Source organism: Xenopus tropicalis, chromosome 8 (genome assembly GCF_000004195.4).
Source record: "Xenopus tropicalis strain Nigerian chromosome 8, UCB_Xtro_10.0, whole genome shotgun sequence".
Taxonomy (NCBI): domain Eukaryota; kingdom Metazoa; phylum Chordata; class Amphibia; order Anura; family Pipidae; genus Xenopus; species Xenopus tropicalis.
Window position 1 is genome coordinate 107,179,333 of NC_030684.2, and position 144,179 is coordinate 107,323,511.

Genomic DNA, 144,179 nt, shown 5'->3' on the forward strand with positions numbered 1-144,179 from the left:
ACATTTCTGACCCCAATCATTTTTTAAAGTGTCACCTATAGGTAAATGTCAAACGATGTGGCAAGTATTATTTTTCAAGTTGTAACTAACAAATAGAAACAAACAAACTGAGTTACAAGGAAGCGTCCTTCAAAAAACAGAGCTGGCAGTACTTCATCAACTGTTACCTGGTAAGTGTTTCTTTAAAGCAAAGATTTCTAACCTGCAAGCCTCACAGAGTGTCTGTAGAATGCTAGAAGCTATAGCTGACCAAAAGCTGGAGGATCCCAGGTCAAATGCAAATGATAAAATGATGGTGTTGGAAGTAGGAAATAGGCAGGAGGTCAATAAGGATATCCAACCCACAGCAACTGAGCTACAGCTCCTAGTATCGCCAGTTTTGTTTTTGACATCCAGTTTTGTTTTGACATCCATAATTAGGGTTGTCATCAGGAATCACAGGCCCTGTATTACTAAGTTAGCAGGAGGACCCTCAGTGGAGCCCTGATGAAAAATAAAAGCCCATGCACTCATGGCTAAGCCCCTGACCCACCCAGGCACACCTATTATGCCAAAATCCTGCCCAATTATCCAACAAACCCTTGCCCACACCCTTGCAAGCCCCATACCCTTTACAACCTTTGAAATGAATTCTTATATCACTGGGGTAGCTCCTGTATCCCCCTGATGGTGGCCCTGTCCATGATGTATATCCTTATGTAACATAACTACATAATGTGTTGCAGTATAGTTGGTTATTAGTATTTGAATCCTAGGTCCAAGTGGCCCTGAAGCTGGGGTACTAAGCTAAATGCTAATTTTTCTCCAGCCCATGAACCATATATGTTATGTGCACCATAATGTTTGTGAAGCTGAAGGCTTAGGAATGTATCCACCTGCTCTACCCTGATGCTGGCAGTGCTTAATGCTACAGTATAGTGTCCCATGTACAGTGCAACAGGTTCTTCCCCCAGGCCCCAGCCTACACTGCTCAAATCTCCTCTGGTGAATTTGGAAAACAGATATTGTACTTGCACATATTCACTTGGCACCAGCCACATACTGCTTTACCCATAGATACAGGTGAGAGGTGAGTTGTGACATGTAATGGGTAAAGAAAGAACTTAAAGTGTATATAGGGTGATGCTGCTGTAACACAACAGGACCACCAGGAGGGGGAGCTAAGGTGCAAGGTGTGGTTTTAGGAAGTTGCTGATATACAGTAGATTAGAAATGTGCAGTAACTTCTAGCAAAAACTTTTCAATTATGATTTTTTTTGTAAATGTTTTTATATTGCATTTTAACTATAAAACAGTACAGTTGTGGAAAAGTAGTACAGGAGTTATATTGGGTAATGAGAGTCAGTTACAGAGAGCCCTTGTAGGTAATACATTATTTTAATTGGAACTGTACCTTACACTTAGGAACAGTTAGTAATAATGCCTGGGGGAATTTGACATTAGTCAGTAAGCCTGCTTTGCAGATGCCCATATTTGCCCTCTAGTGTTTTTCATTTATCTGCTGAGCCGGTAGCAGTGGTACAAAGCCACTTACTCTTTCTGCAGCAAGTGTAGCTGCCATTTCTGTGGCTTACTGACACCTCAGGGCACCCCGGGCTGAAAATAACCCTTCTGAGGTACAGATGCTTCTTGCAAAATTAGCAACATTTGTTTTTTTATTTCACCATTTGAGGAATGGGACAGCTTATCCTTAATATATTCTAGCTGCTATGATGATTAGTATTTAATTATGGGGAGGTTAATGGGGAGGCAGGCATCAAAATGCTGAGAAGCAGGTTTCCACTAGGGGATTCCTAGTGCCGGCTGTGCTTTGGGGGAACTCTCTGCCGTTCCATGAATGGTTAGCATGCTGTATTGGTGACTGAGCCTCAGTCCCCAGGGGGTTGTGGATGCTGTATGATGTAACTTGCCTCCCTGCAGCTCATTCACATCTGCTTGGTAGCAGTAGGCATGGAGCCAAGACTCCACCCCCTATTTAGATGAGGTCATCCTGTCCCTATTTTTTTTTTCCTTCCAGATACTACACAGTCTGCACTGAATGAGCAGCAGGCTCATATCTTTTCCACAGGAGCACAGTCTGTTGGAAGACACCGACACCAGCCTCTTTCTCTGTGGGTCTTTCTCATTCCTTTAGCATCTTGTCACGCTGAAGCATCATTACTGTTATCCGGTATGCAGCATCAGGACCACGGCTCCTTCTGACTGCAAGCATTTCCATCAGCAGCGGGGCATCACACTGCCTGTTTCATCTCATATGTTTATCCAATTTTTCCAGAGCAGTCTGTGTAGCACATCAGACCCAACAGCGGCAGCCTAATGAGGAGCCTGTAGAGGAAAACAGCCCAGGTTTATGCACAGCAGCATGGCCAGTAAGTGGATTGGAGCAAGCCAGAGGAAGGAGCATGTTTGGGGATGCTGAGCTAACCTTACATTCAGTAAAGGTCATTGGTGTGCAAAGAGCAGATGTGTTGCAGGGCATTCTCTACTATTTCACTGCCTGAACTCATGATATTTAACTTGTTTCTGTATCAGGACTGCATCATGCACTGTGGAGCGTAGCTATCACTCCCCAGGATTTGTTGGGACTCTGCTTGATATTGCCATCATCTCCGGATTCACCCATGAGCTGCAGTGTGGGAAACAAACAGGTTTGCTGTGCAAGTTTAGGCAGTCAGAACCCCAAGCCTGTTTGACTGGAGACTGTAGAATGAAAACAAACCCGCAGGCATCAGCCAATTGCAGCACTGACCACAAGGGATCTCTACGCCTGGAAGAGCCACAGGGAGCAGCTCACATTCACAATGGCCAATGAACCAGTTATACTAAATGTCTATGACATGGTAAGTCCTGCCTGATGCTGGGGTTCATCATACCCACACTGCTTCTGTTGTAGCCACTGCTGGTGTGTTTGGGACTAGTTCTCTACCAAATGGTTATGGCAGGCTAAGACTTTCACACAACAGAAATCAATTTGGAGGGAGGTAGTTTAAGTCTTCTGATAAAACTAGAACACTACTTACCAACAGCCAGAAAGTGGGCATGGCACAAGTATGTTGGGAGCTACTTCTAAAATGTTGGCAACTATTAAATGCTACTACTTAGCCTATTAGAACAGTGCTTTCCTTAAAGTCCTCTTTTACATTTTTTTAAATGTTTCCTTCCAGCTTAGAAAATGTGTAATAAAATATCCTCTGATTTGTATTCTTATAAACGGTGCTTAGTGATGTCACATCACGTCACTCACTAAAACTTATTATAGTGTATCCCTGTGATAAAATATGAGGATTTTAAAAGTCACCTCTGAGTTCCATGAGCTATATAAAAGCACCCGGCCTTCGACCTCATGCTTTAATATAGTCATGGAACACCTTGACCACTTACAGTAGCCTTATATTTTACAATCGGGTGTACATTATTTACTATATATATATATATATATATATATATATATATATATATATATATACATTACAGGATATACAGTTATATAATTATTAATTTCTGTATTTATTAATAAAACGTCTTATAATCCAGAACTTATAATACACAAGAATGTGTATTGAATGTCCTAAAAAGAAATGATCTCCTTATAAGTGGTTCTTAGTCATTAGTTTGGTGCTTAGTGATGATATTTGTGTCACATGACTTAATGAAACTTGTGTATGATAAAAAAAAATGCACTACTGCCACAAGATCCTTAAATAATCTGTAAAATATGTCCCTACAAATACTGCTTGATGTTATCTGTTACAAGTGTAACCCTTTCTTGGCACATTCACTTATATATGGGCTGTATTTTCAGGAGATGTGTGTTCTTCAAAGAATATTGATACTGGGAACTGGGAACAGCGCAGTGCCTCCACCTAGTGGACACTGAGGAACACACCTCTAGGGGATTTCCACTAGGAAATAATCACACACAGCTTTTGCAGAAATGTTAAACTTTATATAACTGTTGGAGTTGGAAGTTAACACTTTATGTATAACTGATTTTCTTGCTCTGAGGAACCCATGTAGTTTATCCACAGCTGGCACAGACAGTCTCTATAGATGCCCAATCCCCACTTGGATCCGGATAAACCACAACCCTGAGGTTAGTTCAGTCCCTTCCCCAAGAGCTCTTTAGTCCCCCCAGGTAGCGCTACCTGCCCAGAGTACCTTCCCTGTATAAAGGTGGCTGCTCCCACGTAGCAGGCAATTGGAATACCTGTTCACAGCAGGGGACACACACAAGAGATACCACAGAGGACTGATTCCTTCCTGGCAGCCCAGCAGACTTTTTCCTTTCAAGTCTAACACACAATATGGCTGCTCACACTGTATCTCTTTCAACTCTGGCAAACAACAGCAGGGGCTCCCTTTATAAGCTGTTGGGCCCGCCCCTAGATTTTTGGCTCCAAAGCTTAGGCACACCTCTCCCAGACGTGCACTGGGGCAGCCACCCAACCGGATCCCTGTAGCTAGGCTGGATGAGATCACAGACTGAGAAACAGGGGGCAGGGTTCTCTGATCCCCTACATTCTCCCCTTGGAAAAACCGGCAACGGCCTCGCTTGCCGTACCTCCTTACACTCAGAAACAGTACAACACTCCACAGGGTTCTCCACAGCAGTCTCCCTTTGACTCAACCCCTCATCTCCTTCAGGGGAGTCACTTTCAGATATGGAAGGCTCATAGTAGGACTTCTGTACTGTTGGGCCTTTGTAAGTCTTACAGTTCCGGGCCTGATGACCCATCACATGGCACTTGTAACATTTCCCTGGAAGTCTCTTACGCCGCCGGCGTACTTTACACAGTGCAGACTGGACCTGAACCTCATCAGGAACAGGGCAGTTTGGCTGTATGTGGCCTATCCTGCCACACCGGTAGCACGTTGGAGGTTTCCTCGTCTCAGTTGGGGTTTTGGCTCTCTCAGACAGTTGAGCTTTAAACGCTTCCAACTCTTTGCGAAGTCTCTTATTTTCCTCCAGCAGCTTTGCATCAGCAGGGGACTTCTCTGCATGCCCTAGGGTGGAACTCCTCCTCACCCTCACATAGGCATCAGCCTCCTCCCGCCGAACTCTCTCCATCAGAGCAACATAGCCAGGGGTTAGTGTATCCTGGTAGTAAGCTCTAATTGTCACGGCAACAGGGTCACTATTTAAAGTCCCTCTCCTCATTTGGCGAATCCTCAGGGAATCCATTTCAGAGCTTTGGATTACCCCACGACTCACCAGCAATCTCAGGCCTTGCTCCACCCGCACCAGATAGGCAGACAGGGCTTCCTTCTCTTTCTGGAAGGTAGAGTGGAAGTTGTGGAGCATCTCTGTAGTACTTGCTACAGGGCCAAACGTCACCTCTAGGACTTCTATCAGGTCGCCTGAAGTAGCATCAGGGTGACTAACTAGGTAGGATTTTACCACATCCACAGCAGGGCAGCGAAGGCTCTCAAGGATCTTCCTTCTCATGGTTGCCTCAGGGCCGGTCCAATCTCTCACGGACACCACAGTGGAGTCTCTCCAACTCTCAAATGAGTCCTCACCCGAGGGTACCGGATCTGCACCTGAAAACACTTTAAGTCTTTTAAAATTACCATTCCAGGCCAGCTGAGTCAGTTGGTCAGTCAGTAGTCCCAGCGCACTCACAATATCAGGGGTATCCAGCTGGCCTCCCGAGCTAGGCCCACTCCCCTTGGAGACCACACTCTCACTGGATGGACATTGCTTTACTTGACTCTGTTCAGCTGGCGAATCAAACAGTCTCTTACTGGGCAGCACACCTCCCGGTGCTGTAACTGCAAACTGGGAAACAAGGGTGTCAACATGGGTAGTTAAATCATCTGCGTCATCAGACAGATCTGGCAGAACAACCTTCCATGGCCCTTCATCTCCCGCATCAATATCAGGGGGAACCCTCTCACGGTCTATCTCTCTGGGGCTGTCTATAAGGACATTCAGCAGAACCCCGGCAGAATCTCGCCGTGACGCAGCCACCCTTGGGCGGAAAAATATGGGCTCCCCATCAAGGATTTCATAAATAGAATCTTCTTTTACTCTTGGCATCATGGGCCCCACAACAGCAACCTTCCGGGGGTTAAGTCCCAAAGCATTGCACCACTGGCGAACAGTTTGTGGGGTTTCATGTGCAGCCATGCTTTCATCCAACATTCCCAGCTTCCCAATAGAATCTCAGCAGTGCCTCCAAAATGTAACCCTTTCTTGGCACATTCACTTATATATGGGCTGTATTTTCAGGAGATGTGTGTTCTTCAAAGAATATTGATACTGGGAACTGGGAACAGCGCAGTGCCTCCACCTAGTGGACACTGAGGAACACACCTCTAGGGGATTTCCACTAGGAAATAATCACACACAGCTTTTGCAGAAATGTTAAACTTTATATAACTGTTGGAGTTGGAAGTTAACACTTTATGTATAACTGATTTTCTTGCTCTGAGGAACCCATGTAGTTTATCCACAGCTGGCACAGACAGTCTCTATAGATGCCCAATCCCCACTTGGATCCGGATAAACCACAACCCTGAGGTTAGTTCAGTCCCTTCCCCAAGAGCTCTTTAGTCCCCCCAGGTAGCGCTACCTGCCCAGAGTACCTTCCCTGTATAAAGGTGGCTGCTCCCACGTAGCAGGCAATTGGAATACCTGTTCACAGCAGGGGACACACACAAGAGATACCACAGAGGACTGATTCCTTCCTGGCAGCCCAGCAGACTTTTTCCTTTCAAGTCTAACACACAATATGGCTGCTCACACTGTATCTCTTTCAACTCTGGCAAACAACAGCAGGGGCTCCCTTTATAAGCTGTTGGGCCCGCCCCTAGATTTTTGGCTCCAAAGCTTAGGCACACCTCTCCCAGACGTGCACTGGGGCAGCCACCCAACCGGATCCCTGTAGCTAGGCTGGATGAGATCACAGACTGAGAAACAGGGGGCAGGGTTCTCTGATCCCCTACACAAGCACTGTATCATGTAACTTGTAGAAACTTGTGTTGCAAGAAATACTGTACCCCCTATATAGCATATCAGGAATTAGAGTTTCACAATTATGGAACTTCTATATGACTTATATTATTCCTTATATCAAAGGCTACTTCTGATATCGGAGGTGGGTGTTTATAACTTAAATGTGCCAATGCCACACTTTACTTTGTGAACATTACTTCCTTATTGTAAAACATTATCTTTCTATTCTTTCTACCAACTTCCAGTTCTGCCCACCTGTGAGTGAAGGTCTCATAGTACCTTATAGCACCTTATGCAGTAAGGGGTGCAACATGCTGCCCGTTGGTTCTCATTCAGTTAGCCCTTTCCCCAGAGCCTTGTTGTGCTTTGCAACAGGGGTAGAAGTAAGACTGTCCCAGAGGAACAAAGACTTACTTCCTCTGAACTCCTGTAAACTTTGTAAAGACCTTATGGTGCCTCATGGGAAATTTAGTCATTATGTCAGACTACAACAAACGTGTGCAGCACCTCTGCCTGTTGCTTTTAGCAGTTGCTGCTATGATATTGAAGCCATCACTGTGTATTATAGGATTGAAGTCCCTATAATGTATTTAATTGCAGAAAGACTTGCAGTGTAACATTGTGACTGACGGTAGTAGCTGCCTTGGTGGTGACCAAAGTTCTAGCTTGTTGTAACAACAGGAAGAGAATTAGGGTTTTAAGCAGCAGCATACATAAACAGGGGGTCAGAACTTCAGCCAAACAATGTATTTTGCATGATGAAAGAAAATGTAATTTTGAGCAACTATCCAGTTCAGTATACATTGATTTTGTATTATACATTTTTAATGGTTTTTCGGTTATCAGTAAATGTAATTGCTACTGACAATAGAAACTCCCTGTATTCATGTTGACTACTGAAAAGATGCAGCAGTTTCTGAGAGAAGAACAGACTTCTGCTAGATTGTTTCAAGAGTCAGAACTGACACTGTGTGCAACTGCAATTACATTTACTTTGTATGGGTTCTTTTTCTCTTGCTGTGCTAGCCCATATTGTGAGGTCATGAAACCTGAGGCTGGCACCGCAGTAATGATATGAAGCCCTGTACTCAGGATCAGAACTAGGGGTAGGCAGAGATGTGGGCCTTGAGCACAGCTGGGGGGTAGAATTAGAGGGGAACTGAGCAAGCAGCAGCTGTGCAGACAGAGTGGCAGGGGTTTGGGTTGTAGTGTGGGGTGGGGGGTGGCATGTTGCTCAGGTGGGGGCACTGAGCGATCAGGTGGAAGGGCTCAGGCAGAAGGTCAGCCTTGGTCCTCACTATGTAGCTACTAGTCACGACAAAGGTACCCTCATAAGTCACCCATTTATATAGTTTGAAAAATAATTTCGTTTTTGTTCAGGCAGTCACATAAAGATCATTCCTTCCCTGCAGGAGTCATAGCCCAGATGGAGTGAGGCTGGGATACTGTTAGGCACCCAAGACAATAAGGGCACAGGCACATAACCAAACACCTTTCATAATCTATGTATAAATGTCACTCAACTCCCCACACACCATCTCTGTGTTACCCAAGCTCTTTATGTCACTCCCTTCTTCTCTCTTCAACTCTTGCCGTATGCCTGTGCTCCACCATCCTCTTCTTCTACAAATGCTCCATAGCTGAATGCTTATCTTATTTTTATCCCTTTCTTCTTGTCCTGTACTCTATAGCTTTTCCCACACTTCTCTCCCCCATGATATACAGTATCTAGTAGTGTTTTAAAGCAGTCTAAAGTGAATAGACTTGCTAAGTAATGTTGAAAACATTTCATCTCTTATCCGAGCTGCTTTTTCTTTTCAAATAAGTGGTGGGGAATTCACAAGCATTTAGAGTAATACAATCCCTTAATCCAATCCCAAAGGTTCCATTACGATTTTTTCCAGGAGATGTTAGGGGAAACTGGTTTGGTGCAAAAGTATGTCAGAGAGACTAATGGTTTGAAAGAGGCAATTTATGTCAATATGGAACAACCATATACTCACACATAGAGAGTAGGATTCCCAGTAAGTCACCTGCTAGGGCAATTTAGCAGCAATATAATTGCCGGTAGGTTTGTAATTCCCCCTCCTTCCTAAATTTCTCCCCCTGCTACACCCACTTTTAACTGCTCCGACCCACTCTTTATGACCTGGACCTCCCCACAGAAAATTCTTCACCCTGAAACGCCTATCCCTCAACATGCCCACTCCCAGCCTCCAAAGCACCCCACCTGCTCCCATAACATCACCCTTACCCCTCCCTCAACACAGGCTGTTAGATCACATATCAGCCACATACACACATCTTAAAGGTGGCCATAGATGTTTAGATTTTAATATTCTTTCGACAAACATTCACATATCAATTGTACATTTGAATGCAACAATGTAAAACAACAAATTGAAGGATGTTATGACCATTAACAAGTGCTAGACAACAATCGTATGAAAGTGACATCCGAGAAATGCGAGAATGGTAGGTCACCCAAAGATTTTGTCAGATACACAATACATGAACAGAAAATATTGTTATCTCACCAAAATTTTCTAGCCTGTCCAATCAACTAAATGACTGATTGCCATGATATGAAAATTATTGGAATGATAATTTAGAGCCCATGCATGGTGTGAAAATTGTACAAAACGCGTAACTTTCATGGTACCATTGTGATTAGATCACATTTTCATATCTCAATGAATTTCAGCAAACACCTGCCTTGTCTGCCAAAACCTGGGAACCACACTTGAAGACTGTTTAAGTAAATTCAGCAGAATTCATAAAAAAAAATGGACAGCGAATTCAGACGAGATGTACACACGGTGGTTTCAATAGGGATCCATAGAGCAGCATAGGAAGCTGTGTGGCTGGGGTACCTAACCTGCTGCTCCATCCCTACCTGAATTGAAGCCCCCATTCCCTTTGGCTGGAGTGCTACCCCCTCCAGACTAGATTAGCTTTGTATTATATATATAAACAAGAAAAGCTAATAGATGTTTCTTTTTTTACACCCCTGCTCTGTGCTTTTATATTTCATGATCTATTTTGTATTCTATTGATTATACAAGATGTACATCGATAGTTAATTTCCATAGACCCACCCATATCGTAGCATTTGGAATTAAAGTGCTCCTCCAGTTCTTAATCTGGTCATCACATTTTCGTTTGTGAGTCTCCATGATGGGTGGCTATTGCTGCTGTTTTAATGACAATACATTACTGGCAGAATTTACCTACTGAATTTCCTACAGTATATGTTCCTGTCCTGCACTCAGATAATATTGTATATCCAATAACTAATAACTTATATAGCTAGGACTTTATCTACTCAGCATTTTTTTTACCAGTGGTACAGAAAGTGGTTACAGAAATAACATGAAAAATTCATATTGAATGTTACATCAATTTCACTGCAATTTTGTGTGATCTCCATCTCCCCCTATAACGAATACAAATTTCACTGAAAGGATGTATTATGTAACGCGTGGCTTTAAAATAAATGATAGATAATTGAGCACAGAGCAGGGGAACGGGGAGACAAAACATTTGCATGAGCGGAGCCTTAGGCTGACATTGATTTCATTTTTATCTCATTTCTCTGCTCTGGAATCAATAGAAATAATATTTGTGTGGCGGGACTATTAAATTATATAAATGTTTAAAGGTTTTACTGTATTTGAAGAAGAACCCCGGGCTGGGGACACTAATTACAGCCATGTATATTGGCATCATGAAACTAATGGCATTCTGTGAATCCTTAATTTAAAAGTCCACAAATGTTATACTGCAGAGACATATTGATAAACATACCAGGGACAGATTATATTAATATATTGTGTTATGTTAGGTACATCCAGCTCAGGAAATTGTTGAATTATAACTTCAAGAATCCCCAATCTGCTGAAGGTGTTGCCAAGGGTTCCCTCTAGAAAAACAAGCTTTTTCAATTGAAATATAACTAATAAATTAATTCTAAAAAACTAGCAAAGCTAAGACTTAACCAGGTATTCAAAATATAGAGCACTGTCAGGAATTGGGGGGCAGAAACATACAAGAAGGGGGGCTTACAGTTACAAAAGCTGTGAATAAATGACAGTAAGAGCAAAGGCGCACAGAGATATTTCAGGGATGCTGGCAACAACCTTTCAAACAGGCAGGGCCAAAAGGCATTAAAATGGTCTTTACTGGTTCTTATGAAAACCACAAACCTGTCAATTAATTTATATTTGTTTATAATACAGCAGGAAAAGTGCTAAACTGCAGGTTACTTGCATGAAGTAGGTGAAACCCCACTGCCAGGGGTATATCACTATAAATAAAACACAATACAGCAGCACTCTGTATTAGTGAAAACAGTGGTTTACTGTGACAAAGACAGGACTTATCTGTTTTGCTGCGTGCCCCTATCGAGGGCTTTCCCCACCCAAGTTTTGCTGTGTAATGCTTTCAGAAGCATTGCCTTGAGAACATGTCAACAGGGAATTTATCCACAAACTTTCCTTACTATTTTTTTAACTTAATAGAGAGTATGTAATAATCTATCCTACTCTATATTTATCTACATCGAAACAGTAAAATGGAAAGTGAGGAATTATCTATGCACAGTTATCTTGGCAGTAACTTTAAATGGACATTTCATTGATGAAATGTTAAGTGATGATATGTGGGCAAGTTGAACACTGACTGACCAAGGGTAGTATTCATTAGGATGCCTGCTAAATGTTAGTAAATAAAAACAGTACATGTTCCTTCCTTTTTAAGATATCTCTGTAGAACAGAAAATGAAGGTAAAGAGAGAGGAAATCTAAAATAAAGTCTTGTTCCTCTGGCACAAAATCTTTTTCCTCGGGCTGGTAAATGAGAGCCAACATGTTTTCAATATTATAGAATGTACAGCAGAAAGAAAACAGAAAATACAGGACTGTATATCTAACTGTGCACTAGGCAGGAAATTGATGGTGAAAAATTCAATATTGTATATCTATAAGGTATGCAGGAATATAAGATAGAATTTGGCAACATCTAATTGCTTACTGTCTTAATATACTAATTTGAAAGCTAATTATGTCCGAGTGCATGCATTAGTGCAGTGATCCCCAACTAGTGACGCAGGAGCAACATGTTGCTCACCTCCCCCTTTGACGTTGCTCCCAGTGACCTCAAAGTAGTTTCCCATTTTAAATTTCTGGTTTGGAGGCAAGTTTTGAAGATATAAAACTCAATTTTATTTCAAGTAAAGCCTCCTACAGGCCAGCAGTCCACAACCCTTGTTTAGCATCCTCTGGAACTTTTCTCAGGTTGTTTGGTTCAATAACACTTGGCTGATAAGTAAAATGGGTTGGGGATCCCTGCATTAGTGCATGTTTACCGGCAATTAGTACCTGAAAAGTGTTTTTAACTAATTGTCACAGGAGCCAATTATTGGCAGTTTTGGGCATCTGGGCCCGTGTGTTTGGGCGAATAAAAAGCACGGTGGGTAAAACATCCAAAATCTCTGTGCATGCCATTGCCCTGAAGGATAAATTGCTGATCATAGTAGGAGTAGGAGAAAAGACAAGCGCAATTGGCTGTCTGTCCCAAAGAGCTTTTAGCAGAGGTTCCCCCTATGGGTCTGCTATGAATACCATGCCCAAATCCAGTTAGTGCTTCATATCTGGATACACTTGGAGCTATAGCAGGGGATGTTACAACAAAAAAAAAAATTTTTATTTATATTTTTTTGATTTTAACAAATAAAGATTGATACATTAACATGTACAATAAAAAAAAAAGATAGAATAAAGAAAAGTAAGAAGAAAAGAAAATAGCAAGAATCTTTATTAAATTTAACTTATAGACACAGCACGCTGTTTTACTTAAAAGTAATTTATTTTATACCTTTGTGAATCAAGAATTCATCCCACAATTTTCAGGTTTTGTAGGTTTTTGGAGACCTTTTTAGTATTAGGAAGATTGTTTCCAATACCTTGCCAGTAATATTTTACAGGTATGGGATCCCTTATCTGGAAACCCATTATCCAGAATGTTCTGAATTACAGAAAGACCATCTCCCATAGACTCCATTATAAGCAAATAATTCTAATTTTTAAAAATGTTATTAAACAGTACCTTGTACTTGATCCTAACTAAGGCATAATTAATCCTTATTGGAGGCAAAACAAGCCTATTGGGTTTATTCAATAAATGATTTTTAGCAGACTTAAGTTGTGGAGATCCAAATTACGGAAAGATCCCTTATCCGGAAGACCCCAGGTCTCAAGCATTCTGGATAACAGGTCCTATACCTGTACTTGCTAAAAGAATATGTTCCAAAGGCATGTACTGGGGAAATAGTCCAAACAAAGCCAGTTCAGGTGTGTTGGGTATCGGGGCTGTTAGTATATCTTCAGTTAGTTGAATATTTGTGACCAGTAAGTATTAGCAGTTTGGCTTTCCCACCATATATGAAATAAGGTTCCAGTTTTCCTGCAAAGTCTCCAGCATTAGTCTGGAATGATTTCTATATGCTTTATCTGTAACCTTGTTATGTGGGACCAGCCAGAGGGGTAGTTATTTTGAGATTTGAAGTTAATCCTTAATGCCCTTGATGCCCTTGGAACTTTAGCAGGGTGTCTGCTATACCAGTATTTCTATTTATTTGTAACCTTGTAGTGGGCTAATGGAGGGTCCAGCCTGATGGCCAGCTATGGTGAGATTTTGGGTTTATTGGTAGCTGCTTCATGGATTCACTTCCATTTATCGATAATGGCTAAACCACTTTGATGCTGAGTTCATACAAAAAACCTTGGTTTGTGTGACCATGGCCAAGTCATTTATTCTCAATATTCCCGGGCATGTATTTCTTTACATATCCATTATGGCTTCCTTGATTGCTGTAAAAAGCTTGTGTTTTATATCTCATGGGAGAAAGGCTTTATAAATAATTCCCTTAAGCTAGTTTGATTAGCCCCATATAAAGCTGACTCTAGTGCTTGTGTGATATGTGATAGGAAAATGAGATTGTGCACTCCATTGGGGTAGTAACCGATATGAATAACAATTTCTGTAAATAATTGTGTAATAAAGGATGATTTAAAAAAAATTGCTGATGTAGTTATTAAGTGCCCCTTGCCTTCTACATCACCCAAAAATGTATTAATAATAATACTGTGTCTATAGAGTACTGTTTCCTTACCTTTTAATGCATAGCTAGGGGCTGAAAATTAAAAAAATATATATAAATACATTTCTAATAAAAATTGCTTTCCAAGTGTTTACACAGCAGGAAATGCCCCCCTGTGGTCACATAGGCTGCCCATCCCAAATACCATGTTTGGAGATAGTAGTCAGCACAACACCTTGTTTCTAGTCTGTGGTAGTGCAGGTTACCCAATGGCTGCTTTCCATCAGGATATCCAGGTACAAACAATCCGGAACAGTACCTCTTGTATTTTCAATGATAAAAGGCCACACATGGCCTGAAACATTGCTGTATGCCCCTAAAATCTGCAATAAAGGCATTTTAATTGAAAGTACAAGAGGTGCTGTTCTGGATTGTTTGTTCATCCCAAATACAATGACCCACATGTAATAAGAAACACAAAGTTTACCCAGGTACAGTAACCCATACCAACCAATGAGATGTTTGCTTTTAAACAGGTGACCAGTAAATGCTTCCTGTTGAATGGTTGCTATGGGTCATAAGAGCTATAGCAAACTTTGTACCTTATATAACATAACCCCGATGGGCTAGTAAAATGAGCTCTGGTCATTCCATAGCCTGATTTGTGTATGTAAATTAGGGTTCAGTTCAGTATCAGACAAATCTTTTACAAAGAATTTAGGATTTGGTCGAATCCCAAAATAGTGGATTCAGTGTATCCCTACAATTATTTGATTAAAGTGAGTCTAAAGGAGATATTTTCCGCTAATTCTGAGATTTCTGGATAATGGGTTTTCCAGATAACAGATTCCAGATAAAAGTCTGAACCCAATTATAAAGAGATAGGATACATGTTCAGATCTGGCAGAGAAGCTTTTTTATCTTTGAAAGCTTATGCAATAGAACACAAATTTGTATGTTGTTCCATCATAATTTCATATCATAATCTTGGTTATACTACTGGACTGGAAAATATATACATAAATTGGCAAATACCAGATCTTGCAGGTTCTAGAAAGATGGGGCACACAAAAGATCTGAATATTTCCACAGTAGTCAAGCTATTCTACTTAATGCTTTATTAAAATGCCCTTCAGTCTATGGGAGGAAAACTGCTGAAGCAAATCCCATTTATTTAAATAGGTTTTATAGGGAAAATGGCAGTGGGAGCAAGTGTTTCCCAAAATATTTATTACCTACAGAAGCCACGTTAGACATCAGTGCAGCACAACACAGAAAGTGGTCTCCCCAAGGGACAAGACAGGCTTTTAGCAGTGAGAGAAGGAAAGGGCAATAAGATATAATACTCTTCTGAGTTTGCCAGGCATGTACTGGCCCAGGGCAACAGAGCCGAGCATGAAGTAAAGCTTATATTTCCCTTGGGTGTTAACAGAAGATTCACTGATCCTTTTCTGTGTGTGCATCAGCAACAAGTTTAACCAATATAATATATATTCTGTGCTTTATTGACATAATGTCAAGGCTAAAGTGGCCGAATCACCTAGATCTAACTGCTTAGCCTTCAGACCAAATGACCTGATTGTTGACAGTGACTCCAAGCTAGACCAAGTAGTTTACTAGTGAATGCATATAAAAACAACATATAAAAATATCACAGCTGGCTGACCAATAGGCATTTTATCGATCATAAGATTTTATTGCCATTTTGTACGCACACAGTGCAGTGGTTCAATCCGTGGTTTCTTCATAACAACAGACGTGTTTTGTACAGAAAGAGACAAGCTTTTTGCACAGAAAGAGATAAAAAGATGCATTATTTAACAGATCCCCCCTTAAACTCAACTCTTTTTACCTTTTTTTCCCACTTTCTTCAAACCTTACCAAAAGTGCATGTGCCTATAACATCCTTACTGGAGAACAGGTGAATCTGGTGGAAAATCTCAGTGCTGTTTGGGGTTGCTTAAAGACCACACACCCCATTAGTGTACCTGCATTATTCATGCTAAAACATTGCCAGCCCAGCCTAGGTTGCTGGTGTGGTTTCAGGAGAGAGGCCGTGGCTGGAAGGGAAAGTGGGACCAGGACACGACTGCATTACTGCAACAACCTTTGCATCACTAGTGAGGATTAATCACTGCATGTGTAATATTGACAGATACTTCAATAGTTCTGACTGACCTAACAAAAAACGAAGTCGGAAAAGCTAATTTCTCTCCTAGTGCGTATTCCCTCAGGTAAGGCCAAGTACAACATAACAGAGTAAGCCTTAAAAGGAGTGTTAAAAAGATAAGTGGTTTATTATATACAACAGACTGAAGATGGAAATGATGGGACAAAGTGAACAAAAGGGAGACAGAACAGAATAGAATCAGACAGGGAGACTGAAAATAATGTAATAAACATTTAAAACAGAATAAAGACTGATAACGTTGGCCAATTTGGACAGTTTTTGACCAAACTAAACTAGCTAAGGTGATGGGGTTCAAGGGATCTTAAAACCATCCAGAATCTGCTTGGAACTGTGCACAGCACCTAAATGCACTGTATTATACCCAATTCCCTTAATTGTGCATTTAAAATACAAATGGGGTCTTTTAACTGAACTAAAGTGCTCTGCAGGCAGATTGAACTATCGGCGCCCCTTATGCAGCACCCTTTCATCTTATGCTTGGGTAAGTCCCATCCTATATCCACTTAATAAACTATTAATAAACACGAGGAATTATAAAAAAAAAGGTACAGCAGACCTAAGCCGCAATATAAGAAAATCTAGCATCTTCACTATTTGTACACAGTCATAATTTATACATATCATAGCAATTACAAATGATGATCATTTCCCTAGAACATCATAGAATTGTAGAGCAACATGAAATAAAAGGCACATTTTATACCATACATTTTACCTACTAGATCACTTTTCTTTAAACTCGTCAAGCTTTGGAGCTTTAAAGGAACAGTAACACTAAAAAATGAAAGAGCTTTAAAGTAATAAAAATATAATTCACTGTTGCCCTGCACTGGTAAAACTGGTGTGTTTGCTACAGTACCACTACTATAGTTTATATAAATAAACTGCTGTGTAGCCACGGGGGCAGCCATTCAAGCTGGAAAAAAGGAGAAAAGGCACAGGTTACATAGCAGATAACAGATAAGCTCTGTAGAATACAATAGTGTTTTATCTGTTATCTGCTATGTGCCTGTGCCTTTTCTCCTTTGAATGGCTGCCTCCATGGCTACATAGCAGCTTATTTATATAAATTATAGTAGACTTTCTGAAGTAAACACACAACTTTTACCAGTGCAGGGCAGCAGCACATTATATTTTAGTTACTTTTATACACTTTCATTTTTTGGTGTTACTGTTCCTTTAATATACTTTCCCTTTTAAGTGATATTTAACAAGTGGGTATACTGTCCCTTTAAAATGAAAAAGACAGCGTCTTAACTTCCATCACCATCGATCAAGGAGCAAGTACATGAGTTAATTCTTCTCAAAAACTGTTCATCTTTATGGGGTTGTGTCTTCTGCTGACAAATTTCTATATTTTTTATTATCTATTATTCACAATTCTTCATACAGTATGTCATCTATTGGAGGGACATGTGAAAGAGAGTCAGAGGATGGGGGGGCATGTTAGTGAGAAGTGACAGAGAGAGCATTTGGCAGGGATTAATAAAATACATATGTGTGTGTATATATATATATATATATATCTTCTAAATTAAGAATTCCAAGTTCACACGGAGCAGATAAGTGTGAATAATAAATAGTTGCTAGGCGCTGTATTTGCTTTTGCATCATCACTTACATAAAGTCTATTCTTAGTTAAGCAGGTCCTGGTGGTGGCAGCCACGTGACTGCTCAGCTCAAACATTCTCACAGCTTCTGGTCCCTGCGTTAGAGTGAAACTATTCGCAGCCCCCTCTTTGAGGTTTCCCAAATGCACCATTTGAGCTCAATTTATATCAGGATTTCTACTGTGAATTTTTCTTAACCTGCTGAAATACAAATGCCTCCTTCTTATAGGAATTAGCTCTTTGCCTAAAGACTGAGCTCATTTTGAAAGCAAGCTTATTGACCACTATATGGCTATGATTATGACCTCTAAATTGAGTCTTAAACAACATCAGCCACTGTAGGAATTCAATATTTGATAGATTTTTGTATCCTGCTCTACGCCTGCATTTGGCAAAATGTACTGTACATAAGAAAGAACAATTAGCAGTATAGGAATGTTTCATTAGGGATTAGTGGCCCTGTCCTTTACATTTTTGACTATTATGGTTAGCAGTAGGTGCTAATAACCTTCCCTCTGGTCTGTGCTGGGCTACTGCCTTGTGGGCACAAACAAGGTAGGTTACCTTCAGTGTGATTGAATGGGCTCAACTATTAGGTTAGGTGCCAAGGATACAGCATGATTAAACCAATAGCAGGGGAAAGCACAAAACCATGGTATGGTTAGTAAAGAAATACAGTTAAAGTAGCTCACTTTACCAACTTTACACTTTACCAACATCAAATGATTTGACTGCCTTGTTTCTTTGAAATACACCGCTGAGGAGGACGAGCTCACTATTTGTCCACATATTGTAGAGGTAACTCCATGTAGAGGTTACTCAAGCAACTTTAAAGGTGGCCACACACTTGGCGATCTGACGATCTTTCGTGCGACCATCGGTTGCACAAAAGATCGTCAGATCCGCCACAAACCGTTCAGGGCTGAAACAGGCAGATAAGGAGGTAGAAACAATAGGATTTCTACCTCCTTCTGCCGATTCAGCGCTGAAGGCAGATTTTGGTCAGGCGCCTTCTATGGTGCCCGATCAAAATCTTTTAACTGGCCCGATCGGCGAGTCGACCGATATCAGCAGGTTCCTGCGATATCGGTCGACTCGCCGACTTGTCGAGGTTTCGTACGATATTATCGGTGCGTGTATGGCCAGCTTTAGAGAGATTTTTAGAGAGATTCTCTGCATGTAGATAAGGACATTAAACACAGAAAGAAATCGCCAGCGCTCGGTCTAACCCACGCTAGATAAGGACATTACTGCTTTATCAAAAGAAGAGCAAACCACTGAAGTTCTGTGCCATGGGAGATTGTACTTCTTTGTCAACAATGGAAATTATTGCTAACCAATTAATTAGTTAAATTTCAAGCATTTACCAAGTTTCCTGTCTAGTCTGTCTAGGTGTGCATAGTGGATTTCATAGTATTAACGAAAAATGGACCAGCACCAAAGTATGGCATCCTTGTATATAAAAGCCAGTATTCAGTTGTAGCAGTGTGTGAGTAACAGTGTACACACTCAAAGGTTCGGAACAAGGGGCATGCAAGGCAATTAAATAAAATACTGCAGATATAATTCAATAAGGCAATCTTACCTCCAGACTCAGCTCCAGACTACTCCATAAACAACAGCAAAACTAGAGACTAGATCAGCATATAACCTTTTCCTCATCATGCTCAATCTGGCTCAGCCAACGGGAACATAGCTAAGTGAAGATGATTGATTTTACCAGCGTGAGGTGAAATATCGGTGGATCAGGCTTTTATGATTCAGCTGCAAATAATATCACCTTCATGACTTAACCTGAACTGCCAGCTAACAGCATTGTTGAGAGTCAATAGAAGAAATACAGCATAAAGGCTTATCCAGTAATCATTTGTACTGTATGCTGTCAAAGCATACTAATTCACTCTTTGATCAAACAGAACAAATACCTGTATGTGGCATAGCTTACAAAACCTCAGGAAACTGGATTGTGCTCATTATGTCATAAGCCATGGACACAGCATGGTATATAGCATGGCAGTCCTCTGTTCTCTAGCCTGGCCTAAATATGTCATACATGTGTATAATATCTGTCCCAGTGCTGTCATTTACTCTACTGTGGTGTACTTTTTCTAATCAGTTTCTTTACAATTTCCCCTTCTGGATTATACTATGTGTATAGTTTCTACACTTATTTTTTAATCAGATTAAAGGAAGAAATCAAATTATCCCTCCAAATTCTGCTTAAACACAAACAGTAATGTTCATATAATTAGATTTATTTGGAAAATGCTCTGGCACTGATGCATATGATCTACTGCAGAACCTTAAATACCTGTACATGTGGGGCAATTATAAAAGGGGTTGTACTTGTGGGACAAAAACATGTGTAATGCCAGTGATTATTGTGGGAAATTGTCTTCCTGCAATATGGAGCTTTCTTCAATGGCTGGTGTGAGAAGTTTGGAGGATGTTGGAAATGGGAAGGGAGTTAGGTGGAATAGTAATGATTGGCTGGGGGACAGTTTTGTTGGCGGGGATAACTCAGGGATGGGGATTTCAACCTCAAAGCTCTATAAACAGAAATTTATTGTACTTCTTTCTTGGGTGTAAATTTACACACCTTTATATAAATATGGCCCTTCCTCAGCTCCCACATAAATGTGTGAATACAAAAAAGCACAATGTGTGATATATACAGTCATCCTTCTCTGGTTTGATTTATCCAAATATATTGCTAGTGTTATATTTAGGACACTAACCCCTAATTTTATCTTTATTTATTTATATTAAAGGGGGTTGCCATTTTACTTGCTGAGTTTAACATTACACCATCCATAGACCTGAACATATCTTAAACCCAGATACAACCAAATTCTGTTTAAAACTCCATCTGTACCTGCCTCTTTTGGAATACTCTAGTCTGCAGTGCCCTACTTAAATAGGGTCCTTGGGAGTTACAACTTTTAAAGTCTACTTTTAAAGTAAAGTAATGTTATCCAAATTTAAAAAGTGAAAAAGTAGTTAAGAAGCCTATTTTGCGACCAGTAACAGTACTTTCAGTCTACCCAATATCCACAAGTACCCCACTCTAGTGTGCAGATAGGCTACCCAAACAGTGCTTCCTCTAGATCCTTTGGTTATATGGAAACTGCCATTGCCCATCTTCCATAGCTGAACACAGTGCAGAACAGTAGCCCACCTTTTAAATTATGATTTTGCCGAATGTTCTACAGCAACAAAGGGAGTTAATTTATGAGGACACAGTGGGCTTATTTTACAAGTGTTACCCCTCTCTAACCACTTGGTGCTCTCCACCAATAGCATGCTTTGCCTTTCAAATATTTTTCCAGGATATAGAGTAAAATAGACCTATTTTGTCAGTTTGTGTGTCTTTTTAACTTGCTGGTTTGCAAATACCATGGGGAAAATAAATGCAGGGTGCAGGAAAGTAAAGGAGACTAAAATAAGCAATATGTATGCTTTAGTGATACCGCAGAGCACATATAAGAAATCATAGCACCCAAATAGCAGCTAAGCTACAACTTCTGCACTATAGTCTGGCACGGTGCTTATGTACATTTTATATCAACACCATCATCTTCTCCTGGCTAATGGGAGGCCAAAGCTGCTATGAGTGAGCCCCAACACCAGAAACAGCAGTCTCAGCACTGTTCAGCACTGTGTAAAGCTGCCATGGCTTCTCTACGTTGATTGATGGGTCTCAGACGGTGGAACGGGAGTCTGCAGCTGCATGATAAAAGGAAATCTATGGGCTGATTGATAGACAGGCAAAATGAAAAATGGCCATGTCTAAAGAATATGAATGAGGCAGGCTCAACATATGCATACAATGGGTCTGTTATCTCACTGAAAAACACTGTTAACCTCTTGGGTTCCAGAAACTTGAACACTGCATTGTTGGTTTAAAAACACAGGGTATGTTCCTTAGATCATCTGCCTATTGCCCCTGGTTTAATTATCCATTGAAATGGAATTCCCTAATTGTATTTTTAAAGCTGCTGTCATCTAAAGTGATGTTGCGACAGATGTGCACTATATATCAGTGATTCCAGGGTACCTAAGGTAATCCAGACTGGTCTCATTTTTAAATGCATAGCCCTAGAGACAGGCCAGTAACCGCCCTGCATATGACTATTATGAAACTATCATTTAGGTTTGTATTTTAAAAGTGCCCTGTGATTTTCTTTTGTAAAGCAAATTAGCATTCCTACTGCTTTTGGAGAGAGTGTCTATCATTACCATTCATTGTAATTATGCATTTAGTTTAGGTCTCCAGACAAAGCCACTTTTCTGCACCCTATAGAGAATCACTTGTGAATAAGAAATTTTTACATGGTCATTGTACAAAAAGCCAGGATAATATTCCTCTATGGATATACTGGAAAAGGCATGACATGAGCGTACAGATTTGGCACAGGATTTTGTTTTCACATACCCATTTTGGAAAAATCATTTCTTGCTACACAGTATGTTATGTTGCTGATTAACTATTTTAGACTCATTGATAATTCAGTCTAATTAAATTGCATCAAGTTTGCTTTATCTCACATTACTTTACTGGCTTTTGGAGAACCCAATGAGGGGATCAGCAGCATCACCACAGCTCATGATATGCAGTGCTATTGAAATCAGCTGCCTGAGCTTACTTGGAGTTGTAGCCATTGCTCTAGTGTAGTTTTATGTTCGGAATTTTTTTTTTTCTAGTCGCCATCATTAGCCTCTGTGTGTCTGCCGATGGCATAGTCTCATCACTTCCAATGTGCAGCTCTCATTACATTTGGGATCATGTTCTCTGTTAAATGAAAAACTGCAGAGATAATCACTTCTTAATAAATCAGAAAGGGATCAAATCATCTAAACATCAAAAGGGCACAGGAAAAGTAAATGCTGATTCGAACTGCAAAATTGATGCCAACATCACAAAATTTTTTCCAGCCACGTCCTGATTATAAAGCCTTTCGGGGGTGGAACGGATGCCTAAACCCAGAATGTGCTAGAGACTAATTAAGTCAAGAAAGGAGGCGTATATTGGCACAGCACTATTTCTCAGCACGAAAAATAACATTTAAATATGTTGCCAATATTTAGAACGAGTATGCAGTATTTAAAATTACGAGCAGGCTGGCATTTATTGCTGCTGCTACATAGCTTGAAATGGCTTAAAACTGGGCTATGTGCTGCCATGTTTATCTCTGTGTGCTTTGGTTTCATTCCCCAACATGTCATGGGTTGCAATGGACACAATTCATCGCCAAAGCTCAGCTCAGACAGAAGAGGCTAACTGTATGGGGTTCCATGGGCATTCCTTGTAGCTGTGCAGCTAGATACCACCAAAGAGCATACTTTCTGAAAGAGAGAATTTTATGAACTGGATGATTCTTTTTTCGAACGATTTAACAGTTTGTTCTGCTCCTTTCCAGTATCTAATCTTTTCCCTTTGCTAGGATCTTGCTTATAAACAACCGCAAAAAATCCTCTGCACTCACCCATTATCAATATGTAGAAATAGGGCATTAGGACATTTCTGTGCATTCAGCTACTAAGAAATGCCTTCCCTCCCCACCCCAAAAAGAGGGATTGTTTATCCGTACATTGAAATATACTTCAAGCTGGCCAACTACGTCAAAGTCATCCCTTCTGGCCAGTCCAACACTGACTGACCTATATAAGTAATTTAAGATTAGTACTGAGCAAAGGGACTAAGTTTTACCTGCAACATGCTTGCGTATAAGGTTAAAACTCCCATATGGTTGCCCTTTTATTGGCTCCATTGGGATCACCTGACTGTAGCTGGGAATAGTGGGGGCTACAACATGGAGCTGGCCACTGCTCCTGTATAAACAATAACACAAGAAAAAGGGAAAGTTGTGCTCAACCACTAAATTGTAAACCATTAGGCGGGGGTGCAATGGGGCTGTGACCACAAAATACATATAAACAACCGCAAAAAATCCTCTGCACTCACCCATTATCAATATGTAGAAATAGGACATTAGGACATTTCTGTGCATTCAGCTACTTAGAAATGCCTCCCCCCCCCCCCCCCCACCCCTGGCCCTAGGATCTTGCTTACCCTATCAAACTGGCTGTGGGATCAATGGTGGATTGAAAAATGAACACGAGAGGGTCTGGATACAGATACAAATAACTAAAACAATTCAGATCTTAGCATTAATCTACTTTTAGATTGCTGAGGTTACTGACCCTAGCAACCAGATCTCATTTGAAATTTAACGCTGGACAGCTGCTTAGTTGAAAGTTAAATAAATCGTAAAACCACAAAAAAGGAATAATATGAAGACCAGTTGCACCTTTCTACATCATTTGAAAAGTTCATTTTAACAGTCATAACTTTATTTGCTGCAATACCAAAGTGAGCACTTGACAAAATTTGTTACTAATTATAGTTACATGAAATTACTGAAATAAATTTGAATTTAGAATAGCAGGCATGTTGTGTTCACCTATGTAGAAAACCTATTAGCCAGACAAACAGCAATATAATAATTTATGTTTTATTTAATTACGTTAGCTAATACTCAGTCTGTGGGTTTATTATACCCCCTTTCTATGGGTTTCTTTACTAAAACAAAACTTTCTTTTCAACAAAGAGCTACATGTTATTTTGCTCTGCCTTTTTATTCTTCAAATTAATATTAATGGTGGATTAAGAAAGAGAATCTATAAGTTATATCCCACTGGTAAGTCCTGAAGCAGTATACAATCAAGTAAAAAAGTATTTCAGTGAAATAAACAAACCGTTTATTAAGCAATAAACATACTATACCAAACAATGGATAGGTGCATCCCAGTGCCTCATGGTACCCACTCTCCTTTTTATTCTTCCTATATTCAGTCTGTATCCTATTACTATTGCATTACTATATGTACTTTGCAGCTTTTCTCTTCTCATCTGCTTGAGTGCTATTCTTATATCTACCAGTAGATGAGTATTTTTAGCAATGCAGACGATTTTTGAGTTCATTTTTATCTATACAATACTGAAACCTTCTGTCTTTTTAAGTCTCCTGAAGGGTAATGTCTGGGGTGTTGTGATCCATTAGCTCTCACTGTATTTAAAGTATTTGGGATAAGGTTGCCACTACCTCTCACCATATTTAATGTATTTGAGGTAGTACCCTCTACCTCTTACTATATATTCTATTTAGTATCTGGAGACCTGTGGGGATTCACACAGGATGCAATTCAAAGGTATGTTTGGGTATGCTGTTTAGTTTGGAGAACAAGATTTCTCTGTTGTGTCAATGCCTGGTCTGCCATTATTCTTAAAGTGAAAGGGAAGCATTTTCTGGAAGTTGTTTCTGTTTCTCTGCAGTGCCTTTTAGCCCAGAGCAGAGGCAGCAGCACAGAAACATGTTAGTTCAGACAGTTGAATTCTTCAGCAGAGGTGTCAGGGAGTTGTTATCTTGTTACCTGTGCTACCTGTCATTGTAACTACATTGTTCTGTTGATGGGCTGCTGGGGGAAGGGGGTGTCCCAAAAAAAAAAAAAAAACAAGCACAACCCAAGCAAGTAGGCACCTATGTAGGGTGACCAGATCACTTGAAAATTCAGGGACATGCTAATAAATACATGTTGCAGGGCAGCACAGATAAATAAACTGCAATTTTCAAGTAATCTGGTCACCCTAACTAAGGAACATTGCACTTTAGTGGATAGGTATTTTAAAACATACAGTAGGTCTAAAAAAATATAAAATTTACCTTTGATTTTTTAATAAAATTTTTTTCTCCTCTGCAGTACTGGATCAACGAATACACCTCAACCTTGGGAATTGGAGTATTTCATTCAGGGATTGAAATCTATGGAAGAGGTATAGTACTGAAACGGATTACTTATTATGTATAGTAAATGACTGACATAAATAGACTAGAGGACTCATTGCCACTTATAGACAATTGCATAATCGTATCATTAGTTAAATAAATTAAAATTCTAATTCTAATTATCCCAAGATAAAAGAACACAAAACTCACGTGTGTTTGTGCAAACATTTCCAGACACAGAAAATATAGACAAAAAGCAACTGATTGACTAAATATGAGCTTAATGAAGTCTTTTGAACTTTAAACCATGTTTATTATTGTCTATTTTTAAAATGGGTTTGTTTTAACATGATCAGCAACTCTGCATATTATTCCTCAGTTGTTTCATTTGTGGATGACAGGACCCCACTTTGTCTCAGTCCCACTTTCTTAGACCCTCAGAGTATTATAGCACTATATGCCACATATTAGAACATATAGGCAACTTCAATACAGGAGGACAGTTACCTTATTCTAGGGTTATCAGTATCCCCTGATATCAGTAAGCAGACTCATTAAGGGTGGGCAAATACAATGATAATGAGGCACTCTGGATGTCTAAATGTCAAAATGGCTGCAAAGAAAAAACAAATCCATGAGTATCAGTAGATCTAGAAGCAATGAGAAACCACTACTCCCTGAATTCTTCCACTTTAGAGTGACTGCTGAAAACTATCATTATCATCATTCTTTATTTATATAGCTCCAATATATTCTAAAGTGACATCAGTACCTGCCTCAGTGGAGCTTACAGGTTCCAGCCACATTCACACACAATGGACAATTTTATCAGAAGCCTGTTGTATTTCTTGAATGTTGGTAGAAATCCACCCAAGCATGAGAAGAACATACAAACTTCATGGAGATAGTGCTCTGGCTGGGACCCCTTGAACCCTAATGCTGCAAGGCCACAGTGCTATCCAACGCGCCACCATGCTGAATGTTATTTATTTATAGAAGGTAGCAGGTTAACCATCCTTCATTTTGCAATATTTTATATTGCTTTTAATCACTTTCCATAGCAACAACTTTATTCAGCAGCTGGTACTTGAAAAGTCAATATATAAGCGTTAGAGATTGACTTTCACATCCCAGCTGCACAAGCTTTCAAATTTTCATCAGCCACTATTGTGTGGAGTGGGTATAATAAGAGCCCTTGACTTTCCCTGGAAAGCGTGCAAATCAAAGCTGGAACCCCATACACACACACAGTAAGCTTTGAATTCAGGAACAAAAGGAAGAACAGAGAGAATTTTAGCCTATAAAACATGATGCTCTCTTTCTGGCGGTACATAAAAGCATGTACTGTATAAACCAAGCTGAAAGAAATCCCTGTCTCTGATATAAATATTCATAAAATACCGACCCCGATTCCTCCCCTTCCCTGTCTTTATCATTTGGACTCTAAGAAGACCCTGAGTCATGGATGAACTTGAGGAAATCTGTCATGTAAAGCCCAGCAGAAAGGGTTGGGGAAAGCAGGATAATATAAACTGCTTTTAAGAGAAACAGGAGTTAATTTTCTCCTTTAAAATCCTTATTTAAGCTGGCCATACATGTACATGCAATCCCACAAAACAGTCACATTACGGGACACATTCATCAAAGTACGAGTTCGAATCCTGAAATGGGAAAAATTCGGATTGGATACGATAATTTCTGATGAATGTAAATATCACGAAAATACTTACGGAAAATTCGAATAGTCACAATAATATCGTACTGGCGATCCCAAAGTCACAAAATTTTCATATCAAATGATTGTAAATGGCGGGAAAACCTTTCTGACTTTGATCCTTCTGTGCATGATTTTGGAAGCCTCCCATAGGACTCAATGGCACTCTGCAGCTCCAACCCGGCCCAAGGAAAGTCTCCCATAGGGCTCAATGGCACTCTGCAGCTCCAACCGGCCCAAGGAAAGTCTCCCATAGGGCTCAATGGCACTCTGCAGCTCCAACCTGGCCCAAGGAAAGTCTCCCATAGGGCTCAATGCCACTCTGCAGCTCCAACCCGACCCAAGGAAAGTCTCCCATAGGGCTCAATGGCACTCTGCAGCTCCAACCTGGCCCAAGGAAAGTCTCCCATAGGGCTCAATGCCACTCTGCAGCTCCAACCTGGCCCAAGGAAAGTCTCCCATAGGGCTCAATGCCACTCTGCAGCTCCAACCCGACCCAAGGAAAGTCTCCCATAGGGCTCAATGGCACTCTGCAGCTCCAACCCGGCCCAAGGAAAGTCTCCCATAGGGCTCAATGGCACTCTGCAGCTCCAACCTGGCCCAAGGAAAGTCTCCCATAGGGCTCAATGGCACTCTGCAGCTCCAACCTGGCCCAAGGAAAGTCTCCCATAGGGCTCAATGGCACTCTGCAGCTCCAACCCGGCCCAAGGAAAGTCTCCCATAGGGCTCAATGGCACTCTGCAGCTCCAACCCGGCCCAAGGAAAGTCTCCCATAGGGCTCAATGGCACTCTGCAGCTCCAACCCGGCCCAAGGAAAGCCTCCCATAGGGCTCAATGGCACTCTGCAGCTCCAACCCGGCCCAAGGAAAGTCTCCCATAGGGCTCAATGGCACTCTGCAGCTCCAACCTGGCCCAAGGAAAGTCTCCCATAGGGCTCAATGGCACTCTGCAGCTCCAACCTGGCCCAAGGAAAGTCTCCCATAGGGCTCAATGGCATTCTGCAGCTCCAACCTGGCCCAAGGAAAGTCTCCCATAGGGCTCAATGGCACTCTGCAGCTCCAACCTGGCCCAAGGAAAGTCTCCCATAGGGCTCAATGGCACTCTGCAGCTCCAACCTGGCCCAAGGAAAGTCTCCCATAGGGCTCAATGGCACTCTGCAGCTCCAACCTGGCCCAAGGAAAGTCTCCCATAGGGCTCAATGGCACTCTGCAGCTCCAGCCTGGCCCAAGGAAAGTCTCCCATAGGGCTCAATGGCACTCTGCAGCTCCAACCCGGCCCAAGGAAAGTCTCCCATAGGGCTCAGTGGCACTCTGCAGCTCCAACCCGGCCCAAGGAAAGTCTCCCATAGGGCTCAATGGCACTCTGCAGCTCCAACCCGGCCCAAGGAAAGTCTCCCATAGGGCTCAATGGCACTCTGCAGCTCCAACCTGGCCCAAGGAAAGTCTCCCATAGGGCTCAATGGCACTCTGCAGCTCCAACCTGGCCCAAGGAAAGTCATGATACCGAAGCTTGAATGAATCCAAAACTTTGATACTCGGCGCGACAATACAATTTTGTCGCACAATTTTTGTCACAAAGTACTAAAGTCGCACAAAGGTACGAAAAAGTCGCAGAAAATACGCACAGTACAAACAGTAAAATGTTGTACTCTGTTGTAATGGCGTCCGATTTGCAACAACACACAAGCATAAAAGCATTCATTTTGGCGCGTCTGCTTCACTTGGCCCCGTAGTGCCATTAAGTTGCAAGTAATTCATAAGTGAGTTTCCATGAGTTAGTTAGTAATTTATACATAGGTTTTGGCTCTAGGGCTAGCTTGCCATGTTTCCTTAACTAGCACACCAACAGAACACTGACCAGATTATATTTCAGCCCTGTAACTGATCTCTTCTCTCTGCTTTTCAAATGCCTCCAGCTCCAGTGGCCACTAGTTCACCAACAGGGTTTCCTTGTGGGACCCTAGACCCTGGAATTAGTTAGTAGATTTAAAGTGGTCCATAGCTCCAAACAGAGGTTTGACCATCAGTAACTCTACATGGCATTGTAGAGGAGGTCTGAAAAGCTGCCCCCTGTATTTATATCCTTTTGCCAGGACTCTACGGTGTCAGTATGGCTCCGCCTGCTCCTACAAAACCAAATAAATTTGTAGTTATTTGTCACTGAGTCAGGTGGCTTTATGGCACATATACAGTATAAATAATTTCTACCCTCAGAATTTCATTTAAAGTAAATGTCAGGCATATTACAATATTCAAACTCTACCCTTTCTATCTTGCACCAATTATTTGGGCCATTTGGGCTTGTCTGTTTATTTCTGAACAACAATTATTTAATTATTAACCTTTTATTCTAGCAAAAAAATTCCATGGTGCTGTACAACCAGGTGAAAAGGTTAACACAAGTGTAACCATACAATGGCAAGCAATAATATACATGACCTTGTAGTGGCAAACCTTGACACAGCTGGTAAAAGACTAAAGTAAATTGTGGGAATAGATATAATAAGGCAAGTATTATGCAAGTGGTGTCACATGAACCAGTAACTCAGAAGATAATTGGGAAATGGGACTATGCTAGAAACAAAATGAGCTGAACTCCCATGCTCCTATTTGTGTGTGGGAATCAGAAGAGTGGGTGTTTGTGCATTTTCCAAAAGAGAGAAGCACTATAATAAAAGCCAAGAAAAAAGATTATAAGAAACAGTCAGTTCATACTTTCCAGTTAGGAATCATACAAACATGGCGAGAGAAATAACATTTTAAGATTAGTAAGGCTGCAGTAAAAGGACTGTGGAACCTTTGCTTGAGTAGGACTCTGACGACTATAAACTCCCCATTGTATATGTCTGTATATGTGTATGTAAAACTTTGTTTACAAAGCGTTACACAGGCATGCAGTGTTGTACAATCTTACAGTGTAGAAAAGGGCACATATGGAGGACAAGTATTATAATAAAATAAATAAGTATAAATATACAGACCTGCCTTACAATCTAAGTGGGTGAATTATATACAGTGGGCAAAAGTGCACACGTTTGTGCAGTGGGCATTAAGTGCTAAAATCGTCAGATCCGCCACACACCATTCAGGGCTGAATCGGCAGGTAAGGAGGTAGAAACAATAGGATTTCTACCTCCTTCTGCCGATTCAGATCTGAAGGGAGAATTTTGGTCAGGCGCCTTCTATGGCGCCCGATCAAAATTTTCAAACTGGTCCGTTCGGCGAGTCGCCCGATATCAGCAGCTTCCTGCGATATCGGTCGACTTGCCGATATACCATACACGCACCGAATATCGTACGAAACGAGGTTTTGTGCGATATTATTGGTGCGTGTATGGCCACCTTTACTTTTGGAAGGGGTTGAGAGAATGTTCCCTATAGAGGAATTCAGGGATAGAATTGCAGAGGTAAGGAGAGAAAGAAAGGTTTCAGATGAGATGAGGTTTCAGTGGGTGTGTATATGGTTGCCACCATAAGGTTTATTGTAGCAAAAAACATGTAAGGCTGTCTCTTTGTATAAAGAACATTTCTACTTTTGAAATGTACATGCCTGGCTGGAGGTTTGTTTCTACCAATGTTATTAATAGGGAAGGAGATAAAAATATAGTAAGTCTGGTAAAAAATTGGAAAACCTAGGTGTAGGTGGTATGAAGACAAGGTGGTTCTGAGAGGAGTGGACCCAAAGCACTGGATAGGTTTATAGGTACATAATAAGCAAATAATGTGCTGTCTTTATCTAGTATAAGTACATCTAAAACCAGGATTTATTCCTTTGTGCAACAGCAAAGGGGAACTGCTCAATAGGAGCTTAACTTTAGTGGCTATTTGTGGCCCAGCCCCTTAGGCAGTGCCTTACTTCAGGTAGCAGTCTCACCTCAGAATGATAGCGAGTCTACACTTCTAGTCTATTTTAGGGACAAATGCAGGGTATGAAGATCACTTTTCTGGGTAATATTTTTTAGTATCTCACCATTCATTTCTAGTAGGAATCACTCACAGCATCCAGGCATTTCAGCAAAAGAATAGGAAAGCTTTTGGAGGGGGTAATAAGGGATAAGATACTTGAATACATTGTCACAATACTAATGAGCCAGCATGGTTTTATCAGTGCAACTGATTTTAGTGGAGAAATTGAATTGTTGTCTATGAGGAGGTGAGCAGAAACATGGACTCTGGGGTTGCACTGGACGTGAACTATATAGACTTTGCTATATCACACAGAAGTACTACACAGATCCAGTTAAGGAATATTGGCCTGGAACATAATATTTGAACCTGAATAGAGAATAGAGAACTGGCTAAAGGATAGACTACAAAAAGTGGTGGTAAATGCAACATTTTCTAATTGGCACTGTGTTGTTATTGGAGTACCGCAGGGGTCTGTCTTTTGCCTTTTTCTTTTTTAATGTGTTAATAAACTTTAGATGGGCTCTTGTGCAAAACTGTAACTTCCATGCAGGATGCTGGCACTTTGCAAAAATTGGGCAAATGAGGTTCATTCTTGATGAATGCAAGGTTATCCACTAGGGAGAAATAACATAAATGAGAGTTATACACTAAGTAGTTTTATGCTGTGAGCCTTCTTAAGGGAGATGGATTTGGGATTATTTGTGGATAACAAGCTGTGTAGCTCTAGGCAGTATCATTCAGTTGATACTAAAGCAAATAATGTGCTGTCTTTATCTAGTATAAGTACATCTAAAGCAACTGGACTTGCTAAGTTATCTTGCATAAAAAAGGGCATTAACTTAAGGGATAAAAACATATTTTGTCTTGTTATAGACCTTGGTAAGGCCTCACCTTGAGTGTGCAGTTTTGGGCTCCATGAAAATATTTAAGATGGAAAGAGTGCAGAAATGGAAAATGTAAACAATAAAGGTAGACTGTCAAGGTTGGGGTTGTTTTCTCTGGATAAAAAACATATGTGAGGGGTCATGATTACTTAATAGGTACATTAGAGTATGTTATATAGACAGATAGATAGCAGTAGATATTTTATGACACAAAGAAGAACAAAATCCCAGAGGCCCCCTCCCTTCAGACTTAAGGAGCAGAACTTCCATTTGAAGCAGCGTAGGTGGTTTTTCACGGTGAGGGCAGTGAGGTTGGGGAATGCCCTTCCTAGTGATGTTGTAATGGCAGATTCTGTTAATGCCTTTAAGAGGGGCCTGGATGAGTTCTTGAACAAGCATAGTATCCAAGGCTATTGTGAGACTAAATTCTACAATTCGTATAGATATTGGTCTATAGAGTTTATATATGTGAGTGCACAGATAGGTCTGTATGAGTATGTGTGTATTTGTACACTGGGGTTCATTTTTAATTGTAAAAAAAAAGTTAAAATATTTGTTAAGAACATTTCTTCTACGCAGATATGATATTTTTTTGATGCATTTTGTTACAAGAATATGTATATATTGATGTATTTCACATTGCTGTTTTCCCATGTTAGAGTTTGCCTATGGAGGACACCCTTATCCATTTAGTGGGATTTTTGAAATCACCCCTGGCAATGCCGCAGAGCTTGGAGAAACATTTAAATTTAAGTAAGTATACCTGCATGACATCACCATTATAATCACCATCCAATCTGCTTGTATACGCTTTTAAAAGGCAAAATATGTAAATCAGGCCCGGCTTTGTGGCAACGTCACAAAGACCCAGGCCTATGGAGGCAGGACTTTAGGGGCGGCATGTCATCCAGCTGTTGCAGTCCTGAAGCACTGGGGAAATGGAGGAGACCTGAGACAATCTGGAAAAGGTCTCTGTTTAGGTCTCTGCAATCCTGCAGCTATTTGCACAATGCCCCATGCAGTGGGCAAAATGCAAAAAAGCCAGATTATAGCATTTTGTTGCACTTATTTATTAAGCACATGTCTGGCAGGACACAGCCTTTGATCTACCTGAACCAATCCCAGTTTTACTGGAACTTGCAATCAGCGCAGATTCCTCCACTGGCTGCCCATAGGCCACCTCTGTCCTATGCCCCTCCCAAGGATTCCGTGCAAGCGCATCCTTTTAGCTCACACACGCACCCAGTGCTTCAGATGTTAGCAAAGTTCAGGTGCAGCTGGGTGGCATGCCACCCCTCAATTTGTGCGGCCCTAGGCCCAGGCATTTATGGCCTTGCCACAGATCTGGGCCTGCTTGCAATATGAGTGCAATTTATGATCTATTAGGAAAAAACACTAACCACTGAACCTAGCAGACAAAAAAAAATGTATCTGCTCATCAGTAATAAACATCATACATATTACAAGGGTTTTAAGAGCCACGGCTACCCGATATATGGAGTTTTAAATAGCTCAGTAAGATTCCTGGTGTGAGCAAGTTTTCAGCTAGATTTGTGTTAGTGTACCCTGCCCTCCCAACCCCACCTCCCACCATAAACTCCAAATGTTACCAAATCTTTAAAAAGAACCTCTGGCCAATAGGTTGAGTTTAATGAGGGGTGCAGTCTAGTTTTGTATTCTGGGGGGGTTCATAATGCAAAGTGTGTAGTACAAAAGTGTTCTGCATCTTAACTGATTGTAATCCCATAGACTTAGTACTAGCCAAATAGTATAAAGCTAAATCTAATTTAATAATTAGCTAAATAAAGGTATACAGAATATGATGTATCATTACAGGGTAGTGTTTTTGCTAGGGAAACTTGTATGATATAGGGCTTTGGACTAGAGCTGCAGGGAGCTACAGTGTTGCCCATGCCTAACAAAGGCACACAAGTAAAACAGTGCCAGGGAATGATATTGGTGTTTATTTTGCATATCTGCACTGTGAAAGAAAGTTGAGTACTGTTCACCGATGATATATCTAGCAGAAGTAAATCAAGAGCAACTGGACTTGCTAAGTAATCACTGAAGACATTTCACTAATCATCCGAGCAGCTTCTTCAGTTCAACTGACTGGTACGGGAAGTTGTCGGCATATAAACTCTTCCACTAATCCAATCATAATGGTGTAATATAACTATGAATAGTTGAATAGTTACATTAAATAGTAACATAGTAAGTTAGGTTGAAAAACCAAGTTCAACCTTTATGCCTATATATAACCTGCCTAACTGCTAGTTGATTCAGAGCAAGGCTAAAAACTCCTTCTGAAGCACAGAGGGGGAAAAATTCCTTCCTGACTCCAATATGGCAATCAGAGCAGTCCCTGGATCAACTTGTACTAAGAGCTATCTCCCATAACCCTGTATTCCCTCACTTGTACTGAGAGCTATCTCCCCTACCCCTGTATTCCCTCACTTGTACTGAGAGCTGTCTCCCCTACCCCTGTATTCCCTCACTTGTACTGAGAGCTATCTCCCCTACCCCTGTATTCCCTCACTTGTACTGAGAGCTATCTCCCCTACCCCTGTATTCCCTCACTTGTACTGAGAGCTATCTCCCATACCCCTGTATTCCCTCACTTGTACTAAGAGCTATCTCCCCTACCCCTGTATTCCCTCACTTGTACTGAGAGCTATCTCCCATAACCCTGTATTCCCTCACTTGTACTGAGAGCTATCTCCCATAACCCCTGTATTCCCTCACTTGTACTGAGAGCTATCTCCCATACCCCTGTATTCCCTCACTTGTACTGAGAGCTATCTCCCATAACCCCTGTATTCCCTCACTTGTACTGAGAGCTATCTCCCATAACCCCTGTATTCCCTCACTTGTACTGAGAGCTATCTCCCATACCCCTGTATTCCCTCACTTGTACTGAGAGCTATCTCCCATAACCCCTGTATTCCCTCACTTGTACTGAGAGCTATCTCCCATAACCCTGTATTCCCTCACTTGTACTGAGAGCTATCTCCCATACCCCTGTATTCCCTCACTTGTACTGAGAGATATCTCCCATACCCCTGTATTCCCTCACTTGTACTGAGAGCTATCTCCCATAACCCTGTATTCCCTCACTTGTACTGAGAGCTATCTCCCATACCCCTGTATTCCCTCACTTGTACTGAGAGCTATCCCCCCTACCCCTGTATTCCCTCACTTGTACTAAGAGCTATCTCCCATAACCCTGTATTCCCTCACTTGTACTGAGAGCTATTTCCCCTACCCCTGTATTCCCTCACTTGTACTGAGAGCTATCTCCCCTACCCCTGTATTCCCTCACTTGTACTGAGAGCTATCTCCCCTACCCCTGTATTCCCTCACTTGTACTGAGAGCTATCTCCCATACCCCTGTATTCCCTCACTTGTACTGAGAGCTATCTCCCATACCCCTGTATTCCCTCACTTGTACTAAGAGCTATCCCCCCTACCCCTGTATTCCCTCACTTGTACTAAGAGCTATCTCCCATACCCCTGTATTCCCTCACTTGTACTGAGAGCTATCTCCCCTACCCCTGTATTCCCTCACTTGTACTAAGAGCTATCCCCTACCCCTGTATTCCCTCACTTGTACTGAGAGCTATCTTCCATACCCCTGTATTCCCTCACTTGTACTGAGAGCTATCTCCCCTACCCCTGTATTCCCTCACTTGTACTGAGAACTATCTCCCCTACCCCTGTATTCCCTCACTTGTACTGAGAGCTATCTCCCATACCCCTGTATTCCCTCACTTGTACTGAGAGCTATCTCCCATACCCCTGTATTCCCTCACTTGTACTAAGAGCTATCCCCCCTACCCCTGTATTCCCTCACTTGTACTAAGAGCTATCTCCCATACCCCTGTATTCCCTCACTTGTACTGAGAGCTATCTCCCATAACCCTGTATTCCCTCACTTGTACTGAGAGCTATCTCCCCTACCCCTGTATTCCTTCACTTGTACTGAGAGCTATCTCCCCTACCCTTGTATTCCCTCACTTGTACTAAGAGCTATCTCCCATAACCCTGTATTCCCTCACTTGTACTGAGAGCTATCTCCCATACCCCTGTATTCCCTCACTTGTACTGAGAGCTATCCCCCCTACCCCTGTATTCCCTCACTTGTACTGAGAGCTATCTCCCATACCCCTGTATTCCCTCACTTGTACTAAGATCTATCCCCCTACCCCTGTATTCCCTCACTTGTACTGAGAGCTATCTCCCATACCCCTGTATTCCCTCACTTGTACTGAGAGCTATCCCCCCTACCCCTGTATTCCCTCACTTGTACTAAGAGCTATCCCCCCTACCCCTGTATTCCCTCACTTGTACTAAGAGCTATCTCCCATAACCCTGTATTCCCTCACTTGTACTGAGAGCTATTTCCCCTACCCCTGTATTCCCTCACTTGTACTGAGAGCTATCTCCCATACCCCTGTTTTCCCTCACTTGTACTGAGAGCTATCTCCCCTACCCCTGTATTCCCTCACTTGTACTGAGAGCTATCCCCCCTACCCCTGTATTCCCTCACTTGTACTAAGAGCTATCTCCCATAACCCTGTATTCCCTCACTTGTACTGAGAGCTATTTCCCCTACCCCTGTATTCCCTCACTTGTACTGAGAGCTATCCCCCCTACCCCTGTATTCCCTCACTTGTACTGAGAGCTATCCCCCATACCCCTGTATTCCCTCACTTGTACTGAGAGCTATCTCCCCTACCCCTGTATTCCCTCACTTGTACTGAGAGCTATCTCCCATACCCCTGTATTCCCTCACTTGTACTGAGAGTTATCTCCCCTACCCCTGTATTCCCTCACTTGTACTGAGAGCTATCTCCCCTACCCCTGTATTCCCTCACTTGTACTGAGAGCTATCTCCCATACCCCTGTATTCCCTCACTTGTACTGAGAGCTATCTCCCCTACCCCTGTATTCCCTCACTTGTACTGAGAGATATCTCCCCTACCCCTGTATTCCCTCACTTGTACTGAGAGCTATCCCCCCTACCCCTGTATTCCCTCACTTGTACTAAGAGCTATCTCCCCTACCCCTGTATTCCCTCACTTGTACTGAGAGCTATCTCCCCTACCCCTGTATTCCCTCACTTGTACTGAGAGCTATCTCCCATAACCCTGTATTCCCTCACTTGTACTGAGAGCTATCTCCCATAACCCTGTATTCCCTCACTTGTACTAAGAGCTATCTCCCATACCCCTGTATTCCCTCACTTGCTAAAAAGCCATCCAACCCCTTCTTAAAGCTATATAATGTATCAGCCAGTACGACTAATTCAGGGAAAGAATTTCACAACTTTACAACTTCACAGTTCTCACAGTAAAAAACGATTACACGATTGCGATTGGATAATTGGAAGAGTTTATATGCTGAGGGCTTCCCTTACCAGTCAGTTGAACTGAAGAAGCTGCTCGAATGCATAGTGAAATTTCTTCAATGATTACTCAGCAAGTCCAGTTGCTATAGATTTACTTCTACTAGATATACCATGACCTGTAGACATATTCAGACATGTTCACCAATAAGCATTAAGTGATACTGACATGAAAAATGTAGTCCTCAAAATAATGGTGTACATCAAAAGTTAGCTATGGGCTATACTGATTGTTTTTTGCCCAGATGTCTGCTTTATTTAGTAAAGTTACATGAATGTCTAAAACCCGACTGTTTTGCAAACCCGACTGGCACTTCTCAAGCTGTCAATTACTGTTTCACTTCACTGACGTCAGCTGAAGCTGGGCGGTTCTATTCCCCTTACTTCCTTGCAGTCTGTGCCTCCCCCACATCACAGACATCAAGATACTTTCACCGAGCGCTGCCTGTAAGTGTCTTCTCAATAAATCTTTGCACCAGAGCTATACTAATTAATCCTGCTGTGATTTATTATTTGAAAGGAATGCGCTCCCATATAGATAAAAAGTATACACGCTGCGTGTGTCTGCTATAGAGTGTACATGACAGAGACGGCCAGTTCAAAGGGTATCAGAGCAAATATGCTTAGAAAGGAATACAAATACCTCGTTCCTAAACACCACTGTCCACTGTTGTACTTCAACATTAAAAGATTTCATTAGAAATAGTTTGTATGTGCAGCACTGATTCCGATTGGCTAGGATTTTTAAACTAAAATTAAGGGGAGTGTTTTCAAACAACAACAAACAGCTACTGCCCAAACATGGCAGCCCCCTCAGAGAGAAACCCATGAGACCAGAATGGCATTGTAAAAGTGATAGCTATATGGTTATAGGTTGAAATTAAAGAGATAATACAATGATAAAGCAATGAAAGGTTTAAAAAACATCATTATTTTTGGTGTCAGTATCACTTTAGAAGAGTTGCACCAAAATCATAGGCTTTTTACATGGACCAATCAAAGAGTATTTCAGAGGAGAATGTGTATGAAGGACAAAGATGTCAGATGAGTATATGTGGCCTGACTGTATATCTGAGGTGCACATTATTAGTAAATATGTCAGTGTATAAATAACATATTAAACTGTTGTAAAAGGTATATTAGATACAGTTTCTAGATTCTCAGAGTTTAATAACCTGTATAAAAGTACTTAGCCTTTGGTCTCATGTTTTTATATGGTCAGGTGACTTATAATATCCGAATATTTGCCCTTCTTTAGGAAGTAACCTCTCTTTAATAAATAGGATTGTTGAGCTAAAACTTGTATTGCTCTGATTTCCATAATTACATAATGTAATTTCAGTAAAATGTTCCCTGTTTATCATTAACTACAACAGACCAGAGCCTGGATACAAACCATGAGCATCTTTGGATAACAACCGGTCTCCTGATAATCATGTACAAGCCTTCCCTATGGCAGGGATTTGACACAAATAACTTATTGCATGCCTGATGTTTACTTTTCCTGCAGGGAAGCCATTGCCCTTGGGACCACAGATTTCACAGAAGAAGACATTGATAACATAATGGAGGAGCTAGGAAAGGAATACAAAGGAAACGCCTATCATTTAATGCACAAAAATTGCAACCACTTTTCTGCAGTGTTGGCAGAGGTTTGTACGGCTTTTCTTTCCCCTTCCTAACTGACTCGCATGCTGGGATTCCTGGCTTCCACAGGGCCACCTTCATAGCCACGGCTTCCCTTTGCACTCTCCTGCAAATAATCCTGCTGTGATGTGATTATGGAATACACAGGCCCGGATTTGTGGCGAGGCCACAAAGGCCCGGGCCTAGGGCGGCAAATACACAGGGGCGGCATGTCGCCCCGCCGCAAGCAAATGTTAACATTTTGCTCCCATACGGAGCAATGGGGACATCTCCCCACTGCTCCGTATGGGAGTTCTAAGTTAGGCGCTTGCGCATGCGCATTAGCGATAGGGGGTTGTTCGCGCATGCGCAAGTTAGGCGCATGCGCATTCGCGTTTACGCGGCGGGGGTGGGGGGGCGCCGAATGGGGGCGGCCTTGGGGCGCCCCAAGTAGAAATCCGGCCCTGGGAATACAGCACACATCTGATCCTGCAGACAAGCCTTAAACACATTACACTCACAGATTAGATATCTGTGGTTAAAAATACTCTCTTACAGCAAGTGTTGTTGTGGAAAACAAATAAAAAGAGAGGAAAGACAGCTTGCCGGGATATTTTAGTGAGCACAATTATCATAATAAATGAAAATTCAGGATATTATTCTATTCCAGAGCCAACTCTCAGAACTTTCTGATAGTGTATAAACTTCTTACAGATGCCTCCAAGCACTATTATAAGGTTGGAAAATGCTTTTAAGTGGGTTATTTGTTACTGTTGGAAAGAGCATTTCATAATGACTTTGTTCTTAACAGGACACTGATACTAACATACATTTTGCTGTAATAATATATGTTTAATAATGCACCCGTCTGATGTGTGCAACTGTCCTTTCAACCTCTGTATAACAAACCATAGTAGAGGTCAGGGACAGATTGAAGTGGCGATGGCCTTCCAGGAAACCTTAGATACAGGGTCCATTCATTTGCTTATCTTATAGTTTACCTTCTTCTTTCAAAATGTGATCTTCTCTTTCTTTCTCCATATTTTCTCTTGTTCTTAAGTTCTTCTTTACCTTGTATCCTGCTTTTATTTATTTATTGCTTTTTTAAATTCTGTTTGATCTTCCTTGTCTCCCTTGTCTAATCCCAGTTTCTCTCTTTCATACTGATCTCTTCATGTTTTGTCTCTGTCTACTAGTTCCAAAGATTCTTGACCATGGGTTAAGAACAAAAAATGGGGTTTTACACTACACAATATTAATATCAATTATAATGAGGTGCAAATCTTGAACCTTACTCCTTATTCTGTTTTTACCTACCATTGCAGCTGCAGTGGCTTTAGGTATGGGAAGAACCATGGTACTGTCTAGGAATTTAGGCTGGCTGGAGAAATGAGCAGGCCCATGAAACCAGGGTCTGTTGGAAGAACTCTTTGTATCCTGCTGCTCCAGTTCCCAATTTTAAATGTATTCAGAGCAGCCAATAAATGTAAACTTAAATCTCACAAATAAGTTTAACAGAATGTTTTGTGTTTTTTTGCCTGTTCAGATGCTGTGTGGGAAGGAAATCCCAAGATGGGTGAACCGCCTTGCCTATTTCAGCTCCTGTATCCCATTCCTTCAGAGCTGCCTTCCCAAAGAGTGGCTAATCCCAGCTGCCTTGCAGAGTCACATCAGCCTTGGACTCCAAAGAGAAGATCAGGGGGACACAACAGACGATGACTCTCCATCCACCTCTGCAGCAGGGACCACTCGAACCTGTAGACACACCAGAGTCTAACTGATAGATGCATCCCTATGGACAATCAGTTTTCAGATATTACTGAAAACCTTACAGCCAGACTAAATCTTTTTATTTTTATTGAAGGGTTAATCCACTGTTGCTGCTCCGTATTCTCCTTTTTCTGAGTGGGATTCATTGTGCTGGCAAAAAGAGTTTTGCCTATGGATAAACAAAAAAACTTGGTAACTTTTTAGCTTCATTAAAAAGTGCATTCCAAAAGTAATTTTAGTTTTTGTGCTTTCTTTTCTTCTTTCCGTGTATTGTTGTATTAATTCTTTTGATTTGATTTTTATACTGGATTTTTTTAAGATACACAACTGATCTTTGTTTTTAAGCTGATGTTTTACTTATTTTGTGACCCTGTATTATTTTTGCTTTGCTGCAATCTTCCCTCTTATCTTTTGTGAGGGTTATGTGTGTGTACCACATTTTATGTGCACTCCACAGTTGTGTTTGCTGGTGTTGTAACGTGTGTGCACGCTCAAGATTGCACATCTTCATAATTATTAGGATCCCTTATTTATGTACAAAGAACTTTACAGAAATTGTTAAAAGTTCCTATCAACCCCTGGCCCAGTGGAACAATCTGTCTGCCTACAACAAAATGCTTTTTCCTAAAATCAATACAGCAGAAGTGTTTCAGCCTATTCGACATTGCCAAAGCAAGAAAAACAAGTTAAAAGGACTAATTTATGTCCAAGAACACAGTAAGCCAAGTGCCATTTTAAGCACAATCTCAGTGTTTTTTTTCCTACAATGCAACATTTGTTGCACAGAATTTCCACAGAATTTGTTCACAGAATTCCAGCATTATTGTGGGCACAAAGAGGCATTGAATCTGTTGCAGCTGTGCTGCAAACTGCGCCTGATTTACCAAAATAAAAATGAAGTGTGTGTGCACCTCATAATAATTTGGGTGTAGTTGCGGTGAATAGTTGCACATGTGTTCGGGAGGGAAAGTGATGAATACATATTCTTTTGGTGTAACTACACTGCGGCAAGCTCCCCCTGGTCAGAAGGTGGTTAGGGTTAGCATCAATAGGCGTAGCAGCACTGATTTGGAAGGAAATTGGTAGGACTGAGCAGCACTGAGCACAACTATACAGAAGTGCAAGGTGCACATGTTTATGTAAATAATGAAAGTGTTTTTTAAAAAAGTGCAAGTTGCCCACTGTGGATATGAGGAGAACACAAACTCCTTGCAATTTCAAAGTTTGCACCCCGGTGCTGCTAAGCTTTGCAGCATTACAGTTACAGAGATCAACAGATCAGCTGGAGGCCCAAGGGCTGAATGTGGCCCTTCAAAGAATTTTTAAGGCCCCCCAGTCTGCTCAAGTGTTTAAGCCAACATCACTGCTGATGTTGCCCATAGCAATCGGAACTTTGCTTGTGTCTTCTAACTTGTAGGTCACCTTTAACATCGAATTACTTATTGGTTGCTATGGGCAACAACACTGTTGTACAGTCCACTTCTTTCTGCCTGCCTACAAATTGCAGGTGGAGAGAAGAGGACCATATGCCAGGACTCACACACCTCTAAAATACACATACTGCCTGATTTGTAATTGCTTTATCTAAATGCAGATATAAAACGGAATGAATCGTGTAACTTGCATCTGATTATTCATCAACCACCTAGTATGAGTATTTTATAATAAAATAACCAGATGTCCTTCTTAGGGCCATATCACATGAGTGACTTGTAGCAGTTCTATTAGTCTAAAAATGATTCTTGATGCGTGAGTCTCTGTTGAAAATGTAGATCAAGCCAGCATACTGGTCAGCTCTTATTTACCTCATTCACCTTTTATTTCCCTACTTAACAGTATACTTTGTAAAAAGTTGCAGTTTTCCAGTTTTTATAAATTGCCACTCGTCTTGTGTGTCAAAGCCTATTGGCCAGCTCTTTCAATAGATGCAGTAAGAGATTAATGCTGTTTAATCCAACTTGTAGTCTAAAGGGGTCATCTACCATGACCCCAGACTTAAGTCTAGAGAGCTAACAGACTCAAAAGTACATGACATTGAGGTAACAAAAAGCACACGCATTAAGGGTCTGGCTCCGCTCTTTACCTACTGCTGGATTTCTGAATGATGTGCAAGCTTAGGGAGGGGGGACTTGGGGTGCTTGCGTGCCTCTGTTCACCCCTCATGAATACAGCATTGCTGAATGCTAGTAGTTCTGTGTTCATGGGTCACATTCAGGTCTTTGCACTCTACTTTGTAAGGTAGGATGCAAATGTGCAAAAACATGGCGGATTGCAGTTGTTTTTGCATTGTTTTTAGCACTTTGTACCCTGCCCTGAATTTTTTTAAAAACCGCTCACATCTCTAATGGATAAAACATTGACCCTTTGCATTACATTCTACAGATGTCACTTTTTTCAAATTCTGTATACGTTGGGTTACTCCCTAAATTAACAGCAGCCCACAAATGATTATGCCTCAACATGGATTTTCGGGGCTAAAAAGCTGTAGTGCTTTTGGGCTGGTACAATAAGATGAAAACACATTGAATAGCATTTGTGGGGCAATGTTATGAACTTCATTTTTCTTAAATGAGAATAATTGACTCATTGCTAACATAGCTGTATATTGCTCCTTTAAGGATATGACCATTATTAAGCAAAGAATTTCTGAGTGTCAGATGCCTAGATGCATGGGCTGACAGTGTGTGTAGTTCTGATACATATGTTTATGCAGTTATGTGTATTAGGTGACACTAGTGTTGTGTTCTTATGATGTGTGTGGCATTTTTATGATCCTCTAGGGATAAATTCATTATTCTATGAGTATGATTATCCTAGGGCATAACATTCTTTCCCTAAGTAGCAAATCACTTTTTTATCTGAACTGTGTAAGCCATGGTTATCAAGGTTTGGCCCCATTTAATTCCTCTTGGGCCACATCTGAACCATCCAGGTCCACTCGGCACATTAGGGTGGAGACACACAGAGCTACTAGTAGCAGCTACTTGTCACAGCTACTAAAATAGACAATTGTGATCATTTACTGATAATTGTCTCTATATGTGTTTTAGCAGAGGCAATTCTCAGTATTCTTTTGTTTGCAGGGTATTTTCTGTTGTTTAGTAGCCATGACAAGTAGCTGCTACTAAGTAGCTCTAAGGGGGGGAATTCACATAAGTAAAGGTAGTAAAAAGTGGAGTAAAAGTGGTGGAAAAACTGGTGGAAAACACTTTCTCCAGATTCACAAACAGAAATCCGCCTAAATTCCGACGCAACCACCACTTTTCCGTTTTTGGTGAAAGAAAGACAGTTTACAGACACTTTTGTGAACTTGTCGTTTAAACGACATTTATACCACATTTTAACGACATTTTTCCCGACATTTTCAAAATGGAGTAAAGCTCAGTGTAACTCTGTCAGACCAATTCTAAGCTCTTCACACTTAAGGTAGGGGCCCCATTGGGGGATCATTAACATATTAATGGGGATTAGCAGCCTATTGTTATGGGACAAGTTTCTGTCTAACCCTAGAACAATAGGTGCAAAAAGCCTCATTAACATTTTATAAACAAGTAAAACACTGATTAAAAAAAGTTTAATTTATATCTTATGTATAAAAAGTTTTTACCTCACATACAGTATGCATGATTATGCTAGTTTTAGCTTAATCAGTGAGGCAATAATAACATTTTGTTTGAATATATTGTAAACATTTTTATTAAAAGAAAAAGTAAAGCCTCCCAGGCAAATTTTTAGTTTTAGCAGTGCCCCCTCTTTCATCACTTCACTGACATTTGCCCCAACTTATCTGTGCCCCCATAGCATGTCCAGAAATACAGAGCTGCCTGACAGCATTGGCCCCCACCTGTTCCCAGCAGCCATCTTGGTGATTAGCAAGCAGCACATGCACACTGGCACCCACACTGGGATACTGGGGTACAAGGTTGGACCGGCCCCAACAGGGCACTGGATAAAAACCCAGTGGGCCCTAGTCCTGTTGGACCTCTATTCACCAGGCATGTTGGTGTGTGGGCCGGATTGCTGCTGCCCAGTAATGAGTAGGGGCTAGAGAAGACTGTATTTAGACCCTTAAATCTTGTTACAGAAGTGGAATTACACAGAAATAGAAAACATTAGAAAGCCCAGCTTGTCCTGAAAAAAATGATGTATAGTTTCTCTGGGCAAACTAAAATGACCCCTCAGGAAAAGGCCCCCAAAATGAAATGACAAATGGCAAATTAAATGCAAAATCCTGCTGGAAAAATCCTTATCCCAAGGTTCCTGTAGCTGTGGGACTGGGTTTGATGGCACCAACAGATTTACTAAGAGCTAAATTCAAATTCATAAAAAAAATGTTTGGAAAATGACAAAATCTGAAAACCGTCTGTTTAAAAGACAAATTCACAAAAGTGGAGATAGAGGTTTGTGAATTTCCTCCCCATGTGTCTTCACCCTAAGGGCAGTGGCACACGGGGAGATTAGTCACGCCGTGACCAATCTCCATTGTTGCGGGTGACTAATCTCCCCGCAATGCCATCTGACAGGCTAGAATGTAAGTCGCCGGTGAGATGGCATAAGTGTCAGAGAAAACTTCAGGCGACTGCAGGACATCGCCATTTACATTCTAGCCAGTGGGTTGGCATTGCGGGGAGATTAGTCGCCCGAGACAACGTTGATTTGTTGCGGCGCGACTAATCCCCCCGTGTGTCACGGCCCTAAAAAAGAGAGTAATGTCTGACCCAAAGATGTAAGCTAGTGTTAAACATTAGAACTCATTTACCAACATTGGGCAAACTTGCTTGTGTGAATCAGTAATTGGTTGCCATGGATTACTGCCCACAGGCAAGTTTGCCCAGTGTTGATAAATGAGCTCCAGTTTATCTCTATATATCTATTTTCAAGGCATTTCATTTTCTAAACTCTATCCCTCTACTGTATTTATTATACTGGTGAATGTGTTGTGAAAATACATTCCTTGGGGATAACCAAACCAGTGCATAGAAAATAGAGATAAATTATTACCCTGCACATACACAGGTGACCATTGGCACTAAAGTGAATTCATTGAGCTTCATTCTTTGTCCCTGTGTCCACACAGTGACGCTAATGGGACAAAAAAATCCATCAACTGTACTGTAAAGAAATATTTTCTTAATATCCCTTATTTTTCTGCAATTTTTTTTCTGAGCTTTTCACCACAAAACAAACCCGATAACAAAAGGTCAATTTTTTGATAGCTTAATCAGTGTGACCTCTCAGCTTATTGTTCTGTCAGCAGTTGGCAAATAGTTTGTGAGAGAAAAACCTCACGCAGAGATTTACTGTAGTTGCCAATTACCAAGACTCATCAGAAATGAGAAAAACAAATGTGGGTCTTTATAAAGACAATAAACAATAATTTATATTAAAAGTCATAGGGTTAATCAGGAGTAATTTTTTAATGATATTTCCTTTACAGTTACTGCTGCATTAATTAGCTTGAATTGTTTAAAATAAATAAAGCCCGAAACAAATTAAAAAAACAAAGAAAATTGTAAACTTTGGTAATGATAAATATAACCATTGTGGTTGGTGTGAATGGAACATTGCCAACTATTGCCGAAGTGGTTGGTAACCAAATATAATTTGTTTTTAGCTGTCATTTTCTGTTCATACTTTGGAAAACATGAAAGAATGGCAGATACTATTGTGGAAAAACTATCCAATAACTTGGGATCAAGCAGATATGTTAGAACTATGGTGCACAAGGTTTTAATGGCAATGGGAAGCAGTGGAAGTAACATGGCATTAGTTGTCTATGAATGTTTTTATTCATCCAGGTCACGATCAGGGCCATTTTAATAAATGGGCAAAAAAAGGCATTTGTCCAGGGCCCACCAGGAGAAGGGGGCCCTCCAACAGACCTTTCATCTGCTATGACATTTGATTGAAGCATCTCCCCTCATTTTAATCAACTGGAAGAGCTCAACACAACCATATCTAATTATTATTTACTTTAATTTTCTATTAGAACTTTCTAAGAGATATTTAAAGAAAGCTGGTATTTGGCAATATGGTTTATCTGCTCCCATCAGTAATGGTCCAATGCAGTGTGCCTGGACTTCATGTGTGCTTTAGTAATGACAGGCTATTTCTTTATTTCCCTTATTATAATCAAATTCTCCTGCTTGAGGGTAGTCCTATTACAAACATCTTGGGACACCTGAGGGGCCCACTGGAACCTTAGAGGGGCCCTGGTCATGATATGCAGTCTCTAGTAGAGAAAAGTCTAAAGCAACTTCACTTTCTGAGCATTCTATAAAACCTTTCACAACCCACCTTAGCAGCTTCTTCTGTGCACGATTTCTGGCTGTCCTCTTATATTTCTGTACAAGTTTCAGGGTATTCTTCCCAAAATGAGTAGCTTTATCTCAAAGGCTTTCATCGAGGTCATGATATACAGTATCTAGTAAAAGTAAATCTAAAGCATTTGGACTTTCAGAGCATTCTTGAAAATGTTTTATCTCACTCAAGCAGCTTCTTCAGTGCAAGCTTTCTGGCTGTCCTCTCATATTCCTGTACCAGTTTCAGGGTATTCTTCCAAAGTAGAATACCCTGAAACATAGTAGCAATATGTCTATGAAGGCTTTCATTCATGCATGTCATGATATACAGTATCTAGAAGAGATAAGCAGTTGGCCAAGTGGGGATGGTTTTGGAAGAGGTACATGCATAGCACCTCTCCACCATTGCACCCTAGACATGTGCCTCTTCTACTTTTCCTAGTTCCGGCCCTGGAAGTTTCACTTATATAGTTATCATGGTATATACTGTAGTTATAGTATATAGTTACTTTGTACAAGCAGTACCTACAGTGTAGCTGCCTTAACTTTAATATGAGCTGTAAATGTATTTGGCTGAAGCAGTAAATATTTAGGTTGTTCAGGTGTTGCATGGGTAGGAAGAATGGAATGGTAGTTCACATTAAGAACAGAGCAGACTGGAAATGTGGATAAAATGCAAAATGGTGACATACAGTATCTCCCAGTTTCAAGTTGCACAGATAGATAAATACCTTTGAGGGAAAGGAGAAAAAGTACTTTTCCTATAAAAAGTGCTTTGTGGAAGCGCCTTCATTAAATCCCTAAGTACCGAGTGACTGATTCCTTGACCTAAGTGTGAACCTATTCATTTTCTGATGTGAATAAATGAGGTGTCCTCATTACAACATTTGTCCAAGGTCATACTACATCAGTGAGGGCTTTGAATTTCACTGCCTATAAATAAATGTTGATTGTATTCAGCTCATGACAGCCGCCTAATCAGGAGTGATTAAGCTTGGAGACAAGGGCAGAGTATTATCTGGAAACTAGTTTTATGACACTGTGTAGAAAAGAAAAGAAAAAACATGTAAGTTAAAAGCTCATTTTCTACTTGTATTTATGTAATTAAATAAATCCATCAGAATATGGAAGGGAATATGACATAATTGAAATATACAGTACTGGGCACCTATCTATTATAAAGTATTTTTTTTCATAGCAACCATTCCTGTATGTTATTACAACAAAACTTTAAAAGCAACAATAGAGGGCAGAAAGAAATTCTCTGATCTTCAAATACAAAGATCAAAAAACAAGTAATTACAACTCCAAATTATGAGGAAACATACTGTAAACCCTTAGGTCACAAGCATCCTGGATAACAGGTCCCATACCTGTACTGTGAAACATGTTTTATATCTTGTTACTTCTTTGGCACAGTAGATCAGACACCAAGCACAAGGCTACACATTGTGCATATTAAGGATTCTACGCAAGAGATAACTGTGAATAGACAAAAACAGCAAAACATTATTTTAGTTTAAATATCAAAATATTACAAGGAGGCAGCGAGCAAGAGGCAGAGAGAGCAACAAGAGCAATTGACAATTGGCCTTAGTAAACAGCTCTAGAAGAGGAGCGGAGTGAAGTGGAGAGGGAAGCAACCTGAGCAGACTCGTGCCGTGCCCTAAAGGATTATTCTAAGAGCAGGGAGTCTTTCATAAAGGACTCGATGCAGTGAGTGTTTATGACTTTATTTACATAGACTTTTCTGATAAAGCTTACTTAGTTTTTCCCTTTCCTTCTCCTTTAATAACCGGCAATAGGTGCATTTGCCCAGTGCCCACTGAGGAAGGAGGCCCCCCATATGATATTTCCAGTGCCAGATAATGGGGGATTTAATGTGTCCCTTAACACAGAACTTACCTGTCATAAGTGAGTGTCTCCAACAGGGAGAGCGAGTGGAGCAAAGGACAGGTAGATGCATGCTGGGCCCCTCTGAAGTTTTTTTTGGAGGGGGGATCAGCCTGACTCTGCTTGAGGGTGGTGGGGGCCCATCATTGAGATCTTTGCAATGAGCCCACTCGTAAATTGATAAATTAGTCCTTATGATTGTAAGCGCTACGGGGCAGGGACCTCCATCCTCTTATCTCTTTGACTTTATTGTTATACTTTGTATTTATCTATTATTAATAACCCCTGTTTGTATTAATCTATTCTACTGTACAGCGCTGCGTACATAAGTATCGCTTTATAAATAAAGATATACATACATACATGCATACATGAAATGCTGATGGTCATGCAAATGGCTCTAATAATAATATATATTCAGAATCTCTACTACTGTTTGTCCAAAATAGACAGAATACATTTAATTTATTGTAATAAGCTGTGTGTTTCACAGTGTGTGTGTGTGAGTAAGTGAACTATAAAGGGACTTCAATATTCAGTCAGACCATATTTTACAGTTCCTTACTAAGCCCCTCATATGCTTACTTGAAAGCTATGAAGCAAGAAAGCTAGTAAGCGCAACAGTGTAGTGACAGAATCTCCATCAGTGTTCTGCTTCATAAAAATAGCATTTCAGCTTCAGTACATTTCACTGCAGCATCATTAGCTAAATGAACGGAACAATTCTATTTCACTGTCATTAATTCTTGCCTGGATAAAAATATGCTAAATTACTTTCTGGTGGTACTAATTTAATTAAGACATTTTATTATTAGCCTTCATAATGAGTCATTTTCTAGTAACAATTGAAGTAAAAAAGAAGTTAGAAGGCACGCTTCTTCAGCTAATTACCTAAAATTATGACAGTTTTGGCAGAATTTATCATTTTTTTTGTAGCATTAGTTAGCATATAAACTAACTCTGTTTACAGTGCGCTCTCTCTGCTTAAAGTTCCGTGTAGATGAAAATGATTTTCCATAAGACTACTATGGAAAACAGCTGCAGGATCACAGTGAGCAGACTACAGAGGGATCAACATTAGCTCCTCCCTTGTGATCCTTTAGCCTCCCAACAGTTTTCTTGGCCATCCCAACTGGTCTTCTACAAAGGACCATGCAACTGTGCAGGGATAGAACAGGGATAGGATAGAGACATTCTATTTAACCTGCTGATAGGGGCAGGCTGCTCGCTAAAGTATTTATTTAGCTATAATGTTTTTCTCTAGGATAGAGGACTGGACTGACAAATGTTAAAAAAAAGAAGATGGCAAAAGGAGTTTCAAAACATAGAATGAATAAGGAGAAGACATACTGAAGATAAAAGCCAAATGAAGAAAAGAACACAGGCAAAACAGAAGAAAAATCTGATACCCTATGTTTAGTTGTTGCCAAATCTAGTTCTCCCTAAAACCTTGTATTAACTGAATGCTAACTATATTGCTGAGCCACAGACTTTTTGCCCTCAGCCAAGTTAGATTAGTTTTCAGATTGCCAAGATCTGCCTGCCACAGGTTTCCCCATGTTACCATGAATATGGGCTTGAGTCTGCCATATTATCCTGACACTGCATCATTTTAAAGTGCTATGTTACTGGTGTGTAACTGAAACATACATTTAATAAGCACAAACAATTGCCCCTTAATTTAAAGTGCTGTGTAAAAAAGGAAGGACTAATATAAGCAGGGTAAAGTGCCCCCCATGAACCCCACACCCAACAGCTGCATGCTGCCATTTTGGAGGGACAAAGTTTATATTAAAAACATCATAACTGTTGCACATTACATGCATTTTATACATTTCCCATGGATATCACAGTTAAGATGTCCTTTATTATATTGTTGCAATAAATCAGTGCACAATATGAACAGAGTTGTTAAAAGTATGTTTGGTCTCTTCCATCTTACAAAATCTCTTTGGATAGCATGATTGAGAAGTTGCTTGCCTGTGCCCATTGCTTCTCATTGAGGAAGAATAATATTGGGAGGGCACTCAAATATGAAAAGCACGATTCATACTACAGTATTAGCTGTGATAAAAAAATGCAGATAAGCCTTTTATATGCACACCAATAACAACACTACAAGTGGTATGTTTCAAAGGATCCATATAAGTCATGTTAGCTCCATAGGGAATGAATAATGCAAAATCTCGGGAGAATACATTTTGGTCAGTATTGAGGACCTGAAGTCATTATGATTTTGAAATGTAGGGTATTCTCATACACACCAAAGTGTCTGCTTTGTACCTGCGTTTGCATTGATATATATTGGTGTAAATCTTTTTTGATTCATTATGATGCTATTATACACATTCCCTATGGAGCTCATGTGACCTTTACAAATCCTTTGAAACATACCTTGTTGTGTTATTAGTGTGCATATTTTTTAACTTCTATACTCATTTCTTCTCACCATCATCTTGACATAGATGTAAGCAATGTTAATAAAAAGCACAGGCCCTGCTGGATTTATAAATCACTGCTATGAAAGGGCAGCATGTTCCATCTCTGCCTGTATTAATCACTTTAATTAACTTCCCTAATTAGACTCAGTGCCTGATGATTATTAAGAAGCCATAATGACTATGAGAATTGTGGCACCATGTTTTGATGCCCAGAAATGTACAACATCATCTCACCTGACCCCCGGATCATTGAACAGACTGTGCGTCATTTCTAGCTCCAGAGACCTGAAGGTGTTTAAATAGAAGATGGGATAAATTAAATGTGTGTACTGGAGAATCCTCTCCGTTAGGCTATTATCTGCCTCAAATCAAAACTAAAGTGTGGGGTTGTTTGGGGGCCTTTCCTACTGAGATATGCATTTAACATGGGAACAAGAAACTGGAGGTGACTGAGGGCATTTATGTGTTAGGGAAACATGTAGGGGAGTACCAAAAACAAAATATTATGCCAGATGCTAGGGCCTTTCTGATCATATTTTTTTTTTTTGTAACTTGCTGTGATAACCAGGTACACGGGTGTAGCAGAACTAGAAACCCACACGGAGATCTTAGATAGCAGGGTATAACTCAGCTTTATTCATGGCTGCTCTCTCTCTACACAGTGTGTCCCTTCACTTCCACTTCCTGTGTCACAACCTTTCTCATTACTCCACCCAGTGCTAAGCTGCTAATGCATATTAAAATGAAGAGTTAACATTCATGCAGGGATGGATGGAACAACATTACACTTACAGGTTTTTTACAGTCTCTTCTTTTCATTCAGCTTTAGCTCAACCATCAGCATCTTTCCATTTTTACTTACTATCTACCAGCAAGCTCAGCCATCATGCTAATGCACTTCCACCAGCATCATCTTCTTCTCAAGGCAACACCACCAGTTTTGCTTTCTTTTAATTGCCACAGCTGCAATTGTGATTCCTCCTTTTGCAAATATTTACTCAGCTTCCAATTCTAACTTCTCCATCAGAAGTTATTACCATCACATTCCCTTCTGGTTTTTGAACTGCTACTGCAAACACCTTCTTCTTGAATATAATTCCTCATCTTCAATGTCCTTGCTTCCTTGGTGCAGGCTTTCCTTTAAATTACCATTGCGTCTTATTCCACCTTGTCTTCTTGCCTGCAAACATCTACTTGTCCTGCAGCTGGGATCTCTTCAATATGTCTCTAATAAATAACTCTACACAAATATATAATATCTATCCTCAGAGCGTCACTGCGTAGCTTTATGGCCATACTGTCTTCTGCACTGTTTTTTTAGTCGTCCGTGGCTTTCATCAGCTTCTGGAAATATTCATATTAACAGTACTTCATCCTTTACTATCTTGGAATTATTAATGAGGGAATTTTTTTGTTAGGCATGGATTTGCAGCAAATTTCTGCATTTTGCCATTGGCGAATTGTTTTGCGAAACTTCCACAAAAATTTGGCACAAAAAATTAGTTGCGTGTAAAAAAAAAATCGCAGTCGCGTCAAAATGAGCAAGCATGTCAAAAACGGTTGTACGACACCAGTCTTTCGCAAATTCTTCTGATTCGCTCATCACTACTTGGAATTTAAAAAAATAATGAATGTAACTTGCAAAAGTGCGTCGAAGAGCACTCTCATTAATTTTGCATCAACTTATTATAATCCTTTCACTGCCAGCCATTTTGGTCAAAGCGGAACTTCTATTGCCAGGCAGTTTTTGAACATTTTGCACTGTTTCACTTTAGGGGCCTTTCCTCGGGGGGACTTTTAGTTTACCCAGGAAAACAATATATTGTTTTTTTCAGGACAACCTAAGCTTTCAGAATATGGTAGAATTTTGTTGTAATTCCTATTCTGTAACAAGATATAGGCTTCTAAATGTCTAAAAAATTAAAAAAAAAATCACATACCAACACACATACCAGAAACAAAAAATATTTCATGCACAAAAATACAAATGATTTGGAAGGTACCATGTCTCCTGAATGTGCCAATATGAAATATATATAGTTTTATGAAGATTTCTCACTTGTATAGGTCAAAAACTCCCAGCAGTACATTACCAAATTCCCAAAGCACTGCTCCAGAAAGCTGCATACTTTAGATTTCAAGGCCAAAAATTCCACTAACAGAAGGTTTATCCCAGAAAATTACACATTTCTGGTAAGAACAGATTCTGGGAAATCCAAAACTATCAAGCCGCAATGCTTTCCTAAAGTTATTGGTTTTTATCAAAATTTGTGAAATGTTTAAAAAAATCACTTCAAAGCTTCCAGTCTATATTATCTTATCTCCTATAGGTCATAAAGTACCCAAATAAAACACCCTAAATATGAACTCCAGGGGTCCACTGAACAGTTTGATGCCCAATATGTATAGGTTTACCTAAGTTTGTGGCATGTAGGGGCCCCAATGTGATCATACCTCCCCTATGATCTGTCATTTCAGCTTCTGCAAAATCAACACATTTACATCATTATATGTGGCATAAAGCTGGTAAAAAGTACACTCACCCCATAAATCCATATATTTTTGGAATGTACACATTCTCCCGAATCTAAAATGGGTACCCATGTCTTTCTACTCCAAAGTACCAAGCCGCAAAGCTTTTCTAAATGTAGCAATTTTGATGACATTTCCAAAAATCCCCTCAAAGCTTCCACTTTGCAGCATCTTATCTCCCACATAGCATTAGGTACCAAGATAAAACACCCTAAATTTGAACACCAGGGGTCCCCTGAACATTTCAGCTCCTGCAAAATCAACACATTTACATCCTTTATGTGGGATAATACAAAAAAAGTACACTCACCTCAGAAAGCCATATATTTTTGGAAAGTACACATTCCCCTGAATCTATAATGGGTACACATTTCTTTTTACTCCAAAGTACCAAGCCGTAATGCTTTCCTGTTTGCCGATTTTTACGACATTTCAGAAAATCGCCTAAAAATGTTGCAATTTGCCGCATTTATCTCACACAATTTCTTGCATACAGAGGCAAATCACCCCAAATAGAAACACCTAAGGTCTACTGAACAGTTTGATGCCCAATATGCATAGATATACCAAAGTCTGTGGTATGTACTGACCCCAAAATGAAAATAGCGCATAAGGATTTCTTGCCAGCCAACTCAGCTTTTGCATACAGAGCCCCCTGACAGTGTATTATGTGCCATAACACCCCCTAAATATACAGAAAAACCCAGAAAACCATATAGTTTTGGAAAATACACTTTCTGACAAATCCAACATCGTTAAAGAATCCTTTCTACACCAAAGTACCAATCTGCAAAGCTTTCCTAAAGTTATTGGTTTTTATGACATTTCAGAAAATCGCCTAAAAATTTTGCAATTTGCTGCATTTATCTCACACAATATCTTGCGTACAAAGGCAAGTCACCCCAAATAGGAACACCTAAGGTCTACTGAACAGTTTGCCCAATATGCATAGATATACCAAAGTCTGTGGTGTGTACTGACCCCAAAATGTAAATAGCACATATGGATTTCTCGCCAACTCAGCTTTTGCACACAGAGCCCCCTGACAGCGTATTATGTGCCGTAACACCCCGTAACTATACAGAGACCCCCAGAAAACCATATATTTTCACACATTTACACATTCTGATGAATTCAAAATAGGTAAAGTTATTTTTCTACACCACAGTTACACCTGGCAAAGCTATGCTAAAAACAGATCAGGAATACTAATAAAGGGAAAAATGCAATAAATCCACAATTATGCAAATTAGTGAAACAACAAAATAAGTCACACCACAGTGTAATTAGTGGTCAGAATATCTGATCCAATAGTCACGATGTCAAAATATACAGTTTTTAGGGAAAAGAAACTAAAAACAAAGTGGTAAATAAATAAATAAATAAAAAATTTGTGTATACATGTGTGTACATGTGTAAAAGTTGTGTGACAGTGTGTAAGTGTGTATATTAGGGTATATAAGTGTGCAAAATGAAAAAAAAACATAAAACAAAAAATAAAAAAATCTGCTAAATTGTGTGCTGTAAGTGTGTGTAAATGTATGTAAGTGTGTGTAAGTGAATGTGCGTGTAAAAAAACCCCACCGTACCTGTCCTGAAGCAGGGATCGCAGTCCTGGTCCTCCTGCTGCAGTCTTCATCCGTGGGCCAGCGCTTGGGGGGGGAAACAGGAAGTGAAGATTATGCAGCAGACGCGATGCAATTGCGTCTGCTGCTTGGGGGTCGGCCCTGCGACGATCGCATCGCAGGGCCGACATGACAGCCCCCTGGCTTGTTGCCCAGGGGGCTGTCATCGCACATGCCGCTTCTGCAGAGAGTACCTTTATCTGCCAAACAATGCACGGCGCACGTTGTTGGCATATAAAACCTTTTACTGATAAGTAAACCATACGTTGTTGGCGGTAAAAGGGTTAAAGGTTTACTTATCCTTTTAACATTATGTCAGAAGCTGGAAGGCTCAGCCTGCAGGCAAGTTAAGGGAAGGTTTGAAAAGAATGCCTCTCCAGTTAAAACTGTGCATCAGTATTCAGGATGGACTTCCCATGTCTCCTGAATGCACCAGTACCAAATATTTATAGTTTTATGGAGATTTCTCATTTGTATAGGCCAAAACTCCCAGCAGTACGCTGCCAAATTTCCAAAGCACTGCTTCAGAAATCTGCATTTTGATGCCCAATAAGCATAGATATAGGTACGTGGTGTGTACGGACCCCAATTGGAAAATATTGCATATGGATTTTCTCACCTGCCAACTCAGCTTCTACAAACACAGCCCCCTGACTACATATTATGTGCTGTAACACCCCCTAACTGTACAGAGACCCCCCCCTGAAAACCATATATTTCTGAAAAGTACACATCCTGATGAATTTAAAATAGGCAAAGACATCTACACCAACACCAAAGTACCAAACTACAAAGCTATGCTAAAAAAACAGATCAGGAACAATAATGCAGGGCTAAAAATGCAATTAAACCACAAAAAATACGCAAATCAATGAAATAAAATACGTCACATGACAGAGTAATTAGTGGTCAAAATACCTCATCCAATAGTCACACAGCAAGGAAGTGAGTGGGTGGTGCTTGGGAAGGAAGAAGCAGCATATGCAATGCGCAGGGCTGATATGACAACCCTCATGACTCGTTGCCCAGGGTCTTTAAGTAACAGGGGGCCCTTACCAGGCACTTGTCGATAGCCTCAAAAAAAGGAACACGCATTTGCAGATTGTTACTGCCGGAGAAACAAGGCAATTTTTTTGACCACGCCTACTTTGTGGCCACGCCCCAATTACCACAACCCATTTTTAAAATTCAATTTTAAAATAGTTAAAATATTGCCCCCGATGGCCCAATAGACAGCACCCCCATAGACAGTGCCCCCATACACAGTGCCCCATTTTCCCCCATAGACAGTACCCCCCATAGACAGTGCCCCCAATTGACCCCATAGACCATGCCCTCAATTGCCCCACAGACAGTAGCCCCCATACACAGTGCCCCCATAGAAAGTACCCTCCATACACAATGCCCCCATAGAAAGTTCCCCCATACACAGTACCCCCCATACACAGTGCCCCCATACACAGTGCCCCCATACACAGTACCCCCCATACACAGTGCCCTCATACACAGTGCCCCCAATACACAGTAGCCCTCCTTACACAGTGCCCCCCATACAGTGTCCTCCATACACAGTTCCCCCATACACAGTGCCCCCCATACACAGTAGCCCTCCTTACACAGTGCCCCCATACAGTACCCCCCATACACAGTGCCCCCATACAGAGTAGCCCCCCAATTGCCCCCATAGAGAGTACCTCCAATAGAAAATTCCCCCCATACATAGTGCCCCCCATAGACTTCTTGTGGCTCCTGCTCCTTATTCGGCTCCTCGTACGGCGGCGACAGGACCTTTTATAAGGTTGCGCCCCATGCGTATGTGTGACGTCACACGTACGCACGGGCGCAACCTTATAAAAGGACCTGTCGCCGCCGTACGAGGAGCCGAATAAGAAGCAGGAGCCGCAAGAAGAGACGGAGTCGGAGCTCTCGGCTGCAGCCAGCGCATCCCGCTGGCCTGGATAGTTTAATGAATGTTCTGCATTTCCATAATGCGGGACATTCATTGAACAATCCGGGACAGCGGGACGCGCTGTAAAAACCGGGACTGTCCCGCGAAAAGGGGGACAGTTGGGGGGCATGCTACCCCACAGCATAAAGCAATAGGATACATACCTTGTAATGGTTTATTAACCAGTTTGGCAGAGGGACTCTGTGAGACAGCAGTTTATTTATGATACAGTGATGATACAGTGATGATACAGTGATGATATAGTGTGTTCTTTGTTTCATTAAAGGAGAAGGAAAGGCTAAGTCACTTGGGGGTGCCAAAATGTTAGGCACCCCCAAGTGACTTAGAACGCCTACCTTGTACCCCGGGCTGGTGCCCCTGTACGGAGGGAACAGCACCAGCCCGGGGCACCTGTAGACACCGCTTCCTCCTTCCTTTGCGCGCTGCCGGCGAAATCCGCCGGCCGGCGCATGCGAGGAGGAAGGAGGAAGCGCCGGCAGCTACCCCGGGCTGGTGCTGTTCCCTCCGTACAGGGGCACCAGCCCGGGGTACAAGGTAAGCGTTCTAAGTCACTTGGGGGTGCCTAACATTTTGGCACCCCCAAGTGACTTAGCCTTTCCTTCTCCTTTAAGCACCAGGCTTCATCTGTAGCACTGACAGGAGATGGGACATGTGTTATCAGTATGTAACCTGTCTGCCCATGTTCTGTCTGTATGTAAGCAGCCTACACTACTCATATAGCCATGTAATGCACTCTCTTTTCATTCTGGGGACTCCAGGCCAACACTGAAGGGCTAAGTCTGTGTGACTGCTGCAATACGGCCTGGAGAAAGGGATCAACACCAGGCAGTGGCAGCTCTATTTCTCATAGGTCTATACCAATGAGCTATAAGATATTGCCTATAGATCCTTTCCTTACAAAGCAAGACATATTATATAAATGTAAATAAAGCACAAACTAGCTAGACACCATGTCTCTATTCCAATGGATGTTACATTGGGGAGAAAAGTCTTAGATATTACTACGTCTACCCAGCTCTACTGGAATGTTCACTCATTTCGGTTCATTGGGACTCACTGACATGACAAGTCCTTAAGCATGCTGCACAGAAGCTGACCAGCACTTAAAGCATTATTCTATAAAAAAGAAAATACCTAGACTCCTTTTTAGTATTAACAGTTGTCAGTTATTTGGCTGCCTCCCTGCCCTGCTGCTACCCGATGCAGCAGTGTGACAAGAGGACATATTTGTGTACAGAACAACAAATATATTTACCAACACAGATATACTGTATATACACACATAGGGTCGAACATCTGGTGGGCCCCACTGGCCCAGGTCCGCTCCCTGCCTTGAACTTGTGCTGAAATAAAAGTAAGTAGTGGCAATGCTTGCTCATACAGTGTGGGCCGGAGATGCTCCATGTACGTGCACACATGCATGGCAGGCTTGCTGGCTGCTAGTGTAAGAACACGTGTAAAGAACAGGGTGTGCAACTGAGGTCGGGGCCCTTAGGGTGGCAGCCCCGGTGGGCCCCAGACACCCCAGTCCAACCCTGAAGCCATTTCAGAGAAATGAACTAAGATGCCCCCTGAAGGATGTTAGGATGTGCATGGAGCTCCCTCTATTGATAGAAAGTCATTTGTACTATGTTTTTGGCATAGCTGTTGGTTCAATTTATTACATCATTATAATTATAATACAAGGTTATTCTCAAGATTAATCTACCATCTATCTGTCATATTTATATAATAATATTTCTTTAGTTCAACCATTTTTATTTAAACTATCATCTATTGTATCTACTGTCTGTCATCTATATTTCATATATATTTCTCTATTGTCTACCTTGATCATCTTTATTTTGTATGTTTTCATCTATCTATCTATCTATCTATCTATCTATCTATCTATCTATCATCATCTATCTATCATCTATCTATCTATCTATCTATCTATCTATCTATCATCTATCTATCTATAAATCTATCTATCTATCATCATCTATCTATTTATCTATCTATCTATCTATCATCTATCTATCTATCTATCATCTATCTATCTATCTATAACTATCTATATCATCATCTTTTAACTATTTTTCAAATATTTTTTATTTTATCTACCTATGTACCATCCATCTATCTTCCTGTTTGTTTCTCTATAATTTTTTTTTATCTATCTATCATCTGTCTTTGTCATCTTTATTCATATTTAATTTTTATTTTCCATTATCTATTACTATTATCCTATATTGGTTCAACTATTTCTTATTTCATCTACGGCCATCGTCTTCATTCATCTATTATCTATCTAATCATTATCAGCTTTATTAATCTATTACTTTTCTTTTTTTTTACATATCTATCTTTTATTATTATTATTAGCCTTTCATCTATTCATCTATAATATTATTTTTTTCATCTATCATCTCTTTCTCTCTTTGTCTATATCATCTAGCATTAGATTACTTTAGCCACATATTAGAAAAAGCTTGTGCTTAATGCAGCTATAAAACACAATACCAGGCTATTCTGGGTAGGCGAGTGCACTTCAGACGAGGAATGCCCTCTGTTGGACGCACTCTGAAGGAGGAACCAATCTCATCCCGGAACTTTTGTGCCAAGGCCATGATTTCCGCGACGGCGATTCCATAGGACAAGTGCTACTGCTCTGTGATTGGCCGGCAATTTTCCGGAAGTTTTGTACTTTGAGTGTACTATGTCACTCTTCCCCCAAGGTGATCTGGGAGCTTAGTAGGAAGGTGAGATGGCGAGCACTATATGGCGCAGCCTGATGAGAAATAAGACGTTCCGGTACGGGGCCCCCATGCTGGTAAGTGTCACGTAGGACATTTTGACTGCTGAGAGCTCTCAGCTCTGATGCACTGGTCAGAGAGACACCATTTACTTTTTCATTTCTGGCTGAAGATTGCAGGTACCTGGCTAGTGTAAGGTGTAGCTGTCAGCTATCCATTGGGACTGTCTGCCCCTGTGAAGTTTGTAATAAAATATATACACAGAGGAACTGTAACTTTGGAATGGACAGAAGGAATCCACTGCATCTGTTTTTCTTTAAAGGAGAAGGAAAGGGTTTTACTCATCTTTTAGTATGTAATAGAGGGCCCCTGCATGTACCTGAACACTGAAATAATTTCTTCTAAAAATGCTCCTTTGACCAGTACGGTCCTCCAGAAGTAAACGGTATTTCTCCTTGTCTGCGCCGCCATGTTTTAAACACTGATAAGATGGCGCTCCACTAGCCTCCCCGCTTGCCTCTCCCCCCCCCCCCCCAGCACCTGTCAGCCGTCACCGTTGCTCTCCCCTCCTCTCCCCTCCTCTCCCCTCCCTGCACCTGCGTCCTCTCGTCCCTGCTCCTCTCCTCGCTTGCCTGTCCGACCCAGCACCTGTCAGCCGACACCGTTCCTCACCGCTTTTCCTGTTTTGCTTCTGATCATTTGAACTGGAGATATATGGGGAGACTTAAGGGCACTATTGAGACAACTGAAGGTATGCCTGCATTTTGAGATTAACTCTTTATTAGCCTTTCCTTCTCCTAAAGGATAAATACTAACCTCAGACCGTGGGTACTAGCCTGTATTGTAGTGAGTGCTGCCCCAACATCTGCTGCCTTGTCCCAAGCCCTTACTTGTATAAAATATATAGTTAATATGTCTGTCATGTATATGAGGAGAGGTGCAGCATGGCCCCTTTTGGCCTTTAAAGATAATCTAGACCCCGAATCAATGTACACATATTCCGATTACTTTATTGGGAATGAAACTTTTTATTTATATTGACATTTTTTTTTTTAGAAGTTTCGGATATAAGCAGTTTTTTAGCTGCCAATACCAGGCTTAATGCTGTGCAATTCACTTACAGAGTGGCAGAGACCCTAGGGTTAACAAAGATAATAGCTGAAAAAATACACTGAAGCTAAACCAATATAAGGCAGTATATGTTTGTAAGTGCTTCTTTGAACTGTGGAAAAAAAATTGACTCTCATAATCACTTGTCTGCTCACTCCGACTCCTCCTGCCCTGCTGCTGCTCCTGCTCCTGACCAGTTGGTTCATTAGAAATGCTAATGAACCTTGCTTTGTGGCCTGGATTGCTTTGAGTACTTATGTGACTTAAACTGGAGGTATTAACCCTTTACGTGCCAAGCTTGTATTTTTTTTTCCATGTTGGCAGGAAAAGCTACTAACTGTCAAGAGTGTATAGTTAAGAGTTACTCTTTGCACTTGAATGTGAGTCAGGAGCGATGGCAGCCCCCTCATCAATGAGCCGTGGGGGCAGTAAGAGGAAGACACATTTATCCACGTTGGATTTATGAGAATGTGTTTCCTGTTTCCAGTTAGTGGAAATGTTTGCCTTGAAATCTAAATTATACAGATTTCTGGAGAGGTTCTTTGGAAATTGAATTGTGTTGGTTTTTGACCTATGCAAGTAGGAAATCTTCATAAAACCATACATATTTCATGTTAGTGTGTTCAGTAAATATGGGACTTTCTGACTTTCAGTTCTATTTTCATGCATACGATAAATATGATGTATTCTGATATTTGTGTCTGTATTTTAAAAAATAGGATAAATATGAAAAATATGAAACATTTTTAATTTTTAGACATTTAGAAGCCTATATTTTCTTACAGAAATGGAGTTACCCAAAAAATTCTGAATTCTATTTTGAAATAGTTTTCCTAGGTAAGCTTAAAGGAGTAAACCTCTTAAAGTGAGCTCTGGCAATACATGCAACTGAAGTGCAGAATTCTTCTAGCAGTGAAAGGCTTCAACATATGACTTTGTTTTATAAGTACATAAAACTTGTAATGTGACCTTACTATGATATAAGCCATGTGCCATGTTGGAAGATCAATGTGGCCATGTAAACATGCAGCATTTAGGCCAAAGGCCTGTTTGTACTTAAAGAAACATTTAATGCCAGTCTCATATTAACATAGCGGGGTGCTCTCTACAGGATAATTACTGGAGAATACCATATCCATCTGTAATAAAGTGGCCCAACTAGCAATGTTGATTAAATCAGGATACCTTGAAAGGATCATGTGCAGAATGCCTTTAGGACACAATTACAATTACATTTGTGGGATTTTTATTGCCCTTTTATATGTGTAGGGATCCCAAGATTTGGGCCCTTTAGGTTGGGTTCCCCTTTAGACAGGCACCAGAGGGTGACCTTTTGGGATATGGACACCTAAGGGTGGCCCTAGCTGTTTGTGTGTTTACCTGTAGTTTTAGCAGCAATGTCCTGTCATATAAAAAGGGATGACACACACCATGTGCAAGGTGTTTAGTCCTGGGACCCCCCTCTGTAAGAGGCTAGCTACAGGCTCCAGTTATAGATTTCAGAGAGATCTATTATAGTCAGTCTAGGAGTGAAAGGTAGCGGCTATGCAACAGGGGGCAATTGAAAAACGGCAAATATTGCTAAGGGGAAACAAGCAGCGCAATCACCAAGTCACCAGAGTTGGGGCGGCAGTTAGTGTTTCCCCATCAGCAGGGCATAAGACAACATGTCACCCAGCAAAAATAGTGTATGCATTCGGATGGTACACGTACGAGGCACTAACTAGGCAGTGTGAGGTGTCAAACTTTATCAGTCCAGATACCATTGCTCCACGGGGTCTGAACGAGATGTTCTCACTGCACTAGCACTTTTTCTTTTTTGAAATGGGATTAATCAGAACAATTCTTGAATATGTCTTTTTAGTTTCACTTCCCTGTGGGGATATATTTATTACAATTATAATATATACATGTGCTTAATGTTTTTAATGAAATTTATACTCTAGTTGTACACTAGAGAGTGTTAATATATATGTTCACTTGTTATAATAGTGACACATTATGGGGTTTCCTCTATAGGTATGTAATGGGTTAAAAGTTTAATTACATGGATACACTGATTGGACAATGTTTGTATTTAACCATGCACCTCACTTCCTGTTATTGTCCTGATGACGATCCTATATGGATCGAAACGCGTAGACATTTTTGTGTAAATAAAATTTTCTTTTTTTATTATATACCGTGAGTGCTTTCAGAGGGAGAATATATATATATATATATATATATATATATGTACCCCCCCCCCCATTTTTTTCGACATGAATTCACTGAATGCTTGCTTTAATTTAAAATTGTAAGATAAAAAAATATTGTAAGTCCTCCTTACCACAATAGTCAAAACAACCAGTGTACTTAGAAGGCTCAGTATAAACGACCCTTCCCTTCCCCCCAGCTGCTGCCTTAATTAAACATTGCAATAAGAAGCAGCTCTTATACAGAGGGCTAAGGGCTCTGGCACATGGGGAGATTAGTCGCCCCTGACAAATCTCCCTGTTCGCGGGCGACTAATCTCCCCAAAATGCCATCCCACTGGCGAAAATGTAAATCGTTGGTGGGATGGCATATGCGGCGCCGCGATTTCCCTGAAATTGCGGGTTTCCTCTCAAGGCAACTTCCGCGATTTCAGGGAAATCGTGCCACCGCATATGCCATCCCACCGGTGATTTACATTTTCGGCGGTGGGATGGCATTTCGGGGAGATTAGTTGCCCGCGAACAGGGAGATTTGTCACGGGTGACTAATCTCCCCGTGTACCAGAGCCCTAATTGGTTTTGACTGTGCGCATAAGAACAGGAAGTAGAATGTGAATTTGGTCCAAATCTTAAAGCAGTACTATTTAAAAAAAAAAAAAAAGTAAACCTTTTTTTTTTAATTCTCTAAAATTACTCTGTACAGCCCCCAGAATAACATACCTTTCTCCCTGCATCTCGATTTGTTTTAGTTTCTCTTTTACAGCCATTTAAACTATAGCTCTTTTTGTTACTTCCTTGTCTAGTGTGAAGCTCTGCCCCTTTTTTTTCTGAGAACTGATACTCAAAGAGGTATCCTTCTGAGCATGCCTGACTGATTTTAATTGGAGCAGAGGCAGCAAGCATGCTCAGTAGGCAAGTCTTTGAGGTCTTCATAGTCTCAGACAGAAGGAGGGCTCGGAAAGCAGAAGGGGGTGGGGCTTCACACTAGACAAGGACGTTAGTAAAAGAGCTGTAGTCCTGCTGATTGTAATAGAAAAACAAAATGAATCTGCATGCAGGAAAAAGATATGTTTTTCTGGGGGCTGTTTAGAGTTATTTTAGGGGATTTTAAAATAGAACGCTTACTCATCTTTTAAAAGCAACATTGATAGTCTCCTAAATGATTTGCAATTGCAAATACTATCAGTAGAGTTTAAAATGCTGCCTTACAATGTTGTTAAAACTGTGTCTTCCACCTTCCCTGTTTATTATTAACATGAGCTAATTTGGGGGTGCAGGGTTGAAACACTGAAATAGTTTGTGTCACTATTTTTAGTGTCACTTTTGTTATGTGTCACCATAGTTGTATAAAAAATGTCTGTTTTGTTATTTTCATGTGATTCTATTTCCCTTATGACAAACCAAAGCACTTCTGTCTTGCCCTACAGCATGGGTTCTTGGTTTATGCTCAGGTTCAGAGAAAGTGCCTCAGAAGGCATATAATCAATAGCTCTTTATCTGAAAAACTATATTTACTGCTCTACTGCCTGGGGTGGTCTGTGAATGATTAAAGGGGATGTTCAGCTTTTGCTGAGTCCTACCAAGCTCATGCTACATCCCATCCTGAGAAACATATTTTCTTTATAATGGTATATTTATCCATGTCTGGAAATATACACCATCATCCTGATGCTGGAAATGCACTGTACCCACGCAGAACTCATCATGTGATGAAATATAACGCTTAGTAATGAGGTACTGTGGCTGATACTTTTGGCACTGTTGTTACCCTAAAAGAAAGATTTAGCAAATGAGCATTGGATAACAGATGTTCTCCAAATGCTGAATAATTATTTGTGTCTACAGCAAATGTATAGCTGAGCCCTTCTATTTAGCTTCAGCAGAATGCCTACTTGTAAATGCTGATGGCTGAGTATAAGATGCAATGTAGTGTTAGTTATATATCTACGGTTTAATGTTGGATTCACAGTATTTTAGAAACGCATAAAGATAAATGCTTCCGTTTTTTTGAGTCATTTCATGACTTTTCAGTTTGTGTTCCTGCCAGATGCCTAATGAATGCATTTGCTCACTCTTCCATGTTTTTGCAGGGCACAGTTACATGATTAAACAGGAGGTGTGGGGAAATGAAGGACAGATGTAACAGCCCACACTACCCAGCGGGGTACAACCCACATTCTCCGCCAAAGAGATTTTAAATAAATGTAAGATTGTTAAGGGTGCTGTATCATGTATTTGGGAGCATATGCTTCAGTAACACTGGGTATTTTTTTTAACTTCCCTCTCTGTTTTGTCCTTATTGTTTCACATGTTTTCTTCAATAAAGATTGGAAGTAAAGGAGAGTAGGCTCTGGGACATGCAGGAATTCTGGGTCTCCAAGAAGAAAATATAATGTTAGTTAGGGGTATCAGAACTTGATACAAGTGGAAGGTTCCTCTGAATTACGACCATAAACTTATCTTGGCAAAACTCAGCTGATCTGAGAATGGAATGGAAGTGCTAAGTTTTTAGGTACTGTGCTCTTTTATCACAAGGATCACTTTTAATCTCTTGGTTCGGCTCCTTGAAGACTCCTGCCCTTGTGTTGCTTGTGATTATCAAAGTATGGATAGCAGGTTGTCTTGTGTATGACCCACTTTCAGCTGATGTATTTATGTATATATGTATGTATATATATATATTTATTTCTATTGAGCTACTTATTTACTCAGTGCTGTACAACAGTAAATTAAAGCAGAAGGAAAGTTACAATCACTGGGGCACTGCAATACAAGTGCCAGAATTGGGTTAGGTGCTGTGCGAGTGCCCCAAGAGGTAGTCTTTAAATTTAGTTCTAAAAGACTGAGGGAGGATTCTCTCCAGAGGGATTCAGGGAGGGCATTCCAAATATAAGAAGCAGTAAGGCAGAAAGATTTAGGGTGGGAGACAACAGTAGTAGTGGGGGGTGCAACCATGCGGTTGCTCTGCAAGGAGTGGAGGAGTCGCCCAGGTTGCTTTTTCTTTAATGGGAAGCCATGATAAGGACAGGGGAGGGCCTGACCTCTCTTGGATGAGAGGAGGAGAATTCTGGCAGATTTGGATCTCCATACCTTAAGTCTACAAAAAGCACTAAAACATTAAAGGACAAGAAAAATATTCCTTTTTATTATTCACTATTCAATTTATCACCCATTGCTCTCCCAGATCGCTAGGTTTAAAAAAAAAAAACCAAAAAAAACCAAAACACTTTTGCAGAGTATATTTTGCTTTCTTAAGTCTTTCGCCTCCGCTATTGTTAAAACTCCAACATCACTAAGAGTGACCTTGTAATGAAATTTTGCATGAGCGAAAATGTCACATTGGCTTCCTTGCACGTAAGAGTTTCAGCGCACGAGCAGCAGTGACCGAACTTCAGTGCAGCACAGACAAGGATCAGCACAGATCATAACAGAATTCTTGGCCAATGGGTGTGATATGGGAACGGGTATTGATAACAACCACTGTCACAATTACATCACTTCAGACGCACGTGACTTTAGGCATGGCTGTCTAGAAGGTCACTTGCTCAGTCTCACATACCTTGCACACAGACTAGCATCATATTTCCCAAAAGACCAACCAACACTCACAAACTCATACAAAACTTGCTGCCACCACTCTCATACTTCTTACACTGGCGATGAGAGATGCCAAGCACTCTAGTAGCAAAAGATTTAATGTAATGGAACTAACACACAAACTATTCCTACCAGCAGTCAAATGGTTAATCAGCATACAGCATGCAGAGCGCTAAGGCACACAGTTGCACACTGGGAGGTTAAGTATCAAAGACAAAACTCATTAAATTTTATATTTAATATTATAAAAGGTATAACAGTGCATATGTACAGTTTTTTAAAGAGGCAAGGGGACACCACCATCGAAATTGGCTCTCCAAAGTAAATCCACTTCTAGTCAGAAGAGCTGACAATTTATCTCAGTTTGCAGGGGCATCAGGTACCTGGAAACTCCCCCTCCCTCAGGAATGCAAGGGGTGTCATCATTAGCAGGACACAGTGTGAGTTTTATGACCTCCTGAGTGTATGAACTGGACAAATAATATAATTTTTGGATAAGGGCCTGTATCATGACAATCGCTATTAGCAGTTGCGAGGGCAGGCATAGTTCTGTAAATACTTTGGAGCTATCCTGGTCGCATAAAAGAATGCACGCTGACAAAAAATAGATTCTGTGCATGGGTTTAATCTGAATAGTATGTACTGTGCATGTCTGTCTTGGTTTTGAGCATAGCGCGGTGCATTGTTGATTCACTATTTCCAATACTGAATGGATTTGGGACAACTATGGCTTCGGATCTTACAACGACTTAGGACTGCTGCAAAATGATTGCACCATTACAATGTATTTGTATTCTACAATGTATTGAGGTACAACAAATTATTTTTTACAGACTTTCCATGTTCTTTAAATAAGCCCAATAGAATTGTTTTGTCTCCAATAAAGATTATATCTTTTTTGGGATCAAGTACAAGAGCTCTGAGACTGAGCTTTTTTATTATTACAGTGAAAAAGGAAATTGTTTTTAAAACTGAATTGATTAAATTGAGTCTATGGGAGATGGCCTTCATGTAATTAGGAGCTTTCTGGATAACAGGTTTTCTGATAATGGATCCCATACCTGTGTGTGTGTATATACATATATACAGGTATCGGACCCTTTATCCGGAAACCCGTTATCCAGAAAGCTCCGAATTACGGAATGCCCGTCTCCCATAGACTCCATTTTAATCAAATAATTCAGAATTTTAAAACTGATTTCCTTTTTCTATGTAGAAATAAAACAGTACCTTGTAATTGATTTCAACTAAGATATAATTAATCCTTATTGTATGCAAAACAATCCTATTGGGTTTAATTAATGTTTTATTGATTTTTTAGTAGACTTAAGGTATTGAGATCCAAATTACGGAAAGACCCCTTATCCGGAATACCCTTGGTCCCGAGCATTCTGGATAATGGGTCCTATACCTGTATATGTATTCATTTATTTATATAGGAATGTATATATAACTACATGCCTTTGTATGTGAAACTAGGAAACAATACATCTTTGCTGAAATTGACTCAGAAGTTGTGAGATTTGTTAAGTTACAGAGGCTTATTCTTATATATGTCTTTTTTTCTGTCTTGTAGCTCTTAATCATCGGTGGTTCATTCGGCCTGAAAGAATTCACCCAAATCCGCTATGATGCCCAAAATTTAAAACGAAAGGTAAACAAAATTGTCAGGAAAAATGTGTGATTGAACTTTTAGTTTGCCACTATGTATTTCTATTAGGAAAGCCTCCAGGCTGCATCAAAAGGACCAGGCCCTCAAAGCTGTACATTGCCTTTTTGCTATGCTTATTTATCTCATGGACTGATGTATAAGCTGTTATTCTGTAGGCTGATGAGTAAAGCAATATATCCAAAAATGTATGAGATCTGCATCTTAAAGAGAACCTGTCACCCACACAGAAAAGATGTATAATATTTCTTTGCAAATTAAACATGAAACCCAGTGTATTTGAAAATTTAAGCTGACAATTATATATTACCTGAAGCATAGCAGTAAAATATTTTCATTTTCCATTTGGCACTTCCTAGAGTCACTGTACTCATCACATTCTCCCTCCCTCCATGTGGCCTATAACTATGTAGAATGGGCATTAGGTCCCCCATTCTGGCACATACACAAAATTTTGGGGTGATACAAAACTTGTCTTAATAACAGTGTCCACAAAATTGCCTGCTTGCTGTGAATGTGAAGACTGATTCATACAAAATGTAAATAATTTATATAATGTGATGATAGAAAAGGATTTGTAATTATTTGTAGGTTGATTTCTTTATTTTTTGTTCATAGTAAGAATCACTTTCTGGGGTGGGAAATAGATTATATGGTACTTTTCAGTCAAGTTTGTGTCTGTAGGATTGCCTGCAAGCGTTTAAGGGTTTGTAAATATTAATCACAGAATTTTTTTGTTACTGCTTTAATCGCTATAGTGTCGGAATGTTTAAATGTATTCTGAGTTAGCAGCAACTAAAAAGGGGTATCTAATTGACACCCATGCTCTGTATCTTCTTGAACATCTCCTGCTATTGGCTCTGTAAGCTGCGGCAGAGACTGAACTCTGGGAAAGATGTTGGAGTGGAAAAATGTACAGAACCAAGGCTGTGTTAGGAATAAATGGAAAATGAACTGGGCTGTGATTAGAGTGTGGCATTGATATGTTATAATTAGTGGCATCCAATCTGTGGCGCTCTAGTTGTTACAGTACTAATACAACTACCATATGGACATCCCTGTGATAAAAAGACACCTGGGTATGCTGGTTTGTTTTTCAGCAGAAAACCTTCAAATTTCTCCATCTAAGAGCTGTGATTCACATCATTTTAGGAACTGCGGATGCTTTGTCATCATTAAGGTGAAGGCAAATAGATGAAGCATTTATTCAGCTTTGGAGCACAGCAGCAAATAACAAAGAGGCTATGCCGACAAACTCTGATCTCCGTTAGCTCTAACAGGCATTAAGCAAGCTGTAATGGTCACTTTATGACCCCCCAGTGCTGCAGTTTCAGAGCTAGAGGGTTGCAAAATAAAGACCTAATTACATCAACTAGCATTCCATTAAAAGGTAACAGCATCCATTTGATGGCACAGAGGACAGTTTTATTAGAAAGTGTATGATATATTCCATGTCATCATTTTGTATAATTAGAGTATATATGTTTATAGCAGAACACTTTCCTGTATATGACACAGAGTTTAAAAACAAGCGATCCGTGTAATAGCAATGAATGGCCACATGGTGTCATTGTTCTACCTCTTTGCTCTTTCAGAATAAAGCAGTGGAGGGCTGTCAGGAAATAAGAATTCAGCAAGTGTCAGTAAAGTCTCCGGCTCATTACTGTGGGCTGAACTTTATCAATATTTGTCTTTGCAATAATCCTGTTAGTGCTAACACTGCCACTGTTACGGAAACCAACATGAAATGTGGAAATTGCTGCAAATAAATCCCACATTCATTTTCCAGACATTGCTAAGATTTAAACACCACCCTAGAAGATCTGCAACCAACAAATGAATATAGCCCAACGTGGTGTCTAGTTTTATAAGTTCCAAAAGAATCTAAAATATACCACAAAAGTGTAGCTTTTATATTTGGGGGTGTGGGGGTTCTCACCATCATCAAGATACATGAAATCTGCAAATAAACCTATTCACAAGCATAGAAAGGACCATAGAGAATCCAAGGGATACGCTCCAAAGAGAGGATTGAAGAGCATAAGTCCAGGCTATTGTTATTATAACAATATAATAAAATGCTATTAGTTCATTTTTTTTTTTACCAGATTTGCCACATAAATACAGTATTAAAGGACAGTTTTTTCACATACTGAATTGGGGAATCGTGAAGGAATCCCAGCGGTTCTATATTTTCCCCATATATCAAAGCAGTGACAGGTACGTTTTTAACGAATCAACCCATTTATCAAAAAAAGATGCTTGAGTCAATTTGTCAGAATGTGTCAGCGCCAAAGGGTTTGATATCAGTAAAATGCTAAGGATAAATAGCCTAATTTTTTTCTAGATCTAATTTTTGGATAGCACCTGACCAATCCTGAATACTATGAGATGTTTGGCCATGTGTGTCAAGCCATATGGGCATATTATCCAATACAATACGCCTTAATCATTGCATTTATTAATAACATACTTCCTTTTAAATGACATGCAGTATTATGGCAGCAGTAACATCATGGAAATTATTGCTGTGTGTTTACCTGCATTGCAGCACTTTTCCCCAGAATTCTAGTGCAATTGTGGAAAGTTGTGCTGCCACAGTTATGTCTAGCGCTTTAAAACACACACAGGTAACCGTGAGTTTTTGTTTAGCAAATCGGGTGCAAAATTTTTAACCTGGGAATTGTGTTATTTCTGGTGTGCTTTGGTAAAATGCTGTTGCCGTCTGTTTCTTTAAGTATAGTTCTAGTCTGCTTATTGACACAGTCTGTTGTGAGAACCCTGGAAATACCAGTACATTCTGGGTCAATTGGGAACCGCAGGAGGCTTAACCCTAAGCTAGGCAAGACGGTAGGTACAGGGCTGAATTGCTCCTCCTGATGCTGCTCTCTGCACTGAGTACTGAATTCTAGATCTAGTGCTCAGGGCAACAGCAACCCCAGGCGTGCAAGTGCTCTGTAACTGAGCAGCAGAGGGCGTGCTCTTGCACTTGTGCCCCCAGTGTTCGTAACTGTCCCTATTGTTTTTCATACAACCTACCAGAGGAAATACTGCTCCTGCTTAATATAATTTTACTTTTGTGGAGCCCTTTAGTGACACCTGGTGGACAAATGCTATCTTAATACATTATTGGGGTAATGTAATAAATGGCAGTAAGTTTGCCCAGAAGCAATAATCCCTAGCAACTAATCAGCAGGTAGAATTTACTTGTCACCTGTTTAAAATTAAACATCTTATTGGTTGCTATGAGTTACTGCTCTTGGGCAAACTAAGTGCCTTTTATTAGATGTGGAGGTAACTTACAACTGTGTTGTAATGTAACAGCCCCAGCTTGCATAAATACATTTTGGTTGGTGACTTTGAGTTATATGCTTTTATTTTTTAAAATGCTGAAAGGAAATATAACATGGCATTAGTATAACTTAGACAAGGAAATGTAGCATTGTTTTTTTTTCCCAAGTTGTTTGTGAGAGTGAGAGATAAATCAAAACACAAAAATCCCATGTGCATGCAAAAGCATTTATATGGAAGAATCACTCACATTTAATCAAATTTGTTTGTCCCATACCATACAAGGGCACAATGCCTTACATGGTTTCTGATATTTGATTTGTTTTATTAATTAGTAGTAAGACTCTGTGTTTGAGTTCTGTTGTCTTTAGGCACACATATAGGCCACATGACATATTATGTACATGTAACATGGGGAAGTGTTATTTGTGTAATATTATAATAACACAGCTATAGGATTATTTTAAGCTTTAAGGAGAATGAAAGTAAAAATGACTGAAGGAGGGGAGGTAATTACAGTGTTTTCTTTACCAATGCTTATTTGGTGTTTTTACACCATACTGGAACTGTCAATAACTTGGTGTAGAAATTATATAAAATTATATAAGTATATGGTATATGGAAACCCGTTATCCAGAAAGTTCTGGATTACGTGAACTATAGAATTAATCCTTATTGAGAGCAAAACAATTCTGTTGGGTTTAATGATTTTTCAGTAGACTTAAGGTATGGAGATCCAAATTATGGAATCAACCCTTATCTGGAAAACCCCAGGATTCCGGATAACAGGTCCCATACCTGTATTATATTTTTCGTATTTTTGGGGGCATCCCCGTGCAATATATGTGATTTGGAACAATGGTAGTTGGGTTTTGATTAGGTTTAGCCATCTATCTATTGTAGGGGGGGGGGACTGGGCCATCCAATGCAGGAGTATACTTTCCTGATGTAGAACAGTAGGCTACGGTAGAGGGTTCTCATGTGGGCTGTCGGGGTAAGGTCATCAATTACTCCCAATAGGCAAACCTTGGGTGTTAACAGGTTGGGGAGGGAGGGAAGGACTGAATTGCCGGGCATTGCCAGATAAGGTGCATATAGTTTGCCTCTGGGGCGTTGCACTTGGGGCATTGGGATGAGTTGTGCCTGCTCATGCGGTATAGTCTCAATGGGGTTAGGTGGAGCCTATGAATGATCTTGAATTGTATCAGCCTGTCTCTAGTTGAGACAAGATAGTTGTAGGCTCTCTCTGTGGCTTCATCCCAATCATCATCATCATCTATATCTGGGAAATCTCTCTGCCACATTGTGTGGGCCCCCACACTTGTATTATATAGGGAATTATGCACCCCTTATTTTGGAACTCCTTGGTGACTTATAATACCCCCATCTGTCAAGGGGGTGAATTTTTTTTATTATACACAAGTTTCAGTGAGTCGTGACAGAAAGTACATCATATTATAAATGTATCATAAATAGAATAGTCATGGCTTGTATATTATAATAGAATTAATTCCTTGGCTACCAGGGATCTTTCTATGCTCTGTGTTGCCAGAAAACAACAAAGCTGCATACGTCAAAGAGTATCCCAGAAATTCTACTGCGTCGCTAGTCTGAGCCCTGTCAGCTGCAGCCAGTCAGAAGAGGTTCGACTTTTTCATGCACTTTGCATTCATGTATCAAAGAGGCTGATGGCATCTTAAGTATTGCAGTAATTACCTGTGATCATGCAATGACAGAAAGCTGCATTTAGGAAACAGAAGGAACCTTTATGTGTACAAAGATATTCTGTCATGATTTTTATGGTACACTTTTTATTTCTAAATTACATTGTTTATATAACAAATAATTCACTCCACCATTTAAAATGTTATTCTTGAACCAACAAATGTATTTTTTAGCTGTAATATTGGTGTGTAGGCAGCCATCTCAGTGCATTGTGCCTGAGTCTGAGCTTTCAGAAGGAGCCAGCGCTACACATTAGAACTGCTTTCAGGTAACCTATTGTTTCTCCTACTCCCATGTAACTGGAGGAGTCCCAAGCCGGACTCGGATTTCTTACTATTTAATGCTATTCTGATATCTACTGGGAGCTGCTATCTTGCTCCCTTCCCATTGTTCTGCTGATCGGCTGCTGGGGGGAAAGGGAGGAGGGTGATATCACTCCAACTTGCAGCTCAGCAGTAAAGTGTGACTGAAGTTTATCAGAGCACAGGTCACATGGCTGTGGCACCATGGGAAACAAAGAATATGGCTAGCCTCATGTGAAAGTAGATATAAATCTGTTTGCAAGATTGTACTGGACTGATACATTTTGAAAAAAAACATGTTTTTCCATGACAGTATTCCTTTAAGTGACGCCACTGCATGTAACAGCTGACTAGCATATTTCCTGCAGTGTTCTGTTTAATTGTTATGTTCAAACGGGGCTTTATTATCACATGTACCCTCCATCAGTACTTAACTGAACTAAGAAAATGCATGCATGATGAATTGAGGCAAATCAGGATGATTATAATGGAAATATGCAAATCTCTCTCAATTGTTTGTATTTTTTTTTAAATGTAGGAATAGTATTACATTCTACTCATTGGAAATGGCTTTGCGTTTCCCAGGATGGAAATTGTTTTCCAGTTAATATCACACAAGCTGGTTTTTGATTTGCTTTTTCTTGATCCAGGCTTTGCTGATGGATTGCAAAGCTTCAAGGCTGGGGTATTTGCTTGTATTTCAATTATCACACGCTCTGCAGGAAATTATTTTCTTTATTTAGTTCCGAGTGTTTGTTTTGGCATGATTAAATATTAAGTACATTGTTACAGGGCAACGCAAGATTGTCCTTTGCTTGTGCTGTCCTGCGTAATGGGGTATTAGATAGGGAATAATGTACCCGCCATTACAATTACAAGCTTATTAGAAACAGTAGTTCTATGGGCACATACTATTTTATATTGGATACAAGCTTGTGAAGTGGTAAATCTTACTGTTTCCAAAATGCACACAAAAGCCAGAGACTAAAGGTTTTGTTATATTTAGGCATGACTGCCATAACAAATCCATCACACCCTTACAAAAGTGGCATCCACCCTGTGACTTGCAGTTACTTTGGGTTGAAAAAAAGACCAGAGTCCATCACACACACACACACACACACACACACAAATATATATATATATATTATACATACACACACACACAAATATATATATATATATTATACATATATAAATGTAGATCTTAAGTTTCCAATAGCCTTGGATATTATGCTGCACTGCATACTCAAGGTGAGGCTTACCAGGGAGCTATAAAGCCCGTCCCAGTATGCTGATGATTAAAGGGACATGGCTATGCTAAAAAAGCACTGGGTTTAAGATACCAACTTCAGGTATGGGATCCATTATCTGGAAACCTGCTATCCAGAAATTTCTGAATAATGGGAAGGCCATCTCACATAGACTACATTTTTTTATTATATAATTCAGGTTTTTAAAAATGATTCCCTTTTCGCTGTAATAATATAACAGCACCTTATACTTGATCCCAGCTAGGATATAATGAATCCTTACTGAAGGCTAAACAATTCTATTGGGTTTGTTTAATTTTTAGACATTTTTTAGAAGACTTAAAGTATGGAGATTCAAATTACAGAAGGACCCCTTATCTGGAATGTCCCTGGTCATGAGCATTCTGGATAACGGGTCCCATACCTTTGCAATATTTTGCACAACAGGGGATTTACCCAGAAGCTGGCCCTGCATTTTATGGTTTAGTAAATGGAGAAATAAAGGGAGCAATGTCAGAGTGACAGAGTAGAATCTTTTAGTTGAAAGGTTATGGTTTTAGGCTCCCTAGAAGCAAATATAATGAGGGACATTTATCATTTTAATACTTAATTGGGTCGCTTTTCTAATTGAAACAGCTTTTACTATTTTATCATACTTATTAATTTTCTCATAATCCTTTCATAAAGATGCAAACTATGTTTCTTGGTTTCAGGAGCAAATTAAGAAACTGTGCAGTTGATTGCTATGTTATTATTATATGAGGCCCTAAATTGCCTAATTTTATTAAATAATTTAGTCATTGGAATAAGGGGTGTCTAAACTCCTGCTTCTGCTAAGATTCAAGTGTCTAACCCTTCTGACCTTGGGTAAGTCTATTAACGGGGATAGATACCTGAGTGAAGTATAAGCCCAACTTTAGGTCCTAGGTTTGACCAACACTATGGGACATTTCGAAATGTTCTATACATTAGAAAAAATACAAAATTATCTCAAATTTGTTTACTAAACGGGCCTCTATCTGTATGTAACTTACTTTTGCCCTGTAAAGCAGATTATACCATTAGGCTGCTATTTTATCATTAACTAAAATGGAAAAAATTAGTACAAGTTGCAGTGTTTTTATACCCACAATACAACACTTTCAGCATTCTTACTTTATTGCGGCTTCCCCAAAATTTGCATCCCTGATACTTATACCTTATACCGGAGGGCCAGGTAGCACTAGGGTTGTTGTAGACATTTGGGAGCAATTCAGCTGGCTCAGCTATGGGCACCTGTAAGCACAGCATGCCATGGGAGCCCTGTACTCACTGCCTGTTCAAGGTAGGCTTAGTGTGCAAGGATCTCTTCTGCCTTTTGAATTAAAGCAAGGGCAACTAGTATAGAGCATCACATATCCGCACAAGCATATTTTTTTTAAATAGGGTTTTATTGGTTATACTTCCGCAGGTTTATATTGGGTTCCTTATGCTTTGATGTTTATGTTGTTTTTTGTTTTGGAAGTAGTTGCTTGAGGTTTGTCACATCTTTAAGTATCATCTCTAAAGGGGTGGTTCACCCTTAAGTTAACTCATATTATAGAATGTTCTGTTGCTAACAACTTTGCAAGGGATCGTCATTAATTATTTAATATAACATTTTTTTAATTATTTGCTTTCCTTTCCTGTCCCTTTCAGATGGGGGTCACTGACCCTGGCACACTAAAGGCTACAATTGTATTGTTAATGTTACTTTTTATTACTTTTTTTTCTGTTCACTCCTACACCTTTTCATATTCCCATCTCTCATTTAAATCACTGCCTGGTTGGTAGGCCAAATAAGATCTTAGCAACCAGATAGCTGCTGAAATACCAAACTGTAAAACTACTGAATAAAAAACTGAAAAAACACAAAAAATAAAAAATGAAGACCAATTGCAAACTGTCTCAGAATATCACTGTCTGCATTATGCTAAGGGGCATATTTATTATAGTGTGTACACTGACATCACCGGTGATGTTACCCATAGCAACCAATCAGATCTTTGCCTTTGTTTTCTAACTTGTAAAAAAATGTAATTGCTTATTGGTTGCTATGGGCAACATTGCTGGTGATGCTGGCTTGCACACTACAATAAAAATGTCCCTAAAAGTTAGTTTGAAGGTGAACCTCCCCTTTAATATACACAGAATAAAGACTTTGACATGGCACATAACTAAGTTCCATGACTTTCAGACTTGCCTTTTACATTACTGTTTGGGTATTTCCTTATTGCACATTGAGTTTAAACTTTTTAAAATAGCCTGGGTCTGTAGCTGGTGCTGACTTTTATTCCATTACACTAAGATGCTTTTCTATATAATACCATAATATTCAACACTTTAGCCATACTCTCATTTTTCCAAACTCTTGTGCTTTATTAAATTCTCATCAGAAGAATTGCAAATAACATCTTCAAAAGCCCATTTAAAAAGTTATGGCTGCTAACTGTACCACTTGGCATTATTTATAGATGAGAATCTACCAGTAACATTAAGCATTGTGATATTTCTTTTTCCGAGGCAGATGACAAAGGTTTTGTTCATGTCTATTGGAAATTCCCCTGCCTCATTCCCATGTCTCCCAAGTATTCTTCTTTTTTAAGGTTCATTGAAGATTTTTCAAAAGAAAAAAAAAGATAAATCAATGTTTTAATTCTTTTTTTTTTTTTTTTGCTTTCTTTTTACAAGACTTATTTGGGAAATATAATTTTAAAGCAACAGAAATGTCAGAGCCATGCTTTATGTCTCATTTAGCATGTCAGCCTTCACAACTGCCCTTTGCCAGCTGACATGACACCTCTTCTGCTGTTTGTTCCTGGGAGAGGATCCCAGCATTGCCAATCACACGTTTTATTTTACAGCTGACTGTCGAGCTTTTTGCACTAAAGGCCCTAGAGTCAGTTTGGTCTGTTTTCCAGCAACAAAGAAATTAAAATATCTATTTAACGTGTTTGCTGATTTATACATTTACATTACTTACCCCCTGGCTAATTATTTTAAACTTTCATTAACACATGTATTAGATCTTCCGGTAAGTGTTAAATCTCCAGTGGAATGCACATCAGTGGATAAGCTGGTTCTTGCAGAAACGAACTTATTGAAAAATAATTATCCACAGATATGCACAGACGTTTGCTAAATTTGTTCCCTTTTTGTTTGTGTGTTCCTTGACCCTGGAGGTGTAATTCATAGCTCATACAATAAAACACTGAGTATCAGTAAAGGGATCTCTGAACTGTTGGAGAGGCACTTGAAACATAATGCAATTCATTTATTATGTTTAAAAACGTGCTGCTGTAAGTACACTTGCCTAAATATCTAATGCAGTATAACAGTTGTTCCTGTTCATATTCCATGTTAGTGTGGTATATTATTTATATCTAGATACAAATGAATACAGTTGTCACACTCCTGAACAGTAAGCCATAAACTACATAGGTCAAATGTAGGAACAAAAAATGAAAAAGGTAAATTCTGAAAAAAGATATGCAGGTATGGGATCTGTTATCTGTAAACCCATTATCCAAAAAGTTCGGAATTACGGGATAGGCCATCGCCCATAGGGTTTATTTTAAGCAAATAATTCTAATTTGTAAAAATGATCTTTCTTTTTGTAATAATAAAACAGTACCCTGTACTTGATGGTAACTAAGCTGCATGAATCCATATTGGGGCAAAATAATCCTGTTGGTTTTATTTCATGTTTAAATCATTTTTAGTTGACTTAAATTATTGAGATCCAAAATACAGAAAATCTCTTGTCAACTTGTGTGAGTTTTTCAAGTTATTGTAATGTCTTATTCCCCTTGCAGGTGCTGAGGAGCTTTTCATTCTGCTCTCAATGTTCTTTAATGGTATTTTTCACTCATGTTCCCTCACATCCACAGTTCTGCCTTCCACTTTGCTCCCCATTGTAGATCTCCTTTTCTTCTACTCGACTCCATTATCATTTATGTTGCGCATTCAGAATAACAGAACTAAAACATACTGACTGAGGTGATTCCACGATTTCAAGTAGTTATCTTCCATCATTATTGGAGGAACTTGCAATAAGGGAACAAAAAATAAAAAATTATAAAGGTAAATTCTGAAAGATTTGCAAGTATGGGATCTGTTACCCAGACAGCCAACCAACCAGGTTACTGCCTGTGCTAGTAATACCTATTACAACCAACTCCATCTGCCAGATCAGACAAATCTGTATGACACAGATCTGACAGGGAAGCAGGTGCATTTTTCCCTTATGAGAATTTGACAGAGCAGTTCCATGCTAGGGGATGCTGAGCCAGAAGAACTTAAGGTTCCTTGCTTTAGGGATTCTTCTTGCCACAGCTCCTCAGAGACAGTTGGGTATATTTATGAAACTGTGACACAACAAACACAAATTCTGAGAAATATTCCTACACCCAGTTACAGGCAGAGTATTTAAGCAGAGATTTGTAAAGAATTCCTATTTATCTGTTGATAAATAATGTTTAATAGAAGCTACAGTGACACAAATAGGTTCCATTTTGGTGAACACTTTGGTAATATTTTGTATACTTGCAATAATCAACAGGAATATATGATTTTTCACTTGACAACATACCAATGGAGATATAAAAGTATGAACTCCTTGTGGCAGCCAGAAATAATGCTTTACATTTTTCCCATGCTTTCCTGCTTTCAATTCTTTTTCAACTGATTCAGTTGGAGAAGTAGTGCAAAAAACAGTGGCGCTCAAACTAGTTTTTTAAAGAAAAAATAAATAAATAACAGCGCTAGGCTGAATTTAGATTTTGCCTAGATCGGTATGGCAAGTAGGACACTTGTCTACAGAAGCCACAGCACCAGAAACTGTGCCTTTTGCTTATAAGTGAATCCAACAGCTCTACAAGCAGTTTGTGAGAGGAGAGGGTTTTGGGGCAGGATGTAACCATTAATATATTTGAAAGCATTACCTGGTTCTTTGTGTGCAGTAAAGTCTAAGATAACACATATGAATGACATGCCCCCAAAGATATAAATACCTAATTCTAGAAACTATGTATAATTTCCTAAATGATCACCTTGGGAGGATGTTCGAGTTTGGGGAGTTTTTTAGTGTTACAAATCAATTATGGTTCAAAAACTTGAATGTGTAATGAGAGGTCATGTAGAAGTCAATGGGAGTTGTCCTAGGCAAAGTCAAGCCATATTTTCTATTTGGAATTTCGGAGTTTTTCAAGTTTGTAAACTTGCAAATTCAAAATATTGAAGTTTATTTATTTGAGTTTTCCTTATTAATAAATAAGCAAGCATTCAAAACACAAGTTTATTCGAAACAATCTTGACTTATGGCAAAAGCATTATATGATGTATTTGTGATGGCTTTTTCTTGTCTTAAGGGTTGTTGTTGTAGCGTTATCCATTACCATCCACCCCTTTTTATTACCATATGCCTAAATGGATTCCTATTTATACAGGTTAGTAGTTGACTTTCTAGGTTTTGCTAACTACTACCGACAGTTCATTTATTTATTTTTATTTCAAAAAGTTGTCATACAAATAAAGCTTGGATTTAAAACTTGCCATACATAGTCTGCAAGTTATTGTACATGTACCAATCAGATGTATATCTATCTGTTGGTTCTTGAGCTAGTGCTCAGATTGTTAAAAGAGCCTGTGCAGATCCGTCGTGAGAAGACCCCAAAAGGACCCGTGCAGTCCTTTCCCACTTGGTCTCCACAGGCTTGTATTATGACCAATTGTTAGCTCAGAAACCAAACAATTGGATCAGCCAGATTTGGTGAATGTTCAGATCTTGACAGTGTTTGATTCTGTGGACATATAAAGGTAATTCTATATGTTATTATTGTAAATTAAAATTCTGAGAATTCCACACAGCGTAGTTTTGATTACCCGGTAAATGGCATTATGTGTTCTTGACAGTGATTTAAGGCTCTAGAGATTTCACCACTTAAGGGTAAAATGGAAACTGCCAATGGTAAGTATGGATACTATAATGATGAGATTTTCCAAGGAAGATTATCCCCATTCTCCCTTAAGGATTGAAATTGGATAATAAATATCATCTCATTTTTATCACTGTCCATTATCATAGATTAACAATATTCAGAATCAGATGTCACACCAAATCTGGGGGTGCTTTTACACATAATGGACTGATCCATGTCAGTGTAGGAAGTGCTCAATAATAGGACATGCTATATCATGTTTTTCTGTAATATTTACAAGGCAGAATATAGTATTTTGTTTTTAGCATAAAATTAGTAAGGGACATTGTGGCTTATTATGTCATTCCCCTGGTATGCACTTCCATTATGGAAAAATGATTGCATAATATAATTTGAAAGCATAATTGGTTCCACACTGGGGCCTCTCAGTTTCCATAACCATGCCTACAGACTTGCGCTGCAAGTAGTAACTGAGTGACACAAAGCCTAATTTGTGTTTGTTTTACTATTCCACTTTCCATTTTAACCATTTTAAAAGATATGGTAAACATATTACTTAAAATTTTCATTTAGTTTATTATGGATACTTTCTGCCAATGTGTAACCAACTTTGATAGGGTTAGAATCAGCTTGTTAGAACCTTTACAGAGCTTGATCAACCCATAGACATTCATAATGTTTGGGACAAAGACACATTTTTCTTTGATTTACCTCCTCAGTTAAAATTTTGCTCCTCAGTTAAAAAACAAATCCTGCGTATGACTTTAATTTTAAGGTTTAGGTTAACTGTGAAAGTAAACAAAGGAACAGATAGCCATCAGTTAATATGTATGATTTAGCAGCCAACATAGTCAGAGACAGGAGGAATGCTTGGAAAGAACAAGGGACGGAGGTTCACGCAGGGTCGGACTGGGGGGTGCAGAGCCCACCGGGGCTTCTGCCTCAGGGGCCCCTGCACCACCAATGGCCCCCACCGCCTTCACCCCCCCCCCCCACAGAGGCCCCCAACACCCTCCGACCCTCTCCAATGAGCACTCCTAAAAGGAACTTCACCCCCCCCCCCCACAGAGGCCCCCAACACCCTCCGACCCTCTCCAATGAGCACTCCTAAAAGGAACTTACTTGCGGCACGTCGGGGGAGGGATACGGCGGATCACGGGATCACTACAAGGAAGTAAGAAAAAGAGCTCCAGTTGAATTGGCTGTAGTAGAGAAATGAAATAAATCTGAATGCAGGGAGAGGGGATGTGGGAATTTTCTTTCTATGTCTCTTGTTTTTGCACTGGTACTTATTATACTAATTGCATTGCTTTATGCCCTTCAGAGTTTGCTTGAAAACATTGGAAATGCACTGTGAATATATAAATATATATATAGCTATATAAATTTATTCGACATCTTGTGCATTATAAAGACCATCAAATATAGTGCAAATATATTGCTGTGAAAACACACAGAATTCACACATTGGAGGTATATTTAGAAAAGGGTGACAACAGAGCTTGTAGTTTGCTGGAGGAAAATTTCACTGCTCTATTTACTTGTGTAGAATAAGGAAAAAATTAGGAAAATGTGAACTCTCACTTGCACTCCTTGATAAATAGGCCACTAAATATCCTATACGTGTGACAACCTGTCCTTTCATCCTTTGAAAAATATACCGTATACACTCTTCCTCCTGACTATTGCCATTTTCTGTTAAAGGGGAACTCCACCCAAACACTTAGCAATTATATGCAGGCTTTTCATGATTTTTAATGTAACAATATGGAACTGTTACCTAAGCCTGGCCCGCTGTTCTCCTGCTGATCTGGCTGACTACAAATGTAACAGTAGCAGACTGTCCTCAGCCTGCATCCTCCGAATCCCACAACTCCCTGCATACATGATGTCAATAAGGAAGAGAACATCACAGTGCAATGTATTGTGGGTTATATAGTTGCATGCATGCATATAGTTGTCATCTCCCATAGACTCCATCATAAGAAAATCGTTAATTTTATAAAATGTTTCCTTTTTCTCTGTAATTATAAAACAGTACCTTGTACTTGATCATAACTAAGATATAGGTTTATTCAATATTTAAATGATTTTTAGCAGACTTACGTTATGGAGATCCAAATTAAGGAAATATCCCTTATCCGGAAAACCCCAGGTCCGGAGCATTCTGGATAGCAGGTCCTATACCTGTACCAAAAAAAATATATAGACATATATTCAGGTCTGGACTGGGATACAAATTAGGCCCAAACAGCCTCCCACCAGCCCAATAAATAGTGACTGTCTATAGTATCTTATAGCAACCCCCTTTGGCATTTGCCATAATCCACAGATCACCAGTCCAGACATACATATAATAACAGTGTATGTTACTTATTTGATGTACAGCAGTCTCTAGCTTTTCCTGACATCTGGAGGACTGCAGGACTGCATCCAAGATTTAAGGTCTTAATGCCAAGAGGCAAGACATAACTGATACTTCTCTACTGCAAAACGAAGCATTAACTTATCTGTAAAGCCACTATTACTAGTAAAGAAACATAAAGAGCGTGACAAATCTCGAAATAAAAGATTCCAGGGGGAAAAAAAAGGGATATGATTACCTCGGTTTTTACATCTTTTATGCTGATAATCTTGTCTCGGAGCAGAAGGTTCAAACTTTTTCGACATCAATGAGTACAGCTAATGAACTCGAAACAGAAACCATCTGGCAACAGAAATATGGTTAATACTGCTAATTGTGTAAATATTTATTTGAATGCTCTGCAGTGGTTACTGATTATGGATCTCACAATAAGTAGGATAGAGCTTGAATCTGTCCTTCACAAATGTCTATGTTTCAGGGAATAGGCAGTGCACTGTTGGGAATCTGACCTGTTTTAAGCTATTTGGTTCTGTATGCTATGAAACCAGGCCCCCAAAAAATGTACATTTGGATGTTAAAGATTAAACTAAAAGAGAAATGCAGAATGGTACATCAAGAAATGCTGCTTGGATCATTTGCTTTTTCCAAAATAGTCTTCAGAGAATTAAGGTTAAAGTCATTCTCCTGTTAAAAAAAAAGTATTGGGATGTTCACAAAAGCGTATATGAAGGTTTCCATTCCTTAACACAGGATATTATTTTAATGGTCTTTATTTATAACTGACTTTGAAAGTTATTTTTACCCAGCGGCTTATACCAGGCGGGGTTAGCTATATGGCAAAATTGCTCCACTTGTCAGTCTAAAATCTCTTTTCTGTGGAAATGTACTTATTTCTCAGTACATGGATTTTTATTGTTTATGGATGAGTCACTTAGGGATGTTATGGCGACTTTATGTAGCAGCGCTAGTGCGCCATTTATTCAGGCTAGGGGGCGATGGGATTGCATCTGTAGACCAGCCCACTTAGCTTTTGTTGTGGTGTTTCTTGAAGGCTTATTTCCATTGGTTTCTGTGATAATTATATAAATTCATTAATGGGATGGTTCACCATTAAGTTAACTTAGTATGTTATAGAATGGCAGCTTTTCAGTTGGTCTTCATTATTTATTTTTTCCATAGTTTTGAATGATTTGCCTTCTTCTGAGTCTTTCCAGCTTTCAAATGGGGCTCACTGACCCCAGCAGTCAAAAACCAATTTCTCTGTGAGGCTACAATTGTATTGTTATTTTGTATTATTATTTGTTTCTATTCAGGCCCTCTACTATTCTTATATCAGTCTCTTATTCAATCCACTCCCTGGTTGCAACCAGATAATTGCTGAAATTCCAAACTGGAGAGTTGCTGAACAAAAAGTTAAATATTTTACACAAATAATAACTGAAGACCAATTGCAGGTTGTTTTTAGAATAGCACTTTCTACATCATACTAAAAGTTGACTCAAAGGTGGACAAACCCTTTCATTTTGTATATATTTAGGTTGTTTGCCAAAAACATATAAGGCTACTCTGTAGCCATATCTGTTTTCCTTTGTTTAAAATGGATGTGCATGTTTTAACACAACCTGGAAATTTCCACTTTCTATGACACTGACCTGTATGTAACACCCATTGCCAGCCGTGACAATATGTTTCTGATAAAAAAAAAATAGTGTTTGTGTACTTTGTCTTATTTGGGGCTGTGTTCTATAGCAGTGTTACCCACGCATGGCACAGTTATTCTGTGCATACCTTATACAGGTATAGGATCCATTATCCGGAAACTCCTAATCCAAAAAGCTTTGAAATTACAGGAGGGCCATCTCCCATAAACAATACATATAATGAATCTTTATTGGAGAAAAAAAAACATGCCTGTTGGGTTTAATTAATGTTTAAAGAGAAGGAAAGTTAAAATCTCTGGGGGTGGATCGCTCTCCTGCATGTACCCCCCGGTCAGTGTGGTTTCTGGTATCAGGTAAGTAAATACAATTACTGGGGGTGCCTAACATTTTGGCATACTCCAGTGATTCAACCTTTCCTTCTCCTTTTAATTATTATTTAGAAAACTTAAGGTATGGTGATCCAAATTATGGAAAGATCCTTTATCCGGAAAACCCTAGGTCCAAAGCATTCTGGATAACAGGTCCCCTACCTGTATGACTCTTTCCTTTTTCTCACTCACAAAGCTGCAGTTCTTTTACTCTTTAGCGATGATAATCTGACTGAGCATTCAGCCTGCAGTGGTCCTATATGCTTGATATTATAATGGATTCTGCTTCCTGAATGGATTATGTATCAGAGTGATAGACATAAGAAAGAGCCAAAGCAGTTTTACATTTTGTCAGTGCTGTGCAGTGGCATTAGAAGATTCTGGGCTTCATAGCTACATCTTTGTAATGACCCTATACCTTAAAAACAAATAACACATCAGCAGAGCCCCATGTACTTCTGGGCCCCCTGCAATCACAAGGTCTACTCTACTTTTGTTACACCACATATTTTTTTTTTTAAAAAAAAAAGATGTTTAGTAACAGAGAATAGCCCAAAACTATATAGAAGTGCATAAAATGTTTTTAGAAAATATTTTGAAAAAGGGAAATTTGGGGCTGTTAATATTCCTTAAATCTTATAGGATAAAAATGGTTTAATTTCAGAAAAAAATCTGTATAATATAGTCAATAATGTACCCCCTATTGTAAACTATAAGGATATTATAAGTCATCTGGGAGTTCCATGAGATCCTCATATACTCATATTTTTTGAGTTAGGGGGTACTTTAATGTGTTTATATGTGGCTTGTGTGTATTATAATATAATATGTTAGTGTAGCAAAGCATCACCTTTTTCTCGGTCACAATAGGTTCAGTAAAGGTCAGTGGCCACGTTCTTGCTGAACTGCTTTTTTTGGACACAGTTGCGTCTGCCAAAGGTGTTTCTTTGTACCTGCATAAGCCAACAAAGCAGTGCATGGATATAACTCAGAACTCCCTGCTGAGGTTAATAGGCAGATAGTATGCTTTTGGTGTGTTCTGTTTTAGAATTAGCCCTGCGTTGCATTTCCCTGTCTCATAGAAGGGCATTATATATGTCAAACCCCAGGGACTTTAGCATGTTATAAATATGCGGGAAGAAAACATTTATTCTAGATCATTGCAAACCATTTTGTTTGCTTATTGCTTGCAGCACATCAAATGTACGTCTCCTGATTCTAGACAATTATAGATTTTGTGGCATAGTTAGTGATTCTCTCTCGGCTTATCTTATAAATATTGCTTTAATTTCCTTTCAAATGCAGATGGATCCAGCCCTGGAGGAATTAGTCAGCAAGAAAAGAGTTTCCCTGGAATCCGAGTTTGAGGTATGTGTTGTTTTTTTTTTTTTTTTTTTTTTTAACTTTTCTAACTTGTAGGAAAACAGGCGAGCATATATTCCCTGTCTGTTTTTATAGCTTGGGCACAGCTATCGGGCGTGTTCGTCTGTTGCTAAAATTAGGTAAAACCCACTGAGTTTGGTTTACCACCTGCTGGCTGTAGCTGTGTAGCTTCTTTCTTCTTACATGTGTCCGTAGCTTTATGGGAGTATGAGAACAGATTCCCCATATGTAGGCTGCCTTCAGGGGGTGGGAGAGGGGTTACTACTGTACCAGTGAAATCTTCTTTGGAATAGGGGCCCGGCCACGTTGCAAAAGTTACACAAATTGTGTAAGGTGCGAATAAGGTTATGGGAAAACATGCAATTTACATAACTTTCTCAAAAACTGCCTAGAAACTTATTAAATTTGCGTATCAATGAATTACAAAATCTTAAGGAAAACTCCACTGTCCCCAGTGAACTTATTAGCACATTAATTATTCATTTTAACTGTTTATATGAACTGCTTAATATAGAGTAACCCACAATTAAAATACTGATTTATTAGCACATTCATTATTTGTACTATTTTTACTACTAGTACTAGTTATTGGGCCCCACAACAAGATCATTGGGCCCCTAAACTTAGGAAGTTTAATAACTTATGCAAAAACGTACGTAACTTTCATATCAGGTAATGACAGCACAGGGAATGGGAAGGAAGGAGTGTAGGGTTTACACCATCAGGGTATTAATGAAACTCTTTATATTTTATAGGGTAACTTCAACTGTTTATATTGCACACAAACGGGGTGTGGGCAGAATTTTGGTACTGAAAGCTGGTGTTCATGGGTGCCACATATAAACTTGTACGGACCCCAAAGGTTCCGGATGGCAGCCTTGCCATATGTAGAGAGGGATATTGAATTCAAACTTCAGCGACTGCTTAGGTACACCAATTTTTATGTACTGGACATGTCTACCTCTGAATTACTGTTATACATTATTCACATCATTCCCTGCCCTAGGGGAGCTTACAATAATAAATTCCTATCACATTCACACTTAAGTCAATTTTTATCTGGAGCAAATGAACCCTTCTATAAGTTTCTAGAATGTGGGGGGAAACTGGAGTACTTGGAGAACGCCCACGCAAGCATGGGGAGAACATATGAAATCCTTGCTGGCCCTCGTTTAATGAATATATTCTTCCCAAGATGCATATTTTTTGTGGCCATCTATATCAATGTAATTCCCAGGAATGTGTATGCTGTGGCTGAATTAATGTTACCATTCAAACTGCAGAGAATGCTGGGAGTATTAGCTCTGCAAAGTCCTTCTGTTCCTAATAGAGGTTACAAATCTATGTTTTTTGTTATTACTATTGTGCTAAACATGAAAATTAAAGCTACTGCATGTTTGTTTCTTGTGAGGTTCAGTGCACAGATAATCCCCTTGCTTAAGAGATTCTTTATAACTAAACAGTCTCAACAAAGGATGAAGGGGATTTTATACTGGTAATCTAATGTTGTACTTTGCAAGAGCCAAACATGAAGTAACTTCAATTTCTCTGTTTGCCCTGTTTAGCTCAGGTAATAACAAAAACCATAGTTTTTTTTTTATTATTAAAACAATAGGGCAGCACAGTAGCTCAGTGGGTAGCACTTCTTACCTGTAGTGTCTTCTCTCTGACTATGAAGACCTCAAAGAGGTGCCCACTGGGCATGCTCGCTGCCTCTGCTCCAATCAAGCAAGCAGCAGGCACCTTTTTGAGGTCATCATAGTTGGAGAGAGAAGGAGTGCTCAGAAAGCAAAAGGGGCGGAGCTTCACACTATTTTAGGAAATTGTCAAATAAAAGACTTACTTATTCTTTAAGGGACCATTTAGATAAAATCTGCTTTACCTAAAATAAACCATGCCTTTTAATTTCAACTACCTTTAATTAAAGAACTAAGAGCATATGCCATTAAATTCAAGTAAAATATCAAATGAACATATCCGCAATAAATTGCTTTTAAAGTGTCACTTCTAATCTTCAAAGCCTCTTAAGTGACACCTATTCATATATGTGCTGATAGTCACTTCTGTTTTCCTGGAAGAAAGGAAGATGTCTGATTGAACAAGAATCTGCCAGAAATACAGTGCACAACCACACAAACCAAGGGGGATTAAAAAAAAAAAAAGTATAATGCCTTATAGCAAGGGAATGATTTATAACTTATGTCACCACTCACTTGATAGCCGCGTGAATTGCATTTGTTCATCGGAAGCGATACTTCTGTTCCTTTTCAGCTCTGTTTTTTTCAATAACCATTTCACACACATCTTCTCCAGCCCCCTGAAAGGACTGTCCCATGATGACTATCTGCCGGCATCACTCGCACTTGTTTGCTGCCTGGGTTGTTGACACAAGCTTATACTGGATTGTATTCTCCCACAGCAGTATCATCAAGGTTTTAACTGGATTACACCTCAACTGTTGCATTTAGGTGGATCATTTATTGACTGACTTGCCAATGTTCATTTAGACTAAACTGTCCAACAGTCTGAATGGACATTTGACTAATATTCTGAAGCTCGTTAACGCTTATCGCATAGTTTTTTGCGTTAAAAAGCGTGCAATAAATAAGTGCCGATTCACTAAAGGTCGTTAACGCTTATCGCATAGTTTCTTGCATTAAAAGAACATCGCCAAGAACATCGCTTCTTAATTCAGACAAGTGTCCTTTTAGTGAATCGATCGTTAACTTGCAAAAAATAAGAAGTGATAATATTTTTAACACATGCTATAAATAGCACTCGTTTTTTCGACCTTTAGTGAATCGTCCCCATAATCTTTATTTAAACTAACTGGTGAATCCACCACAGCTCCCTTTTCCTTAGCGCAAGTTCCCAGTCTTCCACAAGGGTAGACTATCACACACACCACAAATTTTGATAACCATGTAAAACATCTCTAAAGTTGGTAACTACATCAAGTTTGGGGATGTAAAAAGACTCCACCGTTATTAACACAACAACAAAATTTGCGTTTACATTCGAAAATCCCGAATTTTTCGAGTTGAAAGCATTTTTAAAACTCGAAAAACTTGAGTTTAAGTGGATGTTCGTTTCCATCAATCCTCTTTATTTTTCCCTAACAAGAATTGTTCCTGCAGCCATTTTAGGAGCATTCACACTCTTGGAAAACAATATTGTGTTTAAGTTTTACTTGAAACTGGGTGAAACTGAAAACAATGATGGGATTAATTTCCCCTTGAAAAATGTGAAATAGAAAGCAACAAGGGGATTAAATTCCCTTGAAGCTGGGTGAAACTGAAAACAATAAGGAGATTAATTTGTCTTTGAAAATGTGTCAAGGACAGGCTGTCACTGACTATTCTATTCCTCTACTATTCTAAGCCTCCATAGGACTCAATGGTAATCGACAGATCAAACCTGTCAAATTTTACAAAAGAAAAGTTAACTAAACACTATTAAATCACGAATTATGGGAGTTATTTTCTAAAAACTTTTTCGGGGAACAATAACGAAAAAATTGAGTTCTGGCGAAAACCCATTTATAAATCTCAAATTATCTAGAAGTAAGAAAAAATCAGACTTTATCTTAAAATTGCTTAGTAAATGTTCCCCTAAGTAGGAGGTTCCCAATCTGCCTTTACCTTTGTGCGGTTTCTACTTTTTTGTATTGAGTGATGTGCAAGTAGGGACACCTGTGGGCTGGCCCCATGATAGCACCTCATAATAGCAGGAGCAAGATTAGTCAGACAGCCCACCATTCGCTGTCAGGTACAACTCTTTTCCCTCCATTTGGGTGAAGCGTCTGGCTCTGCAAAAAAATGCCAATCTGTACCAGTGTTTTGCACTTTGCTCTCCCTAGTAAATTAGCTCTTTAGTGTTTTTTGTTTCTGCAGGCAGAGGCTCAGTCACAGTTCTTAAACTTCTGCTATTGCATCTTTGCAGATGGATCAAAATCTTGTAAAACAGGAAGAACTATACTCTGAAACAAATATAGACAATTCCACAGTCTAATTAAAATGTCTATAAATGAAGTGATGTGCGTGAGGTTTGTTTTTAAAAATTAACAGGTGCCAAAGATTTAATAAACTGAGGTATTTCCATAAGAAAAGCAAAGGGTTGCTCATCTAAGAAAGTTAATGTTCTTATATAAATCCAAGTCTTTTACCTAGCTGTCAGAAAGCAGTACAATAAAAATGCTAGCTCAGCACGCTGAAAAACCCCAAAGCTCTATTAATTTTTGGAAACTTTTATATGTCGTAAGCTCTTTTTTGAATCCTAAGCACTTGTACAGATGTGGATCACCACCCTTGTAATTTACTGCTCTTGCACATGTTGTTAGCTCTTCCTCTCTTGACTGTTATATATAGATGTGTGTGATGTATATGCATGTATATGTGCTTGGCAAAATGCCTTTTTATTCTTTATTACCATTATTATTTATTGATTTGAAAGGGGCAGTATCTTTGGGAATATATTTTGCACCTAGAAATGCTAAACAACTTAACAGACCATTTATTAGTAAGTTTCTTAAAGGACAAGGAACACTTACAATTTTCAGAACTGTACTTAGTGCACAGTTGAAACCATGCGGATTTATGGCCTTAGGCTGATATAATTTTAATAGGTGTTTATGTCCAAATATACAGAAGAGAAGGGATTCATCAATGCACATTCCCTGGTCCCCTGTTTAACTAGTTTAGTATCTATGCAAATGCATATACAGGTATCGGACCCCTTATCCAGAAAGATCCGACTTACAGAAAGACCATCTCCCATAGACTCCATTTTAATCAAATAATTCACATTTTTAAAATGATTTTCTTTCTCCCTGTAATAATAAAACAGTGCCTTGTACTTGATCCCAACTAAAATACAATAAATCCATATTGGAGCCAGAATAAGCCTATTGGGTTTAATGTTTAAATAATTTTATTATCAGACTTAAGGTAGGAGATATGAATTACGGAAAGACTGCTTATCCGGAAAACCTCAAGTCCCAAGCATTCTGGATAATGGGTCCCGTCCTGTACTTTAAAAAACAGGGTTACAAAGTTGTGATCATAAGACTAACAAGCTAAACCCCTTATGATGTTCCTAACTATTTGCCACCGATCATTTTTCATAATCATAAGCTGACATTTGCTAGCATTTTTGAGAGAAGTGTCTTCTGACCCAGGCGCTGGTTTCCGGGGCTTAATCCTTCTCACTATTAGCTTTTATTGGAAAGAAATTGCCAAAACACTGCTTTCACAGGCTTAATCCTCACCCACTTGGGGCTTTTAGAACAGACACATTTCCCAGATCAGCACCCATTTTTAAAGGCTTAAGACCAGGTGTTTATATCCAAAAGGCTAAGAGAAAATGCTGGCGTAGGCAGAGTTAAAAGTGCAAAATGGGTCTGCAACTTTGTCACCAAACATAACGATAAAGTGAAGAAAAGGAAAAGAATGTTACATTCAGTGTTGTTATTTAAAATGATCACCATACTCTTTTTGGTTGGTCACCATAATCCCTTTATACAGTGAAAGTTCCTCCTACAAGGTAAGGCCTCCTACCCACTGAAGAGTCAAATAGTTGGTCAAAACCCTGCCCGATTCAAGAATCACTATTCTGTAGATCAGAAATCCCCAACCTTTTATACCTGTGAATCATTCAAAAGGAAAAACAGTTGGAGAGCAACACAAGCATGAAAAAAGTTTCTGTGGTGCCAATAAAAGCTGTAATTGTCTATTTTGTAGCCCTTACATGAACTGGCAGCCTACAGAAGGCTTTGTTTGGCATTATACTTGGTTTTTATGTAATCAAAACTTGCCTCCAGGGGCGGGCCAAGTCGGCTGAGCGCCCTAGGCAACCCGGCTTGCCACCTTGCCCCCACCGCTCCCCGCAAGGCGCATGGCGCAGATGCAATGCAGAGGGAATAGCCGGGTAAGAGATCCTGGACTATGGGTTGGCAACAGAGGTACCTGCCTAGTGCCCCCTCACTGTTGCTTCTGGCTTCTCTAGTCAGGCCGGACTGGGATTCCCATAGGCCCACTGTTTATGTGACTGTCTATAGCATCTTCCAGCAGCCCCTCTGGCATTTGCCAGAATCCACAGATTGTCTGTAATTAAAGGGATGCTGCGATCAGAATACGTTAAGTCTTTATGGACACATTGGCAAAAGTGTAATATTATTTAAAGCAGTGTATTTTTAAGACTTAAGTCTTTTAAAAATTTAACTTTTGAGCTTGCATGGGATACACAAGTGACCAAGTATATGCCCAAATTATTATTTATATACTCAGAAGCAGCAGCTATTTTGTATATGCCAGACTGCTTTCAGGAGATGTAGCCATGAGAATGGAGGAGATAAGAAAGTGTAGCTTAGGCAGAGCAAACCAAACTACTGAACCTAAAAAAAAAAAACCTCATATACATTACTTCAAATCTAAAAATTGAATCTGACAGAGCATAGCACAACCATGTTAAAGCTTGTTTATAAAATGAATTAGGATAATACAGAAAATGGGAAGAGTAATGTAGAGACCATATCCCTGTATAATCAGAATGATAACAGGAGTCACCATTGATTATTCTGTTCCGAACACCAGTCAAATGGAGAATAACTGCATATTTGATAAGCAGTGACAATCCTATTCCAAAGCATGGGAATAGACACGTGGGAATGCTGAGCACTACAATGATTTTTATTTTCCCATCTGCATTCTCCAAAGAGAAACTTTCATGTGGTTTCATCTCAACAGATAAAGTGACTGCATGTGAAATTGATTTCCATGACATATTAATAGTTCATCATCACAGCTGTTCTTCTTTAAATGATATTTGTTCATCTGATATGAATGGCTGCTTGGAATATACCCTGCTGCGGCAGAATTCATATCAGATGTATTAAATGATGTATTAGTATTGCCGTTATTCTAGTTTTATAACCATGAACTGAAGTCTATAGGCAGGGTATACATATGAAGCAGGCTTTAGTGATCCACATGTAATGGCCATGGAACACCTTTTGGAGTCTCAGGAGCCATGCCTATACCTAATAACATTTTGCTACCATATAACCCTTGACTTGAGATTAGACATTCAATAGTCTGCTCATTCATTTATATATCATTTCATATTATTTCTTAAATTTTATTATTTTGATTCATCCTCAGGGCTTTAGGTTGTTCACCACCATCTAAAGTCACTTGTATTTTGCAGACAATGAATTATATTGGTCATTAAAGTAAGAAAAACTACCCTTTTTATACAAAATTAAAAAAATGGAGCACACACTAATTGAAGGCACGTTTTAGTTGATAGAGTGGAAGATATTTTACAGGACAATATCATTCGGGCTACATACACGCTGCCTTTGAAATGCATGTTCTCGGTGCCCTGTGTTGGAGGACACGTTGGCAATTGTAATTTGATTTAATGTGTGCTGTGCTCCTAAATGTAAGAGGTAAATTATAAAGCTGAGTTTTTCATTTACACTTATTTGGCAGCACTGTGACCGCTGGAAAGCGATTATTTTTGCTTTGCCAGGTTTCAGGATGCCCTTGTGCTTTTCTAATTAAACCAGTGGGGTACCTAGTGCAGTGATATTACCTTGCGTTGCTTGCCCAGAAGCAGGTGGTCCCTAAGGTATTGTGTACAGATGCTGTTCATTCCCATTTGGGGTATTTAAAGGGACCCTATCATAACAAAAATGCTCTATTAGCCTGCACCACCTCTGGTGAGGGAAACAATACTATTTTAGGCAGTAAATGCTTCTATGTCGCTATGCCATCCAGTGCAGGAAGCCATGTTTTGTCACATACTGTCACATAATGAGCAGATCTGCTGGTTCACTCATTATGCATATGTGTGTGTGTCTTGTAAGTTCGGAAAGGATTTTCCCCTGATCCTTTTCACGTGCATGCACATAATGAGTTCGGGCATACCTTGTTAGTCCCTTCCTTCTCGGTGTGGGAAACATAGGGCTCGCCGGGAGCATTAGCTGTCTAGAATTGTATTGTTTTCCCCAACCAGAGTGCAGGCCCACACCTCTGGTGGGGGAAGCACTTTTACTGTGATAGTTGCCCTTTGAACAAGTAAAATACAGACAATTCAATGTATCTCTGCAGACTTTTCCATGTACATGTGCTCCTTTCCTTTCCCCTAACACTATACGGTTTGTGTAGCTAATACCCTCAATTTGGATCCCTATAATACTCTGACCTATAATTTTTTTTACATCCTGTTATTATCTAAGCTTCTTTGACACTTACTTCTCGTCTCATTCACATCTGCTCTCAGTTTGCATTCTTGAAACCATGTAATCTTGTATGTTAATATTAGCAGCGAGCGTCTCACTATGTACTTACATAACAGAAAATATTTTAAAATAACCTTGAACCTGCATATTATTTGCAGCAAGGCTGTTATACTGAGTTGGTTTTATAAGGTCAACATTTTTACAAGTTAGATAAATGCAGCTCCTATTTTTATAGGTGCCTTCTGGTTTTATTTTAATGTATCTCAATGTCATTTTTATATAGTCATGAAGAGGAAGCCTACATAGTTCTACAGGTTTATTATTTGCCCGCTGGTGCTTGGAATGGTGTTGTATGGTATTATTGATACGCCAAATCCATTGACCTTTCTCAAAAGACTTGATTTAAAAAAAAATAAATAAATAAATTAAATGAACCTAAATTCTAATGTTCATATTAAAATGCACGCGTAATGCATGTAATGAACCAGTCAGGAGATCCCAATGGTGGCCAATAAAAGGGCAACCATTTGGTAGTTGAAATCGTGAAAGCAAGCTAGCTGCAGGTGAGAAATTAGATGAAAATAAATACTGGACGGGCCAGACCAGGGGTGAATTTGGCCATCTGGAATATATTGTAAAATACACAAAATGTCTAATATATATATTATATATATATATATATATATATAGACAGATAGATAGATAGATAGATATGTATATATCTATATATTGATAATGGGAGAGTGCAAGTAAGTGTTAAGTAATAGCTGTCACCTTTGCTCAAGCTTAACAAATAAAAAGTGACTGTGGGCTAACGAGGACTTTCAATTTATTGCCATAGTAAAGGGTGTAAAAAAAAATAAACTGCCCACTGTCTGACAAAGGCACGCTCTAACTGAAACATACAGTGGAATCCCCAGTCTGCTTTGCTAAATGTGGGCCAGCGGTGGACACATGAGCAAGAATGCCTTGAACTTTCAGGAGCTTTAAACATTATAGATGGTTAATATGCCAACCCTACTACCTACCTATCTACATGCTTTATTGTCTATAGGGCTTGTTCCCAAGAGCCAGCTACCTGAGATGTGCTTACATTGGGGCAACATATGCTTAATATGTGACCCTAGCTGTCACGAAGGTTTCCTTCTCTTTCTGCCTGCTAATATTAAGAAAAAAACTGTTTGCTACATGTTTTACAATGTTTGATGCAAGAAAGAGCATTTTAAAGATTATTCCTTCTAATATAAACTGGAGTGTATTAATGGTTATCATAAAACACTGAGTTGATTCTTGTGGCATGGGGATAAATAAAGCCATAAAATTGTCATTGCCTTTAGAATCTAAATGTGTCAGTATGTGATTGAAACCCCCTTATTTTATGGCAAACATTAATAAAAGTTGAGTTTTATACGCTTTTACCAATACCCTTTCCTTCCAGTTTACTTTGTCTGAGGGTGAGCACTGCTGGAGGGTATCTTTTGTGTCTGAGCTACCATTTTTATTCTTCCCCGGTGCACTATTTCTTAAAGTTTTCTCATGAGACTCATAAAACCTGGGAGGCAGATTTGTGACCCAAGAATCAGCTGCAAATTACTTGTTATCTAAAGTTAATTGCTGTAGTTGGAAATTTCACATTACTAAATCATGGTGACCAACCCTGAATTGGATGGGTGCTCATTTATTTGGTCTTGACCCACATCTTAAAGTGATACTGACACTAAAATAAATACTGATACTCGAAAACTGATTAAGGTATAGAGATACAAATTATGGAAAGATTCCTTATCTGGAAAACCCCAGGTCCCATAGGTCTTATACCTGTAATATGTATTTAGAAAGCACCAACATATACCACAGCACTGTAGAATAGAAAAGCATATATACATCAAACATACAGTGCATTTTACATACAAATAAAGAATGATACCATAGGTAAAGAGGGTCCTATTCATTAGGTCCTAGAAAGTGTTCAGGGTTTCTTATTGATCTAGCAAAGAGAAACCATAATCATAGACTCTTCCGCATTGACTTTATGATATTTCTAAAAGACCCCCCACAGTGATGATGCTTTTGCTTCTACGGTGGGTGGAACTAATAGAGTAAATGGAGTTTTTCAACTTATTGATTGTCCTGAGCAACATTGATTTATATGTGCATATAGTAAAGTGTGCTTGTGAGGCCTATCAGCTGCCAAGTAAACAACTGCAAGCCTTTTCTTCCAAGTGCAAGTTATACATCAAACAGGTGAAGGATACTTGTATAGATTCAGAATCCCTGGGACTAAATGGATATCCTTAAAAACGCCCCTGAGACATTACTTGCAATATGTTCCAATGGTAAAGAAGAAACGCGGAAAAAGGAATCGCTCGCTACAGGTACAGTTTTCTCCTAACAGGGGCGCCAGCCCGGGGTACAAGGTAAGCGATTAAAGTCACTTGGGGGTGCCTAACATTTTGGCACCCCCAAGTGACATAGCCTTTCCTTCTCCTTTAAATAACTGGCGACAACCCAGATGTTTCTAAACTACAACTCTCTGCAATTCCAGCAGCCTTAACCATGAAAGGGTTCCTGTGAGCTACAGCTTTTGATAGACAGTGTAAGTTCCAGGGTCTGTGCCTCTTCTGCCAGAGCATGCTTGTTTGTTATAGTAATTGAGCAATAAGGTGCTGACACCAGGCGCATATGGGAGATCTGCACTTAACTAGAGGAAGAGATAATTGATAGGCTACCTTATCTGCCTTTCTCTTGCTTCTATTACTGGGGAAAGCAGTCTTCTTATTGCCACTGAATAATAACCATGTGTAATACAGTCCTTCCTCAAAAAAAAGAAGCTGTTAAATTGCACTGAAAGACAGAGTCTGCCTTCTCTTTGTACATGAAATGGCATTTATTTCTGGAAAATGGATCACAACTTAACATTAAACAGGAGCAGGAAGAAATGTGAAATCTGGGAATTAATTTGTAACGTTGTCAGGATTCAGGGAGCAAGCTGCAATTCCATTGGTTATCAAAAAGAAGGGCACTTCTTAAAGCAATAATTATAATATCAAGACACAAAGGTCTATTGCATAAGTAGGCACTTCTAGAATAACGAAAGGGGAAAACAGTTTCCCACAATACACAAACAACTGGCTTTAAGATGTTTGTGTTGGTGGTGTTATACTAGAGTTTCTCCAATAACTGCACACCCCCATACACACAAACACTTTTCCACAGGGGGTATTGATTTTTTTGTTTTACTGACCTAGCCATGCACATAAACCTTAACTGGGGAAAGAACAGTGTGTGCTGTCAGGTATGAAGTGAAAGGGCAGCATATATTGTTCAGAGAGTGAATTCCCCAAATGGCCAACGACCTAAGCATTTTCCCTTCTAAATTCCATAACTCAAAAGCTAGAGGCTAACAAACCCCTGCCCGATACACTTTAGCCTCCCCTGTTCCTTACTTGCTGCATTCTGTAATGCAAGACTCAAGCTTTTCATGCATGCAGATGTATTACCATTATTATGGAATGTAACCAAGAACTTAATTTACTTAAGGAAAAAAAATCAAAATAGAACTGTGCTGGCTTATTACATAGTTCCCATCATGCAACATCTAAGCTAGCAATTCACTGAAAATTAAATCAGCTTTATTCCCAAGAAGATATTTTTAGGAGTAAGGAACTTTCCATGCTACATGAAGAATAGCAGCTGCTCTGAATGTATACCTCTAGGTAAAACAGCTTGCTTGTGATGTACATTATTTAGTATATATTTCCAGGAAAATTTATACATCCGTAAAACAGGGGAAGCATAGAGTAACGGTGGTGTAACTGTGCATATTTAATGGGTAACAGGAGGTGCCATCATTTAAAGTGTGGAAAATGGGAGGTGAAAAAAGTACAGCAAAACAGAGCTATCCGTTTCCCAACGGTGAAGATTTAATGTGTATTCCTCTATTGTAAAACCAGTTTAACAGATGTTATCCACCTGCTGCCCTGATAGTCAGTTTGTCTGTCATTCCTGCATTTCTAACATACAGACCTGCTCATCTGTGAGAGCATCTCAGCCATCTTTAAGCTATTAGCTGCAATACAATTAATAGAGGTGATCTGTTCTTGGGCCAAGGACATGGAGAACAGAATGTACGGTCAGTAACATAAAACAAACTAGGGCTTTTTGTACATAATTATAAAGGTGGTGTCTGTGTGTTCTAAGAAAAGTGTACTTCTCTCCGTCTGCGAAAATCCGCTCCATGTGGCATCAGCCTAATGGACTTTGTTTATCTAGATAACATTAAATACCTACACTGAAGTGTGGTAGCATCATCAGCAAATACTGGGTATCTTGTTAAAGAAGAATAGAATAGTGCAAAATGTAGGTAAATATAGGCAGCACAATGGCTGGCTGGTTATCATTGCTGTGTAGCATTGCTGAGATCCTAGGTTCGATTAGGACCAAGGAACTATTTCTTTCCTGTCTGTGTGGGGTTCTTCCTCCTACACCCAAACCATAGAGTGTAACTGACCCTAATGTGCAAGGGTATAGTAGAGTTACATGGAATGCTGACAGGAATCCTTATGCTAATGCAGCAAATATAGGGCCAGGTTCAATTCAGTGAGAAAAAGGTTTATCATCTGAAGACTCCTGGACTAGATTCAAGTACAGATGCAATTCAGTTTAGAAAAACCTGTCTATTTTTATCATGTGAAAACTCTATTAAAGTCTACGGGAGAAAAACCTGGAACTGAATTAGGAGAGGAAGATTTTTTCTTCTCCAATTAAATCTCTGAATCACTGAATTAAATCTGACCAATAGTTGCCTGGGACAACTTGCATTGATTTCTATAGAAACTGGCAAGCATTTACATGACAAATTTTTACATTGGAGTTTTTGTTTTTTTGCACTTAGTAAATACCAGACATTGGAATTTTCGAACTATTACTCGAATTCGTGTTAAAGCGCCAAAAAATCAAATTCAACAGTTGATTAACCCCCAGCCTTAGTTCTCATTGGCTGAACCCCTGTACAAGCACTTCTATGGGTTGTATTTTTTTTAATTCCAACCAGCAAGATTATCTCTTATACAGTGCAGGTATGGTATCTGGAAAACCTGTTATCCAGAAGGCTCCAAATTATGGGAAGGGCATCTTCCATAGATTTCATTTTAATCAAATAATTCAACATTTTAAAAAGTATTTCCCTTATTTCTGTAAGAATAAAACAGTACCTTCTACTTGTCCCTAGTGAAGATATAATTAATCCTTATTGGAGGCCAAATAATCCTGCTGGGTACAGAGATATTTTAGTAGCCGTAAGGTACAGAGATCTAAATTACTAAAACACCCCCTTATCCAGAAAACTCCATGTTCCAAGCATTCAGGATAACATGTCCCATACATGTATCTTTTGTTTTTCTTTGCCTTTTTAATTTCTCGTTTGGCTTTACATTTGTTAATGTAAAGCATGTTCAGCTATGCAGGGAAGAGCTCCGTAATACTGAAGTTGTATATTATAGAGTCTTGGCAGCTAGTTGGCTGTATTTCTAATTTACTCCTTTCATTAACTACAATTTGTTCAAGTGCTTTTAGCATTGCTTGCAAAGCAGCATGAAAAGGTGGGATAAAAGGGCTTCGCTGCACAGCCATTTCCTAGCCAGTGTTCCCTCGCTGTCACTAGATAAGAGGAGTCGGGTCCATTTAGAAGCATTTTAAATAAAATCCCAGAGATATATTAAAAATGGTTCTTTATAATATGTATTGAAACAGAATAATCAATGTAGCAGTTTTGGTAGACAGAACCTGGAGCCTCTTTGCTTAATATTGAAAGCCTAGATAAAAGTAGCTGGTAGGTTATTAAAATTAGTGATTTTTCCCACTCGGTTGAAAATCAGTACATTTAGGATTATAATATATTTATTGCCAAGGTTTTTCTTCATTTCTTTGTTCATGGGAGAGGAAGAATATGAAGTTGTTATTGTATATTCACTACTTAGCCCTTTTTGTAACTTTTGTGTCTTCTACTGAGCTCATCAAAACAAATGATGATGGAGATTTCTAAAGCTGGCCATCCACACGCTGATATTAGGTACGTGTATGGCGGATCGACGAGGTGGGCGATATCGCAAAGGCTGCGGGATATCGGTTGTCTCGCCGACCGGGTGGGTTAAAAGATTTTGATCGGGCGCTATTAAAGGAGCCCAAGCTAAATCTACTTTTAGGGCTGATACGGCAGGTGGAGGTAGAATTCCTATTGTTTCTACCTCTGTATCTAACAATTCAGCCCTGAACGTCAATGGGGGAAACAAACTATTCACAATGGTCGCAGGAAAGATTGTTATTGCAAAGTGTGTGGCCACCTTAAGAATAAATAGGGCATATAGAGGCTAAATAAAGGGCATTATTTATTCTGTTCTTAATAGAAAGTAAATGATGTTGGATATCCTGCCAATTGCACTGCATCATATGCAACTATTTTATTCTATCTTAAACTGTCGGCCTTCCAAACAAAACATTCTGCTGTCAAATATCTTGGTTGTGCTCTGCAAACATATCTGAGAAATGGATCCACATCAAAATAAATATGGAAGGCTCCGATGATAAATGAAAAGGCAAACAATATTCATTTAGGAAAGCAGTGATTTACATAATGGAGTCTACCCTGTAAGTTATTATGCATGTGTATGTCTATACAAATACAATTTGCTGATACACAGAGTAAACAAGCAGGGGTATATCCTTGCAAGTCATTTAATAGCATGGGATACACTTGTATAAAGCACAGCCCTATGAAATGAATAGGAGTTTCAGTAGAGATGAAATTACATTATATATAGAGCAAACTATGTAAATGTTTTTTCAGACTACTGGGTTATCTAGTGCTACATGCAGTATTGGGCTAATGGTGCACAGTCTGTTCTAACTGCTGTCTGATTTCTTACTCATAGGCAGCAAAGTACTGGAAAACACCCTTTTATAGACAATAATGCTAATGTCACTATCTAATCATGAGTCAGTTGAAAAATGCCATAGTGAACATTTTACAGCAATAATCATCTGATAACCTAGGGTATTTCTCTGTACAGCCTATGCGAAACTGGGAGGGTTGTTCCTGCTTATGCTATGCCTGGAGTATTTCATGACAGGCCATTATTACTTAAACCCCCTATGGCTCCAGTCTATTTCGCCTGCAGGCTTCAGGTCGGGCTATGGATGGTCATGACTTCTAATTCAGTAACACCTGCATAGCAGCTAGGGTAGATTAATATTTTCATTATACAAAAAAAGAAAAGAAAATGAAGAATTAATAGTCTTAATGAATAACTCAAAGGAGGATTAGCAATACAAATAACAAGTAAACAGCTTTGGCTGGAGGTAAGTGATTACACGTGCCTGGCCTTTATTAATTATAATTAATCTCCATGAATGCCTACATTTCCTAGAAAATATTACAAACAGTAAAGTGTAAGAAATAAGCAATAGCAATGCAGTTACATTTCGAATCTAAGGAGGTAAACTTTGTATATGAATTAATTACTAATCACAGGCTTTGTGCTTCAACCCATGGAACACTATAATATGCAAAATGTATTTTACAATAATTCATTCTATTTCATATTGAAATAAAACAGTACGGATATAAGATCCCTTATCCAGAAACCCATTATCCAGAAATTATGGGAAGGCCATCTCCCATTTTAAACAAATAATTCACACTTTTAAGAATGATTTCCTTTTTCTCTGTAATGATAAAAAAGTACTTTGTACTTGATCCCAACTAAGGTATAATGAATCCTGAACAATAAATTGCTCCAATTTACAGAATTAGAGCACAGTGTGATCCCAAAAAATTAATATATCATCTCTCCATATTTCTATGAGGCACATACAAAGGTCCACATCATTGTATTTGCCTCATAAAAATATGGACTTTTAACTACTGCCAAGGAAGGACCTTTTCCTAATGTATTTCTGAGACTAGAATCTTTGACCATTGATCTTTGTAGACCTCTGAATCCTGGGGACTCTCCTGCACCCTCATGGAGCTGTACAGAACTATTAAACAGATTATTTATAATCTCAACCTAGAATTATTTCCCAATAAATAAAGTCTTGAGGAACTGTGTATTTCTAAATGCCTAACCACTCGAAGTGCCCGCTTTAGGTCAATAAAGTCACTTCTTCACTTAAAACTAGAATTTCTTCAGCTCAAGAATACGTTTCACCACTGATACAAGTGACTTCTTTTGTTCAGCTCGGATTTTTTTCAGTTCAGCTTGAATACTTTTCACCACTTGTGACTTCTTTAGTTCAACTTGCAACTATATGTTTTACCATACGAATGACTTCTTCAGTTCAGCTTGAATAGTTTTCACCATTAGTCCTAGTTCAACTTAAATACGTTTCTCCATTCTGGTGAGAGGTGAAACAACAAGAAGTCCAGTTGTTTAAGGGTGAATACATCAGGAGCTTCTAGTAGCAGCTACTTGTAGTGGCTACTAAAATAGACAATGCTGATCATTTACTGATAACTGTCTCAACATGTGTTTTAGCAGAGGCAATTCTCAGTATTGTCTATGGCAGGGTAGCTTTTCTCAGTATTGTCTATGGCAGTATTGTCTTGGCATTTTGTAGTTTTGTAGTTTGCTAGTAGTAGCTCCGTGTGTCCTCACCCTAAGGGCAGTGGCAGACGGGGAGATTATTCACCCCACGACAAATCTAAGTTGCCCTTGAGAGGAAACTTCGGCGACTTGGGAAATCTTAGCTATGTGTATGTCATCCCACCGGCGATTTACATTCTAGCCAGTGGGATGGCATTGTGGGGAGATTAGTTGCCCGCATCAACGAAGATTTGTCGCGGGGCGACTAATCTCCCCGTCTGCCACTGCTCTAAGGGTGAAGACAGACGGAGATACTTGTAGCAGCTACTTGTCGTGGCTACTAAAATAGACAGTGCTGATTATTTACTGATAACTGGCTCTGTGTGTGTTTTAGCAGAGGCAATTCTCAGTATTGTCTATGGCAGGGTATTTCTTGGCATTTAGTAGCCGTAAAAAAGTAGCTGCTACTAGTAGCTCCGTGTGTCCTCACCCTAAGGGCAGTGGCAGACGGGGAGATTATTCACCCCACGACAAATCTAAGTTGCCCTTGAGAGGAAACTTCGGCGACTTGGGAAATCTTAGCGATGTGTATGTCATCCCACCGGCGATTTACATTCTAGCCAGTGGGATGGCATTGTGGGGAGATTAGTCGCCCGCGTCAACGAAGATTTGTCGCAGGGCGACTAATCTCTCCATCTGCCACTGCTCTAAGGGTGAAGACAGATGAAGATACTAGTAGCAGCTACTTGTCGTGGCTACTAAAATAGACAGTGCTGATTATTTACTGATAACTGGCTCTGTGTGTGTTTTAGCAGAGGCAATTATCAGTATTGTCTATGGCAATGTATTTTCTGGCATTTAGTAGCAGTGACAAGTAGCTGCTACTAAGTAGCTCCATGTGTCTTCACCCAAAAGACTTATCACTAGTAGATACTGTACATTGGGGTCTGGATGAATAAAAACTCTTCATAGACATATTCTTTTAATGTCATCCTAATGCCTGTGAATACATGTTGACTACTGCCAGAAAAATAAGGGCAGTTAGCCTTATTTATTTCTTGGTATTTATATTGTCAAGGAAAAACTGTTGGATAGGCCAGTTTGATTGTAGCTACATTTTATTTGTACGTACGAAGGCAGTATCCAGACATTCTTAAATGAGAATTGTCTCTGAGCTGATACTACATTTAATGTCACAAAGCATGTTTGTCTTATAGTCCTGAAACACTCTTATCAGTAGTAAGCTTTGTTATCTCTAAGAACAGAACAGGCAAAGAGGCCCAGTTGGCCATTACACCCAACACACCCAAAATGCCTCTTTTCACAAGTTTGCGGACTCATCAAAATGTTTTTACAACAGCAAAAAGAAACATTCTTATACAATGTATTTCACAACCCTTCTAATATTAAATGATATGAACAAGATGGAGTAAAGAAACAAGATGGTTTCTTTTTTTCTCTAACATTATAGTGCTCAAACATTTTCACAACCTTTTACAGAGATTATACATTATTCAGTCCCTCCTCCTTCAAGCTGTCCCTTAGCTGGGGATAGGGCTGCAAGAGCAATAACAGGAATAATAGATCTGCTTTCCTGCTGACAATTTTTCAGGTCAATATGAATTTCTTTTTAGAGCTATTATCTGTATCTGAACCACTCCAACCTGTGGCCCAGTCCAAATGAATTCTTTAAGAAAATATCCTGTTTGTATCAGTGAACTTATGAAAACATGGTATGTGCCTAATGTTGGCTGCATTTATTTAAAAAAATATACAGATAGCACAATATTATTTATCTAAAGAGACATTTTACCAATTTGTGCAGCCTTTCAGTGTTTCAAATTTCATTTTGTCTTTTAACCTCTGATAAGCATGTGTGACAGGCTGGAGTGAAGTTATGAATTGTTTATCTGCAGTCTCCAGGTATTTGGGCAAAAGAATAGTTCATCCTTTATGCATTCATTTCACATCATTGGCTCTCAGCCGTCTGTTCAAGGACTATCAACCACACCATTTCCAGAAGAGAATATAATGAGTACACAGGGAAAATATATTTGTTTGATGCTCCTACGCCTGTCAAAGTGTGGTCATGTGGAGAGGTTTGTTGGAGAGGTTACTTTAAATTACATATAGCATTTGTATAGAGATAAAACACTGGTGCTTTGGTCTCTTACGTACATTATCCTTAATAAAGAATGTAAAAACAAGGGTTCTTAAGCTTAGGGGGCTGAGGTTTGAGCAGATTGAGTAACTACAGTGTTGCATTTGCACAGGCTTTGTGCTCAGAATCCATGTGTTTTGGGACAGTTCTCATCTAAAGTTACATCTTGGCCAAACTACCCCATTTGGTAAGGGGCCATATATGCAGGAAATACCAAGCAAGTCAGGTTGTACCCATATGGACATCGGAAATGACACCAGTCTCTTGCAATTGTATTTAGTGTATATTTTACCTGTAAGCGCTGACAAAACTGGACATAAGCGGAGTGCAGAACTGGATGTCTGCCAATTAGCTCAGCATTCCTGCCCCAAAAAGCAGCTCTTTAGTAGGAAAAGAATCCCCTAAGAAGGGCCTAATACAATAAGCAATCAGTGCTGTATGGACATAAATATACTGCTTTTATAGTTTGTGCTGCAATCCAACAGAACATACCCTTTACTAGTAATGAATTGAAATACCAATTACAGTAATCCTACTGAATAACACCAAGTTTGTGTTAAAAGTTCCAATTAGGAGGAAATTTAAAATCCAAGTACTCAATAAAATCAATACCCTGATGATTGTCTGACATACATAAGCATCCTCCCTCCTGTTAAATCCCACAAGGAAGGTGCACTTAGTCTTTTCTTGGTACAGTTTCTAGCTGTTCTTACACTGAAATGCACTTCCCTTATGCTCTACTTGAAAATTGCTCACCATTAAACTAAATGGATTCTTTCGATTACAGCGATAATTTGTATTCCGACGTCTGCCAAGGAGATACATTTTATTTCTTAATAAATAATATTTGTTGCTTCCAAATAAAGGTTTATAAGAAAAGAGGCATTTTGTATTTACCCACCCACATCTATAATTGTTTAGAGAAAAATAGCATTCATTCCAAAGCGCTGGCACAATAAGATTCCTCTAGTCTGATGGAGCAATAATTGTTAGCGATAATTGAGGTTTCTGAAACTTTTAATATATATATTATGTTGTATTGATATGTCCTGATAGTGGAGATGGTATTTCTGGAGTTAGATATTACTGTTTACATGTGTTTTATTTTGTGTTAGTTTGTTTTGCTGTGCTTGTTTGGGAGCGTTTGAATTTAATCAAGAAAAACAGTCCTTAAAGGGGAACTCCACCCAAACACAACTTAAAGGAAAACTATACCCCCAGAATAAAAACTTAACCAACAGTTTATAGTATGTTAAGTGACCTATTAAAGAATCTTGCCAAACTGGAATATATATATATATATATATATATCAGTAAATATTGCCTTTTACATCCTTTCCCTTTAGCCACCATTTAGTGATGGGCTGTGTGCTCCCTCAGAGATCGCCAGACAGGAAGTGATGCAGCTGTATCTGTAACAGGAAGAAGTCTGTCCATTAATTGGCTGTTTGGGGGCCGAGCATGTATGTGTGCCTTGGCTTTATGTGCACCATGAACTGTATGATCCCAGGAGGCGGCCCATAATTCTTAAAATGACAGTTTTCTATTTAGGATTAACCAATAGCACATACTACTAAAAAAAAATTATGAATAACAAAGTAAACATAATTTCAAGGAACTTTGCAATACGCATTAATTAAAAATATGCAGCCTTTTCATGATTTTTAATGTAATAATATGGTTTGGAACAGTTCCCTAAGCCTGGCCCCCAGTTCTCCTGCTGATCTGGCTGACTACTTTGAGACTCAAATAAAATGTAACGGTAGTCGGCTGTCCTCAGCCTGCCTTCAGCCTGCGTCCTTCCAATCCCACAATTCCCTGCACTTGTGATGTCAATAAGGAAATAAACCCATGTAAATGGGATTTTTCTAAGAGCCTTAAGGAATTTGTTCCCAGAATCCCTTTTGACTTATTGTCAATAAGGAAAGAAACATCACAGTGCAATGCATTATGGGTTATGTAGTCCCTGCATGCTGTGTATGGTGTAAGCCGAGATTTCAAATGATGCGGAAAGAGAAGACCTGTTTTGCAGCTGCATTTCAGCATATAATGGTAATAACTGCTATAATAATACATGGTATTTATTCATACTTTTTGAAGGAACAGTGATAGGTATGTTAGGGGTTTCTGTGTTGTGTGGGGCTTTTTAACAATTTTGGTTCACCTTAAAAATAATCAGCTGTGAACTTTCTTTCTATTACAGAAAATTAAAGATTCTAATTATGAAGACTGGAAAAACGTCAGAGGACCTCGTCCATGGGAAGACTCAAAATCATTACAGCTTGAGCAGACAAATTCTGCCATTCCCAAACAGGCATAGATATATCTATTATAAAAGACTAAGGAATATGTGGCCAAACGTAGCTCAACTATTTGATCTGAGACTTTCTATTTATATGTGATGTCATAACAGTGTAACTGGACACAACTTGTCCCATCGGTACGGCTCTGAATAATGGACATGCAAAAATATTTCATTATGTGTCATCTGGAGGATCTTGCAAAGTAATGTGAGCCGGTGTTTTTATTAAATACTCAATATACATTCGTTCAGTGCAAATATTTATTTGGTCTGCTCAAAGTACATGCACGCGCTGACAATGAGAAGCTCGGTATTTGGTATCTAGACCTTCATAATTGCCCTGGCGTTCCAACTGTGGGGCAGCCCTCCTAGGGGAACCCAGATTGAAATTTGAGGAGAATGCCTTTTGACCTTTATATCCTTTATATATTTCAGGGGCCCTGAAAAAACCTTATGCTTCAAAGTGGAGGAGGGGGGTGGGGGGCTAAAACTTAAATAGTCAGAAAACCACTGCAGTTTTTCACCCAGGTGTGTTTCACTCTCGTATGCACAGAAGCACCTGACAAGGTTTGAATAATTTGACCCTATATTGGCAAAGCAAATTATATCAGTAACATTATAAAGCTGTTGAAAACAGTATTTTCTGTTGCAGTTTAATACAAAAGGAGGAGCTGTTTGTAGCTGGCAACGCTGGGAACGCACCATGTATATACCCGTGTAACATAGCTGCAGACATGTTTTTATAAGCTACTCTGTGCCCTTCAGTAGCCAATGTCATATGCATCAACTTTTAAAGTTGTACTAACCAGTTCCTTGTACACTGGGGTGGATTAGAATTGTTTATTTGATTCACATCCATCAGGTGCCACTACATCATTCAATTCTGTGTTTTCTTATTTGTGTAGTTTGGGGAGGGCTCTTTACTGTTTTACAAGGATAATGCCCCAGTTCACAAAGGAAGGTCCCTACAGAATTGCTTTGCGGTGATGGAAGTGGAAGAATTTACTGATTTGCACTGACCATAACCCAACTAAACACATGGGAATGAATTGGAACAACATCATTGTCCTCTCTTACCTGTGGCTGAATGGAAGCAAATCCCACCCAAAATGTTCCCACATGTAGCGGAAACTCCTCCCAGAAGAGCAGAGGCTGCTAATATCCATGCAGGTCAGGCAGATGTCCCACTGTCACATGGTCTCCATGCATCACCCTCCTTACGCATTGTCCCATTGGGAGAAACTGTCGCGTTCAGGAGGCATTTCCCTTATATACTCTCCAAGTAGATTCTATGCATAGTGCAGGGCCACATAGCATCACCCTGCATCAAGCATATAAAAACGATTATATTGAAAAAGAAAAGGAAGACCGAAATGTTGGAATAACAAATAAACTTTATTTCTATATATATATATATATGAGCTTTTTTATGTGCTAAATCACACCCAATGGCTCGAATAGTGTAAGGAAGGCAGAGCCAATAAATGTTTTTGTATGTGGCACCTCCAACTTGCTTGTTCAAATGTATGGATCGGGTAAGTAGAAGCACGGCTTTGAGTAGTGATTATATTATTGGGTGAGAGCTGTTTACATGTGTATTTCCTAGGCCTGTTTACATGTAACTCTCTCTGTCTGCAATACGATATATTTAGGTGTCGCAAGCCTCGAAATTAGCAACACTTAGCCGTATGCTCCTATTACACTTATGCAAGCAATAACAGGTTAACGAATGCAGTTTAACGGCTTGAGCTTGTACCAATTACTGCACTGATATAGAAACAATCGCATTTCATAGAAATAACGTTCTGCAAGAGCATCCCTCTGTGAAAATGTAGTTATTATTGAAGTGGCCCTTATGTTGCAAACTATTTTATGAAAGGATTGCAGATGGAACAATTTGCACTTCTGCTTTGTACGCTCGTAAATATTCTGGGGTTTTTTTTTTTTAGGTTTTTGATGATAGATGAAAAGATGGAGTTCCACTGGGGCTTACACAGGAGTTTATTTCTCTAGTAAATAGATTATACAATGCACATATCTATCTAAATATCTCTTACTTTGTGTGTGTGTGTGTGTGTATCTTCATATTCACAGTAGTTTGGAAGGCTTTTTTTATTTTTGCTCATTCTTCAAACTGCTCTTCTCTTTTAATAGTCATTACAGGAGGCTGAATCAATTAAACAGAGACCATAAAGAATTGCCCAAAATGAGGAAACACAAGGGAAAGAGAACCCTGTGAGTACAAAGATATTATCTAGACTGCAGTAAGGAGAAAGTGTACTCCTGGGGACACACCACATTCCAATAAGATTCAGTCAGTAAACAAGCCTTGTAAAGCACATGGAGACAGCCTTGAGTGTCAAGGGTAATTCAGCAGGGCCATTCATTCATAGATGTTGGCTGCTGGGGAGAAGGGAAAGGCATGTTACAGTGGCTGGTTATACATTTAAAAAAAAAATATAGTTATGTTTTTACTTGTTGCACAAAACCATTTTACCATTGCCATGTGCCAGTTTAGGGCGCCACCCTTTGGGCCCATGCAGGGAACTCTTGCACCCATGGCAATGTTCCATTTAGCTCAAGCTTTTAACTGTAATCCAGTACATGGTACAACTGGGAGACCAACATGTCATCTACCTACTGCTCCCTCTGTATGCAATGTCACTGAACGCAGGCAGCACTGCATACAGCAAGGTTCAGTTCCTGAGTCAAGTTCCCAAAACAACATTGTAACATTATTCATGATAATTTAGGAACTGTGAACATTTATGGCAAAATGTAATAAAAAGTGCAAAGTTTTCTACTGTTTTACCCACCTATAGAAACCCATCAGCGGGTAGCATTTACAGGTAACCTGTTTGAAAGCAAACAGCTTATTGGATGCAAACTTAGTGCCTTCTTAAAGCTGTCCCTTATATCATAATGAAGCTCCCTGGTAACTGTAGCTTTTGCTCACTTGAAGATATTGAATGCCATATAGTGAAGCTTATTCCAATAGTGTAATGAAATCACTTTGCAATATGACTGCCAGATTGCACACATGTGCCGTATGTTAAAAGAAGAAATATACAGTGGGATTCTATTTAGATGGATGCCATAGTGCTGTACCCTTTGCCAGATACTTGTAGGAGAGGCTAATGGGATCACATAGAAAATGCACTATTTTCACTTACATTAGTTACTTTTATATGCCTCTGCACTTTTTTTCCCAATTTACTCTTCAGTATGTATTTCATATATTTTTATAGTGCTACTTATGTACACTGTATAGCAGAACAGTATAGTAATAGGACAAACCGGGGTCAATACAGTTATAATTAGAAATAAATACAAAGTACAGTTACATTAAATATTAAATGCTAACTGTTAAAGTGACAAGAGGAAGGAGTTCCCTGCCCTGCAGAGCTTACAGTCTAAATGGGAAGGTAACTTACAGACACAAAATAGGAGGATATAAAGTGCTGCAGGTTACAGTAGTTGTCACTGCAATATAAGTGCCAGAACTGGGTCATATATCATGGATGGGCTCCAAAAGTAGTCATTTGGGGGAAAGTAATAAAAGGAAAACAAATTTGCATTTTGCAATGTAATACTCTTCATTAGAGCAAACTATAAAATTCACAAACTTTCTTTCATTGTCGGAAGTTGATGATAAACGGTTTTTGTGTTCACAAAAGCTACATTAAATTCGCAAAAAGGCAAATTTGTTCACACAGAGGCGTACATTTTTGCATTGTGAATATTTTTCTGTTACAGACTTTTATTGCATTCGCCCCATTGAGTTTATTTCCCAAGAGACTGAGGGAGGATTCTCTCCGGAGGAATTCAGGGAAGGCATTCCAAATATAGGGCAGAAAGGTTTAGGGTGGGGTGAGGCAGTATTAGTGGGGGGTACAACCAAGCAAGTTGCCCTGCAAGGAGCTGAGGAGTTGACCAGGAACATATGGAGACACAAAAGCAGAGATGTAGTGAGGAGAACTCTGGCAGCAGTATTTAAGACCGTAGAGGGGAGAGATGGGAGTTATGGAGGCCAGTTAATAGCAGGTTACAGTAGTCTAGTTGGTATATGATGAGAGCATGCATGAGCATCTTAGCCATTGTGGATTGTAGTAATTTTGCTTAAAGCAGAACTAACACCACCACTCCCTACCCACAGCATATGTTCTCTTTAAAAATTCCCCTGTGTGCCAACCTGCCGTACATCTGAAGCTCAGCATAGAGGAGTTCAAAGGCACCATCTCCCATGAGTTAATGATAGTAAAGGGGGGAGAGTAGGACCAGGTTTAGGTGGAGAGATGATTAGATCAGTTTTTGTTAGGATGCATTTAAAGTGGCGTTGATTCATCCAGGCAGAGATTGCTAAAAGGCTGTTAGAGATTTGAGTGTCAGTTTCAGCTGTTAATAAAAGGTGTTGATAACTATATTTGCATATCGTCATCATACAAATGGTATTTGAAGCCAAATGAATGTAAGGGACCTCACAAAGATAAAGTGTACAGGGAGAGTAACAATAGATTAAGTACAGATCCTTGGAACTGGTGATGAGGTTTGTAGCATAGGAGACAGTGAAGGCTTCATTAGGTATAATATGGGAGGGGTCATGGATTGTGGATGGACTCTTGTTTATCAGGTTGAGCAGGTAGAAGAGTAAAAGGAGATGATCCTTTGGTGCACAGTAATGGGAATGGTGCTGGAGAAAGGAATGATGTAGCCATACTCTTTAATATTCACATCTAAACTGCCACACATAAACATTTGCAGACATTTCTTAAATAACCTCATTATTTCATTAGCTGAGCCTCTTCTAACATTCCCATTTACAGGGATAGACTTCTCAAGGTGGCACTAACGTTATAATGCACACACATTCACCTACTGCAAAAATATATACACTTTCTCTAGACTCACTACATATGGGGTGGCATGGTGCCACTATATAGTTATATACAACTTTGTGAACATTTTATGCAGGTCCGGTATTTTATATCTATATATCTATATCTATTTTATCTCTATATATCTATATCTATTTTATATCTATATCTATTTTATATCTATATATCTATTTTATATCTATATATTTTCTATCTAAGCACCCATGGGCCTGTGGGGCACCAGCTATAGGTGGAAGGCCCTTGGAAGCGTATTTATAGTCCTATTCAGTAGTAAAAGAGTAACATGTACTTCACTAACCAAGCAAGCATAACCCCATGTTGATATTTAATTCCTTTGTTTAAGTGTTTACTAGCTGTATGGTGCTTCATATTACAGAAAATACCCTTTTCTGGAAAGTATATATCTGTACCAGAATTTTCTGAATTTCTCAACTTCCCTTCTGGTCCTAGTTCCTTTAAATACCTTGCATCATGCATATGAAATTGCAAAATACATTTTTCAGCCTGTCGATTCCTATACATTTGCGATTAAGCGAAATTCCTTTGGCACTTCTGCCTCTTTTGAAAGTTCCCTCATTATATGTTTGAATGCGGCTGAATTTTATTGTGTCACTAAATGTCCGTCATAATTAAAGCTTGCACCTGAGGATAAATTATTCATGCCCATCTCAGTATGTAATAAATTAGAACTGGGGGTGACCTTGGGGCATCACAGTTGTAGCTTTGTCCTTTTGCTTTCTTCTTCTGTGCCGTCAAAAAGAATGGCTTTAAGATCAGATATGGCAGATGCTTTCAAGCATAATAAGGGTAGCCTTATCTAGGGGGGGAAATGTACTGGAGTCAGATGCCTTTCTCAGAGGATAAAGACTGATTCCAAAGGGAAGATAGTCACATGTGATCCTGCCGTAAGTAAACATACAGGCTATGGATGGAGCAGAGCTATAGGCAAGATAATATCACACTCATGCATCCTTTCCATATAGTAGAACTGCACTTCATACAGAACCCTGTTACCCTGTAAACTTGAGGGGGCGTATACTAAAGGACATGTAAACCCCCACAAATAAATGTAATCAGTAGTGCTGGGCCAGGAGAAATGCGCGCCCGAGGCAAACTTCCGATCTGACAATCCCACTTACCCCCCAACATGCATAAGACCACACGTGTGTGCACACTCTTGCAGAGGGGGTAGGGGGAGACATGCAGTTGCCAGAGTTACTACAGAAACTGAGGAGTGAGCAGGGGAGTGACTAAAAATCCCAGACCCCCTGCTCTCCACTGCAAAGATTGCATCCTGCAGGACCCTGAAGTAGGGGTAGCAGACAGAAGATGTAGGTACCTAGTACCCCCACCCCCCCACTGTTGCACCCTAAACATCTGCTTCTTCTGCCTACCCCTTGTTCTGACCCTGTTTATCAGTATACAGCTCCCTTTGTTAAAAGGTTCATAGTAAGGCTACAGCATCCACATAATCCCTTAAGATTCCATCTCCTCCTCACACAGCCCCTCCCTTTGGAATTTGCTTTGGCTGTTGGTTACTGAGGATGCTCAACTCAGGTTACCTAAGACACCCTCCAGTCTTGCAGCCAATGAAGACATGGCACTTGTGTTTCCATAGAAACTCTGCTCTAGCTGTGCATTCTGCTGGAGAAGCTTGTTTTCTCCTAACCTCCTCTCCTGTGCTCAGTTTAACCACTACAGTGCTTAGTCCAAGCACACACGTGCTGTTTGCAGATGTAAATGTCACTGAACATGTGTGAAAGGGAAAATGGCTGCTGGGTGAAAGCTGCTATTTGTTTCACTTAAATGTGATGGTGCTGACTAACTTAGGGGATATATGCAATACAAATGGTGTGGTTTGGTGGGGAGATGTGCCCAACTTATATACATGGTAGGAAAATGTAGGGTTTACATGTCCTTTATCCAACAATTTCCCTGCTCGATTCCATGTGACTGATTAATACTACAATTGCTGCTCTACCAGCCCTACAGAAATTCTAAGATACTGAGATGTACAGCCATCATTGTCCTATTCATCCTGTTACATTCTTCATTCCGTTTGAGATCAAGATCAGTTTATCTGAATTTTCCTGCTTTTTTTGTTCCAGGACTTGCTGACACAAAATATATTTTACTCACCAGAGTTCTGAACAGACTGTTTTTTGGCGTCACAATATAAATTGCTGCGCATATTTCCCATCTGACCTATTAAATCACTCTTGCATTGCAATGTTCCTAAAAAATGCTGTGCAAATTTGTTTTTTCCATGTTTGTACTCACAGTATGGGTACAATTTTTAATGTGTTTGCAGTCTTACGGCTAAGATTAATCTTCAAATATCTTCATAAATTCTGCCCATCTTTTTTGTCGTTTTACAGATATATGTAACCTCCTAATTTTGTGCTTAGCTAGTTCTGTTTTGGGGATTATCCTTCAATTTATTTAATGCATAAACATCTGTGCAGATCAAGGGAAGATTGCCATCTGCTTCTGACTGTCACCAAAAAGTGGTTGCAAAATGCAAAGTCAACGAGTATCCCTGCAAAGGACTTCTGTTTGTGTCTCTGGTCTAACAAACATTTGTGATGTGCAAATAATCACATTTTTAAAAAGGGTTTAAGCAAAAAGGAAGACACAAATATTGTAAAATACACTTTTTGAACAAAGCCAACTTATCACAATCTAAGTTTCTTTGACACTGCTAAGCAAATACACCTCTCTGCCTAAAGGTGGCCATACATGGTAAGATCCGCTCGCTTGGCAAAGTCACCAAGTGAGCTGATCTTCTCCCAATATCTCCACCTACAGGTGGGCAATATCAGCTAATCTAAACGAATTAGAACGGCAGGTATAGGCGCCATTAGTTCGGGGACTGCATCAACAAGTCAATGCGGTCCTAGATCCGACGGATAAATTTAACTTGCCCAATCAAGATCTGGCCGATTTTGGTCTAAGGGACTGATATGGGAAGCTAGAATTGGCCTCTGTATGGCCACCTTTAGGGTGAAGACACACAGAGCTACTAGTAGCAGCTACTTGTCACAGCTACTAAAATAGACAGTGCTGATCATTTACTGATAATTGTCTCTACGTGTGTTTTAGCAGAGGCAATTCTCAGTATTGTCTATGGTAGGGGATTTTCTAGTGTTTAGTAGCTGTCACAAGTAGCTGCTATTATGTAGCTTTGTTTGTCTTCACCCTTAGTGCAAAGACACACGGGGTGCTTAGTCGCCGCAACTTTTCAAAAAGTTGCGGCACCTAATCTGGGAAGCAAAAATGTGCAAGCAACGAGTCACAACAACATCCATTATACTCTATGGGAGAAAAATTGCTGCAATTAGTTGCAGCGACTGACTTATTTAAAAGTTGCACGACTAATCGCCCCATGTATCTTCACCCTTACACACAAGACTGTTTGCCAGGATTGCTATCAGGGTTAATCACAGCTGTAGTACTGGCTGTGAGGAGCCTATGTGCTTGGTAACTAGATGAAAGCATGTTTAGCGCTTTACTCAAAAACAAGAATGAACTCACAAAGGAGCCAAAAATGCAAGCTGAACACAAGTTCAAACACAAGCCTGAAATTAGGGAATTGCAAAACAACAATGTCCATATCAGGCCAATGGTCATACCAGAACATTAGCAGAGGTCTGGGATACACTCACAGGAGCAGGACAGGATACTTGGAAATTCACAGCATTTCCAGGATAATGTTGACTTAAAAATGCAGGTGCTGCTTATTATTGGTATTCCTTCTCCATTAGCAACTTATCGACTTTCCTTGTCCTTTGAATAACAAAGTTCTGTTATCTTGGGGGAACCTGGTTTTGTCAACTTCATACTTATTATGCAGTACTGGAGATCAGAGGAGTCATTGGTGAGCTATTTGCAAAGATGTCAATGTTATTGGTCACTATTGATAAATCACCAGTGCTGAGCAGTTTGGGAGCACAGCCATGGAACTTCCAGAGAGGCACGCTCATATGGTGTCACTTGATTGGCTGTTCAGTCTCTTATATTGTCACACAGAGGTAATGACACATACAGGACAAAAAAACTAAATATGTGCACAACCAACCTGCAAAAATTAGAGAAAAAGTTGGACCAGAATGTGTCCTCATTGACTCCACTGGCGTCATATTCCTTTACTTAATAGTTTTACTCGAGAACGTAGAGAATGGGGTGCCTGAAATGGCAATAAAAACACTGCTTACTCTAAATATTCTTCTGAGTGAACACAATAATTTTGTTGCCATGATAAGATCTCTTGTGAGGGTGGGGCAGGATAATGTTCCGTTTAATTATCCAGGATGATTGCATTACAGATTACATTTATAAGGAAAACTATACCCCCAAACAACGTAGGTCTCTATAAATATATACTGTATAAACATCTCACATGTAAAACCCTGCTTCATCTAAATAAACCATTTTCATAAAATATACGTTTTTAGTAGTATGTGCTACTGGGTAATCCTAAATAGAATATTCATTCTGGGGGTATAGTTTTCCATTAATGGCATTCTGTTCAAAACTAAAGCTTTGTTTTTTAATCTAATAAGATGCAGAGGATGTTTCTTATCTACATATTTGCAATTCTATGTGAGAGGGATCTGCCATACTGTAAAGCCCAGCTGATGTGTTCTTCATCGCATGGCTCGAGTATTGATTGGAATGCAGTCTGGGGAGAAGGCCTCAACCATGGAGTTGCCAAGTCCTAGTCATTGTATAAGTCTTGGGAAAGAATGTTCTATACACAATGATTGATGTACTCGCACTTTTCTGAGATATATAAAATGAAAGGAAGTTATATGCAGCTTAAGTTAACATTTAATTGTCATATCAGTTTGTAGCTTTATACTTTTTAAACAACTGCTGCATTTCCACCAGATCCATTAATCACAATTCAAATATCTTTTCCAATAGATAACTGTTTGTCAGTGAAATATAATTAGCCACCACTGGCCCAAAGAAGATTTACAATTGCAGTTTTAAATTGCGTGGTCATTTATAGCAAAGGTATTTAGGTAATAAGCAGTTAATTCCAACTCAAGATCCCTGATCTGCCTCTAGCTACCAATAGGCCCGTTTACATAATGAAAATACAGTGAGGAACATAAGTATTTGAACACCCTGCGATTTTGCAAGTTCTCCCACTTAGAAATCATGGAGGGGTCTGAAATTCACATTTTAGGTGCATTCCCACTGTGAGAGACAGCATTTAAACAAAAAATTCAGGAAATCAGGAAATGGGACTTTCTCCCATGCCTCCTCTGGATCATCCAGATGGTCCCAGCTCTCTTTGTGTCATTGACCAGCTCCTCCCTTGTAGTTCTGGGCTGATTCCTCACCTTTCTTATTATCAGTGATACCCCACGAGGTGAGATCTTGCATGGAGCCCCAGTCCTAGGGAGACTGACAGTCATCTTTAGCCTCTTCCATTTTCTAACAATTGCTCCAACAGTTGATCAATTTTCACCAAGCTGCTTGGCAATTGCCCCATAGCCCTTTCCAGCCTTGTGGAGGTCCACAATTTTGTCTCTGGTGTCTTTTGACAGCTCTTTGGTCTTGCCCCTTGGTAGTAGTTGGAGTCTGACTGACTCCAACTTAATGAGTGGAGTAGAGGTGGACTATTTAAAGGCAGAGTAAAGGGTCTTTGAGAGACAGAGTTCTTGCTGAATTTCTCAGGTGTTCAAATACTTATGTGCAGCAGTGCAATACAAATACATTCTTTAAAAATCATACAATGTGATTTCCTGAATATTTTCTGCTGTCTCTTACAGTGGGAATGCACCTACAATGTGAATTTCAGACCCCTCCATGATTTCTAAGTGGAAGAACTTGCAAAATCGCAGGGTGTTCAAATACTTCTGTTCCTCACTGTATCAAGAATTGCAGAAAGAATGGAGATTACAGAGACAATACCATTGCAAGTTTTGGGGGCATGTATGATTTCATCACAGGAAAGGAAAAAGGTCCAAGCTGACCCTTTGCATGTTTCTGATTGGTTGGTATTAGTTACTACATGTGGCACATTTGTGACATGTTGGTTAAAGCCCTTCACTCCAGCTGGAAGATTGAGCTCACGTTGCAGTGGGAGTGGCCCAAGCTAACCATCAGGGGCACTGCTTCCATAAGGCAAGTTGAGAATCATGCATCAGCACCCTGCAGGTTACCAGGGGCAGCATTGGGAAGGCCAACGCAGGGTGGCATAGGGGCCAGAATCACCCCTGCTAACCATACCGTCACTTGTTTGGTGAGAGTTGAGACCAGTTGAGTGGATTTGTCCCAGATTTTTCCACCTACATTCTAGGCCAAATTGAGAGATCTGATTTTTTAGCACTGGGCCAGCTATCTCTCCTGGCTTACGCAGACGGCCCTTGGGAAGAGTGCAACATGCTGTCCTTGCCTGATGAGATTTTCTAACCTACCCAATAGATATCTGGCTGATTTGTAGCAGCATATGTCAATATTCTAGATAAATTATCTGTAGGAAAGCTCATTCCTATGGTGGCATCATGCCCGCACACACATTCTGCCTTTCCACCCAAGCGTGAGGGGGGGAGCATCTATGGGGATCAAGTCTGGCCTAGCAGGTATTTTTCCCTGGTGTCACTCCATCCCAGTCCGACCCTGGCCCTGCATGGACGTCAGCACTGGTTGAAACTATCAGCACAGAGAGAATTATAAGACACTACTTGACAGATTTATGATTAAATTGATATATATATGATATTTCTCACCTTAATAAAACTATAAATAGATCTCATGAAAAAAGAAAAACTGAAGGCCAAGTGAACAGAGGAAAATGAATGTAAGAAGGATCATTATTAAAAAAAATAAAAAATAAAAAAAATAGCGAGACAACAATGCCTAAAGCAAAGGATATGGCAAATAATTTGAGAGCCAAGTAGCCATTAAGCACTGTCTTAGGCAAAAGCCAGAGGGATGCAGGACTGAGAATAAATGTAGGAACGCATGTAGGAAAGATAAAGCTGCCGGCCGAGGAGATTCTCCCAACAGTGATATTTGTGATGAAAAATAAATGATAATGAAAGTAGGAAGCGGCTGCATAGATGAGAAACAACACAGAGAGGGCGTAATGAGAACAAATGAACATATATTTATTCTAAACCACTTGACTGTAGCAAAGGATTACATTTTTTCAAAATGCCAACTTTAAAACTATTCAACATTTTTATTTAGTAAAGATATTGGAAAGTTGCTTAGAATTATATTTTCTTTCATTATGCAAAAATAATATTTGTGGGTGAAATTCCTCCTGAATGTCAAATAAATCTCCATGGATGCTAAAATACAGTAATATGAGAGATGTAACGTAAATGGATACAGTAGGCACACAGAGCCATATGTGCCCCAAACGCAGCAATAAAGTCCATTCATGCTACGTAGGGGTTCCAGTGCTCCCGGAGCCTTGCTCCTGGTCTTACCCCAAGGATTACTCAGATTTAAAGCAATATAAATCCAATCCAATGATAGCAGGTACTACTTTTCAACTGCAACTTATAGCGCACAAATGACCTGCAGTTCTTTCAGCTCTTACAGTTTGACAGATGAGACCTAGATCCTGACAGTGCTGATTTATATATTTAGCACTTCAAAACAAGCAGCCTTACCATTAATACAACACAGTGCTACAGATAACCTTCAGGTGAGGTTGACTGCTGAAAGTTTATAGCAACAAAGGCAGCTTCTTGGTCATGCACCCCCTATGGGTCACACAATGGAGCTCATCAAGATGTTCATCTCCTTGATAGTCTCACCCAGCAGTTCTTATGGGAGAAGGGGACTTTCTCTCAAAAGGCTCAGCAGGTTGTGGGGCACACAATGTTTGCAGCAATACTTCTATTCAAATTGCATGGCCTAAGGTTTGTAGGCACCTGATTGTCCAACATCTTCCAAAACTACAATTATTAATATGAAGTTAGTTAGTTTAGTTAGTTAGTAAGATGTCTTTTTAGTGCAATGGGAAGGCTTTCCAGTAAATGTTGCAACATTATATGTGGGATTTGCATCCATTCAGCCAGGGTAGGCACTAATATTGTGGACACGGCCTGTCTTGCATTAGTGTTCTATTTAATGTCACAGGTGTTCAGTTTGGTTGAGGTCATGGCTCTGTGCAGGCCAATCAGATTCTTTCACTCCCATCTCTGTATGGAATTTGTGTCAGTTTAAAGATTGGAGTAGTCGTATGTTCACCAAAGAAACTGTGAGTCAAACTGAATCATCTCAAGAATGGAGTGTTGATCCTTTCATGAATATATCTACTGTATATATATCTAGATAGATAAATAGATATTGGCATTTTATAAAAAGGTATTAGTGAGTCCTACTGGAGACATGTATGCTCTTTCTGAGAAACTTGGTGAGTACCAACAGAGCGTGTTATTCAGTACAACCTGCAGGAGACATTCCAACTGCAGACAAACATGAGTGCTTTCTTACAATATCTGGTTCTGCGGCAGTGCTATGTGTGTAGCATGAGGGAGTGTAAACAGATTGAAATAGGTTGTCCTCAAGTCTGTACAGACAAAAACAAGAGGTCCTCTGCACTCACCCATTATCAAAATATATATATATATATAGTACATTAAGACATTCTGGGCCCGATTCACTAAAGTCCGAAATAAGGAGTGCTATTTATAGCATGCGTTAAAAATCTTATCACTTCTTATTTTTCGCTCGATTCACTAAAAGGACACTTGTCATAATTAAGAAGCGATGTTCTTGGCGTTATTTATCTTGCGACGACATATTTTCAAGCAATATATTACGCAGCACACAACATATTACGCAGCGTGCAATATTTTACGCAGAGCGCAATATATTACCCACGTAATCATTACTTTCTGAAGACTACCGTTCTGAAAATTTTGCGCTGTGCGTAAAATATCGCGTGCTGCGTAATATGTTGTGTGCTGCGTAATATATTGCTTGAAAATATGTCGTCGCAAGATAAATAACGCCAAGAACATCGCTTCTTAATTATGACAAGTGTCCTTTTAGTGAATCGAGCGAAAAATAAGAAGTGATAAGATTTTTAACGCATGCTATAAATAGCACTCCTTATTCCGGACTTTAGTGAATCGGGCCCTCTGTGCGGTAAGCCAAGCAATGCCCTCCTCTTTAAGCAAAACAGAGATTTGTCCATATATTGCAATATATTTCAGGCTGGCCAACTACGTCAAAGTCATCCCCAGTCTGGCCAGTCCTACACTGACTTTTAACTGATTCATTAAGAATTCTGTTTCTTCGATATACATTTAACAAAGGAACTGAGTTTTACCTGCAACTTACTTGCTTTCAAGGTTAGAGCTCCTAAATGGTTGCCCTTTTATTGGCTCCACTGGTATCACCTGACTGTAGCTGGAAAGGCAGGTGCTACAACTGCTACACCATGGAGCTGTATAAACTAAAGCAAACAAGGGACAGTTGTGCTCACCACTACATTTTATACCATTAGGTGGGGGTGCAATGAGGCTGTAACCACAAAATTCATAAAGACAGAGACAAGAGGTCCTCTGCACTCACCCATTATCAATATATATAGGACATTAAGGCACCCTGTGCTTAAAACTACTAATAATGCCCTTTACAAGTTTGGCTCTGAACTGTTGGGTTGTAACTATGCTATTAACCCAGCGGTGGGGACATTAAGGATCACTTCTTATGGTGAGGGTTAAGGGCTCATATCAGTGTTTGTAAGGCAGTACTATGTATGGGGCATGAGGCATGTGAATACCTACTGTTCTAAGAAGCCCGTATCTTGTATCTTTCAGTGTCATCGTTTTTAACTATTTTGTAAGTATTATTTTCCCTTAACTATAATAAACACCATATGGAAAATCCTTAGAAATCCTGCAAATGTTTCCTTGGAATGTGAGGCAGCTTCATTCTAGGTGCCCTGTTGGAACGTGGCAATGCTTATTCTGTAACTCCCTCCCAGGCTCCAAACTGAGAACAAAGCAACAATGATTCAGTAATGTCTGACTCAGATAGCTCCAGTTAAATTCACACATACAAAAAAACACCCATCAGGGGAAGAAGTTCTTTGTTTTGAAGCAATATGTATACACATTGTACTTTTCATGCTTTTTATTTTTTTTTCATGTTCTGTTCTCCAGTGGTTCTCCTCTTATAGAAATGCCTTTGTAGAACATGCATATTGGTAAGATAATACATTTTTCTGAATCCCTTTTCTGTTTTTTTGAAATGTCTGTGAATCATCACCTCAAAGGAGATTGCTCGGTGTGAGCAGCTGAATAGGTCTGAGCCTGTGGCACTGAAACAATTTAGAAAAAAAAGCTAAAAAATTGCTCAAAGCGATGCATTTAACAGAAAAGGCATATATAATATATTTTAGGGCATGATTACTGAAGAAAGGACCTTGGTTTACATGAAAGCTTGCTAGATTTTGTGACAGTGTGTTTTAAAAACACAGCTACAGTATTTGGCCTAAAAATGTACTGGAAAGTGTGTGTTTGAGGTATAAGATATGGACTGCAGGGGGATTCCTAGTGCAGATAGGGTTAATAATCCCTCTCAGTCGGTATTTAAGTGGCAGATGAGAGAGAAGCTGCCTGTAGAGGTAAAAGGGGTGTGCTCCCACGCCTGGGGCTCCTTCCTTGGATGTCTGGAGGAGATGGGCCTGTCCTGGGTGTCTGAAGGAGAGACATGGTCCTGGTTGTTCCAAGTGTGTGAGAGGAAACCAGAGAGAGGACCAAGAAGCATGTGGAGCCTGAGCCTGAGACACAGAGAGTGTCTGCCAATGAGAGGCCTCAGCTTGAGAGAGATAGTGAGTGCCAAGGGGCAGCTAATATTTGCCAGTTTCACAAAAAAATCTGCAGATGGAGAAATGCAGAATTTCACCACAGATCAATGCTTGCCTACAGAAATTGGCTCATTACTACTAGTGAATGAAATCATGCTGCACAGTATAACAAAATTGGCAGAAAAACGTGTCAATTCAGCCATTTTAAGATTAAAAAAAGTGTTAGACATTGTCCCTGAAACAGCATACATAAACATTTATTTATACCCCTTAGTGTTTAGTCACAAAAACGTATCTTATCTTGCCCTTTTTAATGACTTCCAAACTAAGCAACAACCAAGGAAACTCATGAATACAGCATTGTCAAACACAAGCAGCACTGCATTCATGAGAAATAAGCTGGTCTTTGCCCTCTATATTGAAGTGCAAAGAGCTGAGCTTGTAGGTGCTAAGTGTGGAAAAGGGCACCCATTTTACTAAACCTTCTACCCTGCCAATTGCAACTGAGGCCGGGTGCTTTGCTTTGGTTAAGCTCTCGCTCATCTAACCAGCTCTCCTCCTTGTTTCACTGCGAATAGAGCTAATCAAAAAGTACTTGGTTTCTGTAGCAACTCAGCTTTGCAATTGGCCCATTAGCCTCATTTTCCCAGGACCAATATGATTTTTTTGGAGGCTCAGTATGTGCTCAGCCATGCTAGCAATAAGTAATTTTCACCTGCTTATTTGGAATAAATTATCTATTGTGTTTCACAGTGTAGCAGGAACAGACCTTATTTCTATATTATCCAAAATAAATTGCATGAACTAGAAAGGAAATCACCACTGAATATAGCATAATTGCTGTCTGTTCTTGCAATGAGGACATAATGTCTCCCATCCAAGATAGACCCAATAAAGTTAAATTAAAATTAAAGTCTGATGGAACGTAGAGCAGGGCAGGGGAAACCCTGGGGTCAGGGGAATTGCATCACCATGATATTGTAGGGGGAAAGCTTTCCGTTATTAACCCAATAACTGCAGAATATATGTCTCTGTCACTACATTATACTCCCCCACTGTGCAGAATAATCTCTCCTATTTCAGAAGTAGAGGACATTTTCTGTGCAGTTTAGAGCAGAAAGGAATGATCATGACTTCCAGTGCACAGTCACCTCTCAGTGCTCCAAAAACGCAGTAGAATAGGATGGGGACGGCTTTCACTATACTGTAAAAATGGCACAGAAGTGCTGGAAGAGTCAGTGATGGCTGACGTTTCAATGAACATTCTACTTTAGTTTGCAGCCTTCAGTATACAATGTCCCAGGGACCTAAAATAATGTTGCAGCTATCAAAAGCTAGTCTCTTAGTTATAGAGGCATAAGTATAGGAGGTGCAAAGGCTTCACATTGGGGCCTCATTTTCCTGAAGTTTTAGAAAATTGGAGTATAAAGTGATCAGTGTGCTGGGGTTGAAAGGTGCGGGTGTATAGAGGGACTGCAATCGGATGGCGATTGGGCTACTATTACCATGTCTGAAATGATATGGGCCCTGTTTCAGGAACTATTCACTATTCAAACTATGCCTGCCCAATGTGCAGATTCAGTATATGAGCAGCAAACCCCTTGGTTGTTGGAGGGTCCAAGAGTGTAGAGGACCATGTGGGAGTCCAATAATCTCCCCCGCCAAATGTTTGGGGAATCAAGGATGGGGCAAGAAATATTTTGCTGGAGGGGGTGCAACAATTTTTAGTTAAACCACTGAATATATTATCAGGCTCTACAATCATTCCTAATGTAAAAGATTTATTGAGATGGCCATAATCTATTTTGTCTTCAGACCCGAGGAACAGATAACATACAGAGCCAGCCAAGCTCTCCTGTAAGCCTGCAAATGGAATGCTGCCAGAGAAGACTGATAGTGCTACAAAATTAATGGCATGAAAATGTGCTAAAATGCAGTTCTGGATCATCTGTAAAAAATCATTCACCTTTCTGTAGGAATAAGCGAGTTCACTGATCTCTCACTGTTTTATTATAACCTGTTATTTTCGTGGTACAGTCATTCTTCACAGCTCCAAATCCAATTTCTCTGTGTTCACTTGGTAGCCCATATCTTATTTTAGCATATTGTATTGTATTCTTTTGTTTTTCATACAAAGCTTATAGAATATTCTAAATGGGAAACACTTTTATGTACCTGTATAAGTAGGTTTTATTTTCCATTTGCTTTGCTCTAAGGAGAATAATGATTTTCCCCTCAAAGCTGTCTTTCACAAATTCTGGCTTTTTGTATTGTTATATGTGTTTTTACATGTCAAAATGTGATGTTCTCTTGGTGAAGCCAAACACATTTAGTACCCAGTTGTACAAAGCAATTACCTTACAGCAGCTTTAGGAGTATGGGTAGCAGAGAGGAGGAGAGGGGGACATAGTCATCCAAATAACAAATCTGCCTGGAAGAATGAAATGAATAGTGTGCCAAGCTGGCATACACTTCTCCCAAAAGACTTAAAGCTCATGTTGCTGGAAAACTTGTCTCTTCATTATATTAAATTGTTATGATAACAGCAGGTTTCAATTTTTATTTAACTTTCTTAAAGAACAAGGAGAGGCAATATTGGTTGGTCACTTTGTAAGTCTCCCCTGTTGACCTCAGTCACTTGTGCCTTCCCATAGACTCATCTCTCTGCTCGGAGTAGCCTTCTATTACCTTGTGGCATCACATAGTCCAAGGCAGTAGCCAAAAGGGTCTAATAACTGTTGTCTGCCTTTTGGGCTCTATAATGTGAATGAAAGGTGCAGAGGGAAGCCATTTGGGATAGGGATGCACCTAATCCACTATTTTATATATATTCAACTTCCATGCTTATGTGACAAAAAGTTGTGTGATTTTCTGATTCGGTCGGCCAGAAGCATGGATGCGGCAAATCCTGCTAAAAAAGGTTAAATCTTGGCCAAATCCCAAACTGAATCCTGGATTTGATGCATACCATGTCTGCCAATATGTCACCTTAGCCAGGGTAAGAGAAGACTACTCAGCCTGGTAGAATTTTACAGAAGAGGGGTGAAATCAGGTGGTGGAGGTTGGACGCCGGGGGTAAGCCCCAATGCATAACTTCTTTGTCCTTTAAGATGTTCTTCCTAATATAGGACACTGGCACACTGAAAATCTTAAGTCTTGGTTTGTTATACAGTACTGTATATCCCCTTGAAGCATAACCGCAAGCTCCAAGTATTCCTTCAACAGATATTAAATGGGACTTCACAATTTTGCACAATCTGGAGTGCTGACAGTTACCAACCACTGCCCTTGTGGAACACCATAGCCACCAATCAGCAATTAGCTTTTACCTGTATAGTGCCATTAATATAAAGGCTTACATATAAGAGCTTATGTAGTTACTAGAGCACTGCTAGGATACCTATAGAGCACTTCAGTTTGCTCCCCTGGAAAGAGCAATATTATTATTATAACAAAATAAACTTTCACTATAGGTGTTATTTACAATAATGCTGGTCAATTTATTTTACACCTTGCAATCTGCCTTCCTGCAGGTCCATGTGGTCCTATCTTCAGCAGAGAGACCTGCCGTTGCTCTGGTGAATACAGTCTTGCCTCTGTTCAGCAGTGCTGTATTCATGAGGGGCTGGAGGGGGAAAGCATGTAGGCAGGTGGTAAGGGCAGAGCTAGTCTGTACCCCCTGGTGCTGCCGTCTAGTGCAAGGTGCAAAACATAGCCAGAATGTGGGAAATACTGCCCTTAGTGCTTTCCTTGGTCATTGCAAATAACCCCCCTACCCCCTGGTTATGTCTTCATAGCTTACATAGCACCCCTAGGTGAAATAATTAAACTTGCCTGTAACATTCCATATTCCAGTGTTTCTTCCAGTGTTTTTAAATACATGTTGTGGCGCTACTGGGAAGAGTATAGAAAAGCAGGATAACGACAGAAGTAGCCAATTATATGTGACACTGAAGTACAACTCCCAGGTCCACAGCACTCCTTAGTACTATGTTCATACTGGGTGGTCTTCCAAGTATCCCTAAACCTAAGACGTACTGGATCTTTGCATACTGCACCCCCTTACTAATGAGCCCCCTGATTTTTGAGCCATATGTGCATAGGTATTTTCGGATTGGGGCAGATACATCCATCCTCATAAATCTGAGACCATGGAGCACAGCATCACTGGTTGTGAAGCCACAGAGACATCTCTTGGATTCAGTGACATGACAGCAGCCACAAGGGTTTTGGCTCTTAGGAGACTCCCAAAGGTTTGACAGTGCGCCATATGGGAAATGGCTAGATCTGCAGGAGTTTAAATAAAGTCTTTCTAACACAAAAACCCCAGCCCTTTCATTTCTCTGTATCTGTCATGTGGGTCTACAAAACGCAAAAAAAAAAAGCATCTGTCAAGTAAATAATTGCACGTTGCTGGTCTATGGCATGTCCTCAGGGGGTCCTTTGCCTTTCATTTGCCTTTCAAATAAGATTTCTGTCTCATGAAGTTTTATGCCGATTTTTTATTTCCATTCTAAGTGAGGTTAAAACGTGGGTAATTTAGAGCTTTCTATAAAAATACCCAAAGTAAAAACAGTGGTTTTGACAGAGTGAGATGGAAATTAATAATGTCTTACCGCAATGAGGTGCTGCCAAGTTTCAAATGGCACGTTCTTACCCAGACAAGCATGTCGTTATTTTGGGATCATTCATGCACATTGGGAAGAACAATTTTCTTATTATACAGCGCACGCAGCACAATCATTAGTTAGCAAAACACCCATAATGTTATTAGCCATCAGCCACTAAATTGGCCGAATAAAAATAGTTACAAATCACAGCCTACTGACCTACTTAGGGTTCCGTATCATTTCAGCCACTGCTTCTCTGTTTCTTTGAAATATTCATAAATGTAATAATCTATGGTGGCTGACTGCAACTGGTAGCGGTAATTTGGAGCGGCAGCAGTTCTGGTAAACACTGAATCTGCATTATATTTATATGAATAAAAATATGTTGGTCTCTTCCTAGAAATGAACTTGATTCACTGATGTTTAGGAAACTCTTTATGTCAGTTTATGTCTTCATGGCAATTTTTTTCCATTTGAAAATCAATCTTCATTGAAATTGTGATACGCAGCCATAATCCTAAATATACACATTTCACTGCTGTGTATGGAAGCAGCAAGGGAAGGATGGGCTGATTGTAACAAGAGAGGAAGGCTTCTCTTACCGGGTAGGAGAAATCTGTACAAATATCATTCTGATCCTGTCCCTGGAGCCAGGAAGAAATACAGAATTTCTTCTGAAATTTAATATGAAATACTTTTGTTCTCATCTGATTGAATCTGCTCTCTAGTCCTGTATTGATTTGGCTACAGACTAATGCAATGAAAGTACAATTCTGCTATTTTATAAAGCCGTAATAAGGCCTCAGCTTGGGCTCCAGTTCATGAGGATAGTAGGACCCTTGCTAGAGGGATGACATTACTAAGGGGATAATTCATCAGCAATGGGAGGTGCACAGTGCAAAAAATGGGCATAAATCTCCATGTTTGTTGCACTTTGCACACAACTGAAACACCGCCCCACCTGCCTGGGAATTGCAACCTTCAGCTATAGTTGCAGGTCTTTGCACTTGTTTCTGCATGCAGCACTGCCAGGTGCGTTGAAATGGATTTTTCAAAAGATCAAACACATTTTTTTATATTTAATTTTGAACTTTAACATGGGGATTGATATGTTTTTAGTTTCCCAGGTGCCCATAGCAATGTGACTTATGTTCTGATAAACTTCAGTCACTCTTTACTGCTGAGCTGCAAGTTTGAGTGATGTCACCCCCCCAGCAGCCAATCAGCAGAACAATGAAAAGGTAACAAGATAACAGCATTCTGACACCTGTATTGCTAAAAATGCTCCCATGTTCCACATAGTGGTAGATATGAGAAAAGCACTCAAAAGTAAATCACTCAAGTCTGGCCATGACTCCTCCAGTTACACTGGGTAGGAGAAACAATAGGTTATCTGAAAACAGTTACATTGAGAAGTGCTGGTACTTTCCGAAAGTTCAAAGACACACCAATATTACACCTAAGATAAAATACATTTATTGGTTAAAGAATACAATTTTAAATGGTAGAATGAATAAATGAATGAAGTTTATTATTACAAAGTATTTTTAATATTAACATGTATTTATAAGGCTATGTGCAGCAGAAGGGTGTATACACTGAACAGAAGACACCGTTTCTTTGGTACATTAGAGGAAGCAGCCATTCGACTTGCCTTGGCTGAGGAATGCTATAGGTACCTCATATATATGCTCACTAGTAATGCTGCTCAGTGATTGTCAGTAGAGAATGCCTCAGGAAAGATAAGAAATACAGACACTCCATTGGCATCTGAATATCAGTACGCAGCGAAGGAATGTTCCATGCCCTTAGTACTTTCTCTCCTGTCTCTTTAATAAAAACTAAAATCTGTAAATATAACTTCCTTGATGATACTGTATGTAAACAAAAATGTTCTTTCTACATCAAATACCAGGATCTCAAGAATAAGCCAAGTCTCTCAGGTCTAGTTATGATGCGAGAAAAAAAAATCGCATTTTCACTGATGTTTGAAAAAGGACTTCACAGAGAGCAGTCTGAATATTTTAACACCTTTTTTCCCTTCCCTTTCTCTCCATGTTATTGAGAGTCATTGTGCATGATAGAATTCATTTCAAATTGATTCTAAAAGCTTACGAATAGTAATTGAAGTGTATTGAACCGATATAGTAAATACAGTGCAGCAAAGTCACAGAATGTATATTTCTGTATTAAAAAAAGTAAAACCCATTCTACTATATACTGTATATTTGGGGGGATGTTGCACAGGTTACCAACAATAATATAGTGGTTCCATATATACTATATGTGCAAACGTATGTGGACAACTCATCTAATTATTGTAATTGGCTATTTAAGTGACACCCAGGTATCCCTGCGTCATACAATGACATGATAGACAATTCTGTGTTTCATACTTTGCAGGCTCTTTCCTGATTGAGCAGGCTAATAACCCCATGCTCTAAGTGAGTACCATATAGAACTGGTTTGCAGAGGTGAGAGTGGAGGAACTTAAATGGCCTGCTGAAAGCTCTGACCTCAACCAGACACTTGATCTCTTGTGGAACTGATGATAGGAGCCTTCCTCTATGCTGTGCCTGGATATGAAGACTGAGTAAGCTCAAGTAAGGAGTAGCAGAGCTGCTAGCAGTTGAGCACTAATTCTGCAGGATCAGTTAGCAGGCAAACAATGGTAAAGACAATAATCAAATCTGTAAACAGGCCAAGGTCTGGACAGGCAGCAATCAGAAGAAATCAGGAACAAAGTCAAAGTCAAACCAGAAGATTAATCAAAGGGTCAAAACAAAGCCAAAGTCAGGAATGAAGTATCAGGTCACAATCCGGAATCACAAGACAGGAAGCGCTTAGTGTCACTCAGGAAAGAATCACCTCACACTGGACTGAAGGCCATGGCATGGCAATGCTTCAAAGCGCACACACTGGAATGTGACCGCATCAAATTATGAAAGCAAATACGCAATGGAGAGCACAAATAGACACACATGCACAGAGCGAGTGGTTTAATGTGACTAGTGTGAAGTGTCACATCAAGTGACATCAACTGAACACCCATGGGATTAACTGGAATAATAACTGAGCCAGGTCTGATCCCCAACATCAGTGACATCAGTGATCCCCAACATCAGTGATCCCCAACAAGCCTTCCCAGAAGATCAGAGGGTGTTAAAGCAGCAAAGGGAGGACCAACTTCATATTAATAACCTTGGTTTTGGAATGTCTTTACTGTGACCTATAGGGAAGATCTTGCCATTGCAACATAGGATATGAAGACTCATTCTGCACAACTATTGATTATCTACAGCAGGGCTGTCCAACTGGAGTCCCGCAGGCTGGATGTGGCCCTCTGAACCATTTATATGGTCCCCACACTGCTCAGAGGCTCCATAGACTTCACTATATGACATCTTCATTTTTATTCAGTTGGGACCTCCAACATGCTGAATGACATATAATTGGCCTACTATACGTATACTATGGGGCACATTTACTAACCCACGAACGGGCCGAATGCGTCCGATTGCGTTTTTTTCATAATGATCGGTATTTTGCGATTTTTTTGGAAATTATCGCGACTTTTTCGTTACCAATACGATTTTTGCGAAAAAACGCGAGTTTTTCGTAGCCATTCCGAAAATTGCGCAAAGTCGCAATTTTTTCGTAGCGTTAAAACTTGCGCGAAACGTCGCGCCTTTTAAGTTTTAACGCTACGAAAAAGGCACGACTTTTGCGTAACTTTTGTAATGGCTACGATAAACTCGCGTTTTTTCGCGCAAATCGTAAAGACGCCGAAAAAATCGCAAAACATACGAAAAAGTCGCAAAATGTTTGTTTTCCAATCGGAATTTTTCCAATTCGGATTCGAATTCGTGTCTTAGTAAATCAACCCCTATAAGTTGGACAGCATTGCTCTATTGTAAGATGTAGTCAACTTTCCTGTTCTCATTATTATTCTTTCCTTTTATTAACACTGACATCAACTATCATTTTTACCAGCTGGGTGGCAACCCTACTGGTCCATCATATTTCATTCCCTTAGATTTTCAACAGGAAGAGAAAATTAAGAATTTACTCTTTAAATATATAGACTTTTCCCAGAGTTCATTTATAATACTCAATAAAATCAATTTCATGGAACAAGAATACTGTTGAATGAGTCCAATGTGAGAGGGATCCACTGAACCATAATTACTTGCTCCAGTGAATCACAGTTCATTACAATAACTCACCCCCTTGTGCTCAACCATCAAATATCATACTTGATTAATCTTCCTGATTTACTGATTGTGAGACATTTCTGTGCTTCGTGTTATGTTTAAAACATGAATAAATACACATTCAGCACTTATATAAGTAAATAAGCCCTGCTTCTTGCTTGCTTTGGAGAGGTGGAAAGTTCTAGATTAGCACTTCCCAAATTGTTGGTTGGACTTGGAGCAATGGCGGGGAGGGGTGTGAGAACTGGAAAGAATGAACCTTTGCTCTCCTAGAAACACCTGGATGGCAAGGTCAATTAGGTTCATATTTAGAGTGAATATGTATTTGCTATTAGGCTGATGCCACACGGGCGTATTCTCGGCAAGCTGAAAAACGCTACCTTGTGCCTGCACCCAAATGAATGAAATACGCTCGGGTGCAGGCACATGTAGACGATATCCGCCAAAAATGTGAGACTTCGTATCTTCAACGGATATCGGCTACATATGCCTGCACCCAAGCGTATTTTATTCATTCGCGTGCAGGCACAGGTGATATTTTCGGCAAAGGATTTTTGGCTTGCCGAAAATATAAGCCATACGCTTAGGGGCACATTCATGAAAACGCGAGTTCGAATACCGAATGGGATAAATTCGGATTGGATACGATAATTTCTTAAGATCGCAAATATCACGAATATGCTTACAAAAAAATCGTATTAGTCACGATAATATTGTATTGGCGATCCGAAAGTCACGTAATTTTCGTATCCGAACGATCGTAAAATGCAGGAAAACCTTTCTGACTTTGATCCTTCTGTGCATGTTTTTGGAAGCCTCCCATAGGACTCAATGGCACTCTGCAGCTCCAACCTGGCCCAAGGAAAGTCTCCCATAGGGCTCAATGGCACTCTGCAGCTCCAACCTGGCCCAAGGAAAGTCTCCCATAGGGCTCAATGGCACTCTGCAGCTCCAACCTGGCCCAAGGAAAGTCTCCCATAGGGCTCAATGGCACTCTGCAGCTCCAACCTGGCCCAAGGAATGTCTCCCATAGGGCTCAATGGCACTCTGCAGCTCCAACCTGGCCCAAGGAAAGTCTCCCATAGGGCTCAATGGCACTCTGCAGCTCCAACCTGGCCCAAGGAAAGTCTCCCATAGGGCTCAATGGCACTCTGCAGCTCCAACCTGGCCCAAGGAAAGTCTCCCATAGGGCTCAATGGCACTCTGCAACTCCAACCTGGCCCAAGGAAAGTCTCCCATAGGGCTCAATGGCACTCTGCAACTCCAACCCGGCCCAAGGAAAGTCTCCCATAGGACTCAATGGCACTCTGCAGCTCCAACCTGGCCCAAGGAATGTCTCCCATAGGGCTCAATGGCACTCTGCAGCTCCAACCTGGCCCAAGGAATGTCTCCCATAGGGCTCAATGGCACTCTGCAGCTCCAACCCGGCCCAAGGAAAGTCTCCCATAGGGCTCAATGGCACTCTGCAGCTCCAACCCGGCCCAAGGAAAGTCTCCCATAGGACTCAATGGCACTCTGCAGCTCCAACCTGGACAAGGAAAGCCTCCCATAGGGCTCAATGGCACTCTGCAGCTCCAACCTGGCCCAAGGAAAGTCTCCCATAGGACTCAATGGCACTCTGCAGCTCCAACCTGGCCCAAGGAAAGTCTCCCATAGGGCTCAATGGCACTCTGCAGCTGCAACCTGGCCCAAGGAAAGTCTCCCATAGGGCTCAATGGCACTCTGCAGCTCCAACCCGGCCCAAGGAAAGTCTCCCATAGGGCTCAATGGCACTCTGCAGCTCCAACCCGGCCCAAGGAAAGTCTCCCATAGGGCTCAATGGCACTCTGCAGCTGCAACCTGGCCCAAGGAAAGTCTCCCATAGGGCTCAATGGCACTCTGCAGCTCCAACCCGGCCCAAGGAAAGTCTCCCATAGGGCTCAATGGCACTCTGCAGCTCCAACCCGGCCCAAGGAAAGTCTCCCATAGGGCTCAATGGCACTCTGCAGCTCCAACCTGGCCCAAGGAAAGTCTCCCATAGGGCTCAATGGCACTCTGCAGCTCCAACTTGGCCCAAGGAAAGTAACCATACGGAAGCTTGAATGAATCTAAAACTTTCGTACTCGGCGCGACAATACAAAGTACGAAAAGTCGCAAAAAATACGAAAAAGTCACAAAAATTACGAAAAAGTCGCGCAGGTACGAAAAAGTCGCAGAAAATACGCCGATTGAATGCTCGAAGCGTTCGTGGATTAGTAAATGTGCCCCCTTGTGTGGCATCAGCCTTATAGATTTGCATAGAACTATGGCTGAATGACTGATACAGCAAGCAAAACATATAGGAACATGGGGCAACACAGATAAATTAGGTGCAAGGCTTGTAGCCACCGTTATTTCAGAAAAAGGAAAGTGCACAGTGTTTCCAGCTGCAAAAATGTTGATACAGCCATATTTTCCAGTATTTGTACTCGTTTCATGAGATAAGTGGAGCTTTGACCAAAGGTTGAACCTAATGGGTGGTTGAACTAAACTCTCTAACATCCTCTACTCTAGACATAGTGCTTATAGCTAATGTTATCCAGCTCTCTGGGCTCTCTGAACTTTATGGTCGTGGGGAGATTTGATGAGACAAATAAAAGCTTTCTACTTTTGGATACAATGGCCTGTTATATTATGAAAGTCATGATTGTACTGAAGATTCAATGGGGGTTATGCAGTAAAAGGCAATAGGGCTGATTCACTAAAGCGTGTTAAAACGTGCGCTATTTATAGCGTGCAATAAAATTTTTATCGCGTCTAAATTTTCGCCACTTAATGCAAGATTCACTATAAGCATAATTGCGCTAATTTACGCGCGATATTGCATGCGGCATTTACCGCATGCGTGCTAATTAATGCCTATTATTATGTGCGCTAATAGTTGCCGCGTATAAATAGTAGCCACATATAAATAGTGCATATAAATAGTAGCATATAAATAGTAGCCACATATAAATATTTATATGCTACTATTTATATGCGGCTACTATTTATATGCTACTATTTATATGCGGCTATTATTTATATGCGGCTACTATTTATATGCGGCTACTATTTATATGCCACTATTTATATGCGGCTACTATTTATATGCGGCTACTATTTATATGTGGCTACTATTTATATGCTACTATTTATATGCACTATTTATATGTGGCTACTATTTATATGCGGCAAACTGGAGGCTGCATCACTCTAGGGCCAACACAGACTTGAATAAATAACACTGCAAAGTCCATATTTTATTGCCAAAAGCTCATTAACTGTACTTTTCTATAGTTACCGCCTGCCTCAAGTAGGTGTTAATTTTCGCATAGTCTAATGCGATATTTAGCGCGCCTAAGTGTTTGTGAATCATGCGTTAGTATTCTTTTCTGCTCGCTAATTAACGCATGCGTTAACATTACCGCATGTGGTTGCGCGCAAATTAACACATGCGATAATACTGTAGTGAATCGCGCACTAATTGTCGCATCTTTTTTAACACAAAAAAGTGTGCGATAAAAATTAACGCACTTTAGTGAATCAACCCTATTATGTTTTACCAGGAGCAGTAACCCATAGCAACCAGTCAGCAGTTAGCCTTAATGTGGAAATTTATATTAATAATGTGTGGTCACTGGTCAAAATAAAAGTGGGCAGGGCTTAGCCAAATCAGGATGTATTGCTGGATGCAAATAGTACACAGAAGCAGGTTAATATAGACAATATTTCACCCTGATTGGTCAGCTAATTTAAACAGTATCAGAAGATAAGGGAGAAGTCCGCTTAGTAGAATTTAAAGGGATAATTGACCTTAGCATTAACTTTTAGTATGAAGAGTGATATTAATTTGATATTGTCTGGTTGTTTTTTTAATTATTTAACAGTTCGTTCAAAATCTTTCCAGTCTGGAATTTCAGCAACTCTCTGGTCGTTAATATCCTATTTATCATAGCAACCAATCAGCGGTTTGAATGAGAAACTGGGAAATTAACTTTATTTTAAGTAATAAAAAGTGATACCAACAAAGAAACTGTAGCCTCACAAAGCAATTGATTTTGGTTGCTGGGGTCAATCGTCCTGACATCCAGTTAACGCTGTACATTTCAAGCTGTGAGAGGCAGTGCAAGAAAAAAAAGTGAAGTGAAAAGTTGTTAAAAATGGGCCATAAATATATTAGAATATGGTCTAACCCAAGTCCCAAGCATTCTGGATAATAGGTTCCAAGCCTAAATCCTTTCCCCTTGTATTTTACCCAATGTATCACTTTGTTTTCAGGTATAATTAAAAAAATCTAAGGTTTATGAGAATTTTCAAAGCGAGTTTCCAGAGTTGCCAGACGTAGACTTTGCTGTCTGTCCTGCTCTTCTCCTTTGCATGGATCACTGACAAGATAAAACAGTTTCCAGAGCCAAACATTCTCCCCATGTCAACATGTGCCTCTGTCTCGTAGTTCCGTCTCTAAGTGACCCTGCAGCACTGTCACATTTCAGTGGACAATTTACTGATGTTGCCAAGGCAACCTATAACTGCTCAAATATTGCACAGTCACCCAAGCACATGGAAACGTTTCCTTGGTACCCCATACGTTGGGATGCTGCAGTATGTCTGCGATGATGCCCCGGAGCCAGTAGCCACGGCTCATAAACTCGCACATATCTCTGATGGTATAGCCATACAACAAACATGAGCTTGTAGAACAGATTTGCAATTTATGTACATGTGCCTTGTCATTTGTAAAGTCTTGAATCCTACTGGCAAAAAAAAATCAGTTTTTAATTCAGCATCTACCCAGTTTCAGTTAAATTCACATTATTATTGCTAACAGATGGCAGTTAGCCTTTGAGCAAATTACAAAGCCCCCCCGATGAGAGGTTAAAAAGATTAGGCTATGCATACAGAAACTAATAGGGATATTTCAGCTGGCAATGAATGCATACCCAGCCCTCCACCTTGAGAATTTTCCCTCTGCCCAAGGGGAGTTTCTGACCTATTTGTAACAATCTTTTATCCAGTAGCATTTTGCAATCTGTAATCAAGGGGGCTGCTGTGTTCCGTTCCACACCGGTGAGTGAGAATTGCTTGTCTATTTTTTTCTCTGCTGCCCTGGCGCCCTCCCTATAATATTGAACGGGTGTCTCTGACAGATGTTTTCTTCTACTTGCTTCCTTTTTAATTTCATGTTGATTTTTTCCCCCCTAGGATAACACATTTCTACTAGTTACATAATAAACAGCTGCGTTCATTTTTTTTTTGTGAGTGAGAAATCAGGAAATTAAAAATGAATAGGAAGCCCATGGATTACATATAATGTCCCTGATAATTCTAACCAGATCATTATTGATCAGTGTTAATTTCACTGCACGAGGGTTAGGGAGAATGAGTGACTTGTTCAGGGTGAGACTTAAGTGAAAGTGGAATAGGACCAAGGCCAAAGACTTTACCACTAAGGCTTTGCTTCTGTAAGACTGTTACTTAAGTGCAGCACTTTTTTCAATTACTGGTAGATTCCATGTTGTCTAAGTAAAAACTTTCTATCGTTAAAGGCGTGGTTTACCTTCAAGTACATTATAGAATGGCCAATTCTTACCAACTTTTCAATTTGACTTTTCATTTTTTTTTATAGCTTTCTATTCAGGCCCTCTTCTATTTATATTCTAGTCTCTTACTCCCACTGTTTGGTTGCTAGAGTAATTTGGACCCTAGCAACCAGATATTTACTAAAATTCCAAATTGGAGGGTTGCCAAATAAAAAACCAAATAATGAAAAAAAAAAAAATTTAAGAAACAAAGACCAATCTCAGATTATCTCAGAATATTACTCTCTACGTCATGCTAAAATATATCTCAAAGGTGAACAAGCCCTTTAATATAAACAAATCTGTGTTAGTGTTTCTCTCTGCTTCCTGTCAAATGTAATTATGTCCCCAAAATATCTTAGTTGAGAGCCACAGTGAAATGTAGCAAGACTCTTGTTTTTAAAGTCAGGAATTCAAAAATAACTACCTGGTTTGGGGGCACCGAGAGCAACATCCAAGGGGTTGGTGAGCAACATGTTGCCCCTGAGCAACTGGTTGGGGATCACTGATCCAGGCCTTCAAAGTTGTTACGGGGGGGGGGTCACTATACTGGAATTTGTTAGAAGTGCCTGGGACACTAAAATGCTCAGCGGGATCTGGGCAGCTGCTGAGAAGCTAAGCTTAGGGGTCATGGCAAATTATGAAGCAGAAAATGAGGTTTGTCTGTCATATAAGCTAATGCTACAGGGCTGAATATTATTTCTGATGCTAATTGCATTGGTTTCAGAGCTGCCAAGCACTAATGATCTGTATTATTTACTAACCAGCCTATATATGCTATCTATACAGTATATAGCGAATATATACTGATACATATATAGGTCTGAAACAGAAGCCCAAAACTTAATGTACAGCCTACTGCTTTAGTTAAGCTCTAGTTCTCCTTTAGATAAAAAACCAAAATGAGCCACAGGATACTGAATAAGTGCTTGAAAACTTGGAACCAAGTTTCAGAGACAGGATGCAAAAGTAGATTTTCTAGTCGACAATCATATAATCATACAAACTAGGGCCAGAGTCCTAAATAACAAAAACAAACAATACAAAGAAGATAATCACAATTTGTCACTAACAGAATACATTTCATCTCTTGTCAGCAAAAGTCATTAGAGAAAGAAAAGACTTTCATGGATTATGCTGGGCAGTGCACCATATAGCCGGCATGTGAATAAGACTCATTTTCACCAGGGGCATCAGTTTGGAGATTTTCCATATTCATCTAGTTATAATGCATCATCAGAAATGTTTTATCACAATGCAACTTTATCTCTGACCATTGTTGTACCCAATGCTATTCATAAAAAACCTCAATGTCCTTTTTCACCCAAATATCAGTGAAATATGTTCCCCAGCTCAAACCATTGTTTTAGGTTGAAGGATGAATAACTTCTTTTGGTAAAATTGAGAGAATTATTAATCATTTTGTTGAATTTGTTCAAACTTGGGATTTCATCAATATTTTTAGTACTGCTACTTCCACAATGACTTTGACATGTCCTGACTTTAACGGAAGCTTTCTGAGGCCTTCTAAATGGGTAATTCTTATGTCTTTGGAATTTGGCAAAGTAAAAAATGTTACTTCCTTGAGGCTTATAAATAGGGCCCCATAGAACATTTCACACAAATGGGTGAAATAACAGGATTTCAGTGACATTTTAGTACTGCTACTTCCACAATGACTTTGACATGCCCTGACTTTAACAGAAGCTTTAAAGGCTTTATAAATAGGCAATTTTTATATTGATAGAACCTGACAAAGCAGAAAATGTTACTTCTTTTGACACTTATAGGGCTGCAAGTTCTTCTTCTTTGGAGTCCTAGAACATATTCACACAAATGTAGAAAATATTCAGTTGTTTTTAGCTTAGTTTTTATGATCGGGTAAAGGTAGAATAAATTTGCCACCTGGCCTGGATTCCATAACAGAACTGAAAAGCTGTAAATACAAATAATTAAAAAAAAAAGAAAAATCACACTTGGGAAGTCTTGGCTATGGTCCTTGAGGGAAACATCAGAAAGGTTAATATCTTCTGAAGTAAAAATGTAGGAAAATGGGGAACAAATGAATATTGTAGTCTCAGTAATTCTACATTGCATAGATCTGTTGCCCCTTTGGATTAAAGTATATTAGCTAATTACATTTATAGGTCTGACTAACTATGATATAATTACTTTGCACAGAAATAATGAAATGTTCAGAATTTCCCTAAATCATTTACTAAAGGGCAGCCAACACAAGGATCTAAGAATACTAAAGTTGGAACAGTGAGTTACCATTGTGTATCCCTAAATCTTCTCTGAAGGTCAGAAATCTACACTCGTAGGCTGCTTCTCCTGTTATAGTCAAAAGAACCAAATTGGAAAAGTAACAGGAGGCACGCAGGGGTGTGAACTATTGCTGTAATACTGGAGATCTTGCAAAACGAATACATACAATGTATTGTAAATGTTTCATAAATAAATATTCATTTATATAAGTGGCTTAGAATTACAGGATGCAAAACAATAAAAAACATTTGTTAAATGCTTTTGCAAGATTCCAAGTATTAGGAAAGTAACCTATATCACTGTGTTCTTCCCCTTAACTTGCCCATACTGGGTAGGTGCACAGGCCATCCCAATAGGCTTGCGCCTTGATGTGTGATATCGCCATTTCTCAGCTGCAGGCCAGAAGAGGACATGCCATTTGTGCCCTGTGGGCTGGTGGACCTTGAGGATGCCACCTGTTGAGCTTTTAGTAAAGGGGAAGAAGAACTTAGGGTGAAGACACACAGAGCTACTAGTAGCAGCTTTTTGTCATGGCTGCTAAATGCCAGAAAATACCCTGCCATAGACAATACTGAGAATTGCCTCTGCTAAACACACATAGTTATCAGTAAATGATCAGCATTGTCTATTTTTGGAGCCATGACAAGTTGCTGTTACTAGTAGCTCCGTGTGTCTTCACTCTTATAGCATTGTTTGGATCTGTCTGAAACTGTATACTGCTTCCAAAAGTGACCCACTTTCTCTTAATATCGCAATAAGTCAATATAGTGGAAAAATGGATGCACAGGGTCAACTACACTGCAGTGCATGGAGAATTGGTCTCTTGCAGCCATATCCCTCTGTACCCCACGTGTAGGGCAAATGCGACTTTGCCTGGGGCTCGTCAGTAGTGATAAATGAATTTTTTCACCAGGCATGGATTCGCAGCTAATTTCCGCATTTGTTTCGCGGAACTTCAGTGAAAATCTGGTGCTAAAAAATTAGAAACGCATCAAAATAGTAGTGGTCGCGTCAAAATGGACGCAACAAACACACTTCGCATAGAGGGGCCCAACATCAACCTTTTCATGTGTAATCATTTGGCTGTTCCATGTAGCCAGGTTATGGATACTTAAGCAAATATCACTAATACACATTTAAATATATGCAGTGTGTGTTGAGTAGCATTGGATTGGTTATCTTTTTCAACTTGTTTCTGATTCTTCTGAATACAGTTTCCTCTGTTGAAAGTACTTGCAATTGTCCAGTTAAATAAACATTCTGTAGATTTTCTACATCAACTTTACCAAGGTCTGGCGTGTATAGTATTTCCAAAAGTGCTGCAAAAGCACTAAAGTTACTCGCTGAGACTCTAAAAAGGAAATAAACGTGTATATTTAGTCAAGTGGTACAGTTGTGCATGCAAGTCCTCTCATTGCCACGCTCACAGTCTAAATGAATCAGCTGCATTTGTTAGAGACAGCACTGTTTATGAAGAAGTAGAATGGTAGAAACCAGGACAAAAACTTTACAGTGCATACATTAGCATATATTAGCAACCTTCCTTTTTCTATCGTGCTTTACCTTGAAGCCCATAGAATCCATAGCAACCCAAAAATGAGCTCTGAACAGTTAAACACTTAACAATTAATCAGCCATTAGCTCTGAAATGTCTTCTGAATTAAGACATTGCAATGTAACTATTAGCACCTGGGGCTGGGTGCAGAGCGAGCAGCCGGGGACCCACCTCCCTGGTGTGAGTGTCCCTGAGGCAGTGTGGCACCTCCTATGCTACATTGTCGTATACTACTCTCTCTATACTACATTGTCATAAAATGTATGGATTGAGCCCACCAATATCTGAAAGGCCAAATGGTCAGATATTAACATCTGCAAGTGACACGAGCAAAGTACAATTTCAAGCAGAATTGCCATATTTTTTCCCACAATGCAGTGATTTATCCCAAAAAATTCAAGTGTCATTGTGGTCGTAAGGGGGTGATGTGCCAGGCAAAATTGCACTGTGGATACAAGTACCTTTACCTGTCGGGAAATTGCAGGGACCGCAACTTTAGTTGCAGACTGACGTAAGCCCTTGTGATGAAACTAGTGGGCAGATTGTAAGCTCTTTTGGGCAGGGCTCTCTTTACCTCTTGTGTCGGTTATTGGTTGCTTTATATGTTACTCTGTATGTCCAATGTATGAAACCCACTTATTGTACAGCACTGCGGAATATGTTGGCGCTTTATAAATAAATGTTAATAATAATAATAATAGTTAAGTTCACCAGGGGTATTAATGTAACCCCATAAAGAATAAAACTGCAGGTACTTATCATCAGCCAAACCAGTAGAGTTATTAATTGCACTTTAATAGAAGGAGTTCACACAATATTTACAAATAGAAATATATACATATACAGTGCAGTAAATAGAAGGTGAGGTTTATTAGGAAAACTACCACTTACGTCAGTATTGTAAGAAACGGCAAATGGCCTCAGTAGAGGTAGAGTAGAGGTTCAGTAGAATCCTGGTTTTGGAAATCCAGTTCCAGGTTGGAAGTGTGGATGGGACAGGGAAAGTCTGTTTGCAGCAAAGAGCCATAAAACGGCAGGGTAGTACAGAGCCTGCAATGCCTACCCCCCTTCAGAACACACACAAAAGAAAGACAAATTGTTTAGTTTGTCACAGCTCTGTTATGTGATTTGGCTAACCCTGACTTTGATCCCATGGTGCTGTTATTTTCTGCATACCGGTAGTTTAATTACGCTGAGGAATATTGATGCATTGTGGTAGAAGGTAATCAATTTGCTTGTGGCTACTACTTGTGACCCTGGAAAAGTCATATGATGTCATGGTGTTCCGGCATATCTAATGCACCTATTTCTGGGAGTTAAATTACATTGGTTGTTATAACATTAGGGATGTTGGTATTCCCCTTGCTAATCATAGAGGTGGAAGTTGTGCCTCAATGATAATTATTTCCTGGACCATTCTTACAGTTCTCAAAGCAACTCATTAGTGGACTGGCAGAAACTACAACCTTACAGAAAACTTTTTTTAACCCCTGGTTTCCCTGAACCATAATCTTTATTGAGTCTTTTAACATCTGTGAAATTTGGTTTTATTATGTTTCATGTGATGTCTTCTGTAGGCAAGTAAAGCAATTCCCACTCATATACTATATGGCCAATGTGTATGTATGTACGTACGTACGTACGTATAA

The 144,179-nt window shown here is 39.7% G+C and overlaps 2 protein-coding genes across 2 annotated transcripts; both read left to right on the forward strand.

Annotated features, from left to right (window-relative positions):
- Nucleotides 1–338: 338 nt before the first annotated feature.
- desi2l (desumoylating isopeptidase 2 like) lies at nt 339–41,187 on the forward strand. Its single transcript, XM_031891549.1, has 5 exons — nt 339–2,840; nt 25,620–25,692; nt 32,811–32,904; nt 39,069–39,210; nt 40,731–41,187. The coding sequence occupies exons 1-5, from the start codon at nt 2,802–2,804 to the stop codon at nt 40,959–40,961; spliced, it is 579 nt and encodes a 192-aa protein (XP_031747409.1). The 5' UTR covers nt 339–2,801; the 3' UTR covers nt 40,962–41,187.
- A 19,187-nt stretch (nt 41,188–60,374) lies between these two features.
- On the forward strand, nt 60,375–108,863 carry cox16 (cytochrome c oxidase assembly factor COX16). The gene is made up of 4 exons (XM_012969082.3): nt 60,375–60,531; nt 68,933–69,010; nt 87,253–87,315; nt 108,519–108,863. The coding sequence occupies exons 1-4, from the start codon at nt 60,466–60,468 to the stop codon at nt 108,633–108,635; spliced, it is 324 nt and encodes a 107-aa protein (XP_012824536.1). The 5' UTR covers nt 60,375–60,465; the 3' UTR covers nt 108,636–108,863.
- Nucleotides 108,864–144,179: the final 35,316 nt, after the last annotated feature.

Excerpts from the sequence above, each read along its gene's own strand:
- cox16 (XM_012969082.3), top strand. The coding sequence starts at position 60,466 with ATGGCGAGCACTATATGGCGCAGCCTGATGAGAAATAAGACGTTCCGG. Across the intron at positions 60,532-68,932 it reads GGTACGGGGCCCCCATGCTG|CTCTTAATCATCGGTGGTTC; the intron begins GTAAGTGTCACG and ends TCTGTCTTGTAG. Across the intron at positions 87,316-108,518 it reads CCCTGGAATCCGAGTTTGAG|AAAATTAAAGATTCTAATTA; the intron begins GTATGTGTTGTT and ends TTTCTATTACAG.
- desi2l (XM_031891549.1), top strand. The coding sequence starts at position 2,802 with ATGGCCAATGAACCAGTTATACTAAATGTCTATGACATG. Across the intron at positions 25,693-32,810 it reads GATTGAAATCTATGGAAGAG|AGTTTGCCTATGGAGGACAC; the intron begins GTATAGTACTGA and ends TTCCCATGTTAG. Across the intron at positions 32,905-39,068 it reads GGAGAAACATTTAAATTTAA|GGAAGCCATTGCCCTTGGGA; the intron begins GTAAGTATACCT and ends CTTTTCCTGCAG.